Genomic DNA, 144,179 nt, shown 5'->3' with positions numbered 1-144,179 from the left:
TGAATCAGCTAGAAGTATTCCCAGAATTCAGAAGTGTCCCCATAATTAGTGTCTATTTGAAATAAGTATTAATGGCTATTTAGTATTAAGAATGAGTTTGGCCATTTATCATCTGTTTCCCACTTAACTAAAATTTGTGGGTTTTTGTTTTACCTTGTTTTGGATAACTGATAAACTATGACCCCAGTGTGTGTAGCCTAAGAAACTCATTAGTGTTCTTCCAACTTTTAAAATTATTTTTCTTCCTAAATTGGAATGATTACGAAATAAGTATGATTTACAAAGAAATATATATATATATATGAAACACTATATGTGTTATATATGTGTGTATGTAAAATATACATATATGTATGTATACATGGTTCTTTGTAAAATATATATAATTACATGCAAAAATGATTAATAAATAAGGAAATATTTTAGTCTAGATTTGTAAGAGAAATTTACTTTGTCCAGTGATACTAGTAAAGTTACATTTTTATTTTTTCACTCATACTTTGAGGAGCTGGAGATACAGAAGTGAGTAAAAAAATGAAAACTTTTGCCTTCATGGGGCTTATATTCTAGTGGGATGATGTATATGAAAATGTTAATACACTATACAATGTACATAAATGGATTTTTTATTATCTATCACTATTCATCCTATTCTGATTTAAAGAACAATAGAAATATTTTGTTGGTGTAGGGACAGGGAAAGTTGGGAGACATAATTTACTGGCTGAATTAAATTAAGTGCTGTGAAATTGTTTTTGAAGTGTAGGACACACACTAATTGTCCTTGTCATGCCATCTCTTTGCTTAACAATACCTTTTTTATAGAAATTTCTTGAAATGATTAACTTTAACTGAGCATTTGTTCAAACTGTGATGAGAGATTGATCGTTCATAAGATAAATTATTTTCTTTTTGATTTTCTTAGATTGTGGGCTTCGGTGAAATTTACATTGTAGCGTTAAAACCTGTAGCTGTATCGACCCCCCTGACCTACAGCTCTCACATGCTTTGTGCCTCAGGAGTCTGAAATTGCTCATGTTGCATTAGGAGGGATATAAGGAAAAGTGGTTTAGAAGAAAGAGTCTTTATCAGGTGTGCCCATGTGGCTCAGTTGGGTAAGCAGCCAACTCTTGATTTCAGCTCAGATCATGTTCTCAGTGTTGTGCCATGATCTCAGGGTTGTGAGATCGAGCCCCACATCAGGCTCTGTGCTGGGCATGGAGCCTGCCTGAGATTCTCTCTCCTTCTACCTCTGCCCCCACCCCCTCAAAAAAAGAGAGGAAAAAAAGAAGCATCTTTATCAAATGTAATAAGTATCTGTTGTTTCTACCTATCAGTTTGCCTGTATTGTTTCTTCTTCCTGTCATCACACCATGACTTTTTCTAGGGGACACACTCCTCCTCCACAGTAAGCTTGTTTGATGTGGGTACTTTGACTCTACCTAGAATTATGATGAGTAACACATGGCACAGTTTTAGCTCATGAATACTTCAGTTTATGGTTTACTGCATGAGCCTGACTACGAAGTTACAAATACATAACTTTTGCTAAAAGTCATAGGAAAAGGGTAGAGATTACCAGAAGAACAAAGCTTATTGATGAATACATTTTAACAAAAGAGAAAGGTAAAATGTAGAGAGTTAAGATGTAGAAAGAGATACACTGATTTGAATGATATAGCATGCCTGGATACAACTGTTCCTGAAGCTCTACATTTCTGGATTTTTTTTAGTCACATGTATCTAGAACTATTGTCATTAGTGACTTTCCACAATATTTGACTCTTTTTGCTCTGCCTTTTTTTAAAAGTCATCTTTTTACTACTTTAAATCAAAACAGCAAACAGAAATGCACAATTGGCCAAGCTTAGATCACATGTCCATGACAACTGCCAAGGAAAGGTAAAGTTAAATATCTTCCTCTCATTGTCTTCTGTAGCAAAAGGCAGATCCTCTTTACCAAATATTTAGGAATGCCTCCAAATTTGAACTTTGGTCAAATGCTGGATAGACTAAATGTCCACTATAACCTTTCTGAAACACAACTTGATATATTTGTAAGTCCTGCCTAACCTAACATTATTTACTTACTTTATTACATTTATTAATCAGTTTATTATAATATGTTTTCCTCTTATATACATTAAAAATCTCCCAATCTGAATTATGGGACTTATTAATTAAATCAATGTAACCTCCATCAGAAGGTAGTCTTAAAGCTAAAGTCAAAATTCACCCCAAAGGAAGAGGCTTATGTTATTTACTGTAATTCATACGTACTTTGAAAGCATCTAAACTTTAGTTCAGGGGATCCCTGGGTGGCGCAGCGGTTTGGCGCCTGCCTTTGGCCCAGGGCGCGATCCTGGAGACCCAGGATCGAATCCCACATCGGGCTCCCAGTGCATGGAGCCTGCTTCTCCCTCTGCCTATGTCTCCGCCTCTCTCTCTCTCTCTCTCTCTCTGTGACTATCATAAATAAATAAAAAATTTAAAAAAAAATAAAAATAAAAAAATAAATAAATAAACTTTAGTTCATGTTGCAAGCCAATCTATAAATAGAGAAAGAAATTAATTATTGCTCCCTCCACCAGGTTATAATTGGTGGAGTTACCAAAGTTGAAGAGGATTTAGGGTGATGTTTCTAGTTTTTATTTTGTACATTTTTTATCTGGGCATCTGATACATCTGAAATATTAATAATATTTGGCCTTTACTATATGGTATCAGCTGGACTTTGTAACATCCTTCTCTTTGGGTGGGAGGGTGTCCATTATTGGAAAGCGGAAAGGAGATAGTAACGAAAAGCCTTCCTTTCTCAGTTTCTGGCATCCTAAGACCATCACTACTAAAAACACAAGAATAGGAAAATGCTAACATCATTTGGGTTTTGTGAGCTAAGTGAAGTTGTGCACGCATCCGTTTTAAAAGCAAATGTCTTCATCTCTATCCTTCTGCCTCAAAGGGAATCTATGCTAATGTACTCTGGTAAATATGTGTTGACTTGTGAACTGATGTGAAGAGCAGACTCTCAGAGCCTTGAGTATTTTGAAGATTGAAAAATCTTGTTCAGCATAGGTGACCACCAAAAAGCAATCCAAGGCCGTCTACGTGTCACAACTGAGACAAATTGGGAAATATGTTGTCTAATGTGAAATAAAATGTACTACTTAAAAAAAAAACTCAGTCTGATAATGGTATTGAGAAATTCTTGTTTGAAAACAAACCCATTTAGTTTAGATTTGCATATTGAAAGGAAACCTAAAATATTACAAATTTAGTAGAGCATATGTACATAGAGAGCTAAAATCCTTCAAATGTGTTTAGTCCGTAAAACAGAAATGAGTTATCATGATTCTAGTACATCTCTGTAATCTTCCTGCATAAAAAGTCATTAATTCCAAAATCACTATGATCCTCCAATTTTTTATCATATTGAATTTGTATTAAACAGGTTTCTTTTGGAAGAATTTTGGATAAAATTAAGAAAAAGCCTAAGGATCAAGCCTTGGAAAATGAATAAGAAACAAGCAATATAAAAAAAAAAAAAAAAAGAAACAAGCAATATGCACTTGATGTAATGAGCACTGGGTGATATATGCAGCTGATGACTCACTAAATTCTACTCCTGAAACCAATAACTAATGTGAATCTAAATAAAATAAAAAAATAAGCTAAAAAAAGATACAAGCAATATAAATCGATGTAAATCTTAATATGCATCTAAGGTCAACAGATGGGATTAAAGCACTATACAAAATTGTAAAATGGAATAATTGAACTCCAGTAGATTTTCACAGCAAATTTTAGAATCTCAGACTAATTACGGTTGCATAAATTATAAATTATGAAAGTGTGTGCATCACATTATTTTTAGATCTAAATAAGATGTATCATTGCCCTCAGCTGAAAATATACCATTAGATTTCCTAAGTATAATTGAATTTAAAATGAGAGCAAAAACACCTGCAGAAGCATTTAATCTAAAACTAGAGTTTGCTATGTCTTACTGTGAAAATATCTCATATTTAAAATGTCCTGAAGTGACTGTACGGAGGGCACGTTATAAGACTGCTTGGGCTCTACAAATAGCCAAATATTTCTTAAAATCTTTGGAAAAGTGTCATATGCCCTTCAAAGATGTGAGTTGGCACATGATGAGGAATCCTATATATCAATAATATACAACTTTATGGTGTATAGTGGTTAATCTGAAATGTGAGCATATTATTTCATCAATTCTTAGTTATGCAATTTTTCACTTTTAATGTTTTTAATTCCAGGATGCAGCTTGCAACAGGTGAAAACTCTTCATTTTAATTTTAGAAAGTTGTTGGTAGATCGTCCTTTTAGTTAAGATATAGAGTATGAGATGAATGATGCACAGAAAAATTCAAAGAAGCTCTTGTTTTGAAAAAAACAAATAAGCTAGCTCTCTATAACCAAAATTATGTATGTACTGAATTAAACTTAAATATGCTTTCTTTTTGTCAGAAGCCTGAAGTTTTCAGTCAGTGCATCCCTCTATAAGGCGATATAAAGTATTATGATTCGAGAAGTGACTAATAACTAGAGCAGTAACAAGGCAAGATAATTTGCTGTAACATCATTAGGAAAAATTAGTTAATTCACCCATAATTACTACTGAGGATATTTGTGCCCTGACCTACCCAATTAAGGCCTGAACACCTGCCACCTTTTCCTTACCATTCTGCTGGGAATCCTCTGGCCAATAAAATCATTTTATCCCAGGAACATGGCTGAATGACCACAGTGATTAAAAACAGATCTCACTCTTATCTCAAATTTGAGGGCAATCCTTGGAGTTTTGGCAAATTACTTTTCCTTATTGTTCAGGCCAAAGACATAAAAAATATATTACATGTTTCCAAATAACGGGATAAATTTTCTAGGTACGTTAAGGCATATAAATGTCCTTTGTTTTAAAAATGTTCTGCTCAAATACTAACAGTAAATGGGACATATAAGGCCACAAAGAGAATTTGTTAGATGGAATAAGCGGACACCTTGCTATTATTATGTGTGCATTGATTGAAGCTTGCCAACTATGTACTGCTGTAGACAATTCCGTTTTAACTGATGACTAGCTAGGCTCTCCTGGATGCCTCAAGTTGAGAATCAAATGCTGTTGTATATTTAGAAAGCAAGATATTTATATAACGCATTTGGTTTATTTTCTTCCATCAGCATTATTTGAAATGTTTCAAATGCTGGGTAGGATGGGCAGGGTCATGCAATGAGTCGGGAATTGCAGTGTCATCTCCTTTGTTATTCCAAAGCAGAATAAGTTAGTCTTGCCTGTGGTATAAACATATGGCACTGATTGGGGCGGGGGTGATGGTTAAGACAACAATGTAGAACTTAACCCATGAAAGGGACTATAAAAATAATGAAGTCTTGGCAAAAAGTGAAAGAAACCAAGTTTACTTCTGCCACCATGATTCCACATTTCCTTTCCTGTCCCCTGGTAACGACGATCCTGAATTTGGTGGATACATTTTTGTAGCTTTTTAAAAGTGTTATATACAAATAGAAAAAGGGGGTTGTGGGATCCCTAATTTATAGCAGGATGACAAGCAGGAACTTGTAATGGCTCTCTGAAGTGGGACAGTCTCGTGGCTCAGGACCCCTAACCTGTGGGATCTGTCCCAAGCTCCAGGTAGATAAGGTCAGAACCCAACTAAACTAGACACCAAGCTGAGAACTGGTCAGGGCGGGCAGATCTAATACATCTGGGGTCCGAAGTACTGTGAGCATAGGAGGCAAGGAAAGCAGAATTTTCCCGGCCAGCTCCAGAGGTGCCTCCCTCTTGCACTCCCCTGGATTGCTTTGTTCTGTGTGGTTGTTTTCCAAGGGGTATCCCCCCTTTCCCTCCCTCCTCCCATTCTTGTCAGTGTCCATCGCTCCCCAAACTTTCAACCTCGAAATGACGCACATCTCAGTACATGGTCCTCTCCCTACCTACCCAAACCTAATAGTGTAAAATGCGCAGGTGACCTGTCTCTCCAGACCTCTTCCCCGCAGTCTCCCCGCTTCTTAGCAATGATAAGACTGTCTGAATATTGTGAACAAGGGCTATAATTTTCATCACTCACCATTGACATACACAGTTTCAAAACAGCATATTCAGAATCTAGTATCCTGTCTTTATCTCATCTAAAATAAGAGGCGCTCGGAGACTTGTCATTGGTGTCCTACTCACGTATAAGAAGCACTGTGCTGGGATATGCAGAGATGAGTGAAAGGTAATTCCAGGCAGCAAGAATGCTGCCATCAGATGCAGCCGCTAAAATATGTTTTCTGATCATTGTAATTCAGGGGAAAAAAAAACACACAACACCTTGATTCCATGAGTTTTAACTGAGATCAAATACACATTTTAAGAGGGTTTTTTTTTGTTTTGTTTTGTTTTGTTTTGTTTTTTTACAGGAGGGAAATATTTAATCTAAAATTCATATCTTTGTGATTAAATAAAAGCTGTAGAATATATTATGTTTAAGTCTGAGCTCTGCAATCAAATATAGAACTGGCCCCCAAATTTACCAGTTATTTGACCTTGTCTGAGTTATTTAATTTGTTTGGCCTTGATGTCTTAATCTTTAAAACGGGATGGATAATTGAGGGGATTAAGATACGCCAACACCGAACGAGTGTTTTGCAGGTAGCAGAAGATCCGTCACTGTCAACAACCAGGCTTCATAGCTTATCACTTCTGTCCTCAGTATCTTCGCTCACCTGGGCCTGCATGTCCTAACTCCCCAGCTTACGATAGCTATGATTCCACCTCTTGGCCTCCTTCGAATCACAACATGCCTTCCAGACCTAGTGAACATTTACCTCTTAAAAAGAAAGAAAAAAAATCAAGGACTTTTCATTCTAATTAGCGCCACGTCACTGCATTTTTCTCAAGTCCATTCCTTGAGTGCACTTGTGTCTTTGTATCACACTATTTTTCAGTTTTACATTCTAATGCCTTTTTATATTTCTCCTCTTTAACAGGACCTGACCTTAAGCTTAAATCCTATTACTCCGTTAGCATTTTCTTTCCTCAGTGTCCAATACAATGTTCTTCACACAGAATGTACTCAATAAAGGCTTGGCCAAGAATGGACGCTCAACGCCGAAAGTTTACGTTAGGGGACTACATACTGTATAGGTGTCACCCATTTATGTGATGATAATTCTCAAATTACACCTTTCTGTAAGATTTACAGCTGTGATATTCTACTCCTTAACGTTTGATAAATTCAAACAATTTTTAAAAGATGCTATTTCTTAAAGGGAGCTCTAAAAAAAAGGGGGGGGGCTCTGCTTTGACGGATGATTTCCGATGAATTTGTCTCTCGAAAAATAAAGATGAAATTGTATTTTGTTTCAATCTACCCTATCATGTAGTATGAGCATAACCGTTTCATGAAGTCTGGGATGCTTTGGAGTGTGAACTATATTAATTGTTCTAAGCACCGATCCAAAGGTACACATGCAAATTAATGTATTGGAACGAAAAAGTAAACAGGAGCTCCTGCAATGAGAAACCCTGAAAGTTTAATGACAGCCTAGAGGGAAAACAGGATTTGAGATAGGAAGGTTTTATTTACCTGTGATCCTCAGAGAGATACGCTGATGTCATAGATATACGTAAGGAGATCTAATGGGCCATAGCAGTGCTCAGACCAAGGCTGCACTTACTTAAGACCTATTTGTTCCTTAAAAACACAATAAAGCTGTTATATCCCATTTATAGTGGAGCAATTTGGATCTCACTGGAATTGAAAAATAGAAGAACTAATGGACTAGCCCTCACCACTCGTTAGATAATTTTATCTGACTGTTGAGACCATTCTCAAATCTGGGCAAAGGTGGCAGATAATTTAAGATAACACTACTTAGAATTTTCTACTAAAATCAATTGAAAGGAAGGGATTGGAAAATCAAAATAACGATATCTCATGTTAGATTCCTTTGCTGTGTGCCTCATCTCTTAGGTACAAGTTTGCTTGTTCCTTCCGTGTGTGTTCTTAATTTTTATGCAATAAGTGTGCTGCTGGTTTTGTCCCTTTTCTAGTTTTTTTTTAAGATTTTATTTATTTATTCATGAGAGACACAGAGAGAGAGGCAAAGACACACAGGCAGAGGGAGAAGCAGGCTCCATGCAGGGAGCCCGATGTGGGACTCGATCCCGGGTCTCCAGGATCACGCTGAAGATGGTGCTAAACCGCTGAGCCACCAGGGCTGCCCCTTTTCTAGTTCTTATGGAACTGAATTTAATAATTTTATAGCAATTGAACAGCAGCAAGTGTCCATGCATGCTACGCCAGGAACAGGTGCCATTTAAAGGACACTCGTCATATAGTACAAACTCTCCAACAAATTTTCCCTTTTGAAATGTCTTATCACCAGACATTTTCCTGCATGCAAATGATTCTTTTCTTCTTGGAGGAAACACCTGCATTTATAGCACACTTTATATGCTGCAAAATAGACAGTCCCTACCATGATACAGGTGAGGCACTCCATCAAGATCTCCTCGGCCCATCTGAATTCTAACTTCCAACAGTGTCTGGAACGTCCCCATCAAAGTCGGTGCTTTGGGTTGTAACTGGGATTCTTCAAACACTAAATGCTTCTGTGAACCATGCACGGAAAATAAAAAGAATCATGAGAAACTAAACATGACTTCAGAAAGCTCACTGTTGGGGAGATAGACACGAATACTGTAAAACACTTGATTGTAAAAAGCAGTTTCTATCAGCATCATAGAGACCACATTGGACTCTCATGTAAATGCATGTTCTCTGCGGAGTGTTAGTAGGTCACATATAGAAAAGGATGGAGAAACCCCTGAACACGTGTTTTCTTGTTTAATTACTAACCCAAAACAAATGTCATGAACACAGTACACTGAATAATACACAGTCTGCATAAGTACAGCGGTGATTGCAATCCCTTGAGAAACCCCAACAAGCCACCTTGAGTACGTGAGCAGGAGAATCCATGGGAGATAATCATAAATGCTTAATGCTGTTTGAGGTAAAACGTTTTGGAATGATTTGTTATACAGTATTAGATAAGTAATATGATTGCAAAGATATCCTCTGCTGTGTTCTCTAAGTTTTATAGAATTGCCTTTAGGGTTTTTTGTTTTGTTTTGTTTTTTTATTTTGTTTTGTTTTTAAAGCAAGCTCTATGTCCAACGTGGGGCTTGAACTCACAACCCCACGATCATGAGTTATGTGGTCTGTGGACTGAACAAGCCAGGTGCCCCAAGTATTATCTTTTATATCTAAGCTTCTGATATGTGACCCTCCTTATTCTGACCAGTCCCTGGATGTCAAAGAAGACACCATACCACGACTGCCAATAAAAACCCCAGACCCCAATAAGCAAAGAGGAAGCTCTTGCTCTTCTCCTTTCCGAGTCTCCTGGAGGATCCATACGCCACATATCCCGGTGTATACTATATATTTTCGATAAACTCTGCTTTCATTTCTGGCTGGCTCACATTTGATTTCCATCCTGCTGAAAAGAAGAACTCATTTGGCTTATCCTGTGGGACCTCTTCTCTGGGTCCTTGGATTGGGCTTGCTTGCAGCAGAAGCATTTACCCCCTGACTCCCTCCTTTCTGGGCTGTGGTTGGGGGGTGGATGAGTTCCTCTTCCGAAGGCCTCAGCTCCTCTCCAGTAGTCTTCATCAATGGTTAGATTTTCTCTAAGTCTTTAATCACAGTTCCTTTCCCTGTCCCTTTAATTTTTTTTTTAAGTTTATGTGAATAATCTCTACACCCAGTGTGGGGCTCAAACTTACAACCCTGAGATCAAGAGCTGTACACTTTACTGAGTGAACTAGCCAGGTGCCACTCCCTGTCCCTTTAGACCCAGAGGTGGTACTTATTTTTCTCTACTATTTACCCCCAAATATTCTCCTATCTCTTAATTTTAACTTTGTCTGCTAATAAACTTTCCATTAACAGCTGAATAATCACTTTCCTTGAACATTCATCTATTTTTCACTGGAGATCCCATTTAATGTACTAATTAATTCTCTGAGTGGCCCTAGGAAGAGATCCTCAATATGGATATGGAGGATTGGGTTGTCCACATCCTTGACAAATGAACAGATATCCTTTTACTTTTTTTTCTAGGGGAAATAATAAAACAACATGCACTGATTATCATGATTATGAAACTATCAATGGAGTGGCATGGGATGGGAAGTAGTAGAAGTGCTGGACAAAGTCCTGGGAGATGAAGTGCCCTATGGCAACTTGTTACTATGGCACCAGTGGCATTAAGTAGAAATTCAGGTGTTAATTTGCTATTTCTGACACCACCAGAGAGGATACAAGAGTAAAGGACAAGGTCAAAGTTTGATTGTCCAAACTTGAGGCAAAGAGAAAAAGCAGAAAGCTGCTTTCGGAGCTGCAGCGGTTGAGAATCATACCTAGGACCTTTATACTTACTGGTGCAGAGTCTCATCTGGAAGTTAATGTTCTGGCTCGCGTGTTTGGAGTTGCTTTAGCGTTCCAGTCTCAAGTCCCACCAACAAGAGGAGTTGGCTTGATGGAATTAAGAATCAGACAGCTGACAGCTGTTAGGCTATAATCTGGAAGAAAATGCCCCACAAGAATGGGGTTCTTTCTAAGAGGATTTGACATATGACTCAAACATGCTGGCATAGAGTGAAGTCACCCCTGCGGCTGGAATACATGTGTCCAGGAATCAAAAGGTAGAAGTGAGAATCAAATGACTGATTTGTGTGTAGGACACTGTGTACGTCCCCCGGTTTTCTCCAGTTTTCTCCCTGCCTGGACATACTGTCTTATTCCATTTAATAACTCGCCTAAGAAAGTTGTGCACCTTGTCCCTACAATATTCAGTTTACTGAATACAAAAGACCTGATTCTCAACACAGGTTGTTTTTTTTTTTAATTGTGCCAGCATATACATAACACAAAATTGATCATTTTAACCATTATTAAGTGTACAGTTCAGCAGCAGTGAGTATATTTACACCGTACAACCATCACCACCATCCATCTCCAGAATTCTTCATCTTCCCAAACTGGCACCCCATATTCCTTAAATGATAACCTCTCCCCACCCTTCCCCTCTGCACCCTGACAACCAATTTTCTACTTTCTTTCTGTATGAATTTGACTATACCGTGTACCTCATATAGTTCGAATTACATGATATTGACCCTTCCCTGTTTGGCTCATTTCACTTAAGTGACGCCTTCATGGTTCATCCATGTTGTAGCATGTGTGTACTTGGGAGCGTGAATGTGTCTATGTTTGGAGGTGGGGGATGTTGTGCTCACAACTAACCTAACAAACACACATTTTCCCCCTACCTCCTTGATTAAAATTGAACTCCGTTGTCCTGTGACTTGTGCTAGCTACTTATTTCAGGGAACACTTTTTCTCCCTGTTCCTAAAATATAATAACAAAATGATGCGTTTTTCTTGCCACAATTTCTGATTTTTAAATTGTGATCCATAGATTTGCTAACGCAAAATAGCCAGTCTCATTTGTCTTCCCATAAGGTAGTAATTCATCTTCCATTACCAAACAGACAGGAGTTAGAAGCTGGTGGTGGAGGATCATGCTTCTGAGTGTTCCATCTGGACAAATTCTTGCTTTTGTCATAAATGGAATCAGATCACTAAAGCGTTGGGCCAAGTTTTGGTTTTCAGAGCTTTATCACGTCTAGTTTTTAATGAACTGCATAATAGCTCATTGTTTGCCCTTTCTTGAAATAGTATCTTATGGAAAACTAACTACATTTGTTATTAATTCAAGTTGTTTCTTGGGCATTTTCATCAACATTTCTGTCTTGGGAGTGATTATCCACAAATTATGGAAATTTAGCTGCCAAGACAGAATGAAGGCCCTAAAAAGAGGCTTCATGGATTTTTTCTGGACAAGATGGAATCATTTTCCTCTTTGCTTTCATACGATGAAGATTAGAGAAAGGAATTTCTTTTGGACTCAATTCTCCCAAGTATTATCCAGATGGTATGATTAGGATCAGCTCAAAGAGCCTAATACCTTTCACATCCAATTTGATCTTATTCCAAACCATGATTAGCTGCAGTAAATATGAAGCTATTTATAGTCAACCCTCCAATCCACTTCCTTCTGCTAAACCCTGGAAATACAAATGTAGAGAAGACCTGATTACCGCCAAGATGAAGTAAAAAATTTACTTTGCTTCACTGGGCTTGACTTGTTATTTTTTCTCCTTTCTTTTCCAATATAAATCATAATAAATTTTAAGATCTATGAGTTTCTACCCTACTCAGAAAGTTATTTTTAAAAAAGCTATTTTTTGTTATTCTGGATCCCAGGTGAATGAAGTAATGAGATTGATAGCTTTGTCTCTGGAGGCAGATAATCTTGACTGTATCCATCATGAGCCGTGTGATGGGAAGTTACCTAATCTCTCATGTCCCAAATTCCTTACCTGAAAAGTGAGGGTACTCTCAGAGTCTTTCCAGTAAAGTTGTTATGAGGATTTCATGTAAATTATATTGAGCCGTACATACCCATGTGTTAAATGCCCAAAAAGCTCTCAAGAGCATCATGATGGCCATAATCACTATTGCCAGCATCTTTAAATTTGATCTATACCACTTACCCTCTCTGCAAACCTTAGGCTTTCTCTTGTACTGTTAACTTAAATATCCATTTATGTATTAGCTTTTCAAATAGTATGTAACATCCTTGATAGGAATAACTGAATTCTTCTCTATGTTACATGATTAAACTAGAAACAGACCGTGTATTAGTTTATATTGCTGCTTTAACAAACTACCGCAAGCTCAGTGACTTAAAATAACACTTTTTTTTGTTTGTTTCTAAAAGTCAAAAGTCTGAAGTGGGTTTTACTGGGTTTGAAACCAAGGTGTCAGCAGGCCATGCTTCCTCAGGACTCTAAGGGGACTCAATAATCTGTTCTCTTATCTTTTCCAACTTTTAGTGCTGCATTCCTTGCATTCCTTAACCCATGATTCCTTTTTTTCAGTTTTTTTTTTTTTTTTAAGATTTTATTTATTTATGATAGTCACAGAGAGAGAGAGAGAGAGGCAGAGACACAGGCAGAGGGAGAAGCAGGCTCCATGCACCGGGAGCCTGACGTGGGATTCGATCCCGCGTCTCCAGGATCGCGCCCTGGGCCAAAGGCAGGCGCCAATTCGCTGCGCCACCCAGGGATCCCCTTTTTTTCAGTTTTCAAGGCCAGTAACATAGCATCTTCACATCACCTTCACCTCTTCTGTGGGCATATCTCCCTCTGCCTCCCTCTTATAAGGACACTCATGTTTACATTGATAAATCACACATCTAATCCAGAATGATTTCTTCACCCCCATATATATATATATATATCCTTTTCCCATGTAAGAACTTTCACAGTATCCAGAGATTAGGATATAGAAATCTTTGGAGGCCACTATTCCTTGTACACTAACTAATTCAATCCCTGGTTCACAATAATTCATGTCCAGCCCACATGCAAAATACATTCACCCTACTCAATAACCCCTAAAATCTCAACTTATTATAAAATCAATTTAAAGTTCAAAATATCACCTAAGTACCATGGCCTCAAAAGTCCCCAAATCATTACTTAAATAATCTAAATCAGATATAGGTGAGAGTCTGGGTATGATTCTCCCTGGAGCAAAATTTATCTCCAGGTGTGTACGTGTGAAAGCAGAAAGCAAGTTATGTTATATGCTTCTGAATTACAGTGATGGGCAGGCATAGGGCGACAGTACAGCATTCCCACTCCAAAAGAGAGAAAATGGAAAGAAGGGAGTAGTCATTGGTTCCCTAAAATCATTAGGGAATTTCAATCAGTTGAAATCCAACTGGGCAAACCCCATGAGGATTCAAAGCCTGGGAATAACCTTCTGTAATTTGAGGCTCCACCCTCTGCACCCATGTCTCCACCTCTCTTCCCCAAGGTTGCAACCTCTAGGCAGACATTTCCTCCCTCTCCACCTTCAGGATCACACTCCCTTCTTCTTAAGGTTAACATGTATTTGCCACTGAGTGGATTCATCAGCTTTTTCTCCTACTTATCTCAGGACCCGAGAACCAGAATCTCAGAACCAGTCTTTCATATTATCAATCTTTTAGAAGAATTAAAGAGCCCACCAAACACAGGTTGATTCCCTTAACTGACATGGATTGAAGTTTATATATTTGCCCAAGGTTAATGAATCTAAATGAAATATCTGGTACGTTAATATATGGATCATCTAAAAGTACCACGTGCACACAAAGGAAAGGATTCTCAAGAACACGCACACACACACACACACACACACACACATAGGGAATCCTAAAAGCTGGACATTAAGGTCTCACTATAACAGAATCTCTTTGTGTAACTTTGGCAAGTCCCTGCTCTGCCCTGGGCCTTGGTTTCTCACTCTTGTTAAGAGAGAGGGCAGATCTGCATGGTCCATTTGTTTCCCAAGGTATTAGGAGTCTCACCCTGAGTTGGGGACTTTCAGATGCTCTTTCACTTCTCAGTCACAGTCATCGGCTGCCCTCAGGGACCAGCTGCCTCCTACCAGCACTACCACCACCATTTTGATAAATGCCAACGAAAGAGAAAGTTGGGTAGTTGAGAGGTTATTTCACTCCCAGAGACCAAAGTCTTCCACAAGTGGTCTCATTAAAATCTTTTCAAAGACTTAACATGGTATTTTACATTCTTTTTAATGTGACAAAAATATAAAGGTCAGAAAAATTAAGTCAGTTTCCAGAGCAACAGAACAAAGAATGGAGGAAGTGGGTTTCTGCTTGCTTCCACCTGACCTTAGCACGGACTCTGAAAGCCTGGGGAAGTGAGTGTCCTCATTGCTTCCTGTTCCACCTCAGAAATCATCTCAAACCAAAGATTCTAGGAAACTCATGTATTCCTACTCATACCCGCATTTTAGAGTTTTAAGTCACTTTAATAAAGGTTCTAATCGGACAGACTTAGGAACAGAACAAATATCTTGATGACAAAACAGTGTCCCATTGTCCTAAGCATCATGTGCCAGTGTCAGTGGAACAGTTAAACCTGCTGGGGTTGTTTTCTTGACCAGAATGGGAAGTGTCATCTCTAGGGAAGCCCTTCTGCTCCTTCAGAATGTTCTCTCAGCTTTTACCTTATGCCTTACATTACAAGTGAGAAGAAGCAGGATGTTTAAAAATGGCCAAGTTGAAATATGATGTGGACTACTCAGACCCAGGGAAAGCTCCTTGCTTAGATTTTCCATTTTCAAATACCTTTACAGGGTATGATCATTTTAACTGTAGCTACCATGGAAAATATTTAAATACATGATTTGTTATTTCCTTGAAAATTCAGGGAGGACCTCCTTGTTGTCATTGTCGGACCATCATCCGTTTCTCCCTTTCTTTATAATTGCTCCAACTTGTTTATTGCTCCTCTCTTGATTCATGTTTTCCTGCGAACATTGTAACCAATTATACCTTAAACTGCAGTCTAGACTATAAGTGTTATATAGACTTCAGAGGAATTACGATCTTTCTTTTTCAAGATGCTATTTGAAGGAAAAGTAAGTGGTTTACTTTTGTAATGTTGCCTTTCAGATACTTAAAAAAAACTTTTTCTTTTCATTTTTATTTTGCTCTTTAGATATTTCAAGCCTACTCAGTAAGGGAATTTAAACAAATTGTAAACTCTAAACCTGCTCAAGTTTTGTTCTCCAAATGTCAAAGGTATCTCTCCAACGTCATGTCATCACATCTTGACATGTTATAATGGATACAACATCTCTGTGAATGGAAATGACAAATGAAATCTTTTTTCCCCCTTTTGCTTTGCAAGTAAATGATAAATACAAAGAAAATGCCTAATGTATTTCTTCCTGCATTTGGTGCTGAATTTTTTAAAGTTAAATGAATGCAAAGAGGTTAATTAACATAAGAAAAGAAGCAAATACTGAAAGCAAATGGAAAAAATGTTCACCCTTTTGAGTAATCAACAAAATGCATATTTAATCAACCTTGAGGCACCATGTTTATAATGTGAACACTAGACAATATTACAATTATAATGCTAATTGCTAGAAGATTTAGCAGAATGAAAGGAGAGTTGTAGAAATTGTAAATGGCTTTAAACTTTTGAAAATCAATCAGGTAATATGTAGCCTAGTTATAAAGATATTTATATATTCTGATCTTGTAGTTATATGCCACCTTGAAATTGTTAGGGTGCTTGTGTTTCTAAATTTATAAAAAAAAATAGACAAAATTTTAAGTCCCAAAAATACTCATTGATGCATTACTCATTACTTAAAGAGAAAGAAAAAAAAAAAAAAGGCCTGGAAATAACTGAAGTACACAATGATATTAAAATGGGATGTCAATGCATGCAATTATTACCCTATCATTAAATGTATAATTATAATGGAGACTAAAGATAATGTGGGAACCATTTCTAAATGTACATAAAATCATAAAATGAATTTATATTTATTTAATTATTACAATCGCAGTGGCATATTTGTTAGTGAATGAATTTGCCCAATTTTAAGAATGGAAATAAAACATTACAGTTTTGTTTTGGGAATCAAATGCGATAATATAAAGTGTTCAGAACAGTACCTAGCTCATAATAAGCCTTGGGTATATTATCATTGCTAGTAGTGTTGAGAAATGACATAACTCAATTTTACCTTTGCAGTTATTTTGTGTCTTGGTTTGTTTTTGGGTTTTTTTGATAAAATTCAATGGCTTCATGAGATTATTGTTAGGTGATCTTTATATAAAGTCCCTACCTCATAAGACCACTGATAAGGTGGCATGTGGTAGTCAAATCCTGCTCCTAGCTGGAGTTCTGCTGCTCATAGAAACATGCTTTTGTACAAACACATACACACTCAAGTTATACAACATTTTATTGTAAATGTGATAAAGTGTCAGGTGTCTGTCTCCTAAGTGCTGTGTTATTATCTGTTGAGAAAGTTATCTGAAACGGAGAAAGTTATCTGTTGAGAAAATTATCTATATTTCTGTCAGAAAATTATCTGTTGAGAAAGTTGCAGCAATATTTAATGGTTGTTTAGGCTAATTTAATGGTCTGATCAAGCAACAGAATCCTCTCTACATGTACATCTACTATACATTTCCCCCAATAACAACGACAACAAAATGTGTCTAATTATTTATAGTAACTAGAAAATGCTTTCTTGAAGGTATAGCCAGAGTTGAAGCACGCTTAGTACACCATGCCTGGAGTGACTGGAGAGCTGCAAACGTTAACTGCTATTGAAGTACAGATTAGAAGACACACAGGGGTATTACACTGTCTACTGAAGTGTCATAAAGGAAATGAGAGATAATATGATAATCATGATCACTGTTATTACTTACAATAAATATTCTATAAATGCATATACAATACATGATCATGCAACCAAATCCTGGGCAAGGATGAATGGGGCTACTTGATATTAAGGGAAATAATTGAATTAATTATTTCTATACGCCCTTAGGATTCTCTTTAGATGCCATTTTCCTGCTAGAAGTCAGCCTCTGTTACCACTTCAAAATCTGCTGAGCTGCAAAGGAGGTGCTTCAGACAGCTCTACAGAAATTTTTCAAGAAAACTTTCATAAGTTTCAGTTCTACATGAAGCTTTACCGTAGCTAATTGGAACCAGAATAGGTTGGTCAATATAAATTCACCTGGAGAACCTCTGTGAGTTATTTTAGATAAAAGGCTGAGATTTCTTTATAATTAGTATAGAAGTTCCAGTGCAAGTGACAGGTGTTACAACTAAATGAGTGAGAAGATCCAGGATGCAATAGGTAATTAGCATTAGACAAAGTAGTAGAAAATCTGCAGGATAGGATCACTTAATTATTATTTCATTTTAACATCAAGTAATTTTATCTGTTTATATATATATATATATATTTTTTAAGGTTTTATTTATTTATTCATGATAGACAGAGAGAGGGAGAGAGAGGCAGAGACACAGGCAGAGGGAGAAGCAGGCTCCATGCCGGGAGCCTGACATGGGACTCGATCCCGGGACCCCAGGATCACGCCCTGAGCCAAAAGCAGGAGCCAAACCACTGAGCCACCCAGGGATCCCCTATATTTATATTTATTTATATTTATACTACTTGACTCTAATTCTATATTATTTAATTGTTCTCATAATTATTTCTAGTGATTTTATATAATATTGGGTTAAATCATATTTTCTGATTCAGGAAAAATATCTGTTTAGTTTCTAGTGACAGTACAGCTCACTCTTTGCAGAGCATTGCTGTATCAGTCTTCTCCTCTTTGCCTCTTATTACAAAGCCTTTCAAATAAGAATTAGAATAGTGTCCCTTCAACTGGTCTGACCAAAAAGATTCGTTCCAATCACTGTGGAACATTCTAAGCCTGCTTAAGTCTATTTTTCATTCTGCCTCTCTGAGGTCCAGGCACCCCACTTATTATCTGTGGGATATGGGGCATGGTAGTGGGAATTTTCAGATGTCAGTATCTGTATAAACGGTTTAGATCAAACAAGCTTCTGAGCCCCACTCCCAACACTCATATAATATTATTTTTTATTAAAATTAATGATAACATTATAAAATAAAATTAATAATATTTGAAGTTAACTTAAATAATCTGAATAAGATGAGGGGATCTGGGATAATTTTTTCCCTTTAGAGATTTTATCTTTCTCTTAGTCATTAAAAATAATTTATTAAACAGAGGTCACTTTCTGCCATGAAGAATAGTAACCTTTGCCTCTTCAAAAATATGTTTTAGAGAAAAGATATTTGTCTCATTTGTCTACATGAGCTCACATATAACTAACTAACCTACAAAATGAAGAAGAGTTGTGTCAATAGCTCAGGCTTTGGAACCTGGGTTCTTTCATTGGTTCTGTGACTTGGGAGAGCTACTCACTTTCTTTTTCCTTTGTTTTTCTCTCTTCTTTCAATTTGGGACAAAAATAACACTGGATTTTTCATGGGATTATTATTAAGATTAAATTAGATAATGCATGTAGACTGCTGGACATATAGTTGATTTTTATATCAAAGTCTTGCTATATTTCATTTGACTAAATTATCATGTTATTATGTATAGTACACAACCTTAGTTTTTCAAGGCAAAATTGTATGCGTTAAAAAACACGTTTTTAATTTATTCAGTGAAAAATTCTTATTATAAAATTGTAATCTTTATCAGTGACAGGAATAGATAATCAGCAATATCATGTTGTATCGCTATAGAGCACAGAGAAATTTTCTGGTTATTTAAATCTTAAATATGTAGTAGTAAAATGTGAGCCAATGACTTAATCATCTAAATTAATTTCTTTTCCAATCTTTTCCAATAGGAATTGAGTAACTTATACTAAACAAAATTAATAAAAATAATGTTGTTTCTGTAAAGATAAATTATCTGGATCTTTTATCTAGACTTATGCTGAGAAAAATAGTCCATGAAATGAATGACTTTCTAAATGATATCTAGGGTCAATAGAATTAAAAATAGAAAAATAAAAATGTATATCCCATGTCTTATTTTTTGGTTGACATTAAAATTGTGTCTTTACTTGGTACAGTTTCAAAATAGAGTTTAGGAAAAAATGGACAACACTTCTGTTACCCTTGAATTCCAAATACACATGGTATTAGAATTCTAGGTGAAACATGGAACACATGTTGGTGTGTCTTTTATGGATTGAATTGTGTCTTCCCCAAAATTAATCTGTAGAATCCTAATTTACAGTATCTTAGAATGTTAGCATATTTGGAAATAAGATCTCTGCAGACGTAGTCAGTCATGTTAAGATGAGGAGACTCTGGAGTATGGTGAGTCCCCACTGTAATATGATTGGCATCTTTATAAAGAAAAAAGTTTTCATTAGCACATTTGCAAGTAGTGAAGTCAAAATTTGGTTGGGTCCACATGGATGTTTGGGGATACAGCTTGTAGCTTCATGGTCCTCAGTTCCTCTCCCATGGACTGGCTGGTCTGCAGTTCCAGGACCACAGCATCCTACCACTGTTTTAAGTTTTGGTGCCTAGGAATTATTGTAACAATGATGATTTGGGTGCTTATTTTATGGCAGGTACTTAAAACTGCTGCATACAGTTATACAGATTATATATCACCAACACTGGGGGCCCAATATACTTTTGGTTCATCATGAATGTGTATATGCGTTTTGATATTTTTTTCTGGCACATGGTAGAAAGATGCCATGACCAGATAAGCTATTTTGCGATTCTTTTCAAGACAGCATAGGTGCACACCTTGGCTTCCTTTAGAATTTATGTATATAATCTATTTATTCTTATAAGTACCCATTTTAAAGGAGCGATATCCAGATTTTACCATTGAAGAGACTGAGGTGCAGAAAGATTGCAATTCACCCAAAGACCAGAGTTTGCCATTGATTGAGAAGTTGAACCCCAATCTACCAATGAAGCATATATGTATGTATATATATACTTTTTATTTATATTTTATAGTGAACACTTCCAACCGTATATAAACTAAATAGAATACACCCATGAGTCAAGCACTTGGTACCCTGGGAAGTTGAGAGAAGTCCCATCACTCCTGGTGAGTAGAGTCTGTCGCACATGTGACACAGCATCTCTACAATAGGACAGGTCTCTCTCGGCAGACATCAGTTGTTTCATATAATTTATTCTGAAGAGATCATATTCTCAGTAGAGGTCATTGTGAAAATACATGTTTTTCTTTTCATACAATGTATTTATTTATCCCTAATCTGCAAATTTGAATCATTCCTGTAGGGCTTCTGATGAAAACAAATATCACTGTGGCTGGGAAGTTGCTGGAAAGGCCAATTTTCTTGATTCAAGGCCAAGCTGATGGAAATAATCATTTCAAATGACTTTTTGTTGCCAGCCTAGAATATCCAACATTCATTTTCGAATGCATCTGTATTTTCATATCTTGCATCCATAATTGACTATTTTCATACAAAATCATCTTACTCCCGAACAATTGAGAACTCAGTATGCCAGAATGCTTCTGCAAGCACAATGTACGCCTTTATACACTACGAAACATGCCTGCTCTAACGAATTCTAACTTATCTGCATTTGAAGATCTAATTTTTAGACTACTTAATTTGGCTAAAGAGTATAGTATATTGGAATTCTAAGGAAAATGCAGTTTTGTTTTCATGGCCCATTATCTTATGGCCATTCTTATGCAGAGAGAAAATTCACAATTTTGTGACTAATCACATTAAATGAGACATATAATTAGTAAATTCTTTAGAATATTATTAACATAATATTTTACCATAGACATAAATGCACTAACATTCCCAGCCCTTTCTTATGATCCAGGGACTATGCTATGTACTCCCTAATTATAACTCTGATTAGAATATTGTTCTGCTCAAGAAAGTCTGTCTTCACATTACCTGGTAAATCACCATGCAGCCTGATTTTATCTATATGGAGCCCATAGAGAGTAATGAAATGAGGATGGCGTAGGATGAATTTGCTTTACATGGCATTTCCTCTTTTTTATTTTTATCCTCTTTCATATTTGCATGATTATGTTACAGATAGTGTATATTGGGTGATGCAGGGCAGGGTCTGAGGACTATAGAAGGAGGAGAGGGATTAATACCATTCTTTAAGAATCACACAGACATATGGAGTCGCCAACTTAATTTTAAACTTCTTTCTTAAAAATAAAATAAAATAAACTCCCCTCATAGCTTTGCTTAGCTGCTTAAGTTACATTTATGAATAGACTATAGACATTCCCTGATACGTGGAAATACATCACTTTAAGAGAACATGCCCTCATCAGTAACACCCAGTACTACAAGCCACTGCTACTCCTGTGTTTTGTGGTGCTATTTATCCACACGTAATTCCATCAAGTCTAATGCTCAGGGTGATGGAAAAATTACATTGAATCCCTAATATCCCTAATTGGACATATTGCTGTTTTTATCTTTCCCTTGAAATAGAAGTTGAGTAGTTTTCTTTCCCCAGTACTAAGGGTTAATTGCTTTTCTTAGAATAGTCACCAAAAATGCAAATAATTCATAAGATCTGATTAAAAAAAAAGATCTGATACATTTATCATTTATAATCAAGGTAGCTATATGATAGATGTCTCAATATTGGAAATTTGTTTTCACTTACAGGTGATGCAGTTATCCATCCTGCCTGTTTTAGATGGACTGTATGGGTTTGACTGAACTCACAAGTTGAAACAGGTTGATGTTAAACCATGGATGTGTTGATCAATTGTTGTCACCTTGGGCAAAATGTATAAACTTTCTGATTTACCTTCCTAACTGAATGTTGTTGAAAGAATAGACTCAGATAACATATGGCAAAAACAAAACAAAACAAAACAAAACAAAACAAAAAAAAAAACATATGGCAGCCTCCCAGCAGGCTATTTCAACTACCATATTTTGGAGTGTTCGCTGAGTTCACAACGACACTCTTCATTTAAGAATGCCACCCGATGGGAAGAATCCTGAAAGCTATCACTCTATCCTCATGGCCACAGATCCAGAGATGATTGTATCACCAGAGGAAAGAAAGCCCCAGACCCCAGAAGTTTGGAACTGAACCAGTGACATTACCGAAGGAGAAAGGATGTGAATTGCAATGTTGTATTACTTAAAAGGAAAGGCTCTCTAACAAAACAAAACAAAACAAAATGAGCAAGAACGAAACAAGCTCAAAGAAGGAATCAGGTTAAAAGACGAAAGCATGGCCGGAGCATTTCCAGCTTCTGGGTGTAGTACAACCTAAATTCTTTGCTGTCCTTGCTCCAAAGATATTTTAATATCTCTTCAATAGATTCACTGGTCTAAAGCAACTGCCTACAACATGGTACATTTCAGTAAATATCATTTCAACTAACTAGTCACACAAATGCTTTGCCAAATCATTTACTGTATGAAACAAGAGTATGAAAACACAGATGTAAGTGTAAAATTAATGATTAAAAGAACCAGGAACTGACCCCTTTCCTATTAAAAACAAAATCAAGATCTGACTTTTGTTTTCATTTTTTATTTTTTAAGGGTTTTCATTTTTAAGTAATCTCTACATCTTACAACCCCAAGATCAAGAGTCCCATGTTCCACTGACTGTGCCAGGCAGGCGTGCCTGACTGTTTATACAAAAATAAAATGAAAATATCTTTAAAATTACACACATCAAAAAAGTTAATAAAAATATTCTTTATTAAAAGAGAACAACGAAATGAAAAAAAATATTCTTCATGAGAGAACACAGGGGTAAAGAATAAGAGATAGATTTCCCCAAACCTCAGGCAAACTGATTCAAACAAAATAAGATTTCCAATGTAGACATTAGCAGAGTTCATTTAAATTCACAGAGAAAACATACATGCATTCACATTCCAGATGGGAAAGACCTCTGAGGTCAATCACGCAATCTGTTCTTCAACTACCAGCAGGTGGTGCTCTACTTTATTTTACTGTATATTTGCCCTTCTGGCGTTAAATGTCAGATAATGTAAACCCACACTGGCAAAAATCATCATCATAAAGCATAATCAGCCAAAATCAGGTCTCAGCAATACACTAACATTTTTTTTTTGCTTTGAAAAGAATCTTATAAATTGATGTGAAGAACAAAAGAAAAGACAAAAATTAAATTTTCTTACAATGCACCTCCCACTGGCAAGTCCTTGAGACAGGCAGTGACCTTCCTTTAGGAGCTCCACTGCCTCGATGTTAATACAATAACTTAACATCAGCCTGGCCTCCAGGATCCTGGAAGTTTCCTTTAACATATATAAATTCCTCTGGAGACTTCCTGTATCTCTGCCCCCACCCCCAAGATACATGTTGGCGATCTGCATATGACCCACTGATACACATCTGAAGGGTCTCATGACTAATGTTTTACTGGATGGTAGTAAATGACCTTTTGCTAACTACAGCCAACCCCCTCAAGGTCCTGGAGACCTTGCTTCCAAATTCCTTAGAGACTTAACACTATCCCTGACCCCCTCCCAATGTGAAAGTATGTAAGTATGTAACAGGCCATTCCTCATGACCCCACTGCAGCTCTATCTCCCCACAGGGTCCTGTCCCTGTGCTTTAATAAAATCACCTTTTTGCACCAAAGACAACTCAAGAATTCTTTCTGGACTGTTCACTCTGAACCCTGACATCTTCACATCATGAATTGTTTGCTTGACAGTATGCTAGTACTTGAGAAGTTGACTGAAGATTTTTCTCTCAGAGATGCCTATCTTCAGAGAAAAGAGCAAACCTTTCAGATCAGATTTCAAAAAATATTGGATGAGAATATACGGCTCGTTAAAAGAACAAGTTAATTTTGGCTAATTGGGAAGGACAGATGTATAGACAGCTCTGCATTTCTAACACTTGTTTTTTAATCTTATCAAGATCTGTTTTATCAATCCTATCATATTAAGATCTAAATGTGATCCAAGGTAAAAGTTTTCATTTTTTTATTTTATTTTTATTTTTTTTTTTATTTTTTTTTAAGTTTTCATTTTTGAATAACCTTCTGAAATTGAGCATTGCTATTCTCCACTGATTTGGGGCATCACCATTTCCTCTCTGAGGAGACCGCCTTGATCTCTGGAATCAGGCACAATAAATTGTCCCTCTCATGACCACATGAGTTTTGGAGTCTTCTCAAATCTCTATTCTTGACTAATGTCCATGTGATATTGACAGATCACTTAGTGCATTTGATTGTATTTTTCAGCCACCTCTTGAACATCCTGCACAATCTAACATTTAAAACCATCTATATGTATTGCCATAGGAGGTGTCCGGACTGCTTTGCCTTACTTGGTTCTTGGAGTCAAATCCTAGAAATCAAAATAGGCACAAGCAAATGGTGAATAGTGAGAGCTCCTTAGAGAATTCTGAGTGCCCTAAGACACTGCATTGATATTACAGAAAAACCTGCAAAAACCTGCAAATGTCCGATTGATTTCCAAAGTTTCTTCCTTCAGAGAGCTGTGAATTTTAATAGACTATAACAACCATGAGAAATGGATCCCTGTTTTGTTCACAAACAAATCTCAAATTTCAATAGTCTTTAGTGTCATAGTTGGTGTTCAGTCAAGAATTCTTGAATGAAAAAATTTAAAAAACAAAACAAAATCTCATTAGTGAGTGAAAACAAATAAATAAATTAAAAATGAAAAAACTCCCAGTTGTGGGAGGCTATAGGACTAGCTTCTAGACCTTAAAATATGCACATCCAGAAAATATGCCTAAGATGGAAATGTATGTCCTGAGTTGTTTCAGATTTGGCTAATGATAAAGCTGTATTTACCTCTGGAGTCATTTTTCATGTTTACTCAGATTCAAGCTTCAGTGATCACTTAGGAGTCATTATAAATCTAGGTAAGAAACTGTTATACATCAAAGGCACTAAGTAAATGTTAATTAGTGAGTTGATAATTATTATAAAGCCATAGATCCTTAGTGAAGGAGACTGAGAAAAGCCTGCGTGTGTCAAAGAAGAGGTAACAACCCAAGCTGTTAGGAGAATTCTTGAGGGAACCACGTTGGTTTTGATATGGTTATATTAGGCTCTAGAATAAATATACTTCATGTTTGCTCATGTTAAGCTTAAGTACTCGCTACTAATCATCATCAAGAACATGATAAGCAAAGAGTCGATTAATCAGACCTGGCAGCCATCTGAATAGCACTTAATTATTGTCTTCCTGGTCTCCATGAATCTTAATTGTTCATATGTAAAATGAGGACAATAATAGCTATCTCATAGTTCACAAAGGGTTGTCTTGAGAGTTAAATATAGTTACATGAAAGCATAAAAATATTGTCCCTAACTTAAAGTAACAGTTCATCAAAAGTTCACACTTTTCCATGAATTTCCTAGTGAAAAATGGAAGTTTAAAAAAAAAAAAAAGGCAGATAATCTAAGGGATAGTTTGGTGACTGATAAATTGGAGAAAAGATGGGAGCCGGGTACTGGTCTTGGCTTTGCCATTGGTTATCTGGTCGTGAGCTTGATACCACGGGGGTCAGCACATCTCTCCAGGAGCTTCAGGTTCTGCGCTCCACAATGTGGTGCCAACTTATGTTCCTCCTTCCCACTATCGCTAATCGCTACCCTCTTCTTGCTACCTCCAACCAAGGATGCCATTATGATAAAATGGGGGTCTGCATGCAAATAATGGGCCTTTCCCAGTCTAAAATGATCTGCTCTGAAGCTGCCTGCCTGTCTGATTAGGGCCAATCATTGCTCGTCCAGGGGAGCTTGTGTGTGCCGCATGCACATAAGGCAGCCCATACAGGATTGTGAGAAGTCTGTATCAGCATATCAAACCCATCATTTCAGAGGTGGAATAAATCCTCACAGGTGGATAATTTTTATCAGAACTAAATTGAATTTTCTAAATTGTTTTTCATTGACACTATGATAAAGGCAGAAGCTAAACACTTGTCAAGATCCTTCTCATTGGAGAATTTTCCCTATTTATGCAAGTCTAGATTTTCCAAACTCACTGTCAATTAAGTTCCAGTTATATTTAAGTGTACTCTTGTATCAGTGATTCTGACAAAGTGTCTAGAAATCCCTTCAATTTTAAAACTTTCTAACTCACCTCTAGAGGAAATATATCACATTCTAAATGACAGAAAACTTATATTTTCAAGACAAATGAAAAAGATACACAGTTGTAAAGATAATTAGAAGACAACTCTCTTAGTAAACTTTAGTTTTTCCCTTTTGGTGTATGTCACAGTGGTGCTGTCATGCCAGAATAATTTCTAACATTCACCCCATGACAATTAAAAAGGCAATTATTGAATTATCATAGACAACTATGCCTTCCTTCGGAAAACAGTGATGGGAGAATAATATTCTATTCCATTCCTTTGGTACAAAGATAGTTTAAAATTTGTTAATTTAATTTTATTTAATTTGTCTGAATAGTCTCATATAATTTTTTTTTTTAATTTTTTTTTAATAGTGATGCAAAATGATTACATAATTGTTTCCATGTGATTCTAGGCTGGGATCCAGCATCAAAGACATTTACAGCTGGGATAAACAAAGAAAATTAGTTACTGAGTTCTAGAAGTCATGGGGCATTAAAGTGACTTCATGATTACCTTAATAAAATATAATTTACATAGTAGATGCTGCTTGATATTAAAATCAGCAAGAGTGTATCTTCTCTTTTTTTTTTTTTACAAGCACATGAATAAAGATGTGGTTTCCTTTGATATCTAAGTGATCCCCTCCAAAATGCTGTGCTCCATGTGATGCTTTCCCTTTGTTGATGAAAGAAATGTTTCCTGAAATCATTTCCACCTACGGAATACATGGAATCCTTTTAACATAATGAACATTTTTAGCGAACATCGTAGAGGTAGCTTATTCATCTTTCTTTTTTTTTTTTTTTTTTAAATTTTTATTTATTTATGATAGTCACAGAGAGAGAGAGAGAGAGGCAGAGACACAGGCAGAGGGAGAAGCAGGCTCCATGCACCAGGAGCCCGATGTGGGATTCGATCCCGGGTCTCCAGGATCGCGCCCTGGGCCAAAGGCAGGCGCCAAACCGCTGCGCCACCCAGGGATCCCAGCTTATTCATCTTTCATTCAAATACTTGCCTCCAACCCATTTCCCTCTCCATATTTAAAAGTGTTAGTTACTTAAAGTATCAAAACTTGCCTTGAACATCTAGGGGATGAGTTGCCAGTTATTTAAACAATTATTCTTCAGCTGTAAATTGTTAGATGTCTTGCATCCTGATAAAACAATTCTGCTTTATAGGTCAGTGATTTAATATTCCTTTGAGTCTCAGATTTTTTTTTTTTAAACTGGTAAAAACCATGGATTATCTCTTGAGAGACTATATACACTCTTGCACTGGAAAAAAAACAACACTCATAACACACTTTTGTAAATCCACACACATAAATCCAAATGCCTGTAAGTTGCCTACAATTTCAGAGGATTCCGAGATCCCCTAAGATTTTAGTATGGTCTCATATTATATTTGATCCATGGAAATAGGCTACTTACTATGTATACTCATGCAGACAAGTGTCTGGCCAGTTTGCCTAAAACAAGCAGACCATGAAGGCATCTGGCAGATGGAAAGAGCCTAAGACACTAACAATACTTATACCCTGACCACCAGAGTGATATGGAGCAATATTCTGATTTTCCGTTTGTGAAATTGTGTGAAATGTATGTTAAAACAATCATAAATCTTGGGGATTTGCTAAGCAAAGAAAATGTGTGAGTCAAATAGCATAATGATCACATCTTGTGTCGGGTATTTGGCACAGCAGGTTGGACAAAAATATTGAACCTATGTGGTACTTTTTATTTTTTATAAATTTATTTTTTATTGTTGTTTAATTTGCCAACATATAGAATAACACCCAGTGCTCATCCCATCAAGTGCCCCCCTCAGTGCCCGTCACCCAGTCACCCAGTCACCCCCACCCCCCGCCCACCCCCCTTTTCCACCACCCCCAGTTCATTTCCCAGAGTTAGAGGTAGGCTTTTGTATAACGTTCTCTATTTGAATTGTCTAGTGAGGTAGCCAACATGTGATTATTGAGCAGTTGAGATGTGGGTAGAGAAATGAAGGAACTAAGTTTCTAAGTCTTATTTAATTTTTTAAGATTTGATTTTTTTAGAGCTGTTTTAGCTTCATAGCAAAATTGAGAGCAAGGTACAGAGATTTCCCATATAACCACTGCCCCTACACATGCCTAGCTTCCCCGGTAATCAACATCCCCTACAAGAATGGCATATTTTTTTTTACAACTGATGATGCACATTAAGTCATTATAATCACCCAAAGTTCATAGTTCACATTAAGAAATTCTAGGGGCTTATATAAATGTTCACTGATGTGTATCCACCATTATAATATCATACAGAGTATTTTCACTGCCCTAAAATTCCTCTGCATCCACCTACTTAACTTCTCCCACTCCCTGAATTTGGTTCTAATGCTTGTTTTGAATTTTCAAGGCTCTGTTTTTCCCTCCTTTTAATATGCCAAGTACTTTATGTTGAAAGCCAGGCATGGTGTTTTGGGTAGCAGAAACTGAGGTTAACAGATCTTACTGTAAAATTTCATGGTAATATGACTTGGAATTGGGCTGTTTTTAATGTTTGCTGGAGCTTTAAGGGTCAGGGCTTCGAATGCAGTGTCCTTGATTCTTTCATCTGTTGTCTTTGGGTTTTCTAGGAACTTCCTCTTAGGCAGTGTCATTCCTTATAGCTGCTTGAGCTACAGTTTGATATTATTATCTTGGACCCTTGTTCGTGTGATGGTAAGATGTTGGGGAAGAGAAGCATTCTGATTTTTAGATTAAATTTCGTTCTCCTAATGGCCTGAGCTCTGAATGTGGCTGTCACAATGTTTATTAGAATCATTCTGTTTTTTTTTTAACTCTAATTATCTGAGACAGAAAAACTAGTAGAGCTGGAGTTAAATATTTTAGTGAAAAGTTCAGAGAACTAGAAAGAGATATTATCATTCTGTGCTTGTATATTATAGGTCAAGAGATTTTGAGGAAAATACATTATGGACCTTTTAGGAAATCATTAATGCATAGTTCTATATATGGTATATGTTTTAATATCCACATGATTTTAACACCTAAGGAATTATTATTAAAAGATTGCAGAAGAAATGTCCTCCAAGATGGGCAACGTAGATACATGAACCGAATAATATACTCTGAAATAAAGAATACCAGAAATGACAATCTTCTAATGGCATTTAGTTGGGAATTTAGCCCAGAAGGAAACCAAAGCACAAAACCATCTCATAACAATTCATTTTGTACACAACATTAATGATCTCATTTGTTAACTTCAGAAACCGTTTCAGAATCAAGGGCCCAACACAAAATTTTTACTGTGTTACAGGCTGTTTCTGGCAAGGCAACAAAGAGCAGCAGACATAAAATTATATTCATGCTTAATCAATCATCATGAAAACACACACACTCAAATTATTTCCATGGCCACAAGGATTAAAGAGTGAGTTAATGAAGCTTGAATGTTTTCACTTTGTGAACAGTGTTTGGGGAGAAGGCAAGTAATAAAACTAACAACCTCTAAACACCTATAAAGTGAAGGACAGATATATTTTTCCCCTGGCCTTCTAACCTCTTGGCTGGGTCCCCTATAACAAAAGGCAGATTAAGAAGACCGGAGCAGAGGAATTTATTTATGTGATATAAATTTGAGGTGATATGTGAGCCTTCATAAGAAAATGAAGATTTTACAAAGAAGCTGAGCCTAAGTGTTTTTATGGTAGAGTTGATGATGTAGGGAAAGCTGTCAAAAAAATGTGCCAGAACAAAAGGAGTAAGAACTAAGTGGAACAAATGGGAGAAATTAGCAAGATATTTGTTCAGATTCCTCATAGGTCCTGTGTCTCCAGATATAAGGACGTTCCTTTCTTCCAAATAAAGGGATGTTACCTATCACATAAGAATGAGGGCCTTATGATCTACTTTGGGGGAAGGTCAGAAAGTCCTTCCTGCCCTGTAGTTTCTCAAATTCCTTCCGTTTAAAATATTCAATTTGCCAAGGTCCATATTCATGGGGTAGTGTGTCCTGAACTCCATTATCTACAGTAACTAAATGGGACACTAGTATGGATATATGGTGTGTGTGGATGGATGATGGTGTGTGTGTATTCTCATTTTTCATATGTTGATGATGAAAGAGCCTATATGAGATTTGGCACCTATGTGAATTTAGTGAAGATAATGCAATAATCTGAGATCCCTGTTGCATGATGGCAAGCTTTTATTCTAAGATGCTGGTCAATTGCTTTTGAACTGCTTTGGGTCCTGGTTAACAGAATAATTTCAAAGAAAAATTTCTTACAATAGTTATGGAAAAAATGCATCTAACACCTTAATATCAAAAGATGTCAAAATGTTGTTTTAGCCCTTCCATTCAAAATCATCTCAAAAAGCATTTACAGGGCAGCATGGGTGGCTCAGTGGTTTAGCACCGCTTTTAGCCCAGGGCATGATCCTGGAGACCCGGGATCAAGTCTCATGTCGGGATCCCTGCATGGAGCCTGCTTCTCCCTCTGCCTGTGTCTCTGCCTCTGTCTTTCTTTGTCTCTCATTAATAAATAAAATATTTTTTAAAAAAGCATTTACAATAGCATTCTATGTAATACTTTATTTTTTTCTAAAAGATGTACCTATTTCTTGGATCCCTTTAAAAGATGGACAATGTCTACCACAAGAGTGGGAATGATGCAATCACTGATGAGGCCCAGATCCTGACCTAAAGTAGTCCTAGATTCAAGTCATTTTGTTTTCTGAGTACAAACCACATATTTAAAAAAGAAAAAAAAATTATAAGTAGATTTGTGAAGAGTGTTGTGCATTTCAGACATCAGAGAAAATACACCCCTCTATAGCCGAAGTTATTCAATACAGTTTATACATTTTAAGAATCAAAGCCTTGATTTCTTCCATGGGGTTAATAATAGTAGTTTTCAGCCTTAAAAGAGATTAAGGCAGAAGGACTAGAAGTTTCTTAAAATTAAAAAAAAAAAATCATGGTTTTGAATCATCTAAGTTGGCTGATTTGATGTGTTGAATTTTAAAGGGATAAGTATATTTCAGCTAACTAATCAAAGCTACTTCAGAGGAGAAGACAAATACTTGCATGTGGCCTCACATGGTCCGCATTGAGTGAGCTTTCTCTTTGGGTCCCAAATATCAAATTGATATGTAGAGGAGAGGAGGAAGACATCAGCATAATTTAGCACCATGTCAGAAGCTGAAAAAGGACACAGGGTTCTCGGTATCTGTAAACGTAACATGGGATCACATGATGATGCAGCCCCCCTCTCTCTTCACTCCCAAAGTAAGTCAGTCATCTCTTCTTTAACCTTGGCTACTGGATTCAGTTGCTTTCATCTTTGTGAAAATAACCAAAGTGATCAGAGTAGTGCATCTAACATGATGTGAGCGCTATGTCTTTCAAGGAATGACTGAAAGAGCTGAGAAGGAATAAGGGGGGAAAAGACAATCATCTGCCCATATCCATCCTAAAAGCTAGAGTGGAGAACTATGACTAGTTTGATAGATGTAACAGAGAAGCTGACTTTCCCTTAATGTAAGAGAGAATTTAAAAATGATTAGAATTGTTCAACTATGAAATAGGTTATCCCCCACAGTGATTTCCCAATAGCTAGAAAATGTTACATTATGGTCAGGATGAGCATGTACTGGAGAGCAATGCCCCTCAAGTTTAATCTGTCTAAAACCACCTGGGGATCTTGTGAAAATGAAGGTCTCGATTCCATAGGTGAGAGAGGGAATGGATCGTTTCTTATTTCTAAAAAGTCTATTTTGATACTAATATTGCTTGTCTATGGACTGTGCTTAGAATATAATGTAGAGAGATTGCAGAGACTTTTTCGTAGCTTTCTTTTAACCTTGAGAGCTCACTAGCTCCTGATGGGTACGGCATGAACACAGAAGTGTCTCAGGTTAGACATTTGCTCACCCATCCCACTCTGGTCAAGACAGAAGTAAAATTTTTCACAGAATATGCAAGAAGAACAAGTGAGGCTCCATTGCCTAATGGAGAGGAAATCTTCTTCCCAGTATGTGTGTTGCCACACACATTACATTACTTTTGCCTTCTAAATTAAGTTTTTGAAAACGAATGTCACTCATAAACTATTTTCCAGTGCCTTTTAGTAAATACTTGTATTTGTGTCGCTTCTCCTTGCTTTCATTAATATTGTTGGTAATGAAACTCTTTACTACGATGACTGCATCAAGGTCGTACCTAACTCCATATGGATCTCAACCAATTGCATGTGGCAGGTGATAATTTGAAACATTACTCAACTTTCAAAGTCTTTTCTTGTGATTTTATATCTTTGCCATTCTTGTTATAATGGAGGACAACTAAAACTTCAGACCCTTGGCCATCAATTTGAAGGATGGTGGCTGAATCATCTTTTGGAAGAGAATGTCTGGGCACTATATCTTTTTTTTTTTTTTTTTTTTTTTTTTTTTTAGCACACAGAAGAATACAAACGCTATTTGATTTGGCCATATTTGAATCTTTTCTTTGAAGATGAATTGCAGTGTGTGCTGCTTAAGAAAGTTTTGCTCAATTGGTGCTTCTCAGAGAGATGGTTGATTTCGGTTTTAGTTTATATCAAGGACTAAAAGGAAAATCAAGGACTAAAAAATAAAGATTCAAAATTATTTTCAGATCCTCGGATAGAACAGGTAAAACAATCAACATTTCCCCCGTCTCACTTTGAGATTTCAAATCATAGTAAAAAAAATGTCATTTCTATAGTTCGATGTTTAACTCACATTTCACTCTTTTAATATCCAAGCTTAATAACTCTATCACCTTTAATGAGCTAATCTGTACCAATAAGTTCCAGAAAGCTGAAAGGAGTGAGGAGAATAAAAATAATTAAAAGGTTTTTAATTTTTAACACAAGTAACCAAGAAATCTAATTAAAGAAAATATATTAATTGGCTTATTCCAGATTGCATGGCAAATCATGATAATTTTAATTTGGAGCAAGGAGCTAAGCTCTAAGCTTTGTGCCCTGACATAGAAACCAGTCTCTGATTCATCAGATGCAATAAAGAACATTTGCCTTAGAAGAATTTAGGTTGACAGACTTGATTCATCCTCTTAGGGGAAAGTAAAACCATATATTCCTTGAGTTCAGATGTCAATCAATGAAAAAACAATTCTTATAAATAAATGGTTTATTGTTATCTCATCTATCTTCCTGCCTCCTCTAGAATGAGACTGTCACAAAAATATTTTAGAAGAGCAATCTTGGCTCAGGTCCATGTCTCGGAAGTGCATGATGAGCTATCAAAACCAGTTCTATAGAGTGTTAGCTTTACGAAAGATGGAAAAATACATTTCTTCCAAACTCAATGAGAAAAATAAACTCTGGGGTGCTTTAGGTTATAGAAAATTACACAAAATCATCCTGAGGTATATATGTGTGTGTTACACATGCATGTCTCTATATGCACACACATATGTAACATGTATGTGCTACATATATATGTAACCCATACATGTATAATATATAAGGGTGTGTGTTAGGGTCAGGGTCATGATTATCACTGGTGTTCATCTTTCTTATTTCCCAAGTGATCTTTACATTGTCTTGTAGCTCTGAAATTTATGACTCTCATAGTCTAGCTGGAAGAAATCCTGTGAAAATTCTTGAGCTGGTGGAAATCACACAGTCCCTCACTAAGCTTCTGGTGACAGGATGAAGAAAATGCTCAAAATGCATGGTTTTCTCTTGCTGTGGCCTTTGTTCTCTTCCTGTAACTTTTATTGTATGCATAAAGAGAGGGTCAAGAATTTGGTGTGTTTCACATAGCACTCCTGGCAAAACTCAGAGGAAGTTTAGGGTTAGGTGACACATATTCAGAATAGAGAGATGATAGGTAGGTAGATAGATAGGCAGCCATATCCTACCTACATATATATATATATATATATATATATAAAGATCAGTGACTGTTAGAGACATTGAAAAAAAATGAAATTATCTTAGCAATAAGAGAAATATGACTTGGAAAGCAATTTGAATACTAACTATCATTATAGGTAATGATAGGCTCTTATCTATATTCTGGGTCCATACAACACATGTTCCTTAGACTGTAATTCCCGAAAGTAATGTCCTAGTTTCTATTTTGGTAGAGCATTTTTGACAGCCACAGAAACTTATTCCTGGATACGTAATGCTTGCAGTCTTCCGTAGTAGTAGTAGTAGCAGCAGCATCCCTATTACTGAAACCATTTCTTTTGAAGTTTCTTTATTTTCCTGGGCGATTTCCCTAAAACCCAGTGGCACAGTAGTATGTGATAAGGAAGCAAAGTACAATGAATGGCCCCACTAAGCCAATAGCTCCTCAGCATTAGGATGCTATTTTTCTCAAAGATTTATGTCCCGATATAGTTGGGGCTCATGATTATAGCTGAAGGTTATGATCTTAGAACTACTGGAAAAGAAACAACAAGCAGCGCAGAGTATGAAATATAGCCCGTTCAGCTTGTCACATGCAATTATCTCTGCAAAATAGAGATACAGTTACACACAGTTTTTGCGTGAGAAAGCTATTTGGTCAAAAATATATATTCTTATTTATGTATTTAAATACCATATTAAGAAGGGGAGAAGAAACTGAGAGAAGTGCACGTGTGTGTGTGTGCACGTGTGATTGTGTATTTCTTAGCTGGTCAAAGTGTGTACGTTTATATTGCCAAATAATCCAGAGGAATGCATGATTATACCCTGCAATGTGAAAAAACTGTAATTTTAACATTGTATCATGCGTTGACTATGTCTGAAGCACTCTTGTAAGCCAGCTACGTGTTAATCATTCAATCCTCACAACTCTACAAGATTTTATTATTATTCCCAACTGAAAAGTAAGAGACCTGAGATCCCAGGAGGTAGAATGATCCATGAGAGGTCAGGGGGTTCATGTTGGTGGAACCAGAATTCAACCAAGACAGTCTGGCTCCGGAGTGGTCTCTATCCATCGTTCTCCTGCATCTCTTCACAAATAGAGAACTTTAACCCTGCTTTCTCTGCTCAGTTAATAGCGTCCTTGTCTCACTTTCCTGAAGCTGTGGAAGGGAGATGTGCAGCCTTGACAATCAGGCACTGCTGCCACATTTCCACAGTCCAGTAGAGATAACTTGGTTAAAAAAAAAAAAAACAAAAAAAAAAAAACAAAAACAAAAACAAAAAAAAACAGTTCTGATCAAAATGTACACTTTTTTTTTTTTGCATCACACTGCCCCCTTGCTACTAGGTAATTTGTAAACTTAAAGAGCTAAAAATAGTACAAATGTAGGTTTTTACACTTTGCGTTGCATACATTAGAATAAGAAAATTCTCATGTGCATTTTTAAACTGTCATTTTCAGTAATCAAGAACCTGTCATTTTCTTGTGTGCTGAAGAGCTCAGTCTCAGCTATTTTCAAAGTTACACGATGGCACTTACGAATTGAGAACATAGTAGGTGGGCTATTGGAAAAATGTATGAAAATATGAATGTGTCCATCTTAGATTTGAAGCATCAAGGACTGTATGATAGCATGTTTTTAAACAGTTTAATTAAAATATTCAGCCTAAACACGTTTAACTTTTTTCTGTATCATTTAAAATTATGTTTTAAATAAATAATCATCTCTATGGACAAGAAGCAAAACCCACTTTTATGTTTTAAATAGTTTATTTCACATAGCCAGCCCTTTCAGTTGAATAGAATCATCTGTATTTTTTTAATGGAAACAAAAGAGAATCATGGACACTCATAATCATCTCTTGAAACAAAGTTTTGGGTTGGTGTTGGGATTTGCCCCAAAGATCCAAATTCACATATACGGCCTACTCCAGTACTACTGGGGAGCCCTCAGATGTAGCATAAGACCATCCAACACCCCCTAAATCTTAGACATAATGGCTTCATCAAGGTTTAAGCAAAAGAATAGCCCAAGGATAAACTCTATCATCTTTCTAGAAGAAAGTGAATGTTTTTTGAGCTGACACACCCTCACCTCCCTGCTCATACAAATGCACAGATGTCTTCCTCAGCAACAGAGAGAACTTGTCCGGTTTTATTCTGCAGACACAGATCCACCTGCGTGGTCAGTACGTAGGGTGCTTATTTCTTTTATGGTTCTTAAGCTGCAATTTGTTTTCTGCGTTCATCAGCTTTTACTGTTATAATGTGCTTCCAGCTGAAGCTTCTACAGATGACGTAGGCATAGTAAGGATAAGAAATGAACATTTCCTGTTAATTGTATCTATGTATCTATATCTATATACCAAGCTAATCATCTATCTGTGTGTGTGTGTGTGTGTGTGTGTGTGTGTATGAACTTTAAGTTTCAGGTGATTTTAGGCCCATTGGCTATTTAAGACACAGAGAAATCCTTTGTGGTTTTCTCCCAATTCTCCTCAATGGCAGCACCTTGCATAACTATAATTTAATTTTCCATAACAAGAAAAATGACCTAAATACAATCCACGAAACTTATTCAGATTTGAGATTGCACCAGCTTTACATTTTGACTTATTTACTCCAATTGAGTCTTCCAATCTATGAACACAGTATGACTCTCCTTTTTTTTTTTTTTTTTTAGGTCTTTGATTTTCTTCAACAGCCTTTTGTAATTTTCGGTATGTAAATATTATACGTTTTGTTAGATTTAGACAAAATATTTCCTTTTCTTTGGAGCCATTAAAATCTGTATTGTACTTCTGATTTCAGCATCCACATGTTTGTTTCTAGTATATAAAAATGTGATTGAGGGGCACCTGCCTGGCTCAGTCAGTAAAGGATGCAACTCTTGATCTCAGGGTTGTGAGTTCAAGTCCCACGCTTGGTACAGAGAAACTTTCAATCAATCAATCAATCAATCAATCAATCAAAGAAAAGTTTTTAAAAAAGTGAAAGTGATTGATTTTTGTACATTGACCCTTTATACTTGGTAAAGTCACTAATTCTCAGAGATTTTTCTTTGTTGTAGTTAAATTATTGCTATTTTTTATTGACTTGTTAGGATCTAAACAGATAATCATGTCATCTTTGTAGAGGGCAGTTTTTCTTTTTTCCTTTCTAATGTGTATGACTTTTATTTATTTATTTTTCTTAGCTTATTGTGCTGGCTAGAACTTCCTGCACTACGTTGAATAAAAGTGAACAGAGGTTATTCTTGCCTTGTTCCTGATCTTCGAGGGAAAACATTCAGTCTTTTGTCATTAAGGATATGAGCAACTGGAGATTTCTTTTACAGATGATGCTCTTTATCAGAGTGAGATAATCCCATTCTATTCCTTACTTGCTGAGAAATATTATCATAAATTGGTGTGGATTTGTGTCCACTGCTTTTTTTGCACCAATTGCTATCATGCACTTTTTTTTTTCATGCACTTTTATCTTTAACTTCTTCATAAGGCAGTTACATCAATTGATTTCCAAATACTGAATTAGTCGTGCTTCCTTGGAACCAATTCCATTTGATGATGTTGTGTATTTGCTTTATATATTGCTGAATTCTATTTGCTAATATTTTGACAAGAATTTATATGTCTATATTCATGAAGTATATATATTTTTTTGGGGGAAATCTTTCTGATTTTGGTCCCAGTGTAATACCAGCTTCATAAAATGACTTCGATTATGTTCTCTCTCTTCTATTTTCTGACAGTGATTGCATAAAATGAGTGTTAGTTTTCATTTAAAAATTTGGTAGAATTTTTCAGTGAAGCCTTCTGAGAGTAGTTCTTTTTTTTTTCCTTTTCTAAATGATACATTTATTTATTTTAGAGATTGAGAGAGAGAGAGAGAGAGAGAGAGAGAGAGAGAGAGTATGTGTGGAGAAAGAGGCAGATGGAAAGAATATCCAAGCCAACTTCCCCTGAGTGCAGAGGCCAACATGGTCCTCAGTCTCATGAATGATGAGATCAAGACCTGAGCCAAAACGAGAGTTGGATACTTCACCAGCTAAGCCATCCAGGCACCCCTGAAGTTTCCATTAAGGGTTACATTTTTATTTAGATTATCTATTTTACCTTGACAGAGTTTTAGTAGCTTCTGGTCTTGAGAATTTGTCCATTTCTTCTAATTTAACAAATTTTTCAACATAACATCTTTCATAGCATTCCCTTCTCTTCTAAATGATGTAGGCTCAGTAGTCATATTCCCCATTTCATCTGTAAAACTAATATATGTTTTTTCAGTGATATCTTTTTCATAATTTTTGTTTTCAATTTAAGTATGTCATTGTATTTGAAGTGATCATCTTGTAGAAAGTACATAGCTCCATCATTTTATTTTTTTATTTTTTATTCTTTATTCACTCTTCTAGTCTACATTTTAATTCATGTATTTAGACTATTTATACTTAATGTAATTATCACTCAATTGAAACTTAAGTCTTGCATTTTACTGTTTTTGTTTTTGTTTGTTTTCTCTGGTTCTTGTTTCTCTGTTTTTCCTCATGTGGTAATTTGAACATTGTTTAGCATTCTGTCTTGCTGTATTTGCGACTTTTTTCAGTATATTGCTTTTTTTTTTTTTTAGTATTGCTCTAGGTATTACAATATATATATGTATATATATATGTATGTATATATGCAACTGCTGTCTACCATTTTATTACTTCAAGTGAAATGTAGACTCTTACCCCTTTATGAGTTATTTTATACTGAATGTTTCTTCTCCATTTGAAAATCACAATTGACAATGTTATAGTTTTTGTTTGAAAATTTGATTTTTAATCTTTTCTTTTATAAAGTTTATTGCTCTTTCCTTTTCTGGAATTTTAAGACTTCTGTAATTAGTGCCATTCTGTCTTGATAACTTTTTTGTTATTCTACAGGAGTAGCTCTTCTAGTGACAGATTCTCATAGTTTTTTCTTCTGAGAATTTTTTTGTTCCCTCTTCATTCCTAAATGATACTTTCATTAATTATAGAATTCAGTTACACAATTTTTCTTTCATCATTTGAAAAATGTCATCTCCTTGGCTTCCATGGCTTCATGTGAAAATTGTTATCATTCAAGTCAATGTTACCCTGAATGTAATTCATCCTATCTCTCATCACTTTCAGGATTTTTTCTCTTTTTAACTCTTAAGAGCTTAATTATGATGTATTTGCATTTATATTCGAAAGTTTTTGACGTTTTCAGGAGATCCAACTTTCTAAATTTATAAGTGTATGTCTTTTGTCAAATTTAGGAAATTTTGAGCCTTTACTTTCCAAATATTCTTCTCAGTGTTACTCTTTCTCCTCTCTAGGATTCTAACAACAAAAATTTGGAGATCATTCATTACTTTCTTATAGTATATATTTATTCTGCTATTGAGTCTCTTCATTTTCATTTAGTTTTCTATATTGTATTTTTCAAAGTCAATTTTCTTTTGGTTGTTTTTCATATCTTTATTGCTTTGGTGCTTTGATGAGGTTCTCTCTTTTTTTTTCATTTGTTTAAAGATTATTTGTAATTGGTTGTTAAAGCATTTTATGATGGTTACTTTAAAATCTTTGATAATTCCAACCTCTGATTTATCTCTATATAGTATACAGTGATCATTTTTTTTTCTTATTCAAATTGCGAATGTCTTGATTCTTGGTACGATTAATTTTTTTTCATTTATTGTATACATTTTGGTTATATGTTAGAATACATCATGTACCATTTAATTTTTTTAAAAGATTGTATTTACTTATTCATGAGAGACACAGAGAGAGGCAGAGACACAGGCAGAGGGAGAAACATGCTCCATGTGGGGAGCCCAGTGCGGGACTTGATTCCAAGACCCCAGGATCATGCCCTGGGCCAAAGACAGACACTCAACCACTAAGCCACCCAGGCATCCCACCACTTAAATTTGTTACTTTAGCCAACCTGTTGAAATAAGCATGCAGAATTTGTTTTGGCTTTGGCTCCAGTAACAATGTAATTTTTAGAGATCTTATGTTGCTTTTGGTCTGACTTTTGTCTTTTGTTTCTGAGGTTCTTGCTAGTCCCTCCTGGTGCTGCTGGATTGCCTGGTACATCTAGGTAGGGGATAGAAGATGCAGCCCATCTAGACAGAGAATACTTCCTTAGGCCTCTTCACTGGACATCTCCTACCACTTCCTTGTCATGCCACAGTGTTGCCCCTACATAGGCACCATTCCCCATGACTCCACATAGGGACAGTCTCCCTAGTCCTGGCTTCTTCCTGTTGGTTCAATCCCAAAGCAAAACCTATAGCTCCTTGGGGGCTGAGAGTGCTTCCATAAACCAACACACTGTTTTTTGTAGAAATCACCTGCTGGTGCATGGGATTCCTCATATTTTCAGTGGGACTCCCATACAATCCACAGTGAATGCATCTACCTGGGCTCTCTTCTGCTGCTTTGTTGGGGTTCAGAAGATACTGGGTCTGTATTACATTCTGGGCAGGGTGGAAGTCATGAGATGCTACTCTTCCAATCTTGTGATCTTTCTTTAGTCCATCTTCCCTTTCTTAACATTTTTTTTTTTTTTAGTATCCTTCTTTGTTTACTTGTTGTTGATTTCTGAGTTTTATAGTTTTATTAAGGGAGAATTGGAAAGAGATGAGCTTATACCATCTTATTGGGACTAGAAGTTTACATTCCCTGTTGATCATATTTGTGCTTCTCAGAAATAGAATCAAATAGCAAATTGAAATGATCACTGTAAGAATGGATAATTGGCATATTTAAGTGAGAAACTAAAAATCCAAACAAAACCAGGAATAAGTTAAAGTTGTAGCATCAGAGCTCTAAGCATTGGCCCTGGGGGTATTCTTTCCTTGTAAGGAACTTCCTGCACACTTAGTATCAAAACTTCAGTTCGCACACTGAGTGCCTCAGACAATAACATTATCGATCACCAATTATTCTAACTCATTCTAATCCCCTCCCGCAATCCAAGTATATATACATGTAGTTTCTTAGAGTTCAGGATATACTGTTACCTAAAATCCTTTCAGGAATTACCAGTTTTACACTAAACCAGAGTGAAAAGTAGCAAAAGATTTTATAGGAAAAATGGTAAAATTGAGTTTTAGCATAAGTGATAAAGCAAGTGTAGTTTCAATGGATTCATTAATATATGGTAGCTATAGGTCATAAGATTTAGTAAGTAAAACTGAAGTCAATAGTTGGGTAATGAGTGGTCATAGCAAAGAAACTCCATCATCTTAACTAGAAAATGTTAAACATTTGCAGTCACAATGTAAAAACTACTTACTTATTTACTTACTTTTTTATCTTCTTTCATATATTCATTTGGGTGAATAGTTTTTAGTCACCCATTGAGTTTATTTTTTGTTTTTTCCCTGAATTCCAGTGGAATTATGTTCACATGGCTTCTCCCTGTTCTTACTGTTTCGTGGGGTGCTTTGTATAAACTTCAGACCTTTAGTTGGTTTGTAAATAAATTAATGGAGTAGAGCAGAGGAAAACTTGACATTTCAACTGGGATAGATTTATCTTCGTTTATATTATGAGCATATTGGGCTGGCTATTTCCACTTAGAACTAACAATATTATCTTTAGCATGTTTTTTTTCTACTTTTCTAATACCTTTAAGAGAGACAATTTCAAGTAATATCACAGTGCCTGTTGACCTTAGTTATCTTTTATCCTTATAAAATTGTTCTCTACAAGGCTTATTTCTGTAGAATATGAAGCTGTTTGTTCTTACATACCAGAAAAGAATCTCACAAGATAGAGGATAGGTAGGCATGTAGATAGATAGATAGATAGATAGATAGATAGATAGAATGCAAAATTGAGGATATAACTTAGCCTATCATTCCACAGTCATCGTTTAGCTATAACTACTAGATAATGTGAATACATATATATTTTTTAAATTTTTATAATAAAGTCTTCCAAACCCAAAATAAATTTGGCAACATGTTAGTGTTTGTTAATAGTGTACATATTATTTTATGCATTTTTGTAAGTTTGAAATATTTCATAGGATGAAATATATTGTAACTCATCATGTGCTTTTCTCTAGCCTACACTAGACAGTTATATTAAAATGTTCTCAATACTCTGCATCCCCATTTCAAGGGAATATCAAGGAAAAATTTACTATTTCTTTTCACAGGGGAAACAAGGACAAATCCACTGAAGGCCTTGCCATTTATATAAACTGTATTTTGCTTCTTGGAAGAACATTTGTTATTCATCATATATTATATATCATTTTCTGAAATACAAGACTTCATAACCAAAGCAGTGGTGGGGGAAATTTTTTTCTATTTTTAGAACAGAAGTAATCCTGTGTTTATCAGATTTTCTGTCCATCATTCCTTTTTCTTAGTGTCTTGCAATTATTAACATTCTATTATTGTGAGGATACATAGGACCACTGAAATAATTATTTTTCATATTATTTAGTACATACTAAGGAAGAATAAAATTTTGGAGTTCTTATTTAGCTAATACGAAATAAGATTATACTACTTGATTTATACAGTACTCTTCTGAGGGAATTACAAAAAGAGAGAGAATATAAGTGGAGAAACACCTGATTAGAAAATCATTTGGGCTCTGTGAAAGTACCCAATATGTTCTTATGAGAAAAAGTGCTTTTAGCAAGCACCAGAAGTACAGTAATAAAATCTTTTTTGTAATAATCAGGAAGGATTTGACCAGAGTGCAAGCTACTTGTTACTATGAATAAATTAGGTTGTCTTTATATTCACAGAATAAGAGTTTTAAGGGGATTTATATGCCCTATCACCCAACTGCTTGATTTTATAGTCAAGGAAACTGAGCCCCAGAGCAATTGAATGATTTGCCCAGTAAAGCACCTGCAACTCTCACATATTTTATTACAGAAAATATAAAATCTTCTAGTTTTAATAATGTTTTTTGTACATATTTCCTTGTGTCCTCCACTCCACTTTCGAAATATGTATTTGATAGTGATAAAGGATTTGAAGTCTAAAACCAGAAGTTGAAAAATCTTACTGATATTCTTTTTTTATTTATGCAAACTGGAAAATCCTGAATCTCTGAAATATAAAACCCATGTAAACACAGGATAAAATAGTAACTCTGATCTTCATAAGATTTAAGATTGTTCTTTATTCAAGATTTTGCCAGATATTTTATAGATGTTTTCAATTATCTTTCTACCCATGTTTTATTTTTTTTTTCTCCTGAGGGTATAATGGGATAATATATTGAAATTGGTGTCTCTTTGTATCCAAATTCTTGTATTTTTCTATAAATGGACCTATTAAATACTATTGTTGGTATGTTTTGAATTACTATAATATATAATATTGTGGATATGTTTTGAATCTATATTTATCACATTCAATACATATTTTGCATTCTATTGGCTCACTCAATATTGTGTAATCTAAATCTAGTTTATTCATTTTATTTACTGGATAGAAATTTATTACATGATTTTACATAACTAAATTTGTCTATCCCTTTTTTCAGGAACATTTTGGTTTCTAGTTTTTTGATTATATACACTTTGCTGTAAAAACTATTCATCTACATATTGTGAAAGAAATCTTACACCAGACAGAGTACCAGACAGAGTAATACAAAGATGTTATTCAACAGTAAACAATGTGGAAGAGAGACTGAATTTAATCTCACCAAAATGAAAGTGGGAGGAATTGTAAGCATGAGGGTGAGCAAGCAGAAAAAAAATGAGTGGGAAATATCAGAAAGGGAGACAGAACATGAGAGACTTCTAACTCCGGGAAACGAACAGGGGTGGTAGAAAGGGAGGTGGGCAGGGGTGGGCGTGACTGGGTGACGGGCACTGAGGGGGGCACTTGATGGGATGAGCACTGGGTGTTATTCCATATGTTGGCAAATTGAACACCAATAAAAAAATATATATATATATATATATATATATATATATATATATATATATAAGAAAAATACTGGAGGTTGTGGAAGGTTGGTTAATGGGACATGTCCAGCACAGTGAGTCACCCTTGAGTTTCAATCTGTGTTGCTACTGGCCTTATCAAAGTTAGGTTCCCACAGAATTTTTTTTTTTCCCCACAGAAATTTTATTTACCTCTGCACCGTACAACTCCGTATTTTATGTGACAGGCTTACTTACAAGTTATGGGAAAAGAACAGTGAAAAAATAGTCAAATGTTTGCTCTTCACTGGAGCTAATGTTCTTGTGGAGATAGGCAATGAAAATAACTAAAAAGATAGTTAAGCTTCAGACGTAAATAAATTAAAAAAAAAGAATTAAGAATGGGAACCATTAGTTTTTCTTTTTTTAAAGAATGGACAGCACATTCATCATTAAGAGAATTGTATTTAAGACCTGGAAGTAGATGAGGAGCAAGCCATGTGTTTATTGAGGAGAAAGAGTTACAGATAAATTGAAGAGCAAAGACAAGACCTGAGGCAAGAATATGCCTCATGGGTTTGAGGAACACCCAGATGGACACTACAGCTAGAGCAGATTGATACACCATTTGGTAGACACTTTTAACAACTTTGACTTTTACTTTGAGAGAAATAGGGAGCCAACAAAAGTTTTGAGCAAAACAATGATAATGACACTTAGGCACTAGAAGTAATATTATGACCACTCTGTTGACAGTAGAGAAACAGTTCTTAAGAACAGGAGCAGGAAGGGAATTGGGAAAGCTATTCTAATAAGCCAGGTATAAAGGTAATGAAATAATTGTCAAATAATTTGTATTTTGAAGGTGGAGATAAAAGTATTTTGGCGAATCATAAGCCGGCTGGAGTGAGAGTGGAAAGTAAAGATGAATTAGAAATTTTGGGCCTGTCAATTAGAAACATTTTCATTTTGCATCTGTTTCTTTGAGATGGATAATTATAAAACTTTATTAGATCAAGATATGAAAAAGCTGAGTATATAGATATAATTGTAGTTTCATGGGAAACATTGTCCTTTTTATTTTATATTTGAAAATCATTTGGACAATTCTTGGCTCTAATTTTGTAAAGGAATTTTTATATGAGCTTGTTAAAGTCTGTGAAAATCCTGATGATATTTTGCTGCTGTCATTGTTTTGAATATATTAACAGTTTTACTCTCCTGGTGAGTAAAACAATAATTAATTACCTATAAATACATTATCCATATAGCAAATTTTATGTCTTTATTGCCTAAACTAGGCCTTTAAGATTAATCTCAGATAATTTCCATTTTCATTGGATTAACCTCTTTTAAAAATAATTTTAATTAAATTAAAATTGACATTCAGGTAAAAAAAAATATGTAATAACATATTTAACCAAGAAACTGGAAACTGTGACCTAAGTTCTTTTAGTCAAAACAGAGAAAATAGCTTTTAGAATCTAACATAAAAAAATTCCCAATTAAAACTATCAAAATTACACGAGAATAAGCCATTTAAATGCTTTGAATAGAAGCTCAAAGAACAGATATAATTTGATGCAATGGCCTTTAATACTTCAATGTTCCCTGGTGGCTCAAAGAAATAATTTCTACTTGACAGATGTAGTAATTAGGAAATACTGCACTTAATTATTATAATTGGGATTGGGTTAGATTTATAGATGACTTTAAATAGAGAACATAAATTAACTGGAATAGTTACAAATTGATGTAACAAAAGAAAGTCAATGAAAATATTTTAGTCTATTTCAAATAAGGCTTAAAGTTTTGAAAAAAATATAATTTCAGGATAGAAATAATTGTAAAAAATACCTAGGCTTAACATGACTAATTTTTACTCTGATTAGATAATCACTCTAATTAGCATTTATATAATTTAAAGATTCAGATCTTTATTGATCACTTTGAAATAGTATTTAATGAAATTAAATACCTGGTTGTTTTTCAGTCCCGAGGGGAAAAGATAATGAACATTTATAATTGGCTATTGCCCCAAGAGAGTTCGTCCAATATGTCCCACTGACTACAAATTGTATTTGCAAGTATCTATTCTTTTTGCCAGTAAATATGAACAAAACAAATGTCACAGAGATTTTTTTTTAAATTTTAATAATTTAAAAGCTATTAAGATACATTGAAAATAAATTAATCAACTCCTTGTACCTGCTATGAAAAGAAGTGAAGATGAGATGATTCTATGTGTGAGTTCCCACAATCTCTTTCTCATAATGTGTGTTTATGTGTTCTGTATATTATATATATCAATAATTTGAGCAGCTGCAGTACTATAGTTGATTTTCTAAAATGTTTTGTATGACCTGGGAAAAAAATCATATTCTCCAAATAATTGACTTAGTGACAGTGGGTGGGGAATGTGTTAGGAATTATGTCTAGTTGGCCAAATCCAATTGCTACACTGAATTTATTTTAATTCCTTTGTTGCTTCTTTTTTATTATCAAGGTGTATAAAATGCATATTGACTGGTAAACTTTTGGAGTCAGTAAAACAGCATACTATTTTTTTTTATTTTTTAAGATTTTATTTCTTTATTTGAAAGAGAGAGAGTGCATGCCCATGCAAGCACGCCCACGCATGAGTGGGTGGAGAGGCAGAGGGAGAGAGAAAAAGAATCTCAAGCGGACTTTCTGCTGATCACAGAGCTGAGGACCTTGAGAACATGACCTGAGCTGAAATCAAGAGTCAGATACCCTATCTACTGACTCGCCCAGATACCCCATCATATCAATTCTGTAAGTGTTTGTCCTGAGGGTCAACACTGAATGGAAATACACTTTATATTTTATTATCTATGAATGCAGGATAACAAATTATCCAATCAGACACATACAATGCAGAGAACTTACCCGACGTCAAACTTCACTACTAAATTCAATGATATGGGTCATTTTGAGCTCTAGGAAAAGCAGGGAACATTAATCTTAGGTCCTGTCTGTCCACATAAGAATGTACTTTGGACCAGATTTTTGTTATGGATCTCTCTAAATATTGCAAACAAAGTATTACTTACAGAAAGTGATGCAATTTTGGTAATCAAACATCTCCATTTTATACTCTGATAGTTATATAAGGTGACATTTTGTAGAGATGAGCAGAATGTAAATCTATACATTCCACGATTATTTACCATAGTTGATCCCAGACAGAACAGGTTCAGCCTGCTAACAGCATTCCATACTTATGCATTTTTCCACGGATTTCCCCATAATTGTGTCTGCCAGTACATCTGTCACTATAATCTTTAGCAATAATTTTCCTCCCTTCCTTCCACTCTTCTCTTTCCTTCCCCCACTTTTTCCTTCCGGCCTTTGATTCTTGGATTTCCACAGGAAAAGTAGGAGTTAGATTTCAAGTGTTACTGCCATTACTTTCTTTCCAACATGCAAAGAAAAATAACCACCTAAAGAAAGGATGACAAGTCTTCTGAAATCTCCCCAAGTCATATCAGATGTGCCAAGCACCTAATACGCCTCCTTCAAACAGTGCAGATGAGTAAGGTTCTCAAAAATTGGTTTACTGTATGGTATCACTTGTATGTGGAATTAACAAAAAATCTGACTTCATAGAAATGGAGAATAGGATGGTGGGTTGCCAGGGGCTGGGGAGAGGGAAACAGGTCAAACTTTCAGTTCTGAGGATCTCTTGTAGAACATGGTGTCTATAGTTAATAAGGAAGTATTGTACACTTGCAAGGTGTTGACAATAGATCTTAAGGGCTCTCACCACACACAAAGTTAACATTGTAAAGTGATGACCACGATCTTACTTATCTTGATCTTGGTAATCAATCCACAGTGTAAACGTACATCCAATCATCACGTTATACACCTTAGGTATATGTAATCATATCTGTCAAGTGTTCTTCAAATAATAAGTTCGAGGAAAAAAGAAAAAAAAATTGTTTCCAGAATCACTTTTGAATGTGAAATTTTTAAAGACATTATCTCACTCTAGATTAGAAAAGGATACAAATTGAATGAGCACTAGATCGCAGGCAATGAGCCCAAATCCTGCTTCCGTATTCCTTGTAAGAAATTACACTAATTTTCAAAAGGAAAATAAAAAGAGTATGAGGGGACATATTTATTTATTTATATATTTTAGATTTTTATTTATTTATGATAGTCACACACACACAGAGAGAGAAAGAGAGAGAGAGGCAGAGACACAGGCAGAGGGAGAAGCAGGCTCCATGCACCGGGAGCCCGACATGGGATTTGATCCCGGGTCTCCAGGATCGTGCCCTGGGCCAAAGGCAGGCGCCAAAGTGCTGTGCCACCCAGGGATCCCGAGGGGGCATATTTATGATATAAGAAAATTATAGAAGATGCGAGATTTTTAGCTTCTTTGTATGTAGTCTTTGGGGGAAAGACAAAAGTTGCTTCAGATTTTCCGAATCAAGGAATCATTGGTAAAATCCACCTGTGTAAGATTACTTTTTTTTTTTTTAACAAAAAAGACAAGTAAAGATTGTATATTTATTTTAAATAACATTAATTCCATTTAGGATTTAAGTCTCTTTTAAACTGAAGAACAAAAGATAGTCATGTGGGATGGTACCATTGACCACTGATCAGTTGATTGATTTCCTTGAAATTGAAACACCCATGGAAAGTGAAATAAGCCAGCAAAAAGAATTGTGGTGTAATAAATATAAGATAAATATACTCACAGAATGATTTATCTTACCATAAATTTAATGAGATGGTAGAAATTGGGCAGCATCTGTCATAGGGAAAAAAAAAAAGAAAATTGGAAGTTAACATCATAGTTATTCTAGAATTCGATATTTATTTTCTAGATTTAGGAGCAAATTTCATACGTGGAAATGGTTTAAATGAAAATTGAATGTGAAAGTAAGTGTCCTTTCATTTTTATCACAAGTACCTCTGTTCTATTCCTTATCTTTCCTCCTATGAAATCTGCTGCTTCACATGTCAGTCACACTTCGAGAAAAATTAAATTTCATTTTAACCTTACTGAACTGTTTAATCAGTTTTATTATGCCTACAAGAATTCATCTTTAAATAACTTGTCAAAACCTCTTGCAGAAGAATTGAAGAAGAGTAGCATCTGATTAAAATGCTGGGTAAAAATATTGTCAAATAAGTAAGTTCTAGAGGCGCCTGGGTGGCTCAGTCGGTGAGGCGTCTGCCTTCGGCTCAGTTCATGATCCGGGGGTCCTGGGATCGAGCCCCACGTTGGGCTCGCTGCCCAGCGAGGAGCCCGCTTCTCCCTCTGCCTCTGCTTCCAGCTCCCCCGGCTTGTGTGCTTTCTCTCTCTCAGATAAACAAATAAAATCTTCTTAAAAAATAAATAAATAAATAAATAAATAAATAAATAAATAATAAATAAATAAATAAATAAATAACTTCTTTCCTGAATGACATAGTATATCTTCCCTTCAATTCTTTATCCATATGAATTCTGCCTTGTTCTTAATATAACATGTTGTGTTGTTCTGTTTCTACTATATTATAGATTGCATTTCATAATTTAATGATTCCGATCATTCCATGTAGCTGATGGGTGATCATTGATTTCTGGTAACCTCCTTCCCATAATAATAGAAGAATTGTTCCTCCTCATGTCCTCTGCTGCGTTGTCCTTTGTATTCAAGTAGACTGTGGCGGAATTATTGTCTCTCTCACCTGTATCGTTAATTTCCTGTGTATATTCCATCTTTTTCTTTTCTTTCTTTCTTTTTTTTTTTTTTTGACACACAGATGCCTTAAAAACAACCATCATTAAAAGAAAAGAAAAGAAAAAGCCTCTCCCACCCCACTCTCCATGTTACCTGTATCTTGAATCATCTCACATCGCAAAGCGTCACACTTGCTGTTTCCACCGCACACGACTCATTCTTCCTGAAAGCTATTCCTCTCGGGCTTATTAAAGCCTCCAACGGCAAGTACGAGGCCGAAGTCAGTGAGTAATGATTCCTCCTCCTCCCACTCGGTCCCTCAACGGTATTCGGTGTGGTTGGCATCTCCCTACTTCTCTTGGGGGGCTTTGCTGTCTAAACCCCCTGGACGCCACACTCATTCCTCCATCCCCTTATCATCTGGGCCATCTCAGCCTCCCCGGCGCCCCCCCAGATCTCCAGATGTCGGCCTGCCCAGTGCTCCATCCCCAGCCCGCCCTTAGAGGTGCCATCTCGCTGTCAGGACTGCAGTAAGATGAGCAGGTGGATGAATTTCTGGTCCGCAGCCCTCGCCAGGAACGCTCCCCCGAGCTGAGATGTTCCGTGTCCAGGGAACATGACGTTGCCGCATGTGACGTCAGGCTCCTCCCCCCCTCCCATTGCCCGTTCGAATGAACCAACCACCCAGTGACTTCTGCATTTAAATATTTAAATAGTTCTTGATGTCACAGGACACGACGTTGTAGGATGTGACGTCAGGCTCCTCCCTTCTCCAATTGGCCCGTTCTAATGAACGAACCACCCCGTGACACACGACACACTCAAGGCTACGAAACAAAGGTGCGGAGACAGATTCAAACTGAAACGAATACTCGGTTGACGACGTAGTGGGTGTGACCCCGAAGCGGAAGTGATGTCACAGGACACGACGTTGCCAGATGTGACGTCAGGCTCCTCCCGCTTCTCCGGTTGGCCCGTTCGAACGAACGAACCACCCAGTGACTTCTGCATTTAAATATTTAAATAGTTCTTGATGTCACAGGCACGACGTTGCCAGATGTGACGTCAGGCTCCTCCCCCCTCTCCCATTGGCCCGTTCGAATGAACGAACCACCCAGTGACACACTGAAGGCTATGAGAAAAAGGCGCAGAGACAGATTCAAACTGAAATGAATACGGTTGACGTCGTATGGGGTGTGACCTGAGAGCGGAAGTGATGTCACAGGACACGACGTTGCTGGATGTGACGTCAGGCTCCTCCCCCCTCTCCCATTCGCCCATTCGAATGAACCAACCACCCAGTGACTTCTGCATTTAAGTATTTAAATAGTTCTTCAGTTGCCAAATCAGAGCTCTTGCCGTATTTACCTCCCTCAAATTGCTCCTTCCGGATCCCTCCTCACTAACTGGTTCCAGCTCTGTTTTGAGGGCTCACGGCACCCGGCCCCAAGAAGCACCCATCGGGAAACAGCAGAAGTGGTGTGTGTGGCTCAGGAAGTAAGCGGGGGTACTTTCTGTAAAGAATTCTGAAATGTCACACACACACACAAAAATACCTAAAATCTTAACCATGCAATGGGAAACCTAAATAATGTCTGTGGAAAAAAAAAAAAAAAAAAAAAAGATTGGCTCTAAATTCTAAAATATCTTCCCTGATCACCATCGCTTGTGAATATATGTCAATTAAAGTGAGGACTTTTTTTTTTTTTTCTTTCCACTCGCCCTGTGATAGGCCCCTGGTTGCATCTAGAAGGTGATGGGGGTGACTCCCTGACACACAGACTCTGCTTTCCTTGCTCCTCTGAGGGCAGGCGGTGCCCTGGCTCCGTGTGGCCTGTGGCTGTTTGCATCTGTGCCTCTAAGCCCTGTGGCACGACATATCCTTGCCTGTGAGCAGAATATTCAAAATAAACAGAAAATAAAAATAAAAATAAAAATAAAAGTCTTTGATTACACACTTTGGAAATTCTGTAGGGACGTTTGGGCTGTCTATTCTCGTTCAGGATTTGAAACAGGGAGATGGTTCAAAGCGTTATTTTGCCTGCTAAGTGTAGATTCTGGTTCCCATGAGAGAACAGCCTTCCTGAATGTAAATACCACCTTTAAAACTAAAAGGCAAAAAAAATAAAATAATAATAATAATAATAATAATAAATAAAAAACTGAAAGGCATTCTTCTTGATGATGGTCACTTATATCTTAAAGCTAAATGATGAGTCGAGAAGGTGGTCATTATTACTCAGTATCCTGTAATTATTTTTCAAGACAATTGTGTTGTAGGGAGTAGAAGTCACTGGAAGTGATGCTCAAGGGGTTTCTCAGGCTGTGCCCCCTTCGGAGCAGCCTCTGAGGAAGCAAGAGGTTGGAAGAGGGTGGAAAGAACACGTGGTTTCAGTTGTCACTAGTCCCCGTTAATAATGTTAAGGGCTTCTCTTCTCACCTTGGTTCTGCTCTCCTCTCAATGTTGGTTTCAGCCTGTGGTTGGTTTATTGTCAAGTAGCCATAGAAGATGGATGCAAGCAAGTCCAGCTTTGAATGTTTTGGTAGCTTATCCTTCTGGTTATGAGAAAGACCATCTCCCCCCCCCACACACACACACCACCACATATATATGAACTGTAGGGGATCATTCTCATTGGCTCAGTCCAATCTTCAAGCCAATAATCCTGACCACACAGATGGGGTGCTCTTGTACATGATGGATCTTCCTCCATTTATGATGGGGTTGTGTTCCAGTAAACCCATTTTAACTTGAAAAAATCCTAAGGGAAAAAAATACATTTAATGTATTTTTCAAGGTATACTTAACCTACCAAACATCATAGCTTAAACTAGTCTACTTCAAGTGTGCTCAGAACACACCTGTATTAGCCTACAGGTAAGCAAAACCATGTAGCACAAATCCCATTTGATAACAAAATGCTGAATAGCTCATGTAATTTATTGAATATTGTGCTGAAAGTAAAAAACAGAATGGTTGTAGGAGTACAGAATGGTTGGAGGGGTACAGAGTGGTTGGAGGGTACAGAACAGTTGTATATATATTGGCTATTTACCCTCGTGATCGTGTGGCTGCCTGGGAGCTGTGGCTCACTGCCTGGCATCAACAGAGAGGATCCCACTGCAGATCACTAGCCCAGGAAAAAGTACAAATTCAAAATTTGAAGTAGGGTTTCTACCGAATGTGTATTTTTTTTTTTTTTGCAACATCGTGAGGTGGAAAAACTGTAAATTAAGCCATCATAAATCAGAAACCATTTATAGTTTGAATTAAGTCTCTGCTCCTTTTGTTTGCAGATTCTCTGTGATAGACTTAGTATAGTCACACTGATTGTTTTAAGATTAATTCCCAAAAGAAAATTAAAAAAAATCTCATCACAACTATGTGATAAAATAAGGGAAGACGGGAAATAAAATACAAAATGTGGCCCATTATAAACATAGGAATTATACACTTTTTTCTATTTCTTTTTCTTGGATATTTATTCAGGAAACACTCAAGAATATCTTTATGAGATCAATGCACACGCATTTCCCTACATTTATTAATATTGCCATATTGTTTTCCTAAAGGAATGAACATTTTGCAGGACAGGGAATAGTTGAATAAACTACTTTTACAATAATTTCACCATTGTTACTAGCATTATTTTCCATTTTTCACAAATTTGAGTATAGTAAATTATAATTTATTTTTTAGTACTGTGATGTAAAACATTTTTAGTAGAGTCACTCCTAGTGTGGTCGAACATTGTTTTATACATATTATTCTTGCACTATTATTTCTTATGTGAACTGCTCCTTTATGCCTCTCATCCATTCAACTATTTTGAAGATTACTAGGTTTTATATTCTAAAAACAAATGTACTTCCTCATTCTTCTGTGTCTTTTTAATTGATTAATTATTTTTCAGAAATGATCAGATACAAAGTAACTACTAATTGAACTACTACTGAGAATATACAGTGAAGAAGAACATCTGGTCACACTTTTCCTGGAGTTAATTTTATTAAGTCTACTTAACATTTCTCAGAAGTATAAACAGTGTTCTGTTTCTCAGAAGTATAAACAGTGTTCATAGTCAACCATGCAAATATTTCTTTTCTACATTTTTAAAATATTTGTATTTCATAATTTTAAAAAATCTGAAAAAAACAAAAAACGAAAATGAAAAATTATCTGTAATATTCAATGTTTCTAGGATTTCTCCTCTGAGAGAGAACTTCACAGGCATTAATATATTTTAATAGCCTTTTTTTTATTAGCCTACTGTTTATTTTTTGTTTTTTTTAAATATTATTTGCGGAACTTTTGAAACCTATTTTTCAGAAGCATTTTAATATATGCATTTTCAGGCTATCAACTTATTTAACTGGTATTGATATTCTATTGTACCAAATTTATTTATTTATTTATTTATTTATTTATTTATTTATTTATTTGACAGAAAGCGCACAAGCAGGGGAGTAGCAGAGAGACAGAGAAGCTGACTTCCCCCTGAGCAGGGAGCTGATGAAGGGCTCGATCCGGGGACCCTGGGATCATGACCTGAGCCATGAGTGAGGCAGACACTCAACCACTGAGCCACACAGGTGTCCCCTGTACTGAAATTATTGATCAAATTAGTGAAACTCACAAGGAAGGATATGAAGTATTTTTTTTCTCCAAGAACATTATACGCCTTTCCATTATGAAAATTTTATTTTTTAAAGGTTTTATTTATTCATGAGAGACAGAAAGAGGCAGAGACACAGGCAGAGGGAGAAGCAGGCTCCCCGCAGGGAGCCTGATGTGGGACTCGATCCCAGGACCCCAGGATCACGACCTGAGCCCAAAGGCAGACGCTCAACCACTGAGCCACGCAGGGGTCCCCATTATGAAAATTTCAAATTCTATTAAAGATAAAGATATATATTTTATTTTGTTACTTTTTGGTATTTTTGATAATTTTTATTTTATTTTGGTAGTAGTTTATTTTGGTAATAGACAGTTATTCTGTATACTGATTCTTTAACATTTCTCCATCAATGTAAATACGAAAGCTCCAAGTTTTTTGTCCATTTATTTGTTTTTTTGTTCTAACACAGTTACAATTAAGGAACAGCCATCATCATTCATATTTTAAAAATATTTTCAAACAAAAATCACATGCAATTTAACTAAATCTTGCTGTCTTAATTTTTATTTTATGATAGAATAAGTTTTGTATTTAAGTTAGAAATAATGTTTTTTGGACAAGATTATTTTATGTGACAAATGACTATAAGATATATTACATATTTTACTTGAAATTACCATATATAACCATATATATGTATATGGTTTTATATATATACTCAGTTTAATAAATTGTGTTGATTTTCTGAGACATATGGAGAGTATTTTTATTAAATTATGATAACTTTTTCTCCCTATCTTATACATTATTCAGGTTGATCATACATCTTAATAAATTTAGCTCTGAATAGCTATGCACATGTATTTCCTTACATTTTGATACATTTAAAAAAAAAGCATTAAACATGCAATACTACACTTCTCAGAGAACAAGCTTTTGTGATGATACTAGATTTAATTTAAAAATCTGTACCACAGACAGCTTGGGGTTATCAGACTGACGATCTGGGTATAAGGAGTTATGCCAATTCTTCTAGTAATTCACTTTGTGACATGAGACAAATTACTTTCGCATCTAGACCCTGGGTTTCCAAATGAATATATGTATCCTGGACAATGCTTGTGTCCTATGCAGCATTCTATTGGGGTATCTAACACATCCTACTACTCAGCCACTATGACTTTGATGAAACTGTCACCTGTTCCAGAATCTAGAGTGATAATGGTAACCCAAATTGGCCAATCTAAATTCCATTTCCATGGCAACATTCACATTTTCAGTGATTGACTACGACTCAAATGAGGCCAATAGAATCAATCCTAAAAGTTTTTCTGACATTTTGAGAAGACATATCCTCTTCCTGCTGAGATTTTGAAGGGGGTAGAATTTTAGGTTAACCCTGTTAGGCATCTTTGTCTGGGAATAAAGCCAACAGAGAGGAAAACGATTTGGAGAGAAACAGTTAAGAAATAATACAAGACTCTTTATTGTAAATAGTCTATGCCTAGTTGTTATATTCCATTATGAATTCATTGATCTTTTTCCAAACTCTTACACTGTAGCCAACCTATGCTTGCAATTTAAAAACAAGGGTAGTTCTGACATATCGATTGTTTTCACTTATAGTTATGTGTAAAACCGAAATGAACAAGAAAAATATATTGCCAAATCTTTGCTTATCACAGATTTGAATCACTTCTTTACTGAATTACATGTAATTTTTGAATATCAGAAGAAATTCATCGCCTTTTTTTCTATTTACAATGTAATGGCTAAAGATATGATATACTTTTAAGTTTAATTTATCCTATTAATATTTTCTGCATTACTCTAGCCAATCAACATAATAATGACTGAAGTCTCAATTTGTACTATTGGCCAGTTTCTGTTTTATAAACTTACAAATTTCTACTATGGCTTATTTTATTGGTGACATCTCAATGATGTCATATTGGTGACACTGTGAAAAAATCTATATTTCCACCCTATGTACACACACACAAAAAAGATTCAAACAATCTCAAGAGTACAGGTTATAGAAAATTTAGTAAGATGATTAGGAAATTATGAACTTTGAATATGTATTATTTTTGTGTTTAATATGACATACTTAAGTCTAAATTAAATCAATTTTAAATAATGGTTGCATTTAACAACTTTAACAATTTGCTTGCAAACATCTTAAAAATTTAACCATTTCCACATTAGGACTTCAATCTTTGAGTCACAGTTTTTGGATTTAAAGTAGATAGTCTTGAGTACAAATGAGATGATTTGTGCCAAATGGAAAAGAAAACTGTGATTCTTTTGAAAACAAAAAGCCTCCTTGGTACCATTAACCTCAGGAAGGTATTCAACTTCACTGAACATCAATTCCCTTAAAAATAAAATAGGATTGATAAGAGACTCTTCTTTATAGGGTTATTTTAAGAACTAAATGAGACTTAGGAATCTCTTAGCCCAATTCATGGACATAAAAAATTGAGTAATACTATCTATTGCATTACTATAGTTATTAAATCATTACTTTTCTTTCCTAGAGTTGAAGGCTTTAGTTCCTGAGGTTATATCTCCCCTTACTTTTGCTCATAATGTAGAATAGAAGTTTCAGCCACTCAATTTGTCTTGGCAAACTTGTGTCCTCTTGATGGATTCACTTGTCATGCTTCTGTGATATGCTGTTACCTGGCTGAAATTTATTTCACGTTTTTTAAACTCTAGCCAGCTTCTCCTAATTCTTAACTCTCTGGACCCTCCAAACATGTGGATAATCCTCAGGATCTCCAATGTGCTTCCTTTCACATATTATCTATTGCTTAATCACTTACCCACAATTATCTCCATGATAGGTTCTATCAGTGAGTTTAGGAGTTTAGGTATCGCAACATAGCTCTACTACTGAGGGCCAAGGAAATAAATACATAATGTACACTCTTTTTGAAATGCAAATCATCATTATCACTCTTCTTGGGAGCACTGTTTTTGGTAAGTCGGGAGTTTGCTGGTCCATTCATCATGGAGAGTTATTCAAACAGGGAACCTGCTCTTCCATGGTGTGCCAGTTAATCCTTGGATGAAATCAATCAGGAGAGTTTTCAATGAATGTCCGCTTTCTTCCAATTCCAGTTAAAACTAGGTAAACTGATTTTAAACCTGTACCATTTTCTCAACTGTAATTTTAAACACAAGTTTTTACAAAATATAATTACTAAAATGGTGTCTATTCTTCATTATAATGCCTACATACAGTTTTTAAAATGTAGTGTTAAATTGTTACATGCTTTTTCATTAGCTCAAATCTATATTGAAGCTTATAGTCTTAGATTCCCTAATAGAACATCATTCACTTTTTAAGACTCCTTACTCAAGTAATTTTAGACTCCTCTATGTGGAATTATAATGATTAAAGACCTTCATTCTGACATGATCTTGATTCACTCATAATATAGTGTTTCTTAGTTTCAATATTCCTTTCTGAATCTTCAGTTTATTTTTGCCAGTGGAATTAAACCATATTTTAAGTAAATTTTCCTTCATAAACTGAAGTTTTATTACTTGTAGAATGTGCTGGAACAACGGTCAACTGAAGCAGGTAAGAAGCTTTAGGTTATATTACAAGGGTTATAAAGCTAGGAATAAACATTATTTCTGCCACATGAAAGGGCCATGACTTCAAGGTAGTCTCTTTTTTTATCAATGCATTTTCATTTTTCTTTATTATATATCCATATCTACCTATCAGAATTATAAAATATATAAAGTAAAATGATAAAAATAATGTATACGATACAAACTAAATGAAATTAAAAATGCTTGGCCCACAAGAATTGCATAGTGAATGTAATTAAATTGTTGTTTGGGATGACATCATAAATATAAGATAACTTACTTATTAACTGAACATTTAATGACAGCCTAAAACGCCCCAAATACAAGCCTAGACATTGGGTATATAATGGTGAATGGAATAAGTCATAATCTCTGTCCCCATGGAGTTAACTTATAAAAAGGTGACTAATGATCCATAATTCTTATAAACTTAATATAATGCATCTTATTGTACACTAAGATAAGAGATATGCTTAAGTTTCTTATGGGAAAAACAATGAGAGAAAGCTGGATGTTTATCAAAATCCAGGAACTATAGGTGAAAGTCATAGCAGCACAGAGCTAGATACTTTTCTTTGAAAGCCTCAGCAAATACAATGGAGGCAAAGAAATTTCAGACCTTTGAGATGAGTCTTAGTCTTCTGGGGGACAGAGTTGACATTTGTGTAAGACGGAGCTAATGTTGGCAGGCCAGGCTACTTTGAAATGTACTGATGAGCTCTAGCATGGAATTAGTGTGGAGAACGCTAATATTATTTCCCAGTATGTTATAAAAAGTACAGAAATTTCTAACTGCTTTTAGACACAGAAAACCCCACAGATAAAGATTTGGGCATTTTGGTAGATTATTTATCAAAATAGTCACTCTCCCTTCCCTCCTCCATAGAAAGATTATTTTACCAGTTTGTTCAGTCATACATCTTGCTGAAGGTGATGGGATGTTAGCAGATATGAGATGAGCCAAGGCTTAAAGTGTGCTTGTGGGGTTGAACTGATCTTTTGCAAACCTACCGTATCAACGAGAAAGTAATAGGCCTCAGGTAGCTGCACCTCCCTCAGTCCAGCACTAGAATAAATTCATCCTGAGCATATCGGAATGAAATGCACGGCTAACTATGCAGCTGGAGACAGAGCCACTCAAGCAAGCCCAGCCTGTGTCTACTAACCCCTTAGTAGACACACGGCTATGATAACTAGAAAAAAAATGTTGCTTTAAGTCACTGAGTTAATTATTGTAATATCTACAATATTATACCTAATAAATAGACAAATTAGTAACAAAAAGGGAATAGTACTTTAACAAAAAACCCAAACTACTTGGCAATAGATTTTAATGTCAGGTAGTGAAGAGAGAGAGGAGATTGCAAGCAAACCAGCCTCCTCTTCATAATTACATGAAGAAGGGGGAGGGATTGTAAGAATTTATTATCCAAATGTATGGAGAAAACTCTGCAGGGTTATCCATGAAAGTGAATTGAGAATTTAAGGTTATTATCACACATATGCAGATGGTATTAAAATATTTAACAAATGAAAGAGAACAGGTACTATCCATGTTAAATAGGTACAACGAATAAAAATGGATTTTGGTCATAAACAACTGGTATGAATGCAATGGTGTGTACTAGTTTAACACACACTTTAATTCAAGATTCTTTACTACTTAACACAAGTGGAAAGATTTATATTGATTGGAAAAAAAAAGTAAGATAGCAAGTAATTTTTTTTTTTTCAAACAGACAAGGAAATAACATTCTATTCAATGACTTTCTTCACAATAATTATTTTTCTTCCACCCCAAAACTTACAATAAGGACTCTTTCTTTCCCTACTTTTCTTCATGATGAAAAATTAGGGTTGAGACACAGCCTTCAACTACATGGTGCTAAAATATAAAATACAAACCCAGGGTCAATATTCAATCAGGATTTTTTCAGTTATTTTTGCATGTGATTCTGTAAAGGTCTGTTCTGCTCCCCTGCTGCATGTTGCATCTAAGGAAAAGAAGTGACATTTTGAATATTTGCCTGTAATATTCTCTCCTCTGTGAATGCATTTCTTATTCTTTACCTAATGAAAATCCTTTTTGAGGCACATTTTACTGGTTATTTCCATTTGCTCCACTAGATTTTCTTTTTTCTGCCTTGTTCTGTGCAAAGAGTCTGACCTCTGTTTTGTAGGATGTAAGCCCAAGTTCACACTGGTTTCTGGTTAGATTCAGTAACTGGGAGTAACAGGTAGTAGATCATATGGAGAGAGAAGTAAGATATTGAGGGAATCTTTATTTTTATTTTCCACAGCTAATTGTATTCACTCCCTCCTTCTGGAATAGTTATATTCCGATATAGGTATCCAATTCTGGTATTATGTCCCAATTTATTTACCAGAGAAACCATAAGGCTGACAGCTTGCCATGAGGTTCAGGTCAACAGAAAGTTTTCAGAACACAAACAATAGCATTACATGGCTTACAAAAAGAAAAAAAAAAAAAAGAAAGACAGAAAGAAAAGAAAGAAAGAAAGAAACTTTAGAAAATAAATGATAGTTGAGGTATTCCTGGCACATAGGAGACATACATGGAGTCTCAGGGATGATCCTTCCAATAGGACAAACAGAATAGGAGTCCATTCTGTTGCTAGGATTTTGAAGTAATGCAACACTACCTATCTGTTTTAAATAATCTCCATTTGAAAAGTGTCTCTGGGGCTACTGCTGGATCCCTGTAAAAGGTTTATGAATGCTTTGTGGGATGCCAAGTGACTATGGAAACAAAGAGATATGAACTTTGAGTTACCATATTTGCTAAATGATAGAATGGGATGCAGACAATTGCATTCTATTCTTAAACAGAAGTAATATGAAGGAAACTGATTAATTTTGCCTGAAATAAACAAAGAAATTTAATGAAGAGCAAACATAGACTCTCATAGTTCTTCCACCATGTTGTTATCTCTCCCTTAACACAATCCAGTGGCTTCATGAAGAATTCCCTATGACTTGTTGATTTGAAAAGATGAATTTCCAGCCTACTTTACAGATGGAGATGGCACTCAACAACAACCACAACAAATGGCCCCGCATTTTAGCTGCTGTCAGGATGTCTCCGAAAGATAATGGTGAAAAAAATATATCTTTCCAGTTAACAGATCTATGGGCAATACATCTTGTTGTCTCCTTCAACATGAGTGTGAAACTGTACTAATTAAGGCACACTTTCTAATGGGTTGGCTAGCTGGTAGGGAAATTGGAATTAAATTAGGTTGGCCTCGAAGTCTTGAAGTGAAGTAAGGTTCAACTTCTTGTAATGAGCACAAATCTGAAGGTACCTGGGTCCTATAGAAATACCCGTTAAATGCCATCTATGAGTCTCTTCATAATCAGAGAGAAAAGACAGTCTCCTTTGAAGTTGTTCTGCCTCTTTCCAGACTCCAGAGTTTACTCAATGACCCAAAGTATAATGGTAAAAATGGTGTATATTAATGTGCTTAATTACATTGTTATTTTACCAAGACCGCCTTGCTGTTACCATATCTGAATGTTCACAATGCTGACATGGGAGGCTCCGTTACTCAGAGAGACCAGTCCCCCACCAGAATGTAGATTGATTGCTTTGGACACGTGACGGGAGATGACAGCAAAGTTACATCAAAGAAATAGAATCCTGATTCTAGATAGATTTTGTTCTTGCCTGGGCAAAAAGCATGCCTACCAGCATACAATTTCTGGGCTTATACAATATGTAATAATATGCATGATATTCCATAAAACATTGCCTTTATTAAGGAATTAATTATACAGTGGAGTACATAAGAGGTAAGTGATGGTAGTAGGCTCACACACAGAACTGAGAAATTTTACCATATGCCATGTCACTTAAAGAAACTGACCTGATAGGACGACCAGTGCCTTACAGACATTAATTTTTGTCACTGAGTGGGAAAGCTCCTGGAATTTGGGGTCTGATCTATATCTTAAGATCTGATCTGTATCTTAAACCAGCCACCAGTCTATTGTGTGTTTTTCCACATAGCCAGAATAGAAGGGTCTAGAAACCAAGACTTGGAGGCAAAGCGTAGCTTATTTTAGTATTTGATGTAAAAGCCCACTTCTAAAGAAATTTTGTTTACTATACACACTACTTTGCAATTAGTAGATGTGGAGGCCTATTGGCCGAAATAGGGACTTTTCCACTAAGGAACACTGCCATGGTTCTACTGAATTCTAAAGTGCAAGCTCCTGTTGGGTTGTTCTTTTGTTTCATGGCTTTAACATCTCTCCAGACATCATTAACCTTCAATAACCCCTTCCTTCCTCTGGTTCCTCTATTTCTAGATGTGATAACAACTCCTTGATGTTTACAGACCCTAGGGACTTCATTTGCTTGTTAGATACCTCAACTACTATAAATAATCTCTCATTAAATTCCCTTCAGTTAAAGTCCTTGTGTGTCCTGTTTCCTGCCAGTATTGTGCCTGCAACATGCACCAATGAAATTCCCCCTAAATATTCCCTTCATTTTTTTCCAATTTTCTTTCCTTTAGTCCTTGTCTAATCTCTACCTGCATTAAAATGTCCCAGAAAGAAGTGATTTTATTCCTTGCTATAGATGACATTTTATTTGTCTCATTTAAATTGCATGACATTTTAATTAGGCATTAAAATCATACTCTTAAAAAATGACAGTGAACCAGGGATTTTTTATCCCTCTGGATAACAGAACTGTTTCAGCCTATTGGAATTTTAACTTAGAGGGATTTCTCTTCCGAAACATCTTTCCTTATACACTTCTACTAACCAAGGTCACTGAGCTACTTCAATTTCTTTGGGTTAGTGAACATGAAATCTAGAAGGGATTTTAGAGTCTAACCAAATCCAGTTTCCTTATTTGATCAGCCAAGAAACCAAAGAAGGCTAAGTGTGAAGTGACTTGTGTGAAGTGAGTAAGTGTGAAGTGCTTGGAATGCAAAGCCAGGTTGGGTTCCTGACTCCCAATGTATCAATGACCTATTACTTCTGGAAAAGATACCTTACTTCTTAGATAAAAATGGTACTACTAAAAATAAAGTACATATTTCTTTATATGTAAAAATGAATGTAAATGCATTTACAAGGGCCATGCTCTGGAAAGTTATAGGTATAATCATACAGATACAAATAAACACAAGGATTAAGTGATCTGCTAAGCAGGAAGGATGGGCTTTCATTAAAGGATGGAACTTCTGAGTAGGAATGATGTCTTCCTGTCTTATTGCACTAACTGTAGTTCTCTAGATCAAAGAAACTACCAGTATCCCTATTCTGGAACGGCCAATAGACTCTCTTGTTCTTACAGCCTTTGGATTGGGTTTAACATAAAAGAATAAAACAACTGCAAATGGCCTGAAGGCAACTGCATTCATTGCCTCTCTGATTGGATTGAACTCCAGTGCCTGAGAGCTCCTAGAGACCTTGCCTAGTCTGATTTGAAAGGTGTTTTATGGAGAAATAGTAATTTCTGCCATTGCGGGGCTCGATCCATTTAATATACTTGCTTCCTTTATTTGCATCCAATTAAAAATATCTTGGATGTAAATCACGATAATTTATAAAATTCCTTTAGGATTCTCTGTATACACATGTCTGCTAAAACAGATCCGCTCTGTGGGCATCCAGTGAATAAATCCAAATGTAACTCCTTAGTCCAGGTCCAACTGTAGCAAATGGGGAGACGTGAAGATGTATATGAAGCCTGTGTATATGGGCAGGCATGGATGTCTAGGTCAGTTGTAGCTTTGGTAGCTGTGGACAGCCTATATTAGTATATTGGGTCACTGCCTCTACAGTGGAACTTCACACAGTAGTATCTAATTTTAGAATCCTAATGCCTAGTGCTTTTAGAATTCTTTCTATTTTATTTTATTTTATTTTATTTTATTTTTTGCTTTTAGAATTCTTAAGTGTATAATCCTGTGAACAATCTAAACAAAAATAAAACCACACAAACAAATAGAAAGGTATACATCACCTGTTTGTACATTTTCTGGATCTATGTTATTAGGCACAGATGCCTGTGTAGATATGTGCACACATTCATGTCAGGGGTATACAAATACAGGCATGTGTATGTGCCTAACATACGTGACAGCAAATATGAATGTGCACAAATGCTAGGAACCATAAATAAATACATAAACACAAGCCTATGAGAATGCCCACAGTGGGACTCTACAGAGAGCAAGATACACCAAAGGAGACCTAGACTTATACAAACATACATATATGTGCAGAAATGACAATTTTTGACTAATGAGATCTCAAAGAAGGAAACATTTGTGTTCTAGAAGGAAGTGAAGTTTATTGAAAGACTCAAACACCAGAAAAATCTTTATTTTTTTATCCCCCCAAATAAGTGATGGTGAGTGATGGTGAACGCAGAAATCACAGGCAGGGGACGTAATACCGTGAGGTACGGAGATCTGTCCTAGGTGTTCTTTCAAAAGCTTTTCTGTTTCTCCAGAGAAGGTTTCTTCCAGGGTTCTGATTTCCTGAAACTGTAATCAATTCTTTAATACCTTATTTTGTGTCTTGAAGTTAGTTACTCTGAAGACACAGAAAGGAAAGTCCCAATTTACCACTGCCTTTTGAGAATATTTTCTTTTTTTCAAGGATTCTAGATAACTTCATTATCACCCCCCTGCACTTGGCTGAACACACCTCGCTATTCTCCCGTTTAACTCATTCAATTAAGGGAAAACAATAAAAATACAGTGTGCACTACCATATCAGAAAAAAAGAAAAGAGAAAAATTTCTTTCTTTCAAACCCAAACAGGATGGATATTTATCGACACATGGATTTGTTGCTCATTTAATAAGGGGTGAGTGTAGAGCCTGAGCAGAGCTAACAAAATTCCTGCTGTATCCTTTAAGACTCAAGCAGGACCAATCTGTTAAATATATGTCCCTAGACTTATGCTGATGAAATTTTCATCTAATAGCCAGATTTTATGTGATGATAGTATAACAGACTGGCCAGAATTAAAAGAGAGAGAGAGAGAGAGAGAGAAGGACCTGCTTTTACTCTCTATTTTCTCCTCTGGCAGAGATATTAGCCATGGAAGCTAGAGGTCTGCTCGCTACGTAAGCAGGAGTACCTGTGGAGGTGGAGGGCAAGGCCGCTGGGTATGGGGACATGGCATTGCCTGTTCTCAAGACATTACTCTATCTGAGAGGCATTAGGTAGAATGATTCACTCAAAGGAGTTAAGCAGTTTGGTTTGAGCTAAGGTAGATAAAGGAAAACGCATGCACATATTTTCACTTATGTTGATGCTGTCATGGTACATGGTATAGAACATTTTGGATCAATAATTAATTGTAGTATCAAAATTCTGGCCTTCTGATACGCACACACTCTAGAAATACAATGGAGAGAGAGATAGACACACACAGAATATAAAATATCTACAGGAAAAGAAATAAGTTCAAAAGGCAACTAACTTAAAGAAGCTCAGAAATCTTAGCTTGCACAGAATAAATAGCAATGGGCATGATTTTGAGTGATGGTATTATTCTCTACCCACCCCATGCACGAAATTATTTGGTTATTCGAATCCCAGCAGATGCTTTCAAATATTTCAAGACAGTATCTGAATAAAATACACAATTTCATTATGGAGGTTTTAGAAATCCATAGAGAAGAATGTATTAGCTAAACCTAATTCAAATTCTATTTCCTCAGCGAAATCATCAAACAACTCGAACACATTCTGGTGCCTTTGAACCAGGATCCGAATGTTTTTCTTGGTCGTAGTTATCACAGTCTGTAATTATATGTTTAATTGCAGGCTGTGTGGCTGAATGTTTGTCTCTTCCACCACAATTTCGGCTGTGTTAAGACAGGGCTCTGGCCTTTTCTGCAGAAGCCGTATTGAGATGCTGGTTAGACACATGGACTCTGCAGTTGATCACCAGGCCACCTTCCCACCTCATGCTCTCACAAGAGTAAGCAGGGACAGGTGATGTAGCATCCTTGAAGTCATTTTCCTCCTCTGTAACCTAAGGACAAATATAGCATCGACTTCCCAGAGTGTTGTGAGGACTTAGTAAGTTAATACATGAAGAAGCATTTAGACCAGTATGTGGATCATAAGAATATTAGTATTTTATTATATATTTTTCTTTATTGTTGTATTTCTAGTAGCTTGTATAATTCCTGACACGTTGTATTAAAAAAGTGATTCTAGAATAGTTTGATGACTAAACTATTTAATGAATAAGTGATAGGAAAGACATCATAGATATCTTCTTTGGTCATTATCAAACCATTTTAGCCATGGATGCCATTGTTTGTTTGTTTGTTTTTTTAATTTTTATTTATTTATGATAGTCACAGAGAGAGAAAGAGAGAGAGGCAGAGACACAGGCAGAGGGAGAAGCAGGCTCCATGCACCAGGAGCCCGACGTGGGATTCGATTCCGGGTCTCCAGGATCGCGCCCTGGGCCAAAGGCAGGTGCCAAATCCTGGGATCCCGGATGCCATTGTTTGAATCAAAATTACAGATAGAATATCAGTGCATTAGCCCGATACAAGTTGAAATACAAGAGAAGATACTATAATTTAATGAGGAGGAGAGAAAGTCTGTGGACTCCAGAGCCCTATCCTTTACCTCCCAAGAGTCTGTTTATGTCCTAAGCAGTTCCAGAGTTTTCTGCCAAAAGACTAACCATCCACAGGAAGAAATAGGAAAATCAATCAACGCATAAGGATCAAGAGGAAAAACTTCTCTATGTCCAATCGAGAACTAAAGCCTTCTGCCTCTCTGTCCGTGGAGTATACTTTGTCTTCACATTTCTTTCAAAAACATACTTGCCTTGGGCACTAGAAGGACACAGGTGCTCTCTCTCTCTCTCTCTCTCATACAAGCTATATATCTATTCAATTTACCATACAGTTGGGATATATAAAATGAAACCAAAGTACAAAAGAAAATCCTAACTTAGAAATAAACCTACGTAACATATTAATAAACATTTTAAAAGAATTGGAAAGAGCTAAACTACTTTTGTGTTTGTTAAGACCTCTGTCAAAGCGCGCTCTTTCAAGGGACAACATGGCTGCTTCTCAAGAATTACTTTATATTACATGGACAATGAACAGTCTTTCACTCCTTGTTATTATAGGTATGCCGCACAATTTTATCACTTTTATCCAACACTTGGATTAATGTTTTATTTTACATTAAGGTAATTGGGCTCTGTATGTTAACAAGCTAAAAAGATCACACACACACACACATATATATATATTTCTTAAAAAATGTATGATACCTATATTCTAGTCAAAAAGCCATAGACATTATATAAATAATTTAAACCTTACTAGTGCTACTTTGAAAGCAAGTAAAAGAATATATAAAATAAATACATGTATTGACTTTAGTGTCATAGAATACAATGGGAATAATCTCAGGCATTCTGTTACTAAAGAAACATACATTCTTTTAAAATCCTTAAAAAGCCACTCTTGTTATCAATTGCTTTTATGGTAGAATAAATGATGCGATAGGTCCATTATAAGAACTACTTAAGGATGCATGGTTTTGTGTATCTGTGAAATACAAGAACACCCAGTGCTACAATGCCCACTTGATCATGCCATAAATTAAGAGATGAAAATTTGAGTATATTGTCATATCTTCAAGTGAAAATTTAGAAGAATTAAGAAAACAAATGGGAAAAAGTAAATTGTTTAAATCCGATTCTCCATCTAGAAAAATATTAGGCCAGTATGTTTTGGGTTTGCTTGTTCATTTTTAATCAATATATTACTGCCATATAATTCCTGGCAAAATCAGACTGATTCTCCTGTGAAGTCTCACAAATATTCAAATATGTATCATGTTAGTGTGAAATAACGACCAACCTTGCTTTATATTGCATAGGGTGGAGTGGGTAGGATGAGGGGTGGATCCAAAATTAAATTTGCTGTTCCTTTTCCATAAACTTGTAAAGACGGTTAAACCTCTCCCCTGAGAAAGGTGGAAAAGTAAGGGGACTTGTAAGACACTATATTCACCCAGAAAAACACATATTTTCAAGAACTAAGAAGAAGTCTTAGGAAGTCAACAGAAGTTTTTGATTCCTCAGGGTGCATGGGTGGCTCAGATGGTTAAACGTCCAATTCTTGGTTTCACTCAGGTCGTGATCTCACAGTTGTGGGATCAAGCCCCAGTCACGCTCTGCGTTCAATGCAGTATCTGCTTCAAATTCTCTCTCTCTCACTCCTCTCTCACATAAATAAATAAAATCTTTAAAAGAAGAGAAAATTTTTATTCCTTTTTGCCCTATTCACCTCATCTGGGAACTCTAAATATCACCTATAAAATGGACTCTTTCTCTTTTTTCTTTCTCACACTCTTGGTCTCTAGTTGTGCTATGGAAAACGTGAAAATAAAATCATAAAAGACACTCTTTAAGTAAAGTTTTTATATTCTAAAACAATAACTTAATACTAGTAATAATTTTCTAGTTCTCCAAATCACTAAATTACTTTGATATGTTATAACCAAAACTATGTATCCCCAAACAGAAGGTGAACTATTGATTTGAGCTTTTATTTAATATATATTTTTATAAATGAAATACTATATGCCTCTAGGTCTCTGGTCTTCCATACCTGAAGGCATTTTTGAGACAGTGTACATGGCCCAGGGCCTGTCATTTACATTATTTTGAATGTGCTCATTATGTCTTGGTACATTTATTTTGTAAAAAAAAAAAAAAAAAAAAAGGATTTGTGTTTTTTGTGTTTGCAAAATGTATCTACCCAGAAAAATTGAATACACTCAGGGCAGAGAAATTACTCCTTCATTCAATCCATTTCACTTAACTTGAATCTATATGTTCAAGGCCCTATCAAGTCTCTCAATCAGTAATTATTCAAATACCAATTTCCTTAAACTTGAAACCCATTTCCAGAATGTTCAACAGTGCATTTGTTTGATTTCTCAGATCATATCAAGACTCTAGTTTTCTGTTATTATCAAAACCATTAAATCTGTAATAATACAGGATTTAAAAGTACAAGTCTAAGATTATCCTTGGTTGTACATGAATTTTTTCTTTCATTAAATCTTGCTTTCCTAAACTTCCCTTTTAAATAGAGCATGTTATCTGCTTGTTGTGTGTTTATTTTCTAGGATACTTCTTCCAGTCCACATTCCACTATCTGATTTACACAGAAAATAACATTAACCATTTCTAACTAGTCAACGATTTTTCTAAGTTGGGGTAATTCTGTGATACATACATAGGAGAATTGTCTTTAGAATGCTAAATAAACAAATTGAATCATTCATCCAATTATTTTTTCAAACAACATGCCAAATATCAGTTGTAATGAATTCCTTAACCAAGTATTAAATTATTTATTTTTTCTTAACATTCTATAGATATACTAGTATAAACTAAGTAGAGAAATAAAACTCACAGTAATGGTACGCTCAAGTTAGCTCAGAATCCAGACTTGAGAAAAGTGACCTAATTGGGTGTGTAGATCAAATATTTACGGGATGGTTGTAAGTCCAATTCTATTAATGCTAAAGATCCACAAATTTTCATAATCCACAAAATCATTTTCATAACTGGATCATAGAAGGATTGGAAAATAGAATGAACTAGAAACATTAACTATTACATAACACTGTGCTCAAAACAGATGAATTCATAATTGGCAAGTTCCTAAAAAAAGCATATAGTCTTTATGAAATGATGTCGGTGGATATCTATTCCAAATAGATTACTTTTGAAGGATCCAAATTGGTCTGCCATCTTTTAGGGGAAAAAATGGACTACTTTACAAATACATAAAATTCTGTTTTAAAAATCATGCTTTTCAACCAATATAAGAGTCTAAAAGTATATGAAGAAGCCAGCAACTAAGTGTATATAACTCAGCTTTTGGGTCTATCTAGTTGTTTATGTATTTATAGTTTTTCTTCTGTACTTACTATTCCTTAGAAGCTGTTCAGTTGTTTTTCTTCCTGTGTGTGTATGTGTGTATTTTGCATTCTAGTGCAAGGACACTTTTGAAATTTATTTTAAAATATTTACCAAAAAAATCAAAATTAATGTTATTTAATACATAAAATCTAGAATCCTAACAATTTAAGAATTAACTTATTTGGATTGACAAATTATGAAACATAAAAGTGATAAAGGAAACTAATATGAGACAAAATTTTTAAAACCTAAATATCATATATTCCTACTTATGTAATGCACAAAAACATTTTATTTGTTTTTATGTGGCAGGATACTTTAATAATGATTCTGAGAAGAATGTAGACAAACAATTACCTCTGACCTGTACAAACAAAAGGATCAGAAGTATTGTATTGAAAGAGATAAGTCTTTTCATGATACAAAAGATTTTGTCAAACACAGAACGATGAGCATTGAAGTTCAAAATAGTTTCCTCAGTTACCTTAGTTTTGAGGGATGGGTCTAAGTTTATATTGTAACCTTTTCCAACAGTCTATTCATCGATTTTGCATCATAAAAAAAAAATGTGTGTAAACTTTGTTTTAGTCTTTGTTTCTGTTTTGTTTGTGGGGGGGGGGTATTTCCCTCGCTCTCAAATTTTTGTGGACCTCACACAAACAGAATCATGTTATAAGCATAAAGCCAGGCAAGGTGTGTGGAAGGTGCCAGGTGAGGAAACTGACTCCTTTTTACATTATACCTGTGCTAGAAGTTCACAGGAAAGGATCTACTGTAGTAGCTCTAATAATTGCTTTCTTAATCAGAACCAGAAATAGCTCCTGACAGTAGTGTTGCTTGGGAGACACTCTTCGTGCAACAAAGACAGATCCTATGGATGTTTGCACCAATTGTGAAGAGCACAAAAGTTAAATTTGAGGAGGAAAGGGAACAACAAATTCACTTGAATTCTTCACATTTGAGAAAGTCCCACCACTTTAATAAATGTGGGAAGGACAAAATAGAGAGAAAATCACAAACATCAGTGGGATCTATAAGAAAAAAATCAAGTATTCACCGTGGCTTTCAACAGACATATAGGCATTCAGTTAATACAAACAAGTTTCCACTAGAAATCTCTCTTTCTTTTCTTGTCTAAGTAAAATATTTTTATGTAAAAGAATTAGAAAAGCATTGAATTCATAAGGTGTCTAGACACTATAATTTAAAAAAAATGATAATGACCTATATGCTTTTAGATACAATAATAGAAGTCATGAAGTAATTTAAAAAATAATAATAATCAAACTGTCTAGGAAAAACTTCAACATCTTGTAACAGATAGTACCACACTGAAAACTAAGATACAATCTTTAGTTCTTCAGGAAATCTTCTCATATATCCACTTCAGTATTTTTTTTTAAATTGAGTGCTTGTATTCTAAAACCATACCAGGTGTTTATTATCTGAATCCACACTTTTTAAAAACAGATTTTATTTATTTGAGAGAATAGAGAGAGAGAGCATGAGAGAGCAACCAGCAGTGGGTGAAGGGGCAGAGGCAGAGAGAAGCCAACTCCCCGCTGAGCAGGGAGCCCAGTGAAGCTCCTCCCAGGACCCTGAGATCATGACCTGAGTCACAGGCAGATGCTTAATCCACTGAGTCCCCCAGGCATCCCTGAGCCCACACTTTTAGTGAGCATCCTAGGTGATTCAGAAGCCCAGTGAGGTTTGGAGTGTGCTACTTGACAGTGGTCAAATACAATATGAGGTAGATATAGTGTGAAAACTTTTCTAAATCTCTTCCTTTACCCTGAAACCCTTTTGGTATAGCATATCCCTTGACTACAGTCATGAAAAAGGCACTTTAGGGTATGCTGTAGTGTGGGTTCCTTCATTAATAAAAGCATAGATAATTATGAAGATAAAATTCTTTGATCATCCCAGCACCATTATTAAATTCGAAAATTAAAAAACATGATTGATGGCTGGAGATCAGCAACAACCTTGTCTGGGACGTTGATCTTATTGACAAAAATGCCTTTAAATGTGTTTTCTTTGTGCTTCTCAGGCATTATGAAAACTTAGCAAGATAGTGTTCATAAAATTTTTGGTGTTTTTCAAGGAGAAAGCAAGAGATAAGTCCAAAATAATTATGACTTGCAAATGTCATGTCTTAACTCTCTCATCAGCACTGTAGCTATTGTTGAAGCTGCCTTTCACTCTGTAAGACTACGAAGAGGGTGTGGATTCTTGACAGATTTCTCTCTACAGGGCTCTCAAGGCAAATAACACCTTGCCTTGGGGAAGAAAAATGATCAAAGAAAATGTCCCATGATTACTAATGCTGAAATCCTGGAAAACTGCCCCTTCTCCTGTGTTATGGTAAAAAGGCAGCATTATCAGGGTAAAGATAGAACTTGGCTTGAGAAGTTAGCCCAAGAACAGTGCATTTACCCAGGGAAGCAGCTTCACCCGCAGAGGGCACCAAGAGGTTTTGAATGGCAATCTACAGAACCAGAAAATCAAAATAGCAGAAAAGCGAACTGTTGTTGGAACCAAATAAGTAAGCCAGACCCTACACACTAAACCTATTCAGGGTAATTGTCTACTAAAATAGAAGTGTTAAATACTACCGGAAGCTCTCCTGACATAATAACCTGCATCTACAGGATTCCTCCTAGAATCCTAAATCAAATCAAATCCTAAATCCTACTCAAAGCAAAATCCAGGAAAACTACAATTTGAATAAGGAAAGACCATCAACTAATGCCAATAACAAGATGCATCAGATCGTAAAATTACCTGACAAAGGTTTTAAAGCAGTCATCATAAATATGCTCCAAAAATCAATTTAAAGTTCTCTTGAAGAAAAAAAAGAATTAAAAAAAATCTCACCTTTTTATTAGAAAAGAAGTTATAAAGCAGTGCATAGTATACAAAAGACAGTTTAAAGAAGAAAAATCACCTGATCATATCATTTGATGAGATTCAATATATATTCATTATCCAAAAAAAAAAAAAAAAAGTGAGGCACTCTATGTAAGGAGGCTGGTAATCACCACTCCATCAAAGCAAAGAATAAATGAAAAACTAAATTAAATGAATAATGAACAACTCTTCTTGATCTCTACAAGATGGAAGGACACAGAGCAAACAAAGTTGGAGAAGCAGACAGATAAATATAGAGAGCTGAGGTTCACCAGAGCAGGGACTCATGACTGGGAGCCACCAGGAGAAGCTGTGCAGGATAAAAAATAATAATAATAATAACAACAACAACAACAACAACAACAACAAAAAACCAACCAGACTGTGATTGATGAATTGCTGGAGGCTTTGTGCCCACAGCTCTGAGACTTAAAAGCTCCAAGTAAATCCAGTTAAGAGGTAGGGAGACAATAATATTGTAGGAATTACCTGGAGAAACTCAAAAAGATTCCCACATAAATATCAAAGAAATAACCCCTTCTGGTTCTGGCAGAGGGAGGGAAAGAGAAACCATTTGATACTGGAGCTTTTCTTAACAAAGCTTTTCTTAACAAAACTAGTTAACCAGAGCTTAACCCACAGGGTATTATCCAGGCCTAACTGACCTGGGGCAAAGGAAATACTCAACTCCAGCCGGCTCAGGTCTTCCCTGTGGGACAAGGAAACATCCAACTTGAGCCCACTCTAGCCAACCTACCTCACCAAAGGACGGAGAACAAAACTGAGAAATACTTGTGAATATCACAGTTCAGAGGCACAGGACCCATAAAAGGCAGAGACTGAATGACAGGACTGTGGGCTGCTTCCACTCCCCACTCACACCACCCCTGCATTACCAAAGGCCTACTGATAGTGGTCTCTGCTACCCCCTACATCATCCCCAGCTATCAGAAGAATATTGCAAGTCATACCAATAGGCAAAAAAAGGAAATGGTCTGAAGACACAGAGGAAGCGTCAGAACCAGATGTGAGGACACAGGAATTATAAGGTCACACATCTAAAACAACCCTGATGAATAAATGTGCTGAGGGTTCTCAAGGACAAAGCAGACAGGATGGAAGAACAAATGGGCAAAGTAAGCAGACAGAAGGAAGTCCTAAGAAAGTACCAAAGAGAAATGCTAAATTAAAAAAAAAAAAATGCCTTTCATGGGCTAATTAGCAGACTGGACATGGAAAGAATCTCTGAGCTAGAGGATGTATCAATAAAATCTTCAAAAACTAAAAAGCAAAGAACAAGTCTGAAGCAGCAAAACAGCATATCCAAGGTATATGCTGGGACATCAAAAAATGTGTAGCACATACTTAACGGAAATAAATGGTGTACAAATTAGGGGGAAAAAGAGAATTAACTTTGTTTGCAGATGACATGATCATCTCTGTAGAAAATCCAAGAGAAATGACCAAAAACCCCCCAAAATTCCATAAAATGAAGTATTATGCAGTGTTAAAAAGAAATGAGCTCAGCCCTAAAATGCATATTACCAAGTGAAAGAAGCCAGTCTGAAAGGCTACATACTCTATTATTCCAACTGCATGAGATTCAGAAAATGCAAAACTATGAAGACAATTTTAAAAGATTGGTTCTTTGGCGGGTGCATTGGGGCAGATGAAGAGGTGCAGCACAGAGGAATTTTAGGGCTCTGAGAATACTCTACATGACACTGTAATGATTGATACTTAACATCATCCATTTTCCAGAACCATAGAATGTTTCACACCAAGAGTCAAAAACTTAGTGTAGACTATAGTGCAAATTATAGACTTTTGGTGATTATGATGTGTCAATGTAAGTTCATCAATTGAAATAGACTGTTTTGGTGGGGGATGTTGATAATGCATGTGTGGGGCCAGGTGGTATATGGAAAATCTCTATCTTCCTTTTGGTTATGCTGTAAACAGTAAGCTGCTCTTAAAAAAAAAAAGAGAGAGAGAGAGAGAGAGAGAGAGAAGTCTTCATGAAAAAAAAATCAGAAAACTCAAAATGGAAGAAAACTTCTTCAGTTGATAAAGAACATCCACTGGAACAAAAATTATAGTGGCTAACATCATACTTAAGGGTGAAAGACTGAATACTTTGGCCCTAAAATCAGGGACAAGACAAGAGTGTCCACATTCACCACTGCCATTCAAACGGAATACTGTGAGTCCTAGTCAGCTCAGTAAGTCAAGAAAAATGAAGTAAAAAACTTACAGTTTGAAAAGGTACAGCCCCTACTTGCAGATGGCGTAATTATTATTTAGAAAATCCCAATATATGTATAAGAAAAATTAAAAATTGATGAGTTCCATTTGCAGGATAAAATGTGCCTGTGTCAACTGTATTCCTGAAGATAATAAGTAGTAGGTCACCAATATTAAAGAATATAATAGCCTTCCAAAATAAAATAACTAGTTGTTAAAAAAAAATAACTAGTTGTTAATGTAGTAACAGACATGCAAGACTTATATCCTGAAACTTACAAAATATTGATGAAATAAGTTTAAAAGGGTCTAAATAATTGGACAAACAGGCAGTGTTATAGATTGGAAGGCTCAATATGGCAAAGATGCAAATCCTCCCTAAATTGATCTATCGCTTTAACACTGTTCCTGTCAAAATTTCAGCAAAATTTTTATAGACACAGAAAAAAATATTTTAAGGTTGTATTGGAAAAGCCCTAGAATAGCTAAAACAATTTTTTTTTTTGAAAAAGAAAAAATGAAGTGGGAGGGAACACTCTTCCTGATGATATAATTAAGACTGCGTGGGAATCGACTGAGGGAATATACATATCTACAGAACCAAACAAAGATCTCAGATGCAGAGATCCACAAATTCCCCCCCATTAATATTTTACTAACAATCTGAGATTGAGATCAATCTGGTTGGTCTTATTCTGACTACATTGGGTGCATTTCAGCTTCCTAATTCTACGGATTTCCTTCTCATTTTATTCCAATAACGATCAATGATGTGAAACAATTAAAGTGTATTTTAGGTAGTATTATGTAGCCAGAAATCACACAGAGTAGCATTTTATCATTACGTATTGTATATACTACGTAATAGAAAAATACAGGATAATTTTAATGCCGCATGATTAATGTTAATAGAACCTACTTAAAGTAATGGATTGTTCAATACATCAGAAAGTACTATTTTTACTCAGAACAAAAAACAAACAACAAACTTTATCCAGTTTACTTGCCATGCACAGATTTACTGTCGCATTGCCCTCAGGGGAAAGCTGTGTCTTCGAGATGGAAAATGAATGTCGCAGTGATTGCAGGAGGCTGTCCTTCTGCGTGTGCGGCTGTAAACTATTTCTCAGGAAACTCCCTTAAAAACCCTGAGCTACTGCATCTGTTCTCTGACACTGGGTAGATGGATCCAAGATTATTGGGGTAAATGAAGTTATTTCTATTAGCATGTCACACATCTAATAGGCTCCAGTGAATGGGAACTCCTACCCTGTGAGCATTTGACTTTGCACTCGGGAGTTTTTGCCAGCTGCCAGCCATGTGGGTCGCCTTCAATCCTGCTATAGGTTTTGGGAAGAGATTTTTTTTAAGAGCTACTGCCTTTTAATGAGCAATTTAAAGGACAAATCCCCAAGGCTAATAACTTCTGTGGAGTTAAAACCTTAGAAGCAGGGACGCCTGGGTGACTCAGTGGTTGAGCATCTGCCTTTGGCTCAGGTCGTGACCCCCGGATCCTGGGATCGAGTCCTGCATTGGGCTCCCTGCATGGAGCCTGCTTCTCCCTCTGCCTATGTCTCTGCTTCTCTCTCTCTGTCTCTCATGAATAAATAAATGCAATCTTAAAAGAAAAATGTTAGAAGCCTCTCTTCCACCCTGCCATTTCCCCTGGTCCTCCACCAGGAAACATGATCACAGAACTTCAAAGTCACTGACTCTAAATTTGACCCCTCCTTAAATATTCTTGTGCACATAACACAAAGGAAGAGTAGGAGGTTTTTGAGTTCCAAAAGATTGGATGTGAAGGAAAGAACAAACAACTCAAAAATTGAAAACGCCTTTCCAATCAAGAAAACATCCCACACTGGCTTTTCTAATTTTCCATATTTGAGCACATGTACATTTGGATATCGGCATGCTTTTTGATGGCAAAAAGTATAAAAGATACATTTTGCCAAATTCGCCGTGCATTTTTCTTCCCCCTGTTTGGATCTGGAATGATGAGAGAGGAGGAAGGCAAGGTAAGAATAAAAAAGACGGATTAGACTGTTTTATTTAAAAAGTGAGATGAGATTCGGAATTGTGGGCAACATACTCACCTTGAGGGATCATAGCAAAGGCATGGTAAGGCTGGCACGGCTGCATTTAAGACCAACAGCTACAACAAAAGAGTCTGCACCCTCCATTTAGGAAGCAGGCTGACTTCTTATACCGGTAAGCATAAACACAAGCATAAACGAGACATATAATCGCCCCTAATACATTCTTTCCTTCTTTCGCCAACGCTGACTAGATTAATTATTACATTTTCATTCTTTAATTTCTGCCTGATTCAATCTACTTAAATACGGGACTCTTGGAAAGACTCAGAGGATACCTCATATACACTTTTTAAAACAAAACGAGTACATAGTATTGAACACGCTGGCTAATCTAATGTTCAAGTTATAAAATCTGCTTTGTGCTGAATCTGTGGCCTTGGGTAAGTACCTTAATTTCTTTCACATTCACTTTTCTTATGTATAAAATAAAACAATTCTGTTTGCCCTGGGTACTTGGTTATTTTTCCTGTTTTGTTTGAATGTGTCGCCCCATTTCTTAGAAGATAGTTGTTACCATTCACAGAGTTGGCTGATATTAGGCAATTCTAGTCACAAAAATACTATCAATGTGGTGAAAGATATCTCAAATATTTAAAATGGTAGTTACGAGGGAGGAAGAGCTCAATGTAGTAGGCATTCCTTCACAGATTTAGCTAGGATAATGGAGTGGGGCAGTGTGGGGAAGTTGGATTGAAACCTCTGCCAAATAATCATCTATTAAATTTAGATATAGCCCCAAATGGAGCAAACTATCTTAAGACCAACTGCAGTCCCTTGGCTCTGTAAATATTTATAACAAGCCAGAAAACATCTCTCTGGGACAGTCATAAGTCAGATTCATGTAATGGATTCAGGCATGTTCAAAGTGCTCCCTACCTAACTTGAGACTCCGTTGAACGATGTGAAAGAAAACAAGTTGGCCATGTTGATCTAGGGGTGCCGTGGCCCAAAGGTATCTCCAACATTTGATGATTGTACTTGTCAGGAAAAAATACTGACATCAAGCTGTTGAAATTTGGTCTGTTCACGCCCAGAAAATTACATCCTACTCACATTTCTTAAGTGATTGATTTTGTACAAGGAACTAAGAAAAGGGATAAGGACAGTAATTACAAAGGAGATTTAGATTCAACAATCAACTTCCAGTACAAGGTAGTCTAATGCACATTATATATCTCCTCCTAACCCCAACTCGGCAAAATGTGTGTCAACACTATTTTAGAGTTGATAATTGGGCTAAACATTATGAGTAAACAATGACTGTATAAAATGTCTGTTTTCCTCAAAGAAAATCAGTAGACATAGTAAAAATGGGAAAAATTTAAAAAACAGTAGTATTTGATGCGTTATAAACTAACACTGATACGGAAGTTCTGAACTAGAAGAACTTAGTGGAAATTGCAAGAGCTCAACACCGTGAACTTTGGAGTAGGAAGACGTGGGTGTGAATTTTATTTAGAATTTCCTTATGTGTAAAATCAGTGTCATATTTATTGCAAGTTACTGCCTGTTATCCACGTACTCTTGGGCCAGTTACTTAATCCTTTTGAGTCTTGTGTTCATTGTCCACATTTCCAACATCACTAAAGGAAGGATACAAAAATAACTCATTTTGTGGTGTTGATGTAAGGATTAATGAAGTAACACTAAAAAGTTCTTATATAGTTCTGGGAAATGCTATGTTCTCAGGAAACCTTACCTATGATCACTAGGACAGCATTTTTTCTTACATACACACAGATACACATTTGCTAAATTCTAGTTATCTATAAATTATGATTCTTGTCACGTGTCCCATTTGTTAAATAATTTAGATTATGATTAATCTTTTCAGGCATACTTGTGTCTATCAAATGCCAACCTGAATACTTTTGCTTGTCACACAAACATAACAAATAGGATCACTGTTGGTTCAAACATAATGAAATTAAATCATTATGTTCTTTTACTTGCAATGCTTTTGTAATAATAAATTGACTCAGGAATTTGGATACAATCTAAAGATGAAAATATCTTAAATATGTTTACGATTCAGTTTCTTTCCATTCTGGAATTTCCTCTTTGAAGTAAATGATCTTCAATCATATTAAAACTTTATATGATTGGAAAGGTACAAAATAAATAGTTGAATATACGAAGGATAGTTTATTAATGTTACCACAATAACATGACATATTTTTAGTGATGGAGCATTTCTTAAAAATGTTTAGAGATGTGAAAAACACTTATAATAGAAGGATAAGATAAAATTTATATAGATGATTATTATGACTATACAAAAGGAGTTGTTCTTATAACAAAATGGAAATAAAAAGATAAAATTGTCAATATAGTCATCTTTGGGTGCAAGGATAAGAGGATAATATTTCCTTAGGTAGATACTTCTCATTATTTTTGCAAAAATTTCTGGGGGCATGTAATGAACCCAGGAAGTCTTTGTGTATACATAATCAAAATATATACTGAAAAAAATATTTTATATATAACCAAAAGTCTTTGTGCTTCTGGAAGTAAGTTTTTGACTATGCTGAAACAAAGACTAGGTGTTTGATGCTGCTAAACAGGACAGAAGGAAACAGAATTGAATGTGTACTGATCAGAGAACACGGGCAGTCCATGTTTTGGTAGATGTCTACTAGGAAGCTATCTCTTTGCTACTCACTGTAGACCTACCAGTCAAGGAGAATAAATCCTCCCCCCATGGATACACTTTGGAATAATCATAAGATGGGGAGAGAGACAAAAGAGAGAGGAAGAGAGGGACAAAAGGAGGAAAGACTGGGGGGGAAAAGGAGGGAGGGAGAATGAGAGATGGAGGATGATAAGTATCAAATTGCTCATTTCCTCCTGCTCTTTTTATTTCTGTTCTCCCTCCCTCCACCCCATGTGCCCCTCATCTTCTCCCTTACTTTCTCAGACTTACCAAAGGAGGAGAAAAGGACAGTAAAATTTAATCCACTGGCAGCAGATCAAGCTTCTAAGTCTTAGAACGAAAATTCAAACTGGATGCATCTGACTTGAAACTTCATGCTATTTCTACTCAGCAGCATCCAGACTCTGGAAAAGTACAACATTAGTTAAGGTAAAAATAGGAGATGTGACATTAGACAGGCTTGACTTAAATTTTAGATCTGCTACTTGATGACGTAGGACCTTGGGACAGCTACTCAAGTACTCAATTTTAGTGTCATCCTCAGAAAAAGCAGGTTAATAATATATAGCTCAAATAATTATTGTAAATGGCATATTCAGGATAGGCATTTACAGGTCCAAACATTTAATATTAGTTCAATCTCTCTCTCTCTCTCTTCTCTTTCTCTTCTCTTCTCTCTCTCTCTCTCTCTTTCTCCTTTCTGAATTCCCATATCCTCTTTCCTTTCCACTCTCTTGGTTTATGTTTTTACAAGTTATTTTTAAACTAGAACATATCAATGTCCCAATCTACTTATAAGTAAAAAAAAAAAAAAAGTTCTCATAAGAACATAAATGTTCTGTCACTTTATTTTTTAGTTTAGTTTAGTTTTTATTAGAGAGAGAGAAAGGAGGGGCAGAGGGAGAGAGAGAATCTTAAGCAGGCTCTACATCCATTATGGAGACCAACACAGGGCTCCATCCATCTCATGAACCCGAGATCATGACGTGATCCAAAAATCAAGATTTGGATGCTTAACAAACTGTGCCACCCAGGTGCCTCTGTTCTCTCACTTCAAAAAGAATTGCCATTTATAAAAATAGGAGTATCTGTTCAGGTGGCCCATGTACTTATTAATATATGTATGTATGTATGTATATATATAAATGTATATATGTATAATTTACACATATAATATATGTATAAATATATATATATTTAAACCAATGCCTTTATCTATATATGGTGGGCAGTTAATTAAGATACTTTCTATCCTACAGGAAACAAAAAAAAATGAAGGTGGTAAGCTTAAAAATTGAACAAAAGAGTACAATGAAAGTCTAGGCACAGGTCGTCAAAACACTTATATTATCTTGATTAGTTAAAAGTTCAGCTTGATGAGAAAAAGTACCAGCCTTTAGAAATTCATGTGATAAAATATGCAGTTTGATCAGGAAATCATGCACAAATTCAGCTGCTTCAATATGCAGTTTGCCCATTTAATTATACAGGAGACCTGGGGAGGAGCACAGCTGGGTCTGTAAATTATGAAATGGGACAAGCCACGAATGCATCTTTATTAAAATGATTACCCAGCCTCTCTCCTACATATGAATCTCCATCAAGAGATATCAGAATAATCAATTTATTTCTGTCCTAAAACGACAATCTTTCATCAGCTAAAATGAGAGAATCTAGCAACAAAAACATGTGAGATAACACCGAAACTCTTACATTGGTAAATAAAGATAAGTACTTATATAAGTGAGTAAATGCCCCTAATCACTTAACTCTTTGCATGAAAAACAGCACACAACCCATAATGAGAAGGATGTTATACTATATATTCCCAAATAGTCGGCAGAATTTCATTGCAGTTGGGAGAGACAGGCTTCAATCTGAATTTGAGTTTTAACTCCCCCTAGTACCAACTATGAAAATAAAGCTAAAAACATAGATTCCAAGACTTTTTATTGTATAGGATGGTAAAATCAAGTACCAGTAACAAAAACTGAGGTTGCCAAGTGCAAAATTTGACAATAAAACAAATGAACTAAAAAACAAAACCAACTACTACCTTTTACATGTTAACCCTCAAAACTTAAGAGATATTCAGTATAAAAACAATTTCTATACTTTAAAAAAAATAATTCATGGAGGTCACTATTTTCACTATTTTATCCCTATTTTCTCATTCATACAGGTTATTTTTTAATCTTTGGATTGTTGAGAACATTATCAAAAGCTATTCCTTGTTTGTGGATTAGTGTTGGAAAACACAGACTTAATCTGTTGTAAAAAATGAGTATAAGGAAGCTTATTCTTAAAATACTGACATTGATTTGAAATGAAACAATGGATGCAACACACATCTGGGAAATACATAATAAATACATAACAAATGTGAGTTAATTTCTGGCCCTTCTGGAGGTAACATAATATAGTGAAAAGCATGAAGAATTGCCTACCCCATGTTTAGCTTCTTTTGCTACTTATAAGCTACATTGACTTGGGAAAGTTTCTGTATCTCACTGATGTTCTGATTCTTCTTCTGTAAAGAACATAAAAAATCCTTATTTTAAGGGATTGTTGGATATTAAATTTAATAAGAATAAATTACAATTTTTTATAAAATATATAGTCCATTGTAGGTGATCAATTAAATTTTGTTTGTCCTGTTTCTCTCTCTTTTTTTTTTTTTTACCTTGCCTTCCTTTCTTTCCATCAAAATATCTATATATTAGTAATAAATGCATGGATCTTATGAGGGTAGAAATAGTAAAATTTATTTTCATTTTGGTATTTTTGTTGTCATTACAAAACATTACAAAAGCTAAAAACATAGCTATTGGTTCATCAGTCCAGACCATCTGACCTAGCCTTCAGAATTTTTAAATTATTATTTTAAACTCTTTAATATGCACATGTTTGGTTTCAAAGCAAATATTCTCATTTGAAAATTTTTGTTGAATTAAATTTGTATTAAAAAAGACATGTACTGGGAGCCTCAGTGGCTCAGTCGGTTTAAGTGTCTACCTTTGGTTGAGATCATGATCCAGGACCCTGGTATCAAGTCCCAAATAGGGCTCTCTGCTCATCAGGGAGCCTGTTTCCTCCTCTCCCTCTGCCTGCTACTCCCCCTGCTTGTGCTCTCTCTCTGTCACATAAATAAATAAAGTCTTAAAAGAAAAAAAAAAAAAAAGACATGTACCAAGGAATTCTTAAAGCTTGTTTCTTGAAAGTCTCTTAAATGGGAATGTCATTCTTGTTTGTTTGTCTTACAGTAACCTAATTCTCTAGCAAGAAGACGAAGAAGAAGAAGAAGAAGAAGAAGAAGAAGAAGAAGAAGAAGAAGAAGAAGAAGAAAGAAGAAGAAGAAGAAGAAGAAGAAGAAGAAGAAGAAGAAGAAGAAGAAGAAGAAGAAGAAGAAGAAAGCATAAGTAACATCAATAGAGGGGTTAAGGCTTTGCAGTGATTTGTTGACAAGTCTTGGTTGAGTTTGTACCTATCTTACCAGTCTCTTATTTTGGTTCTATATTGCAAGAGAATACATTGTCTAATTCATTTTCTGCAAAACTCTTAAAAAACCCCAACAACATTGAAAGAAAATGCATTACCGGTAAACAGAAACTATAGCGACTAGAATTATCTATACTAGAACAAATCAACACTCCAAACCTACTTAATTGAGAGGTGAGAGTAGAAGCTGAAATTAAGCATTTTTTTCCTAGAATATTACAAAGGGGGAAAATTGCAATTAAATTCTAAGCTGCTTAGAAATGTGTGCATTTTGAGACAGTTCTCTGTGATACTACCACCGTTCATTTCATTCATTACAAAGTGCACTTTAGTACTGATAACTACTTAGAAATCTTCAGATATTTGAAAAACATAGGGGAAAACAAAGATATTACAAAAGAAAAATATGATTCTGAATCAAAACAATAAATGTGAGGCCACTTAACAAAGTCAATAAGATATTAGCATGAGAATGAGTATGGGAGTCTCAATACTGATTCCCTATCAAATGACCTGAGGATTCCAGGCAGTCTTCCCTCCCTCCGTCATTTCTCAAATCTGAACTCAAACTATTATCTTTTTGAGATATATCTTTCCTGTAGCTTCACATATATGCAAGTCTGTTTGATAAATGATATTAAACATTTGCTATGGCAAATATTTTGATACGTGTTGAAGGAACAATGCTTTGTAGAATCTGTATTCTCAAATTTCTTCCAATCTAAAGCAAAAAAAAAAAAAAAAGAGAATCTTTAAAGGTAATTAAAATTCTAATTGTAAGATTTCTGGCTTAACAATACGGTGAAGTCTCATGTCCACAGAGTACAACTGTAATCTTGGAATATGTAAGATCAAGCAAGAACTCTAACAGGTGGGAAAAGAAAAACAAATGGGTAAAGACCGCATGATTGGGAAAGAAACATGGCAACAGGCAGGGCATCTTATGACCCAGACATAAAACAAGGCACCCACTTCACTAAATCAGTACCTAAACATGCGAACCTTACCCATTTGGCCTTAAATAACAAACAGCAAACAAATTACTGACCAAGATATCCTCCTTCATTTATATTTATATGAGTTTCCCTTCACAGTGGGATACTCATAGGTATATGGCTCTTTCTCTGTCTTTTCACCCTTTCTGTTTTGTCCTCCTTCTGCATATTTATAGTTTGTATTATCCTCTCTGAATATTCCCTCTAAGCTAGAAAAAACAATTAAGCTGATTAAGCTGGAAATCACGCTTTGTGGTTGGCCTTTAAACTAATACACAGGCCAGCGGGCTGAGATAGATGTGAATGGTGGATCCAGGATTGGAAATGGGTAGCGCTTGTCCTCAGAGGGATTATATTAGTTTCAGGCACACAATATACTGATTTCAACAATTTCATAAGCTATGTGGTGCTATGCAGTGCTCACCACAAAAAGTGCAGCCACCATCTGTCACCCTACAATGTTATTGCCAGATTATGGACTATATTCCCAATGCTGTGCTTTTCATCTCAATGTATTTATTGTATAACTGAAAGTTTATACCTTTTAATCCCCTTCATCTATTTCACTCATCCCCCCCCCCAAGCACCTCTCCTCTGGCAACCACCGGTTTGTTCTCTGTATTTATGAGTATGTTTTTGTTTTTTGTCTATTTGTCCATTTGTTTTTGTTTTTTTGATATTCTTCATATAAATGAAATCACAGGGGTTTGTCTTTCTCTGACTTATTTTACTTAGCAAATACCCTCTAGGTTTATCCATGTTGTTGCAAATAGCACACAGCAAAGGAAACCATCAACAAAACAGGAGGGCAACCTCTGAATGGAAGAAGATATTTGCAAATGATGTATTTGATAGAGGTCTAATATTCAAAATATATGTCACCTATATAACACACCAGAAAACAAACAGAAACAAACAAACAAACAAACAAAACAAAACAAAAAACCCAATCTTATTTAAAAATGGACAGAGGATCTGAACAGACATCTTTCCAGAGAAGACATCCAGATGGCCAACAAACACATGAAAAGATGCTCAACATCACTCATCACCAGGAGAATGCAAATCAGAAGCACCCTGGGCTATTCCCTCACACCTGTCAGAATGGGCTAGCATCAGAAAGACAAGAAGCAACAAATGTTGCTGAGGATGTGGAGAGAAGGGAACCCTGTGCTCCGTTGGTGGGAATGTAAATTGGTGCAGCCAGGGTGGAAAACACTATGGAGGTTCCTCAAAAAAATCAAGAATAAAATTACCATACGATCCAGTAATTCCACCACTGGGTATTTATCCAAAGAAAACAAAAACACGAATCCACACAAAGATAGGCACCTCTGGGGTCATTGCTACATAATTTACAATAGCCAAGAAAGGGAAGCTGTGGTGGTGTGCTTTGATTGAAAGGGTTAAGAGCAAATCTGTTTGGAATAATAAGAAAACATATATTGAGCTTTGAAGGACAGAATGAAGTTGACAAATTCGGCAACACTGAGGGAGGGCATGACGGGATACATGAGACAACATGAACAAAGACCTGGAGGTGGGAGAGTCAGAGTCCCTCTGAAACAGTAGGTTGGCCAATTTGGCTGCTTATAGGGTAAGATGAGTATAGACTAGGAAGGTAATGCTTGAAAGGAAGGAAGAAGGTTTAAAGGGTTTACAGATTTAGCTAGTGAGTGTGAATTTAAGTCATTCGTGTGGACCCACTTATACGTTTTTAAGGGAGTAAAATGGCATCCTGAAGCTCCTTTCAGAATGATGTGGCCATAGCGCAAAAATTGAGAATGGAGAAGATTTTGGCGTGTGAATCCAGTTAAAGAGTTCCTTAAGATCAGGAAATCTCAAAGGGCCAAATTAAAGCGTCAACAGTGGAGATGTGACAAAAGTATGCTTCTCTTAATTGGAAAAGAAAAAAATAGAACCTGTATAATTTGGAAAATTCAAGTGAAATAGAGATGAAAGGAAAGGGGCTGTGTTTAGTTTAAGTAAAAAACATTTAAAACCCTTGCATCTTCCAGGAAAGACTAAAAGCAGCCAAGAGCAGAGCATGAGAAAGGGTCAGGGGAAAGCATGTATTCTAACTAAAATTTATTTGACATTCAAAATGTTTTTCCTATGGCTGAAAAACTGTAGGTACATTTAAGGTATAAAGCTACTGAGGACCAAAGAAGCATAAGTAAACACTAATATTAAAACCACTTGTCTCTCTTGACATTCATGACAAGAGCCTAGCTACAAAATAGACTAAGTTAAAGAATGGAATTAAATTACATTAATAGGCATCAGTGCAATTTTAGTATGTTTTATTTTTGTTGAATAATCACAAAATGGAATAAACCATCCACCTTCTTTCTATAAATCATATTTATAGTATAATTATACTATAACTACATCAAACAAAATTAAAAATAAAATTCACCTATTATTGTAGCACTCATTATTTTTACTCCTCTAGGTTGTCCATGTCCTTATATGTGTATATTTTACACGGATAAAATGACGATGCCTGTAGTATTTTGCATTCTAGTTTTGTGAATATAAATCATAAATGTTTTTTTCATATTGCTTTGTGGTTTAAGCATTTATATTTTAAATTTCCAAACAATATTCCGTTGATTAAATTTGTGGACAAAATGTAGATTTATTTTTCGGTGGTTGAAGTGTTAGGCTTTTTTGAGGTTTTCTATTATTAAAACTAATGTTGTGATTAACATCAGTCTCCATATGACAAGCCTCTTCTATAAATCCTATTGATTCATCCCAGATATTTCCCTGAATCTTTTTGCTAGGCTGCTAACTCCAACTGAGAAGCCATTTTGCCTTATTCCCCATTGCATCTGCTGAAATTAGCATATGCCATGCCCTTAACAAATGTCTGTTTAGTGTTTTTTTTTTTTCTCTTTTCATCATTCATTAAAGTAGGGAGAAAAGAATGAACAATATATACTGAATGAAAGGGAAATGAATGTAGAAAACCTCTCCAAATGATTGAGCACCTTGGTTCCAGTAGAGGGCATTGCCCAGATTTTCCCACTACGAATTATTGTTTTGTTTTGTTTTTTCTATTCCTCCCTCCCAATCTTCTGAAACAGCCTTTGTTGCAGTTCATTCTCAAACTCCTCTCTCCAGTCCCCTCCTTGACACTGCAACATCCTAACATTCTGTCAATAAATCCCATTGGTTTAACTTGGGGAGAATTGCTTTTGTTTTAACCAAAGAGGTCTGCTGCTACAAGTAATCAAAACAGGAAATCCAAAGAATTTGTCTAAGGAGCTGTGGTAGAGCGACAGCTGGGTTAAGCATCTGCCTTCAGGCTCAGGTCATAATCCCAGGGTTTTGGGATGGAGCCCTAAGAAGGGCTCTGTGCTCACCAGGAAGCCTGCTACTCCCTTTCCCTCTGCCTGTGGCTCTCACTGCTTGTGCTTTCTCTCTGTCAAATAAATAAATAAAATCAAGAAAGAAAGAAAAGAAGAAAGTAGAAAGAAAAGAAAGAAAGATGAAAGAAAAGAAAGAAAGAAAAGAAAAGAAAAAAGGAAGAAAGAAAAGAAAAAAGAAAAGAAAGAACAAAGAAGAAAGAGAAAAAAGAAAAGAAAGAAAAGGAAAGGAAACGAAAGGAAAAGAAGCCAGAAAAGACCAGCCCAGACCCCCACCCCCCCTCCCAAGAAAAAACCCCCCCCGCCCCAGACCCCCTCCCTCCCCGCAAGAAATCCCACCGCACGAAAAGCCAGAAAAACCCAGCCCGACCACGAAATCCAGCAGCCCCCCCCCCCCCGACCCTCCCCTCCCCCCCTAGAAACTCCCCGCCTCCAAAAAGAAGGAAAGAAAGAAAGAAAAAACAAGAAAGGCAAGCTGTGGTAGAGACACTGGGAAACCACAAGAGGGAAACCTAACCCAGCTCAGAGGGTAATAGCAGCCTACTCAAGACAGATGGCCCATTTCAAAATATTATCTAATTTAATATATGCCTAAAATAAATACATATTGTTGTTTTAATTAGGATGCTTGTGTTTATTAATTCTATTCTTTCCTGCAAACATTGTGCATTTCAGGAAATTCATTTAGCTTTTTATGGAGAGGCAAAAAGAAGGAATATGTCCAGAATACAACATGCCGTTGTCAGTTTCATTTTGCAATTTATTTCTTTATTTTTCATGCCGAGTTGAGAGTCCTAGTCAACGCCATCAAAGACTAAGAAGCTTGGATTAATGATGCTGGTGTACAGAGAGTGAGAGTGGGCAGGTGTGAAGGATTGACAAGGTAACTTTCTCTTGGATTGATGCCACCCCTTTTAGCAACTGGGAAGTATTAAGGAGGCACTTGTATTGAGCACTGGGGGTTAGATGTAAGTGATGAATCAATAAATTCTACTCCTGAAATCAATATTACACTATATGTTAACTAATTAGAATTTAAATAACCCTTTTTTTAAAAGAGAGGATACCATCAACTTATTTTATAGAACACAACTAATTGGATTAATTCAGAGAAGCATGATACAAGAAAAGGTTATATTATAAGTAAGTCTCAGTCATGTAAATATACTAAATAAATGTTAAGATCAAATTTATCAATGTATCAAAACATATATGGTGATTTTCATTTTAAACCATGATTGAGTAATCCAGCCTAGACTTACTTTTCGTCTGTAAATGATAAGAAAAGAATTATAGGAAGTAGTGATTTTCAGATATTGAGCAATAGACAGTATGAAACCATAATATTGAGAGAAGAAAAAAAAATGACATCGCTCTAAGATTTCCTCAGTTTATTGCCTGGAAAAAAATTCTGCACCGTGGTAGAGAAGGGAGGAACTCTATCAGTGGAAGGGAAAAATTGAAATAAATAAATAATAGAAACAAGTCCAACATTATTTAAAAGTATGCAACAAAATTTCACACCCCAAAACATATAATTCATTATATCCAGCAACCAATAAAAAAAAAAAATTCTCAAGCACAGAAATAAAGGGGAAAACGTGATTCTTAATTAGGCCAAAGAAAGCAACAAAATACAACAGCTAAAAACCCAGTCAACATGAAGGGACCCAGAAATGGCATAGATGACTAAAAAGAGCAGCCAGAGATATTAAAAAAGCTGTTATAAGTATGCTTTACAATTTCTTGAAGTTACCAAAAAACTAGATGAAAAAAAAATGGAAAATTTAATAAAGGTCTAAACGAAACTTCAATATAAAATTATTCAAATATTGAAAATGAAAAATACGCCATAAGTACTTACTAGCAAATTAGACATTGAAAAAGAAAAGGTAAGTGAACTCACAGAACTAGCAATAAAAATATTCTAAATGATGAGATTAAAAATAATGAAACTTATCTAAACTATAGGAAAATATCAAACATAATATATATGCGATTGGAGTTGAAGAAGGAAGGTGGGAAAGAGTGAGTGAACCATGTTTGAAGAACTGATGAAATTTGAGAAACAAAACAAAGAAAAAAGAGACAAAAACCAGACTCTTAAATACAGAGGACATGGGATCCCTGGGTGGCGCAGCGTTTTGGCGCCTGCCTTTGGCCCAGGGCGCGATCCTGGAAACCCGGGATCGAGTCCCACGTCGGGCTCCCGGTGCATGGAGCCTGCTTCTCCCTCTGCCTGTGTCTCTGCCTCTCTCTCTCTCTCTCTGTGACTATCATAAATAAATTTTTAAAAATAAATAAATAAATAAATAAATACAGAGGACAACCTGGGGGTTGCCCGAGGGGAGGCAGGGGCTGGAGGTGGGGAGTAGATGAAGGGGATTAAGAATATACTTATCTTGATGAGAACTGATTAATGTACGAATTGTTGAATTGCTATATTGTACACCTGAAGCCAATATAATTGTATATTAATTATAGTTGAATTTTAACAAATAATGGCAACATTTTTTCTAAACTATTCAGTTTAGAATAGTTAATGCCAATGTCCAAGACACCTGTTACATTCCAAGAAGAATAACTTGAAAAAGAAAAATACACTAAAGTATATCATGATCATCAGAGGAAAACATAAACACACGAACACACACACACACACACACACGAGTGGATCACAGATAATATTATCTGAAACTGCCTACCAGACACAATGACGTCTCTAAAGTAAATTGCTAATCTATATTCTATTCCCAATTAAAAAATATTCAAAAATAAATATGAAATAAAAAGAGATTAAAAGATCCTCTTCCAAACTACACACACACACACATACACATTCAAAACCTGGTAGAGGTTATTGTCAACAGATTTGCAGTCTAAGAAACATAAATCAAAAGAGTTTCTTTGGCAAGAAGAAAAAAGGTACCACATGGTAATTTGTCTATACAAACAGTGACAGGAACAAAAAGATGAGAAATATGTGTCCAAATATAAATCATTAAAAAAAAACTCTTTAAAAATGAAACTGATTTTAAAAACACAAATAATAGTATTTTATTTTTGTTATATATATAATTAAATAAGTAGTAAAAGGCATCGCAAATTAGCACAAAGTACAAAATATGCATAAATGGACATAAACCCTAGCAGCATTCTTATTAAATATGTGAAATCATATTTGAAGGTTGACAAGTCTAAGTTGAAAATGTATATTATAGACCACAGAAAACCACAAAAAAATAAAATAAAGGGATATAGGTAATAAACTGATAGCGGAAACAAATTGAAAGCTTAAGAAAAACCCTTGATTTAACCCTTGATTGATATGGGAAGAAAGAAAGTAGAACTGATGAGACAAATAAATTGCAAATATCAGACAGTGGATATAAAACCAAGCATGTTTATTTCTCATTCATATATATTCTTGAATATGGATCTATTTTCATTTTTGCCCTCTTTTTATCAGGTTGTTTCCTTCTTATTGAGTGATGAAATCTTTTCATATTCTTTCTATACATGTTCTTTCTCAAGTATATATTTCACAAATAATTTTTCCTTCCATATGGCTTGTCTTTTCATTTCCTTAACAAGTTCTCTGGAAAAACAAACATTTCCAGTCTAAGAAATTGCATCCTATCTTAAGAAATATTTTACTAACCCAAGGTCACAGATTCTTTTCTAACTTTTTCCTTTAGAAAAAGTTTGATAGTTTAGCTTTCAGAGTATACATAAATTAATTTCAAGTTAATTATTTATACATAGTAAGAGATAAGTGCTAGATTCATTTTTTCCCTTATAGATATCCAATTGACTTAGTAGAATTTACCAAATGGAGTATTCTTTACCCATCACATTATCTTGAATCCTTTTGTCCAAAAAAGACAGTGCACTGTTAAGAATTTAACATCTTTTTTTTAAGATTTTATTTATTGATTTTTTTTTTTTTAATTTAGAGCATGTGAGCAGGGGGAGGGACAGAGGGATAGAATCTTAAGCAAGCTCCATGCCTATGCAAGCCTGACACAGGGCTCCATCTCATGACCCTGAGATCATGACCTGAGCCGAAACCAAGAGTTGGCAGCTTAACCAACTGAGCCACCCAGGCACGCCTGTGAAGGTGTGGTCTTAAAATCTGTTTTGTTCCATTGATTTTTATTTCTATGTTTACCCAGGTGAAAAAAAGTCTTGCTTAGTATACCTTTAAGTAAGTCCTAAAATCATAAAGTCTCATATTTCCATCTTTTTATTCTTTTTAAAAATCATTATGGCTATCTTAAATTATTTGTGTTTTCATATAAATTTCAGATTCAGGCTGTGAGTTCCCCAGAAGGGAATTATAGTGGGAATTAATGAGTTTACAACTAGTAGATCAATTTGGGAATCAGGAGATCAATTTGGGAAGAACAAATTTCTTTAAACATTGTGTGGTATAATTCATGCCACTCAGTTTAAATTTTTTTTTTTTTTTGTAGAAAAGAATATTTTATTGAAGCAGTTTCTCAATTAACAATGGACCAAAGTACAATTTGACTCAAACCTGCCCAACCAGCCTCAACTGCTAGTGAAAGAACCCAAACATACAGGATGGGGTGGGACCTTTCGGTCTTATTTCTGCCAATGTGGCAAAAAATAAATAAATAAATAAAAATAAAAAATAAAAAATAAAGGAAAAGAGGACAAAAGACAGACACAACCAGGTTTCCCCTTGCCCTGGGAGCTGGGTGGCAGCTGTGGCTCCTGCTCCAGATGGAATCCTGGAGGACAGGCTCCCCAACATTGGCATGGTATTCGATTGTTCAAACAATTTTATTCATAATAGCCAAAAGTTGGAAACAAGGTGCATGTCCATCAACAGGTTTATGGATAAAGAAATTGTGGAATAAGTATGCATTGAAATACTACAAAATAGAACTAATACATGTAGAAGCAACCTCACAAATAAATTTCAAAGGCATAATGTACTAAAGACGCCACACTCAAAACACAATGGGTTTGTATCCATAGTGACAGCAGGCAGATCAGTTGTTGCCAGATGTCGCAGAGAAGAGGATAGGATTGCCTCTAAATGATTATGTGAGACTTTTCTAAGGTGATAGAAATGTTCCATATAGTTACGATTGTGATTGTATTCATACAACTGTCTACCATTGTCAAAATTCACTTAATTGCTTAATTGGGTGCAATATATATTTGTATTGATATAGTTCACTAAATAGTGTTGGCAGATGAGGTCCACCATGGACCTCGAAACATGCCTTCATGGTCCTTTCTGAATATGCCAAACTTCAAGGCTTGTCAATCTTCTGACAGGGAGCACCGTCTCTAAATATTTGCCTAGACTACTCATTAGGGCAGAGATATCATAGGGTGAGCACCATGGAATTGTTTGCTCCTTGAGGAAGTTTTCTTTTCTTTCTTTCTTTTTTTGTTTTTTAATTAACAGGGCCAATATATGAAACGGAAATTCCAGAAGGCCAACCCAACTGTCAGCAAACTGCTAACTCCTCTTGTGATGAGGAACACAGAGATGAATGCAGTGTTTAGAATTATGACCCGATTGACCCACCTCAGTTCTCAGAAGTTCTGACTAAAATAAAACTGTGAGCTTTCTCATGGCAAAAATAGTACCTCTTCCATCTTTTCAAATGCCCCATGTCATCTTTTTGGGAAGAGCCATTGAAAGAGATGCAGCCGCTCATGTTAGGAAAGGTCAGGAAATGGGAATGTGTGGCTCTTGCCCACACTGAACATGACTTAGGAAACAAAACATAAAGTTTCTTGCAACAAATATTATTTAAGCACATCTGGGGGAATATTAAGCTCAAGACAGATTGAAATATCCATAAAAAGCCTATAGTAGGACTGAATTGAAGGCAGAAAAAAGAAAGTTCATACTTAGAAATGACTGAAAAAATTTGCATTCACTGTGACCAAAGTTATTATTGAAATGTTCTTTTTTCTAGTCCATAAAGATAAAACTCTTCCTTTTGATCAATTTTGAAATATTGAATTCTAGTGGGTTGAGGCTCTTCAAAGTACTACCTTTGGTTAATCATGGATCTCTTATATATACTCAAAAATAACAAAAGGAGAACCTAGTAAAAGAGTAGGGTTTTCTTTAAAATCATTTGGGTGACTCTAATGTCTAATAATATATAATTATATGATTCCCTTCCACATATATCTAAGGGGAAATAAAATCCCACAGTTTTAATTAACACTTCTATGGCTTTTTGAAGTCCTTAGATAAAAGGTACTAACACAGTATAAAGTATTATAATGAATGTTCTAAAAAATGTAGATTTTAATTTGCTTTTCAATAGTGTTCCAAGATTTGAGAGTGTGTGTTACCACACAACAGGAGAACTGGTTATAATTAAGCACAAAGAGATAGCTCAAGTAAAATTATTCACATTGACTCTGAATTTAGTTACTAATGGAATTTAAGGGAAAAAAATCACAGAAATCATATTTTTTTTTTTTTGTGCTGAGGATGAATGATATTTAATGTGGTTGTCTCCTGGCTCTATTTAACTAATATTGGAATTAGAAAAAAGTGGATAAGGAAGAAGGATATGGCTCATTTGGAATTATACTCCCCATACACAAAATAATTGAATTACAATAATGGTTATAATGAAACATTACTAAAAAACAAACTTTTTCCTTTCGATATTGGATGCTTATAAGAAGGAGAAGCTTTGTAACTTTATGTATTTTTAAAAGTTATATTTATATTTCAACAAACACTTGTTGAAATCTCTTAGTGAGCAACGTGCTAGATCCTGAAGGGGTTATACATATTCAGACAGATTTATACTATTTTACATTTGAAGGAAAGGGGAAATTGTTATGTAAAGACTATAGCAATTTTTAGGTAATACTTGCTGCACAAACTTGGAACATATTATTATATTTCTGAGTCCTAATTTTGTAGTCCAAAAATTGTATCTAATTTTATATAAAATTTAATTCAGTCCCTTGAAAAAAAGAACATGAAACAGTTACTTCTGTTTTTCTTTCTAAAAAAATAATAATTCCCCTCTTTCTTAATACAGATGGGGAAGATATATTTGAAGGTATATTTGAAGATTTATCATTTACAAAATTTGGAAGCAAATAGCTTGCACTAGAATTCAAGCTCAATATTGGGTTGGTTTTATAATATTCAGGAAGATACTTATACTCTCTCTGCTTTAGTGTTCTCATTTGTAAAATGAGAATAATTACATATTTTTTATTTTATGAGTATTGAGTGAGCTTATTCATGAAAAGTGATTAGAATAGCACTTTCTGCAATTTAAGTTTCCAGCGAAGTATTTTTAATTAATATTTAGCTATTATTACTGTTATTATTGGGTTTTTAAAAAGCTCTAAAAACAAATTTTCTGTGCTACTCTGTGAAATATAAAAGCAGTTAGTTAGGCAACAGTTTTAAGAAATTTGGGAAACAAGTAAATAAAAATAATAAGTAATGCTCATGCAAATAGAAATTCAATTTTAAACCCATAAAGGTTAGTTCAGAAATACTAAAAAGAAACGCAGAACTTCATAAAGTAAAATTCATGGAGAATCTCCCTTAGGCTATCAAGATGGGATAGAAACAGTTCCTGGACAATTAAATTTGGAGACAGAGAAGAAGCATTCTCTATGAAAATGGATTTGTAATGACCTTGCTCTGCAAGTAGGTGTCTTCTACAAATTAATTTATTCTGTTTTGGATATTCCAAGCAGACCAAAGTGAACTTAGGTCCCCAAGCATGAAAGTCATTAACTTGTATTGGGATGTGAGTGGGGAAGAGGGTATGTGGGACTGAGAGGAAGAAATTACAGGCTAAAAGGGTAGATCAGGGCCAGACTGTAAGGAGCCCTGTTTAGACTGGATCTGGCAACTGTTGACCAAATGGAAATCAATACAGCAGAATTTTATTCATGCCTTTCCCTCTTCACATGAACAAAGTCCCCACAGTAAACTGGGTACAGGTCACTCACTGGCCATGGAACAATCATGAGCAACAAGGATCAGAAAACGTCAACGTTACTGCTACTGGACCCCCAAGACCAGGTTCTTGAGTCTCAATGTCATAGAAATGAACACTAAGCTGGAGAGAGAGAAAACAGGCAGAGTTCATCAGACATGGTTTGTATACAAGGGGGCTGGCAAGAAAGAGGAACGTCGCTTCCCCAAGGTGTGGCATGCCGGGCTTAGAAAGGCACTTTTCCCAACAGTGCCAGGCAGGGAGTAGGGATGTCTTTCATTCCTGGGGTCATTGTCCTGCGGTTGTTACTTTCTAGTGGACACAAGACAATCACAGGATGCCCTTCTCCATGGTTGACATTCTCACAGAGCTCCCAGAGAATAGAAATACCTGTGCAAGCAGCCTTTATACTGTTGCTTCTGATCCTGCTCAGACAACCATTCCTGCCTGTCTGCTGTTACCTCTCATTTGTTCTCTTTCCCAGAAGGAGATGTTTGTCTCTACGAGTAGGAGAATTTTTACCCCTTGCTTCACAGGAACTAAGTCCCTCTTGCCTGCCCTAGACTGTCTCACTGATTCGTTGTAGGACATGTGTGAGGGAGGGGGGCTGGGAAGATACTGACCATCCTAAAGAATTGTGGATTTGTGTCAATAAGCTTGGGCTGGAAACTTAGGGAGCACATGTGATATTCAGGTGCAGGTAACCAGCTTTCACTTAGAAATGAGTGCCTGGTTTTCAAGAATAAAAGATGAGCTGTTAGAAAATGAATCAATGTGCTAGGAAAAGCAGAGCTGCAGCCTTGGGTCTGAGTGTGGTCACTGAAGAGGAAAATACAGGGAAGATGAGAACAGAGCATACTGTGAACTTCGCAAGTTGTGGAATAAATACTAGGATGCAGAGCCAAATGGGTAGGTAGGCAGACACATAAGTGAATCATCAAGACAGCGAGACGTCCCAGATGATTAGGCAACAGAAGATTTTCTGTGGGCCAGTTGTATGTGCAGCGTGACAGGCTACAGAAAAGTCCATGAGAAACCGGGGAGAAGAGAAGCCATTTAATTTGTCTTCTTAATTTATGATTCTTTTATCTTTCTGTCCTTATCAATATCTAAACTGTCTTTAAATTCTTTCACTGTCAAAGTTGAGGAACAGAAGCAGCCTTTAGTTATGGTTTCAATACCTGGTGTCAATGTTAAAAATATGTCTCATGGATGCTGTTATATGTTATTAGAATCAGTTTACTAATCCTCTTGTTCACCAAATGTTCACTTCATTCTTAATACAGAATAACTGCTTTTCCATGCACTAGAAGCATGATGATTAAAAAGAAAATTCCCCCTTCTTGGAATTCATATTACAAATGGAAATATTAAAAGTCATATATAAATATAAAAAGGTAATTGTAGACAGCAGTAGATGCTATGAAGAAAATAGCTGCAAAAGAAACTAGAATGTCGGAGATTTAATTGATGGAAGCAATTTTTCATCCCTCTCTAAAGCCACCCCTTTGCATATAATTAAAGGTTTTTCTCTATCCCCATCAAGATATGGAATATATTCCCCCATCCTACTGTTCCTGAAACTGGCCACTTAATTTACATTGGCAAGTGAGATGTCAGCATATATAATATAAGCAGACACTTATAAGGAGCTTATGCTTGGATTTTCTATATCACTTCTCCATCATCATAAAAAGATGTGCCTGGAGAAAAAAAATTGGAAGATACCTCCTCCCCAATTTCAAATTGTACTATAAATCCACCGTAAACAAGGCAGGATAGGTACTGGTGAAAGTATAGACATATAGATCAATGCAGCAGAATAGAGAACCCAAAAATAGGTCCACATAAATACAGTCAACTGATCTTTGCAAAAGGAACAACACAATCCAAGAGAATGAATGATCTTTTCAACAAATGATGCTGGAAAAATTGAACATTCACAGACAGAAAATTCAACCTAGAAACAGACTTTATACCTTCCCGAAACGTCACTCATAATAGATAATAGATCTAAGTTTAAAAAAATAAGAACCCATAAAACTTCTGGAAGAAAAAATAGGAGAAACTCTCTGTGGACTTGGGTTTGATGATTTTTTTTTTTTTTTTTTAGCAAAACATGATCCATGGGGGAAAAACTAATACGTTGTTATTTATATTCATAGCCAGAAACAATAAAAATATATGAATAAATCTTTAATGTGTATTGCCATGTGAAAGAAGCTAGTCTGAAAAGGTGACATAGTATATGATTCCTATTATATTAAGTTTTATAAAAGACAAAACAATAGTGTTGGTACAGAGATCAGTGTCTCCTCCTGAGCCTAATGGTTCAGAGGAAGAGGGACAGAGCTGAATAGATGAAGTACAGGGCAATTTTTAAGGAGGTGAACAATGATTCTGTATGATACTGCAATGGGGGAACAACTGACCCTCTCTCTTTGTAAGAACACATAGGACTTTAAGCACAAAAAGTAAAACTTACAAATTAAAAACAAATCTCTGGGAAGCCCAGGTGGCTCAGTGGTTTAGCACCACCTTCAGTCCAGGGCATGATCCTGGAGTCCCAAGATCAAGTCCCATGTTGGGCTCCCTGCTTGGAGCCTGCTTCTCCCTCTGCCTGTGGCTCTGCCTCTCTCTCTCTCTCTCTCTCTCATAAATAAATAAATAAAATCTTTAAAAAATTAAAATAAAAACAAATCACTTAAGACATTGGGAAATCATGGCCTAGAATGCAGGATATGAAAAATAGCAGCCTAGCTACATTACAAATACATGAAACAATGGCACCAAAGGGGTTGAGATGACAATGAGCTGAGGTAGGTCATTTTGGAAATGAATAAAGTGTCAGTAAGACCGAATGCTGAGTGAAGTAAGTCCATCATATGGACTATGGAGAAGGACAATCATCATATCATTTCACTCATAGGTGGAATATAAGGAATAGTGAAAGGGGCTATAAGGGAAGGGAGGGAAACTGAGTGGGGAAAATCTGAGAAGAAGACAAATATGAGAAAATCCTGACTCTGGGAAACAAACAAAGGGTTGCAGAAGGGGAGGTGGGGGGGTTGGTAACTGGGTGACGGGCACTGAGGAGGGCACTTGATGGGATGAGCACTGGCTGTTATACTATATGTTGGCAAGTTGAAGTTAAATAAAATACTAAAAAAATAAAATAAAAAATTCAATGATTAAAAAAAAAAAAAGACTGAATGCAAAAGGAACTCTACAGAGGCACTGTTGTCTAGGTGGCAGACGTGTTTCCCCCGGGGACAAGATTTGAGAATTATGACCCTGAAATTGAATGAATAAATAAATAAATGGAAGATGATAGGAACTTGGTTTCTTATTGTTGGAGTGAGAATTTAGAGATGAGTGGGAAAAAGGAGTTTAGAATGACCCAGAATTGGAGTAATCTGAATGGATTCATATTTTACTTAATATACAGGTAGCTACCTATAGAAATATTTATGAATCTGGGATACATATGGTCAGTACCAATGAAAATATTTCCTTCGTTAGCTGAGTGAGAGTAAAACAATAGCACCCTAGGAGCAATGATTATGTCTGGTGGCTAAATATTGGTTTCTAAAGCCATCCCCCACTAAGGGTACAAAGGCTTCTTGGAGAAAAGACTGGTTCTAGGACTAGGGTTGGAAACATACTAGACAATCTTACAGTGCTAGAAAGTAAGAAGTGCTTAACAAAAACAAACCTATCGCAGTCATGGAGGTGTGCTAGAAGTGTTCAGGAACCAACTGAAATGGGAAAGAGTCCCCAGTTGCCAAAGCTCACACGATTTGCACAATGAAAAGAAATAAAAATAATTTTGCATTATAACTCATAGTTTAAAATAAATATCCATAAGTCCATAGTGATAGAAATAAATGATTGAAGACCTAAGTTAATGGAGAGGGGAGAGTGATAAATGCAACTCCGGTCCAGGAGAATTCCAGATAATTTATATAGATACTCTGCCTTCAAGGAGTTAGAGTCCAACTCTTTACCCCTTAAGTGTCCTCCTGCAGAGAGCAACTTCTTTCCCCAAAGTATAGACAGAAATGGGAACAGAGTCATTTTATAGGGATCTCACTATAGAAATCTCAAACACTACCTCAGCAATGTGATTAAGTCCAACATCAGTAGTGGTTAAATCATGTTGACAGCATGTATCTTTGATCATAGGAGATGAAAATGACATTTTATCTTCGTGGTTTTCCTCCCTGAAACTTGTGACCCTCATCTAATCATGAGAAACGCATCAGACAAATCCCCTTAATGGACATTCTGGAAAATACCTAACCAATAACTCCTCAAAGTTGTCCATGTTCTGAAAACAAAGATAATGTGAGAAATTCACACACAGGGGTGCCCGGGTGGCTCAGTCGGTTTCAGTTAAGCATCTGCCTTTGGCTCTCTCAGGTCACGATCTCAGGGTCCTGGGATGGAGCCCCATGTCGGAGCAGGGAGGCTGCTTCTCCCTCTCAGTCTGCCCGCCACTCCCTCTGCTTGTGCTCTCTTTCTCTCTATTAAATAAATAAAATCTTAAAAAAAAAAAAAAAAGAAACAGACAAAACAAGCTTAAGGAGGTATAATGACTTAATGTAATGAGGTGTCTTAGGACCCTGAAAAAGGATATTAGGTGAAAATAAGAAAAACAAATCAAGTGTGGACTTTAATTATAATGTATTGATATTGGTCCATTAGTTATGTCAAGTGTCACTTGCTATTATAAGATGTTAAAAATGGTAGGAGATAAAGTTTGGAATAAGAGACCAGTGTTTAAATACTGACCCCTATCACTTTCTGGTTATGCAACTTGGACAATTTACTAAACTCTCTAGGCCTCGAATCTCACTTCTGTAAGATGAGGATAATGTCAGAAACTTCCTCATATGATTGTCGTGAAAATTAAATTAGTAGGGTTCCTAAAACACTTAGGATATTAGTGATACTGCAGTAAGTGTGTATATTTGATAAGTAAAAATGAATTTGGTTTCTAGTTCCCTTTTACTTGCTATTTACGTATCATAAAAAGAGGCAAAATAAGCAACCCTGAAAGCTTGAGATCTGACAGGGATAGTAGATTTTAGCAGGAGTAGCAAATATGCCATAAGCTCATAGGATTTCCATTATTTAAATTGCTGAGGGCCACAGTGAATCTGATATAAAGATGCTAAGGGATCTTGGGAGCTGAAATATTACAGAAAGAGTAAGTCCAGGTGATTACTGAAATTTTGATTAATGTCCTATGTTGTGATAGATTTGATCCTATTCCTAAAAGAATCATCTGGTTAAAAAAAAAAAAAAAAAAAAAAAAAAAAAAAAAAAAAAAAGGAATCATCTGGTTGCATTATTGTTGCATTAAAGTCATAAAAACACAATAAAAGCACATGATTTCAGAGTGTTAAGCCAACAAAAGACTCATGAGGACCAAGAGCCTTTATTAGAGCTGTTTTATTTTAAATGACATTAACTTAAAAATGCATAATTTCAGTATGAATTTTTCTAATGTTCATAATATCATACAACCCAACTTCAAACACAAGTAAATGTGAAATAGAAACACAACGGAGCCAGAAAAAAGAAATAATAAGGTGTGACTTGGGGTGTGGCTGTAAGAATGCATGTGGAAGGCAGGAGAAAATTGCACTAATAATAAGGTCATAATATTCAAGGTACTTGCATAGCTGAGGTGTAAATTTAATTCTGACCTTCCTTGAAGCCAAATTAAAGTAAAACATAGCCTGTTTTACAATCCTTGTTATCAAGGACTAGAAAAGATACCAGAGACATAGAAGGAGCAAAGCTATTGCAAGCAATAAGCTCGAAAATAAAACTCTCACAAACCAAGGTCATAGCTCAACTCAAGAAAATGAATTATTTCAGAAACCAAGATAATATGGTCCAAATTCATGGCTCTTCTTAAAACAAGGATAAAGATAAAATATTTTAATAGTTTTCCTCCTAACACACACAAAGTGGGATGAAAAACCAAAACTTTCTTTTTTTTTCCTATGGTCTACGTTCCACATCCTTGTTCTCACCCACACTAAAGAATGAGCTAAAGTGTAAATGACAGAAAGTCAGTTCCATCCTCTCCAATCTGTGAGGCGAGCAGTTTCCTCAGTGTTGTATTCTTCACAGCTAGCAGTGTCTGACACGCAGTATTTTGTGTAATAAACTATTTAAAATGTTGTCTAAAAATTAAGTCTTGAGTAGTCCTGGGCTAAACTAAGGGGGTATGAGGGCCATCATGGAGATCCCCGAGTGTTGCCTAATCCTCAGACAATTTGTCCAGTGATAAAGCCTGGTGGGAAAGTCTGAAGCAACAAAAGCTAAGTGGGAGGATATTCATGCCCATGTAGATGCCTCCTTCTAGAGAGACAGCTGGGGACTGTACTACAGCAGGAGAGATCCAGAAGATCAGATTCTTCAAACATGTCGCTGAAAACAGATCCAGCAAACAACACTTGGTTCATTAAAAACACATGACCTCTCCAGAGTCATAATGAAGAAGCATGGAATTTCTCCAAAAATTAGGGATCTTTGGTAAGACATTTATGAGGAACTTTGGTCATAGGAGCATGATAAAGAGGCCTTGAGAGCAAAGCAATGAGGACAGGACGCGTAACACGTTTGCGATTGGCAAAAAGTGAACCAGGGTCAGAAAATTCTTGGAGAAACCTCTATACACAAGAGGTTATTATTTTAACTATTATTAAAAATATGTAACTTGCCCGTCACTTCGGAAACAGTAATAATGCACAAATGTGTTTCGACATAATGATTAGAACTATGAGTAGTGACCCCCACACTGAGTTGTATGTAGTCACCCTACAGGTGCATACGATGGTTTGTGGAAAGAATCTAGTGCACCTTCTCCTCCTCCTCTTCCTCTTCATCCTCCTTCTCCTCCTCCTCCTCTCTCTCTCTGTGTATATATATATCAAACACATATGGTCAATATATAAAATATATATCAAATATTTTGATAATTGGTATATAGAGGATTTGTATATTTATAAAAACAGATAAATAAAATATTTGATAATTTGTATATAAAGGATTAGTATATTTATAAAATATATAAATAAATAATATATAAATAATTTAACCATTTATATAAATATGTGCCTGGTATATGTGTGTGTGTGTCTAATCCTTTACTCTTTTCTAATTGGAAACTTGATTTACAATAAATATGTAACATAGCATATTAACAATAGTAATATATTGGTAATATCCCTCACTTATTGAGTGTTTAATATATCCCACCATCATTATTAGTACTTTACGTGTATTCAACAATTCAGTCCTCACAACAAGGATGTGTCTGTACATATGTCGTTACTGAATAAAATTGGTACCATTATTAGTCCATCTCTTAGGATGGAGTTAGCAGTAGGACCCACCGAGAAAATAATTTACCTAAGGCCACACATCTAGAAAATGACAGAGGCATAATTCAAATCTAAGCAGTCTGGCTCCGGAATCGGTGCTGCTGAACTACAGGAATACAGGTGTCTAAGGTATAATTGATAACATATAAGCATGTTTCGGGGTGTGTGCTCAAGAAATCTGATAAAAAAGACCAAAACTATCTTAATGTGTTTAAGATTATTTATCTCATGAGACTAATGAATTAATGAAATGGAAACACTTGATAGTGGTTGCAAGAACTGCTCTAGGATTGAATACAGTTAATACACCAACTCGGCTGCTTTGCAAATATGTGTAAAGCACACACATTCTGTTCAGGGGCACTGATCTGTACGCTGAGGGTAATACTTGATATTTACAGCTCACATACACAGATCATGTCTGCTTGTCACTTTACCATCTTTCTAAGGAGATTGAAAGTCAACACTCCCTGAACACACACAGACACCCACCCACACACACACACCCAAAACATTAAAATTAAGGTTAACCTTGACCTCAGGTTTTTGTGGCAACATCTGGTCCTGTCAATGGTAACATCTTGTGATTAACATTGAGAGAACTGGCCTTGAATCACTATCATATGTGTAAGGAGCTGATTTAGTTTCTAAATTACACGGAAATGGCTTGGCATAACATCTGGTTAATGTGCTACTAAAAATGAATTTCATTTTAATAGATTAAAGTTATATAAGTCTCCTTTGGGAAGAAGAGCAGACAAATTGAATTTTCTCAAAAGTAAGAATTGTGTGTAATACAAATTTCTGAAATGGGAAATTTTTATTAAGTGGGGTGTATGTGATACTTTCAGACGTAAAAATCTAAAATAATGAGTATTTCTTACAATATCTTTTATCAGTTTCCTCTCTTCTTTCAAGAGAACATAGTTTTCTTTCTATTTCTATTTCTTTCTATTGTCTTTTTAGGTACGTATGTATGTATTTTTGGTGCGTATAATGGGAGAATGGAGGGATCTGTTCCATTTCTATCTTTGATGACGGATTTTGGATGAGATTGCTTCATATCTATAATACTGACCTATGATTACTTAAGTCAAGCTCATGTTTCCATCAGAGTTTTTCAATTTTCTGTAGTATCTATTTTACAGATGGTAAATTCAAAATACTTTTGTGAGTGGTTGAGAACTTGATGATGCCTCCTACGTCCTTTCTCCCTTAATTGAGTGTTAAAGTCTATGGATAGACTTAAGGTGAATAATTATATTATGCATATATAAAAATGGGTACATTTTTCTCTGGAGAGGATTTGTGGCTTTCCCAAGATTCTCAAATGAGCAAGCATCAGGAAAAGAAACAGGAATAAGTGTAATGTTTTAGATGAACATTGAATTTCTCAAAAAAGTCATTCCAGTAGCAGTTAGTTTTCTCAGGGTCAGAACTAAGTTGTTACAGGATCTAAACCACTCAGTTAGTGACTTCAGTTAATTGATCTCTAAAGCAAGTACTTTGGAACAAACTCACGTTAAGTGTCTTTTCTAACTAAAAGAGCCAATGAGTGTTTGGATTCATGACAAAGTAGCAAACACTTCTAGCTCATGTGGAGAAATAGAGAAAATATTCTCATTTAAATTTACGTAACCAATGGTTATTTATTTCAACTTTCTAAAGTTATTATTTATTGAAGTTGTTAATAAGTAATAACTTTGTTTCTAAAGTTACTGTTATTTTTAAAGCCAAAGTTATTATTTCTTATATATGGGCTATTTATTAACATTGTAAATTTTAATATATATTTAGCAACTGCCCATAGGACAATGATATGCAATTCTATTTATTAATGGAATTTTGATCGATCCTCAGTCGACTTTTAGGTATTTTCAAGAAATTATTGTGTAAAAGATCTGGTAAATGCTATCTCATATTATTCCTTCTTACTTGGAATCTATTATCTTTTTAAAACAGTATGTGTACACACACACCACGTGTGATGTCCTGTCATTTATGATAGTCCTGTTATGTTTTATACATGATTATAAGATGTGGAAGCTTTCCTGGAATATCTAAGCCCATGAAGAAAAGCAGCAACAAGGTGTCAATATAATTTCATTATATGTATTCTCCTACTTCATTCAATTTTTCATAGATCTTTAATAACAACCTATTAAATTAAAGGCATTTGTAGTATATATTTATTTAGTGAAAAAGAGAAGAGAGCCTAAGTGGCAGAGGGTGGAGGGACAGAAGGAGAGGGAGAGAGAATCCCAAGCAGGCTCCATGCTCAGGGGGAGCTCAACACAGGGTCGATCTTACAACCCTGAGATCATGACCTCGGTCAAAATCAAGAGTTGGATGCTTAAGAGACTGAGCCATGGAGGTGCCCCTAATCTGCGTGCCATTTGAGAAGTGTTTTCTCTGCCCTATTGTCCCATCCTTATTTTCTTTCTCTCTTCACACCTTTGGTTCCATTCTTCATTTAGCTAAAGAGACACCACATACAAATTAAGATAGTATCTCGGACTTCGTGAGGCTTATATTAAACAGTCTGCTAAAAATAGTTTCTTATTCACACAACCCTATGTCTCGCCCATAGTGGTGTGCCAAAATGTATTTAGGCATTATATTTCACATGTCTGGAACTTCACCTTTACTATTAGAATTTATCGTAAGAAATAATTAGATCATTTCAGTGGTTCTCTTCTTAGCTATTCAGTCTGCTTCAAAGCAGTGATTGTCTTCTCCACTAACTTTCAGGACCAAGCATATCACAATATATATATATATATATATATATATATATATATATATATTTAAGTTTTTATTTAAATTCCAGTTAGTTAACTTATGGTGTCATAGTAGTCCCAGGTGTGCAATAGAGTGATTCAGCACTTCCCTACATCACCCAGTGATCGTAGCAGCAAGCACACTCCTTAATCCCCATCAATAGTTTACCCACTCCCCCACCCACCTCCCCTCCAATAACCATCAGTTTATTTCCTGTAGTTAAGAGTCTGTTTCTTGGTTTGCCTTGCTCTCCCATGTTTTTTTTTTTTTTTTTTTTTTTTTATCCCTTTGCATGTTTGGTTTGTTTTTTACACTTCCACATATGAATGAAATCATATGGTATTTGTCTTTCTGTGACTGATTTCTTTCCCTTAGCACAATAGTCTTCAGCTACAGCTATGTCATTGCAAGTGGCAAGATCTAGCATGTCATATTTTTCTTGCAAGTACTTTAACTGGGTGTATTATTGTGATATATATAGTAAATTACATAACAACGGGCACCAACCAACAGGACTGATGCTGCTTCTATGCTTGAGTCCAGGAATGCTCTGTTGGAAGAGTTATTAACCATTTAGTGTCTGGATAATAGCAAGTCCAGGCAATTCAGAGGAATGGGCCAGGATGACCTACGTAGTGACTATTTACCAAGTAATACAGAAGCATTTCAATATTTTAAGCATTCTTAATGCTATCCTGGCACATACATTTATATAACAGTCTTCTTTATAGCAGATTTGTCTCTCCACCTGTGCTGTTTATTGCTCATCACTCTCACTAGATAATATTCTCCAACACCATAAACACTGTCTCTGTTCTAAGAACCAAACTATAATAACTAGAGATGACTAATGAATAAATAGATTACCTATACTGGTGCTTGATATTTCACTATATATGTCTTCTATTAAGAAAAAAAATGTCCTAAAAAAAATGTCCTATACTCTCTTCCAAAGTACCTAGAATTATTTTTTACCGATTTTTTTTTAAGATTTTATTTATTTACTCATGAGAAACAAAGAGAGAGAGGCAGAGACATGGGCAGAGGGAGAAGCAGGCTCCCTGTGGGGAGCCCAATATGGGACTTGATCCCAGGACCCCAGGGTCATGACCTGAGCTGAAGGCAGATGCTCAACCACTGAGCCCCCCAGGTGTCCCATTTTTTTCTTGATTTGTATTTGGAAAGCCTAGTTTTTATATTTGTTTTTTTATTTTTTAATTTTTTGTATATTTTTTATTGGAGTTCAATTTGCCAACATATAGCATAATACCCAGTGCTCATACTGTCCAGTGCCCCCCTCAGTGCCTGTCACCCAGTCACCCCATCCACCCGCCCACCTCCCCTTCCACTACCCCTTGTTCATCATCCAGAATTAGGAGTCGCTCATGTTCTGTCTCCCTCTCTGATAACTCCCACTCATTTTCTCTCCTTTACCCTCTAATCCCTTTCACTATTTTTTATATTCCCCGTATGAATGAAGCCATATAATGTTTGTCCTTCTCTGATTGACTTATTTCACTCAGCATAATACCCTCCAGTTCTATCCATGTTGAAGCAAATGGTGGGTATCCGTCCTTTCTGACAGCTGAGGAACATCCCACTGTATACATAGACCACATCTTTATCCATCATGTGTTGATGGGCACCGAGTCTCCTTCCACAGTTTGACTATTGTGGACATTGCTACTATAAACATCGGGGTGCAGGTGTCCTGCCGTTTCACTGAATCTGTGTCTTTGGGGTAAATCCCCAGCAGTGCAATTGCTGGGTCGTAGGGCAGGTCTATTTCTAACTCTTTGAGGAACCTCCACACAGTTTTCCAGAGTGGCTACACCAGGTCACATTCCCACCAACAATGCAAGAGGGTTCCCCTTTCTCCACATCCTCTCCAACATGTGTGGTTTCCTGTCTTGTTAATTTTCCCCATTCTCACTAGTGTGAGGTGGGATCTCATCATGGTTTTGGTGTGTATTTCCCAGATAAGCCTAGTCTTTATAAGTAGGAACATTCCACCTAGTTGAGAACTTGGCAGAGCTTGAATCCACTCCCATAACAGAAGAAAGAATACTTCTCAAGGATTTATTATGGATCATCATGAAGTTAACCTGACAGACAATAGCTATGGTTTATTAATACTATAAAATATTAATATTAAAAATTAATACTATATAAAATCTTGCTAAGGAGCTAAGGATAAAATACATAACTAAATTGTATAGATGCTGGGGATCCCTGGGTGGCTCAGTGGTTTAGTGCCTGCCTTCCACCCAGGGTGTGACCCGGGGTCCTGGGATCGAGTCCCACGTTGGGCTCGCCCCAGGGAGTCTGCTTCTCCCTCTGCCCCCCGCCCCTCTCTCTCTCTCTCTCTCTGTGTCTCTTATGAATAAATAAAAATTTTTAAAAAATTTTTATAGATGCCACAATTACTAAGTCCGTAGTTAATATATTCCATAGATACTTTTATCTAATTGAGTATTATTGAAGATAATGGTCTTTTCTTTTTTGACTGTCACCTTTTTAAATTTAAATTTAAATTCAGTTAAGTAACATATAGTGTACTAGTTTCAGAGGTAGAGTTTTGTGATTCATCAGTTGCATGCAACACCCAGTGCTCATCCTTCATGCCCGTCACCCAGCTACCTCATCCCCCCACTCCCCTCCCCTCCAGCAACCCTCAGTTTCCTATAGTTAAGAGTCTCTTCTGGTTTGCCTCCCTCTCTGATTTTGCTTATTTTATTTTTCCCTCCCTTCCCCTTGATCCTTAATTTTGTTTCTTAAATTTCACATATGAGTCAAAATCATATGGTATGTGTCTTCTCTGATTGACATATTTCACTTAGCATTGTACCATCTAGCTCTATCCATATCTTTACAAATGGCAAGGTTTCATTCTTTTTGCTGGGTGAGTAATATTCCATTGTGTATATACACCACATCTTCTCTCTCTCTCTCTCTCTCTAATGTGCCTAAATACCATTTCTCTTCCTTTTTAATTTATTTTTTGCTTTTGTCATTTTTAAAAAGACTTATTTATTTATTTGAGAGAGTGAGAGAGAGAGAGAGAGAGAGAGAAGTGGGAGGGGCAGAGGAAGACGGGAGAGAGAATCTCAAGCAGATTCCTGCTGTGTGTGGAGCTAAATCTGGGGCTCAACCCCACAACCTTGAGATCATGACCTGAGTTGACACCAAGACTTGGACTCAACCAACTGAGCCACCCCGGTGCCCCTACCCTCCCTTTTTAATGTAGCATTTAACTCTCTAATGTACTATAATTATGTTTTTTGAGATTTTAAAAATTTATTTGTTTACTAAGCATTGCTTATATCCACCCTCTTGAATATACACTAGATCAAGCAAGGAATCATGTCTCTTGTTCACTGATGTAAACATTTAAAACATAGAAGGGCCTTCATAAATATTTAGTTGAATGAATATATGATTGTTACACTGTGATATGCCATAGAAAGTTGTAGGATTTTAGATCCTGTAGTAAAAGTTGTTATCAAAACACTTCAATGGAAAAAAAAAACACTTCAATGGAATTGAGTTAGTGCTCAATAAATAATACATACAATAATAATAGTACTAATCTTAATATAAAGATATATGGTCTCATGTTTTTGGTAATCCGATTGCTACCAATTTATTTGACATCTAATCATCTTGTTTCCCAGATATAAAATTTTCCTCAAGTATCGGAGTCATTTTCTGTAATATTGTTGACATTTTTTATATCTCTCCTAATTTTTATTCTATTTGTTTTATCAATTTGTTACATCAGTTACCAAGAAAATTGTGTTAAAATCTTAAAATCTATCATGTTTGTGAATTTGTCCATTTATCCTTCTAGTTTTGAGAGTCACCTTTTAATTGTAAAACAGATAACTTCCAAAATATATTTGCTAATGATGCATATGTTATACTTACATTTTCAAATATACGTCAGTATAAACATTAAGATTAAAAGAAATTTCATGGACCAGTTGCAATCAAGAATTATTTACTCAAATAAGGATGTGTGCACATATGATAAAGTATAGATCTCTTCAGTGGATAAGCTAGAAAGGGAGAAGTTACGGAATCTGGCTTAAGACTCTTGAACCCATATTTTAAAAGACTAATAAATTTAAAATGGATATTTAATAGATAAATTGAGTTAAAAAGTTATATAATATAGCACATTTACTTAGTGTACAAGGAAATATGAAAATGAAGAAATCACACTGTTTTTTTTTTTTTTAAATGTTTATTTATTTATGATAGTCACAGAGAGAGAAAGAGAGAGAGGCAGAGACACAGGCAGAGGGAGAAGCAGGCTCCATGCACCGGAAGCCCGATGTGGGATTCGATCCCGGGTCTCCAGGGTCGCGCCGTGGGCCAAAGGCAGGCGCTAAACCACTGCGCCACCCAGGGATCCCAACACTGTTATTCTAAAAATAGATTTCAAGGAGGAGGGCAAGGACTTGAGTTCTGATTCTGGTTCTATCTCCAAGCACATAAGCCTGAAAATGATGTTAGTTCTCCATATTTCCATCACCCCTCACCCACGAAGAAGGAATAACAATGTCATTCTATCAATCTGATGGGTAACGCTGATATTGAGGCATTAGATCAAGTTAGATCCTAGAAGTATAATACAATTGACAAGCATAAAATATTTTGCAAATGCCAAATTTTCTTAAAATCATTTAAACTGTTAAAAACAGTTACCCAGAAAAATCTCCCTAATTTGAAGGTCTATATGCCCCCCCTCTGCGTATTTCAGCATTATTTACAGTAGGCAAACTATGAAAGTTGTGTTAATTGTCCATCGATAGATGAATGGATAAAGAAAGGTGGTCTATATACACAATGGAATATTATTCAGCCATATAAAAGAATGAAATCTTGCCATTTGTAAAGATGGATGGAACTAGATAGTATTATGCAAAGTGAAATAAGTCAGAAGAGAAAGACAAATACTATTTGATTTTACCCGTATGTGTAATTTATGAGACAAAACAGAGGAGCAAAGGAAAAGAGAGAGAGAAACCAAGAAACAGACTTTTAACTATAGAGAATAAACTGAGGGTTACAGAGGGGAGGTGGGTGGGGAGATGGGTGAAGTAGGGGATTGGGATTAAAGAGCACACTTATCATGATAATAAAATAAAATAAAATTATAAAAAATGTGAGAAAGTGAATGGAAACCTAAACTGTGACCTGCTTATGCAGTGGAAAGCTACTAGTTATTACATCAATGACCTACTGAAATACACCGCATAATGAATGGATCTCAGGAATATTATGCTGAATGAATGGAAGAAGTTTATAATTTGAATGGAAGAAGTTTATAATTTGAATGGAAGAAGTTTATTCATATGAATATTCTAGAACAGGAAGAAGTTTATTCTGGAATATTCTAGAATTCTACAGTTTTAGAATCAGAAAAAAATTTCTCTGGGGTGATGGAAATGTTCTATAATCTGGTTGCATTAGTTCTTATATGGATTTAGATATTTGTCAACTATAAAGCTGTACTCTCAAATCTACACATTTTTTTGTATTTGGTATATAAGTCATAATTTAATAAACTATGTTTCAATATAGCATGGTTCTTCAAAGATAAATAGACAAACCACTTAAAAATTAGAAAAAACAAAAAAAATGAAATCATAAAATGTGAGATTCAGCAGAAAAGTCTTTTTTCATTTACTTGTTTACTTTAATTTTTTTTTAAATGTTTAATAATGAACTCTGGAGTAAATATCTTTGCTTTATAGGGTCTGAGTATAATTTTTCTCTATATTTGACAAAGGCCTTTCAGCACATTATTGTATATAGAACTTAAAATACACATAATTCACAATAAGATTATCTGGGGCTTATTCCAGTCTCTACAAAGCATGATCACAATCTTTGTGTTCATACAAGACTTAAAGATCGAAACACAATAAGCTGTTCTGTTTGCCTGTGGGATAATATCGAGTTTAGATCAGTGATTTTGGCTTTCATAAAAAATATTTATAATTATATCCCCATTTCTTAGCCTTATTGCTTCCTCATAAACCTCTGAAAAGACTGATTTCCACTGAACTGCTTCATTTGGCATTGCTCTTGTCTTACAGTTAGAGAGGTCACATATCAGAAATAAGAGCTCTCAGGTAGGGCCGAAATGTTTATCCAGCTTGCCTTAACGGTTACATTGATTTTGTCTACTGCAGTCCCCTCAGCACTTAATTTGTTTTTGTATCGTGATCTGGAATTCACAGCTAGAAAATTAACAAATAAACTCCTTTAAATTGAATTTTTGTTACCGAACATGAGAAAAATCCATTTTTTTTTGTTTACTCTGGCAGTTCAGTAGGTTAAACATTACAAAGAGACTCTAGAAATTTTATTGTTCCTCATCCTTTAATCATCCTTAAGTCACTCATTTATCCATCCATTACTTCACTGGGTTTTCCATTTATCACTTCAGTTACTTGCAAGTAGTCAACCCAGCTACTTGCCATCCCGCCCATTAATCCTTCGTCTTCCGCTCATTACATACCTCCAGTGCGTCATCTGTGCATCTGTATCAGGGCGTATCTACACACTTACCAATCCATCCATCGTCCATCCTTCATCCATCCACTCATCCACCTAACTTGGCATCCACCTAGCCACCCCACATTAGTAAAACAGATTGTGAATTTGGCCTAGTAGAGATTTCGGGAAAAAGAAAGAATCTCCTTTTATTTATTTATTTATTTATTTATTTATTTATTTATTTATTTTAAGAAAGAATTTCATAATTTTTTTCATAAAACTTATCTCACACAAGAGAGGAGGTGAAGCTTATTATTATTACATTTTTTTAAAGTTGTAAATGATTTTCAGCTAACTTTCTGATGTTCATCTTTTCATCCCTATTTACTTAAATCATGAATATTCATAGCAATGTGGTTACATAGATAAGCAACTACTTGTGAAATCTGAGGAAATTACAGATACCTTGGGTTCGATCCAAAATTTCAGTTTAGAATATCCAGCAATTTAGCCTCAGCAGCAAATATTTTGACAACTCCACATTGATTTAGGTGCATAGCCAGTATTCAGAACCACCGGCTTCTGAGAAATCTTACAGTGCAGTTTTCATCCAATAGTATGTTTCCATAACTCACCTCAGGAGAACATAGGTATAGGTCTGAATCAGGCTTACCATACAACATAAATCTCACGTTGTGCAAAGCTATACAAAAATAAATATGAACCAACATATTTAATCTGTGTTTACAGTTGTTAAAAAAAAAAAAAACCTGCACATGTTAATGAAATGGCATGTTTTATAACAGACTTACATTTATCAAGAAAAAAAAAAGATTAGATTTCTTTATAGTTGACTCTCCTTACAGTTTTATAGAGAGCTCCTTCTCCATTTTCCAGGAGGAAATAATACCGGAGACATATTTCTGGATAATCTGGTCACAGCTCATTAAAGCAGGAGAGGTGTTTTTGTGAGTGGTGGGTTGAGAGTCTAAAATTCATTGATCCTTTTTTCTCTCTCTTTCTATTCTGCAAAGTTAAGGTAAATCATCTGCAGCCTGGTGATTTCTTTATTCTTCTGTTGAAACTCCCCTGTGTAATAAATATCCCTCCCCAAACTCTGTATAATAAGCAGAGTTGATTTACAGCCTAAAAAGCCTGCTTTCTAGAAGCATTTGTGGAGACTTTCTCTCTGTCTTGCTTTTAGGATTTTATGAATATTAGACTGTAATTTGCTCTGTAGCTGGTCTGGAATCTTTCAAACCCAATCAATTCTCATACGCAGATATAGATTGAGGACGCCAAGAGAAGAAATGGAGAAACAAATATGATATAAAACTTTTGTGGCCTAATAGTCATTGCTGGTAAGTCTGGGAAGTTAGCTAAGGGGATGGTTCATGGAGAACTTTCAATGCCATGGGAAAGAGGCCTGGCTTCATCCTATAAGGTTCAGGAAGCTATGAGGGATTTGAGAGAGGAGGAAATGAACCCATCTGCATTTTGGACAGACAACTATTCAAGCTACAGTATGGGAGACACTATTCATGCTGCTTAAGTAGTCCATGGAGGAGAGGACTGAGGCAGGGGGAATTGTGTGGTAGGCCCTGCAGTGATTCGGAGGAAACAATAATTAATTAGTTAATTTAAATTCATTTTAATTTTGTGTCATCATAAATACATGTGCGATCACTTTTGGCATGACTCTTAGATCTCCTGCTTCGCTAATTCCCAGAATTAGACAAGTAAGATCCTCTGCTTCATCGTTTTGGGGTTTTCCTATTATTAAAAACAGCAGGGAGAAAGATGTGGAAGGGAGGGATGCATTTTGACATGTGAGTACGTTGCTAAGTCTCTGAAACTGGCAAATAGGAGTCCGTTCTGAGAAATATGCTTCTCACCAGTGGCAACTGGTGGTTCATTCTGAGATGTTTTCCAGGTTGCAAAGGACTTAGGATTTCACTGCAAAGATTTCAGGGGAAAGTATTTGCCTTTGCTGCTTTCGGCCTCAATGCTCTGAGTCCTTGCTCTGAGTTCATTGCTCATGAACTTTGCATGGATGCAGGAATGAGCATATGAATCTTATTTAAGATGCTCTATCCAGGGGCACCTGGGGGGCTCAGTGGTGGAGTGTCTGCCTTTGGCTCAGGGCATGATCCTGGGGTCCTGGGATCGAGTTCCCCACCTGCTTCTCCCTCTGCCTGTGTCTCTGCCTCTCTCTGTGTCTCTCACTAATAAATAAATACAATCTTTTTTTTAAAAAAGATGCTCTATCCCTATCAATTTTCAGTTAAATTCAGAAAGCTATACCCAAACTGAGTAGTAAAGCTTAAGATCTTTAGCCTGCCATACAAGGGTTCCAATATCTTCTCAACTTCCACCAGGCTGCCTCTGATCCCTGAGCTATTTGTCTTTTCCAAGCTCTCTGAGTGGCTCTGTCTCTGTGCATTTGTTCAAGCGATGACCTCTGTCTCGGTGTCCCCTCCCCCATTCCTACACTCCGGTGGCCCCTCTTTCTAAATTCACTTCACAGTTTAATTTCTCTCTGAAATATTTCTTACACTCCTCAACCATTTCAGCCCCCTCACGCTACCCCCCAATCTATGCAGTCTTCCAACGCCACACTTTTCCAGCTTATTCTGAGAATTTTACGAATTTTAATGCACACATGATCAGCAAATCAGCATTTAAGTTTACTTAAGAGAGGCTCAAAAAAGCAATCAGATTATTTTAGAAAAAAAAAAAAAAAACTCCTATGTATATAATCAAAATTAGAGCTTCCATCTGTTAATCCCAGAAAAAATACATGACAGGCCATCGATACGAAAAATGTAATCCTTCAGATCTTTTTCCAGATGGCAATTGGCAGCAACCAAGTTAATGAATTGCATTTAGTGCTTGTTCTCAATACCCATTTCACTTCTTTAATAAAGAAGCTTATGGAAAACTTTTATTTGGACAAAATATTCCAGGGATGATTTCATTTCAGAAAAGCTATAAAGAGCTTGCTTTTGGTAGCCTGCTACCTACCAGAGACCATAAGCTGAGTCCCCTCTTGAATGAGCTGAAGAAGCTTTTGCTTCTACAAGGTTTAAATAAACAAAACAAATGTTTTACCTCAGGTGAAATGATTGAATTGCTCTCTGCTCACCTACAGGGCAGCTGTGTAGCTAGAGGAACAACTGGCCTGGAATATATTCCACATAACACAAAGATTGAAAAGTACGAGGCTCTGAGTTAAAAAAAAAGTGCAACATATATCTTGAAAGGGAAAAAGTAATAATTTTAGATTCTGATAAAGTAGTCTGAAAGCTCCTTGAGAAATACAACATTTTTGAAAAGTGGGTAGCAGTTCATTAATAGTTTATAGAAATTTGTAGAAAGAGAATATTTCCATGTCAGGAGTACACTCGCAACAACACTTGACTATTACCAGCTTCACTAAAATTCCAAACTTCTAGTTGTTGACACGTAGTGGGAAATGTAGGATATACCCAAACTGTCAAGTGGGGTAAAGGAGAGATTATTCAATGCCAAAGAAGACACGAAGTGAAAAGTTATTGGTATTTATAGTTTCAGACTCTTTTTGCCTTTTAATTGCTGCCTAAGTGGCAGGAGTTCCTGGCATTAACATGACTTTAATAACCTCCTTAAATATCAACCTGTCTCACCCTCCTTTTCCCATCTGCCTTCAACTGTACCATGAACAACCCAGTGCCTTCTCATTTCTGCTGAAAATGCAAACCCTCCTGGGAATGGGAACCAGGTACATGATTCAGTTAAATTCTCCTTCCGAGGGGGATTTGAGAAATTGAACATAGAGGACAAAGAAGTTAGGCACTGAGGATAGAAAATGAAACAAAACTCGAAACCAGGAAGAAGAAGGAGGAAGGGGTGCAAGGAGGATGAGAAGAAAAGTAAAAGCATGAGTGCAAGGATGAGACCTTGTCTCTCTCTATAGATGGGAACCCATATTTTCTGTCCATATCTACAACATCAGTTTTTGCTGAGAAAGGGATATGCATTTCCTAACAAAACTAGAAAGGGGAAAATAGCTTGATTATAGTGCACCAATTTCTAACCACCGAAATTAAAATAATAGTGGGGTGCTCGCTTCAGCAGCACATATACTAAAATTGGAACGATACAGAGAAGATTAGCATGGTCCCTGCGCAAGGATGACACGCAAATTAGTGAAGTGTTCCATATTTTTTAGAAATGACAAATACCCACCATTTGCTCTGATGTGGAGGGACCTGGAGGGTATTATGCTGAGTGAAATAAGTCAATCGGAGAAGGACAAACATTATATGGTCTTTCATTTGGGGAATATAAAAAATAGTGAAAGGGAATAAAGGGGAAAGGAGAAAAAATGAGTGAGAAATATCAGAAAGGGAGACAGAACATGAGAGACTCCTAACTCTGAGAAACGAACTAGGGGTAGTGGAAGGGGAGGTGGGCAGGGGGTGGGGTGACTGGGTGACAGGCACTGAGGGGGGCACTCGATGGGATGAGCACTGGGTGTTATGCTATATGTTGGCAAATTGAACACCAATTAAAAAATATATTTGAAAAAAATTTTAAAAATAAAAAATAAATTTGATTAGGTGAGATAATATCTTCAGTATCTTCCAGTTTTAACATTGATTTTATATATTAAAGATATTTAAGATAACCTACCTTCTGCAAATGTAACTGTCACAGTCTCTCTGAGTTATGCCCATTATCTGTAGTCCATTGAAGCTGAAATGAGAACATTTTTTTCAGTAAAAACAATAAAGCATTTATATGAAAAAAACAAAAATAAAATAAAATAAAATAAAATAAAATAAAATAATAAAATAATAGTTGGGACAATCCTTTTAATACTCTGCCTTGGCTGAATGAGCCTCATGTTAGGTGCAATGGGATTTATAAATTTCATTCCCATGAATTATTAATTTGGGCTCATTGATTTGGATTAAGTCTTTATAATCTTAGCCTCCTACACTATTGTCTGACATTCAGAAGACATTACAAACCATCATTAGTTGAATTGATGGGTTAATTTTATTACTAAATTCCTTAAAAGTGAGAGAAGAACCCCCTTTTTCCAGAATGTTAAAGTCCAGACTTCAAATACGTAGACATATAGAGCAAATGGTTCAGTTCTAACAAACATATTGCAGTGCATTTATGTTACAGAGAACTAGTATAAGAAGAATCTAGGCATTAGTAAACAGAAAAGCAGATATAAATATTCTCCAAGGAAAGAAACATACAGATGATTCTTAGAAGTCTAAAAAGTGCAGGGAAGGTTAGATTATTTTTTCTAAATGTCATGTTAGGTGAAATGCTCTCACTGAAGAGACATTTTTATGAATGTGATAATAATTCATTAATTACGCAAAATTTTTCTTTACAAATTTAGTTTTATACAAAAGTTTTACAACCCACATCTTGAAGTTCTTATCTATGAATAAAGCCTATGGTATTAGTATTATTTTTTTGACATTCCAATTTTTTAATCAGTTAGTAATAAATGTATGGACTTCCTCCAAACAGAAGTCCAGAAAAGCATTTTATCAAAAAGCAAAATTGATGACATCCAGACAGAAGTAAATTGAGTTTCTATTTTTCAGATTGGATAAAAACAATTGGTGCCATTTAGCGACTAGCAGATCATTCAGATGGTCCACTGGAATCATCCATTATGTCTAAACAGAATCAGAGAAATATAAATATAGGAGCTTGGTACTCACAGATCTCACATGTTTGGGTAGAGTGCAGTATGAACCTAAGATAAACAATTAACACCATGTAGTTTAATAGATTATATATATATGATATATAGACACAAAATAAATGTACACACATGTAGCTTTAATTACATACATAATGTATATATGCATACACGTTAGGAAAATTATATACATATTAAGAACAATAAAAGATACCTATGATTATTGCCCTCTTTTACATTATCCTATGAGAAATTCAAGTAGCAGATAAACCTATGAGTTTTGATTCCATTTTTTAAGACAACGATACAAAGTATATATGTACATGTGTTTGGCTACATGAAATTTTAGAAATGAGGAAAAGCATATACTCGTTTGTTAAATATCAGACTATTATATTGCATGAATGTCTAGAAAATGAAACTGTATCTGTAATTAAAATTCAAATTCATATGTCTAAAGATTCCAGAAGCATTTATTTAAAGACTGGAAGGCAAAATATGCAAATGGAAACCTCTACTTGATTAGCTTATGTGATTATAGGTAATTTTCTTCATCAATTTATTATTTATGTTACTTTCTGTTATTTACAGAGTTATGTCATTTTAATAGAGTTTAATATGTCAATATAGTTACAAAATAATCTATATGGTTATATATTTCAATACAGACTTCAAACTTAAATTTAAACACTAAAACAGAATTAAAGAAAATGTATTATATCAGTGTAATATTATTGAAGATGCTGCTGGTAATGCATAAAAAGAAGAAAGTAATAAAGAGTTGAGACCTGAATGGGTTCTTCTGTAGTTTTTGCTATTTCTATTTAGGATCTGTTCCCTTGTCTGAACTAAAAGCTGACTGTCAGAGTTTTTCTGGGTTCCTAGTGTCTGAAAGTGCCCTACTTGGAGTTGGTATTCAGGGAATATTTGTCACTAAAGGTGATTCCAAAGTAGAGTGACTCAGAATTCAGAACCTTGGTGTGACAGTGTTTATTACTTCATCATAACAACAACTGCAAATCATAAGGAGTTGTTTTGAAAAAAAAAATCTGAAATTTCCACTAGTTTGGTCCTCACAGAACTCCTTAAGAACACAAAAGAGGAAACATTTTATAAATAAAATGCAATGGTATTAAGGCATGTCATTCCTCTGATGTCGGGCTTTCTTGAAAAACCGCAGCAGATTATTTTAAAAATCCACAGCAATGTACTCCCCCAAGATACTGTATCTCTTAGTGATAATCTTTATGCCCCTATTATGGTGGTTCATATCTCTGCCCTTTCACTAGATTTGCAGCCTCTTATTTTTAAGAACTATGTTTCCTTCATTTTATTATTTTTTTTAAGTTCTTATGGGTTTCCTTAGTGAAAAGGACAAATTAGGTATTCAACAAATGTTGAAAGAATTAAATACACAGTGGAAGAGTTGTATCCTCAGTCCGAGGTCCTTATATCTAAAATGCCAAATATAGCTCTCTTTTGTGGTGCCTCTCTTATTTTAGGGATGAAGCTGGACATCTCTTTCCTGGATACTGGCTGCCAGAAACTCATGGAAGTGGATGATGAATGCAAACTTTGTATCTTTTATGAGAAGCGTATGGCCACAGAAGCTGCTGCTGATGCTCTGGGGGAAGAATTGGAAGGGTTATGTGGTCTGAATCAGTGGTGACAATGATAAACAAGGCTTCCCCGTGAAGTAGTGTGTCTTGATCTATGGGCATGTCCACCTGCTGCTGAATAAGGAGCATTCCTGCTACAGACCAAGGAAGACTAGAGAAAGAAAGTTCAAATCTGTCCAGGGTTGGACTGTGGATGTCAATCTCAGGTTCTCAAGTGGTCACTGTAAAAAAAATGGGAGGAGAAGGATATTCCTTGACTCACCCATATTACTGCACCTCTTTCCTGGGTCCCAAAAGAGTTAGCAGAATCCACAAACTTGTTGACCTCTCTGAAGAGGATGTCCACCAGTATGTTGTGAGAATGCCACTAATCAGAGAAGAAATCTAGAAACAAGGTGCTCAAGATTCAGCATCTTGTTTCACCACGTGTCCTCTAAGACAAAAGTCAGTGTATTGCTCCAAAGAAACAGTTACTAAGAACAAGAAAGAGGCTGCCAAATTTGCTAAACTTTTGGCCAAGACAGTGAAGGAAGTGAGAGAAAAATGCCAGAAACAGATTGCCAAGAGACAGAGACAATCCTCCCTGAAATCTTCTACCTCTGTCTGAGTCCATTTAAAAATGAGATTTTCTAAAAGTAAAAAAAAAATTAAGTGGTCTTAGATGTATATAACGTATATAAACGATTATAAAGAGATATTATAGAATATTTAAAATTTTATATTTGAGAATAATCACTTTTGCAATGACTTATTTTAGATAAGAAAATTAAAGTTATGTTACTGTCTAAACAAATCATCTCCTCAGTTGATGCCAATGAATAGAGTTCCCAGAATCTCATTGTATTTAATTTATGTATGAAGTTCCCCATGACCCAGTTTTGATGTGCTCTCAGGGCTCAACATCTACTCATCACAGAATCCTTATTCATAAATCAGGGTTACAAGATTGATTGGATGAACTGCTTGCTACTCGCCGCCAAGCACCTGCCTAGTTTACAAACAATGATTCCATTCAGTCATGTTAACAACAAAGTCATGAGCCTGTGCCTGTGTATATTTTCTATAAATATCTTATGAAAAAAAAAAACAATTTCTTTCCAATCACTGTATAACGGTCACATGAAATCACATTGTTCAAAATAAAATCATTTATTTGTTTGGCTCTTTGACAGTTCACATCAATCGCCTTTTAATTGTGTATTTCACCTATTCTGTTATTTTTAAGTTGCAGACATATGTTTTGATGAGTGCATGTTCTTGTTACCACAGCTATATCCTCATATGATTTTAGGATGCCCTACTTCTCTAGCACATTCGTATGATCATAATGACGTGTAGTTGTCCCATCTTAAAATTCATAATTGGCAGTGTTTTATATTAACATGGTTTTTAGAGGAGATCTTGTATACTCTGTGGTGCAATAAAGGAAAGTGTTCCTTTAACTAAAATGCAATATTTCAAAGTGAAACAGGAGCTTGAATCTAGTGCCTGAGACCATTCAGCCATCCAAAATATATAAAGAACTTATGCAACTCAACATCAAAAATAAACAATTTAAAAATGGTCAGAGAAGCTGAATGGATATTTTTCCAAAGAAGATATATAGATGCCCAATGGTTACACATAAATATGCTCAACATCTCTAACCATCAGAGAAGTGCAAATTAAAACTACAGTGGGTCTCACCTTACACCTGTCAGAATGGCTAGAAACAAGTGTTGCCAAGGATGTGAGAGAAAGAAACCCTCATGCACTATTGGTGGAAATGTAAATTGGTACAGTCACTGTGGAAAACAGTGTGAAGGATCCTCAAAAAGTTAATACCATAAATACCAGGTAATCCAGTAATTCCACTACTGGGTATTTGCCCAAAGAACATGAGAACACTAATTCAAAAAATATATATGTGGATCCCATGGTCATTGCAGCATTTACAACAGTCAAGATTGAAGCAACCCAAGTATCCACTGATAGACGAATGGATAAGGAACATGGGCACGCACACCCACACACAGAGAAATATTACACAGCCATTTGTGATGACACAGACAGACCTAGAAGGCAGTATGCTGCATGAAATAAGGCAGGCTGAGAAAGAAAAATTTTATATGATTTCATTCGTATGTGGAATCTAAAAACAAAACAATGAACAAACAAACAAACAAAAAGAAGAAATAGACCAGTAGATACAGGGAACAAATTGATGGTTGCCAGTGAGGAACAGGTGAGGAAATGAGCAAAAATGGGTGGAGGGAAGTGGAAGATACGGGCCTCCAGTTCGGGAATGAGTTAGTGATGGGAATAGAAGTGCAGCACAGGGAATATAGTCAATGCCACCTTGATAGCACTGTATGGCGACAGGTGGTATGTGTACTTGTGGTGAGCATAGAATAAAGTAGAGAGAAGAGGAGTCATTATGTCGTATACCCAAAAGTAACATAACATTGTGTGTCATCTATACTCAAATGACATTTTTTAAAAATAATTTAAATTGAAAAAGGTGTATTTTAGTTATAGCAAGGGTAAATTAATTTAATTTTCTCCTGTCTCTTTTGTCATATTCCAAGGTGATTAAGCAGCCTAGTGAATGTTTTAGTAAAAATATCTTTACCATTTTGGCCAATGCACCTGGACTGTTGTAGAGGAGACTCAGGACCCCAGACCTGGCTATCCACAAAGCTACCTAGAAATGGGCAATGATTACGATGCTCTCTTGGGCGGAGTCATTCTAGGCAACAGTGTAGAGCAACTTATTCCCATTATGCTAAACTACATATTCATAGTTTAAAGCTTAGAACAAAGTTTCTCTTACCAAAGTACAACAGCAGAGTGGCCTGGAGGACTCATAAAGCACAGATTTCTTCAAAAATCCCCAGAATCAGTAATTCTGGGATGAGGCCAGGTATCTTATGTTTCTGACAAGTTCCCATATGAGGTCAAAGCTGCTGGTCTCGAGATCACACTTGGAGAACCATCAAGTTAGTGACTTTCATTCTTTTTAAAGATATTCGTAACTGGGCATAACTACCAGAAGCCACATTACTAACTGATCCAAATGTCCCTGAAAGCTGCACATGGTAAAGGCAGGAAAGGGGGTGTCCATCCTATACTGTGATTTCCTAATGTCAATCACTTTAGAGTCATGGATAGTATAGGTAACTGGAAAGAGGGTGTTGACTCTCAAACCATTTATGGGTGTAATTATTTTTCCCCTCATATTTTTTGTAACTTCAGGGACAATCATACTTTGATAATTCATTCACATTAAGAATGTAATCTCTATATTTTGCAAACACACATGAATCACATCTATGTTCATCTACAGAACGGTTTGCAATTTGTTGAATGAGTATTGAAAACGCCCCAGGTGGCCCAGGTGGCCAGAGGCATGGACCCAGGGATCCAGGATTCCTTAGGAAAAGCAGTGCAAACAGAAAGAAAACCTCATCCAGAAACAGCGATGCAAAATTGCTAAACCAAAGATCAAACATCAAGGACCTTAGAAGCTACAATTCGACAGCTGACTTTAAAAAAAAAAAAATGAAAGATTACTTCAAAATCTTCAGAAGCTATACGTGATAATATAACTTACTCACAACATAATTTAAATAATCAAAATAATGTCCTCATTTTAATATAAAAGCAATATGAATGGGAAATTATAACAAATATAAATGTTTAAGCATGACTACTTTGAAAACCTAATTAAGGGGCTAGAGGTTTGCACCTATCTGTAAAATAGTCATTAATGCAACAACTTCCGGTAAAGATTGTTACAAAAGTGTTAGTACAACTCAAATCTCATAATCGGCTCTGCTATTAGTGACATGATTGTATGGAATTTGTACAGTCCTTGGTAAAGTTCTGAATGAGACAAGTATTATTCTTCCTGAATTTGTTAGTTGAATACATTTATTTATTGTAAATTAAACAATTCATAAAATGAGTAATATCCTTGAGAAACACTTTATGTTGATTTATAGAAACAGTCTGCAGTCTAGGCTCAGGTAATCATGACCATGTGGTCAGGATTTTAAAGTTGTGTTGGAGAAAATAAAAATAAAGATAAAGTTGTGTTGGGTGTGCAGCGATACTTTGTTTAGGACAGTCCTGGCCATTGTAGGATGACTCATCATTACTTCCTAATCATTACGAAAACTGTAATACTGTCCTCCTCTCTAAGAGTCCCACAATGCCTCCTGTGGGTAGTACCACCAATGTTAAAAACAACAGTTTCCAGATAGATTTTTTTCAGTAAGCAATCCATTTGCACTACTGACAACTTACAGCAATTGTAGCCAATTATAAAATATTTGCCCAAAACACCATGCAATTTCGCCTAAAATGGGATTCTCACTTTTCTTATAAAATCTTTTATTGTCTTTTGATAAAACGATTCACTTTTTGAGAGTTAGCTAAGGGCCGCCTGAGGGGCTCAGTCGGATGAGGGTCCCAACCCTGGGATCTGGCCCAGGTCATGGTCCTGGTCTTGCAATCGAGCCCTGTGCTGGGCTCCGTGCTCAGTGTGGAGTCGGCTTGTCCCTCTCTCTCTGCTTGTTCCCCCATACTCTCTTAATCTCTAGAATAAATAAAATCTTTAAAAAAAAGAGCTGAGGTGATACTTCTCTAGGAACATTCCCTAATTCTCCAGCCCAGATCCTGTCTTTAGTCTACACAGAGTCCTTTTCTGCTCTTATACTGAGCATTAGTAGTGAAATGATCGGTCTACAAATCCACTTCACCAACTGGGCTATAAAGCGTCCTTTAAGATGACAGGAGTATCTATCTGCAAAAAATACTGGGCGTATTGCAGGCATCTAAATTTAGTATTACCTGATTTTCAGTTTCCAAAGGGCGTTCAGCTACTTCTCACTAGAGTTTCCAATTAAGTTAAAATGTTTCAAAATAGTTATAATCCCGATCTACTGCCATTTTATTGTCCTGGAGAAAAAAAAATTCTGCCATCCAACATCCTAGGTTGACTTTTGTCGACCTTAAAAATAAAACAGCTAGTTACTTGAGCAGCAAAGTGGGTTTGTTAGCAAAGGAATTGCAGTTTGGGACAAGCAGGCCAGAACAAAAACCTACATAGGCAAGTTCAACAGGCAAAGGAGTGGAATGTTACTTGATAGAGAAAAAGCGAAAGTTGGGAGAGGTCTTTTCAAATGGGTGGTAGCTGTTTCTCATTGGCCGAATTGCTGGGCAGGGAAGGACATCCTTTCTCCTGCTGGTGTAGGAAACCTGTAAGTGGATTTGCAAGGGGCATCTCCTCCCCATTGAGGTCTGGGATTGATGACCCTTCCTGCTGGGGTCTGTAATTGAGGGGCAGTGGTATTGACCGAAGGTCCCTCGTATGGCCTCCTGACTCCATTTCAAATGAGCTTTCCTGTATCAGTTTGCAAACTTCCCAGTTGGACTCCCTTGTGGAAAACATGCTACTTCAGATCTCTGAAGATCTCTCCAGATTTTTTTTTCCACTCCCTAAAATAGCAATCCTCTTGGCAAGAGAATCTGCTTCTTCTGTGATGAGTATATCCCTGTCTTTAGTACAGTGCCCTGTCCTCCTGGTTTAGAAATTGGGACTAAATATATGGCACACCATTCACTACAGAAGATTATTTTATAAGAGACACGTGTGCAAAAGCCTTGCAAAATGCTCCCTGTGGGTATATACGGGGCAGGGCGGGGGGAGCTGGTGAGAGGGATGAGTGATAAGATTGAAGAGATCACTTAGCCATGAACTGAATGAGGCCCGTTGTGTCAGATGAAGGGAAACCTTTGAAGATATTTACTGGAAATCACATCTTCATGCTTACACTTTAGAAAAATTGCTATTCTGGAGCCGGAATTCATTTCTATATCCTCTACTGCACTTTCTGGGGCCTCTGGCAGTTAATTTACCCTCAGTGTTTATAGATAGAGAACAGAATGATTCTCTTTATGGTTTACTTCTTTTGGGCCAAATTTGAGTAGATTGGTTGCAAATATGCACAGGAGTTTCCCCATCTGTATGTGTGCCCCTTTTCAACAGACTGCACAACCCTCTTAGAGAAAAAGAGGAATCTACTTCTCCACACCTCAAGTCCGAGATGGCCCCGTAACTTCATGTGGCTGGTAGAAAGCAGCTGCAATAGCTGCATGTTAGTTCCAAGCCTAAAGACTCAAAAGGTTTGGCCATTTCTACTTTTATCCTTGAACCCCCCCCCCCCACCCAGGCCTCCCCCCAACACGATCATCACTGTGCAACCAGGGGCCAGCCAGTAGTCTGGGATGCTGCTCAATGAGACCACACGGAGGAGAGACCATTCAGCTCAGCTGAGGGCATCTGGACCCAGGTAGCCCTTCCCTGACCCACCAAACGACCACATGCTCATGAAGAAATCCGGCTGAGGTCAGTTGAGTGTAACACAGCTGAAAAACCTGTTCAGCAGATTTATGGGAAAATATAAATGTTTACTGTTAGAAGCCGTTGGAGTTGGGCTGACATGGAACGCACACTATTATGGCAGTGGATGACTGGTACACAGACACTGCACAGTGTTTTAATACGTGGCTTTACTTAATGCCCATATCTACTTTGCAAGGCAAACATTATAGTCTTCATTCTGTAGAGGATAAATCTGAGGCTGAGACCGTTAATCTTCTTTCCCCATTGCCACTAAAATGATAAATCACAAAGCGGCGGTTTAAGTTTTGTCTACCTATTGCTAAAGCACAGAATCTTCTCTGTCAACTATGTGGTCTGTTCAAATTTCTCTATCTTGAGAGAAAAAGAATAAAGTCAAATACTTTTGGTCTACCGTGCAACTCATGGACAAATGAGCTGAATCTCGGTGAAAAAAAAAAATATATATATATAGCCATTGATTTAATCATTAATGAGTTTTTATTCCAAGAAGGCTACAGCCCCCTGGACAGGCAGTGTAAGTAATTATTCTTTAAAAAGCATCATCATTCCTAGAATAGAAACTAAAAAGAAATACGTTGCAAAATCATTACAAAGGGTTAGTAATTCCATCAGAATTACCACCATGGGTATTCTCACCCCAGCCTACCCAATTAGTGGGCATGAGTGATTGACTGCTGTGGTTGCAAACAGAATTCTCTCTTCTCAGCCTACGGGAAAAGCAAATTATTTTTTAAATGCCATCAGGAAAATTATCATTCCCTTTTCCTGAGGCCCAGAACATAAAAATGCACTACATATTTCCACATTCTTGGGGAAAATGTGTTAGCTACTTAAGCCCTATTCAGGTCACTTGTTTAAATAATAATGTTATGGGCAGCCATTGCGAGTCAGTAAACTTGATATAGCAACAACATCAGGGTTAACGTATTACAGAGAATATATTCACACCTGGCTTATAATTTTTGCATTAATTGGAACTTGCCAAAAATTCACTGCTGTGATACAATCGAATGTTCCTCGGCTACAAAAAAGGATGAGATTACGTCATGTGCAACAGGATGGATGAACCTAGAGAGATGATGTGAAGTGAAATAAGTCAGCTAGAGAAACGCACGTGTACAAATCCACTTGTATGTGGAAAACAAACCAAATGGGTAAACACAGGGACATATTGTGAGCACCAACACCGGAAGTCTCATCACCAAGAAACCGGTAACTCATCTCAGCCAAAAGTCCATGCTGTGTATTTATTAGAAGTGTGGAGTATTCCCAGACACACCTTTCTGTTTTTCCTTTTCTTTCTTCCTTTCTTTCTTTCTTTCTTTCTTTCTTTCTTTCTTTCTTTCTTTCTTTCTTTCTTTCTTTTTTTTTTTTTTTTTTTTTTTTAATATTTTGCAGGTTTTGAGAGGCTCCTTTTCCAGGGAAGAGAAATCCCAAATCCCAACCTGGTGTTCCTTTCAACCTATGAGTTCGCCCTAGTGTCATCTTGTTTGGGCCTTTTTAGTTCCTATAGTTATTGAAAGTGAAACTCCAGGCTGCCTCCCCAGTTTGCAAAGTTCAGAGAACAGCAAATTTCTGCTTTCAATCTCTCTCACCACTGTGCCAAGAAAACATTTGTCTTCTTTATGAGCCAATGTATTTTTTGTTGTTGTTTTCTTTGTGTGTGCCTTTTTAATTTTGTTTTGCTATTGCTATGTGTTACGCAACTGGGAGTATATTGAACTTCTAAACATGGAATCCACTATGAAGGTCTTTTTTAAATTATTTTTTTAATTTTTAATTTTAATTCCAGCATAGTTAGCGTACGGTGTCCTATTAGTTTCAGGTGTACAATATAGTCGTTCAGCAATTCTATACATCATGACTCAGTGCTGGTCATGATAAATGTACTCTTAATCCTCTTCACCTATTTCACTCATTCCCCCCGTCTACCTCCCCTCTGTTAACCACCACTTTGTTCTCCATAGGTAACAGTCTGCATTTTGGTTTTCATTTGTTTGGTTGGTTTGGTTTGTTTCTTTTATTCTTTATTGGTTTTGTCTCTTAAATTCCACATATGAGTGAATTTGTATGATATTTTTATTTCTCTGACTTATTTCACTTAGCATTATACCACCTGGATCCGTGTTGTTGCAAAGGGTAACATTTCATTATTTTTTATGGCTGAGTAATATTTCATTGTGTGTGTGTGTGTATGCGCGCGCGTGTGTGTGATATGTTTATACATATATATCACATCTTCTTTATCCATTTATCTAGTGATGGGCACTTGCTTGCTTCCGAGTTTTGGTTATAGTAATTAATGCTGCAGTAAACATAGGGGCACATATATCCCTTCAAATTAGTGTTTTCATATTGTTTGGGTACTCAGTACTGCAATTACTGGATTGCATGGTAAATCAACTTTTAATTTTTTGAGGAAACCCTAGAATGTTTTCCACAGTGGCTACACCAGCTTGCCTTCCCATCAACAGTCCATGAAAGTGCCTTTTTCTCCACATTCTCACCAAGTCTTGCTGTTTCTTGTGGTTTTGATTTTAGCCATTCTGACAGGTGTGAAGTAATACCTCATTGTAGTTTTGATTTGCATTTGTCTGATGATGAGTGATGTTGAGCATCTCTTCATGTGTCTGGTAGCCATCTGTGTGCCTTTGGAGAAATGTCTGTTCATGTCTTCTGCCCACTTTTAATTGGATTATTGGGGAGTTTTTTTGTGTTGAATCATGTAATTTTTTAATGTATTTTGGATACTAATCCTTCGCCAGATATGTCATTTACAAATATCTTTTCCCATTAAGTAGGCTCTTTTGGTTTTGTTGATTGTTTCCTTTGCTATATAGAAGTTATTTATTATTCTAATGTAGTCCCAATAGTTTACTTCTGTTTTTGTTTTCTTTGCCTCAGGAGACATATCTAGAAAAATGTTTGTATGGCCTATTACTGCCTGTGCTGTCTTCTAGGACTTTTGTGGTTTTAAGGAATCCACATTAACTTTTAAATATCTTTGATTTATGATATTCACTTGCATATCAGGTGTCTGTTCCTCTTTATATGTTTAGATATTTTTCTAAAAATTTCGAAAAACTTCTGTTCATCAAATGAGATTTTCTCCCTTTTTCCAATCAAAGATAGTTTCAATTAAAGGATAATTCTAGTTATTCTAGTTATGACTTAGTCTCTACCTACTTCCTAACTTCTCAAGTTTGTTTCCTTTGGCATTGCCTTAAAAAACTACAGATATGTATATTTATCTATAATTTAATATCTATTTATCAACCCTCAACTACATATATATGTATAATTTAATCAAAACAACTAAGTGTATATATGCATATAAATATATATTTTGTATGTAAAGTTTTGTTTTCATCATATTAGGTCTCTATTGAAGAAGATCATAATGACTTCTAATTGTTTATCATATCAAGTATCAGTTCCTCAGGCATTCTTCTGAAAAACACTGATTGTTCCCCATATGTTATTTCACATTAGGAGCATTCTCTTTGATTGATAAGTGAATTAAATCCAACAGCTATTATCTCAATTTTTTTTTTTTTCCTGTGTAGAATGTCCTGAACAAAACACAATTCAGGCCCTCAAGCATTTTGTTTCATACAAGGGTGCTAAAATAAGTATTCTAAGAAGTTTAAAAAGAAAAGATATGTGTTAGTTTTATAAGTGTTTGGGGTAAGATTAAATAATTATTTTAAGTTTATTTTCAGAAATGATAATGATGTAATGATATTATAATGATATAATAATATTACCCAAAAACTTCTTATCAGTTTTTGATTAGAATAAGAATATAAAGTACACTGAGAAAAAGAGGATGAGCTCTCAGTTAAATTCACCTGGTCCGGGACCATGGCTCTATGAATCTCTAGCTATTTGGACTGACCTCTCTGGCCTGGAGGCCCTAGTCATGGACATGGGAATAATGATGGTACCGTCTCACAGAGCTGATAAAGGTATTGAGAAAACAGAATTATAAAGCCTTTAGGGAGTGCATTTCTTTTATTTTTTCATCTGCGCCACCATATTCCTTAGTGCTCCACAGACTTTAAGTCTAGTTAAAAAAGAAAAGAAAAGAAACGGAAAAGAAAAGAGTAGTGATCTCTTAATGGAGAATCTGTTTGGCTGGGACACTCCAGTGAAATAATGTTCTCAAAAATTAAGGATGAAATTTCATTTAAGCTACCTGAAAATAAATTAGAGACCCAATAATTTCTTAAAGTTCAGCATGCTTTGGAGCGAGAACTAAATTAATTGTATTAATTAAATTAAATCCACTTGCTTATATGGATTTAAGACTTATTGGAATGGGAAGAAAAAGTATAGTGATGAGAATCTCCCAAAGGTTAATGTTTGCCCAAACAGTGAATGGGTTTGATGAAGGAGTTTTTAGTTGTTGTACAATCATTAGAGAGATAAGTCTGCTTTACACGCTGGTTCCATGGGCAGGCCAAGTTGATATTGATTGAAAACCTGATTCTTCCTTAGAAAACAACTTGAATGATTTATATCATTCCCTTCCCAAGGACAGTTATATGTCATCTATTGCAGAGCAATTTGGATCTATTTAACTTGAGGAAGAGAACAAATTGAGTTGTGTTGTCTTTTACCACTGGTTAGATGCTTTCAGCTTGATGTCTATTTGAATCATTCTTGAGCGTAAGGAGGGCTAACGGACAGTTTTAGGATGAACTGCTCAGCGTTTTCCATTAAACAAAATTAGTTCAGAGATTTGGACGGGAAAGCATGAAGGTAGCTTGACACCAAACTCAAAACGCGCCTTAACTAGCATCACACTTAACCTGCTCCAGCCATCAACTTAAGCACATGTTGGCTTAGTCCTGTCTGCACACTTTTGCTCATAAATTTACATCCTATGTGTTCCTTCAGTTTGTCTTCCTTTCACTCACTCTTAAAAATGGAATAATAGTATCACAGTGGCCAAGCATGTCGTGAGGGGAACCGGGGCTTCTTATAGGAAACATGCTGTGCTACGCAAATTTTCTCTTTTGAAAGTCAGTTGCCTCCAAGTGAACTCACTGCATGTGAATGGATATTTTAATTTTCCAGGCAACATTGTGTATCTACATTATTGAACCATTTAGAAGATGAATCTCTTGTATGATGATACTTGAAGCACTCCAGGCTCAAGGCTACCTTTTGGCATATCTACGATGGTCTCCAATAGCACTTAAAATGTCACCATTACAGTTATGTACTTTATTTATAGGAGCATTACCATACACTCATCCCTCTGTCAAGCATTCATTGAACATGTGTGTGAACCAGGTATAAAAGCACAAGATATGATACTTGACACAGAGGTCCTCATTGTTTATTGGAAAATGGATATAAATGGTACAATACACTAAACTAAACTAATAAAAGGTATACATCACTATTTAAAATAAAGCATACTTGATCTTCACATAAAGTGCATATTCCCTGGGGAACAATATCAGAAAATATTTGGGAGATAACATCAACAATTAATGGTCAATAGAATATCATTAAATTTATATCACCATCATTTTTATAAGGCACGCTTTTCTGGGTTTTTAATAGCAGCCCTATTGCAAGGTAATTCACATGCCATAAATTCAGTGTTTTCAGTATATTCTCAGCCATCAGGACAATCTTATTTAAAATATTTTTAACACCATGAAAAGAAACTTCATTTCCTTGGGTATGAAGTGGCAGTCCAGTTGTTTAAAAAAATATCACCGGTGCTGAATGTACTAATATACCATACGAAACAGGACTAGCAGGTGCGATGTATCAAATATTGAAGGGGTGTGAAAGATTTGTAGCTATGAGAATGGTGAGATCTTACAGCTATTGCCAAGTGCCATTTATATACACAAAAAAGTAATGAACAGGCCAGGATGGGTAACAGGCAGTTAAAATTAAAGTACGATGAAATCCCAAGGGAAGTTTCTGATGAGCTCCCATCATCTACTGGAGGAAGATGGGGGAAATCGAAAAGCAAGCACAGGATCCACCAGGAGCTGAATATCAAGGACGGTTAAATGCTGTCAAAACAGGTCTGTTTTGACAAGGCAAAGGTCCAGACAACACGATGAAGACATCTGAGTCAGTGGCCTATGAAGGTTTTTTACTCCCCTGAATCCTCTGAACCTATAACTTAAACACATGGCTCACCCCTCTGTGTAAAGTGGTTGTGGTGATCACCCTCATGATTGAATAAAATGCGGAGGCCTCCCCTCCACAAGACAGCAGCTGCTTTCCTTAAGTCCTGCCAGTCTTCCCCTCCTGTTTACTGGGTCTAAAACTAAAGTTAAGTCACAGTAGCACCCACTTGAAATATGCTAAACTGGATAATGGAGAAAAATACTCTAATACTCCAAAGGACTTGTAAGATCTCACTAGCATCTAACTTATGATTTTCCACCACTCTCCAACCTTGTATGTACACACAAGTCTACCTTATTAGTCAGTTTAGGATCAATCTTGCTGTGCTAATAACAAATGAGTCTATAATCTTAGAATTGAGTTGATTTACCCTTTTCACACTGGTTTATTGCTATACATCTGCCAAGGGAGAGCAATCTTCGCCCCCACCCCCAGCTCCATGAATTTTTCCCGGTGGGATTCAGAGCAACCCACTTTGGAACAATGGTTCTCTCTACAGGTAACATGAAGAAAGGAAACACTGGCTTTTAAATCTTCATCTTGGAGGATCCCTGGGTGGCTAGGCGGTTTGGTGCCTGCCTTTGGCTCAGGGCCTGATCCTGGGGTTCCAGGATCGAGTCCCCCATTGGGCTCCCTGCATGGAACCTGCTTCTCCCACTGCCTGTGTCTCTGCCTCTCTCTCTCTCTCTCTCTCTCTCTCTCTGTCTCTCATGAATAAATAAATAAAATATTAAAAAAAATAAATCATCTTGGAAGCTGCATGCATTCCTTCTAGTCACATTGGTAAAGCAAGACACATGGCAAGTTGGTCCCTATCACAAAAAATAAATATTTTAGAATAGAATTTTAGCAGAGGATATTTCGAACACTAATACAATCTGCCACACAACTTTTTATTTTTAATGACTGAGTAGTATTCCACAATATAAATGTACTTTAATTTACATAACCCTTTCTCTACTGATGAATATTTTCAGTGTCTCACATATTTCACTGTTAGAACCCACACTGAACAGAACATGAATCAACCCCTATACACCTGTCCAAGTATTATTTTTTAGATCAGATTTGATAAATACAAAGAATATAGAATTATTTTTTTCAGATCTGAAAACCTTCTGATCAGCCTTGTGTATTTGCCTTTGCCCCACATTATATTTTTTCTTTCTTGTTTCTATAAATAGCTTCATCATTCCAAAAATATCTGACAAAGCTGTTCTAAAAAATGCATAATTTCAGGGACACCTGGGTGGCTCAGCAGTTTAGCATCTCCCTTTGGCTATGGGCATGATCTCAGGGTCCTGGGATCGAGTCCCACATCGGGCTCCCTGCATGGAGCCTGCTTCTCCCTCTGCCTGTGTCTCTGCCTCTTTTTCTGTGTCTCTCATGAATAAAGAAATACAATCTTTTAAAAAATGCATACTATCAGTGGTGGGGCAGAGTGCCAGACCACCTTTACCTTTGGTCATTAGAAAATGGACATTTCAATGTCTAACAAGGTCTGTCCTGCTATGGAGAGAGGAGGAAGGATGAGTCACCATGTTCTGATATGCTTTGCTCACCACTGTTTCATGTATTTTCTCCCATTGGACACAGGTTTTATAAGAAGACAATTATTTATAAGCTCTGTGACCACATTGGGTCTAATGGCTAAATTCTGATCAACGTTGTGACCATTTTTATTCCTTCATCCATCCCAGGTCCTAACACAGAGCTGATATTTCCTGCTTCAATGAGATGATTCCACTCTTTTCCAATTCATGGAACAAAGTAAATCAAAGTTTGTGTAAGTCTCTTAATCCAGAGCAAAATTATCAAAAAGGTATTATCAGAAATAACGGAGACACTGCCAAACGTAATTAACTATAAGTATTTTCAAACCTGTGTGTTTATTTGTGGCTGTAACAGTCTTTGCAGAAATGATTAATCACATCTAGCATATAAGGTGAAATTACAGTTTAGTATTCAAAATTAAATATAACATTTCCTGGTGTTACCTAAAGAGTAGAGTTTTAAACAATTTTCAATTACAGACGTATAAATTGTTAGTTTTTGTTCCTTCATTCATCATGAAAGTCACGTCAACAATTATTTAAGGCCCTTCATGAAAGACAATAGATGCTTCAGGGTTTCTGAAAACTTGGGAGAAAGACATGAGTATGTTCCCTGAAACACATGTGTAGGAATTGGACTTATATAAAAGTTTAAAAACTTTCTCTTCTATAACAGAGGAAAGAGAAGAAAGTATGAGTATGGACAATGGCAGGTTTTGAGTTATGATAGGGATCAGTTAAAAGTTTTCAGTACTGATGGGCTGAAAGTGACAGAAACTATTGTTTATGTATTAAAGTTCTGGCATCAGGCAACTGAGGCTCAGACTTGGTCTTTAGTATTTAGGGGCTTGCAATTCCCTTTCAGATAATAAATCTAAACCCTCACAACACTCATGAGGTGTAATATAGTCATTACTATTTCTTTTGCAAAAGGGGAAATTTCAATTTGAAATGTAAGTCACATGACTACTGCCATAAACAGGTATTATATGATCACATAAAATAAAAAGACAAATTCAGTGTATGCTGGGTGGGTTTGAGAATTCTTCAAAGAGAGGATAGAAAGAGTTACATCTAGATTACAGAGAAGCAAGAAAAATTTTTTTATAAAAAATGGATACGAATATATGGGAGAAAATCCATGTGAAAACAAGAGATAAATTTAGTATATTAGTGAGTATACTACTTTGACTTTAATAGGGGATTCTTGAGACACCTGAGTGGCTCAGCAGTTGAGCATCTGCCTTCGGCTTGGGGTGTGATCCCGGGTTCCTGGGATTAAGTCCCACGTCGTGCTCCCTGCATAGAGCCTGCTTCTCCCACTGCCTGTGTCTCTGCCTCTCTGTCTGTGTCTCTAATGAATAAATAAATAAAATCTTAAACAAAATAATAGGGGATTCTTGTAAAGAATAGAGAATAAGAGATTAGATAGCAATTTTTTTATATTGACCTAGCCTTGAATGACAGGATACAGATTTTTTTTTTAAAGATGTGTTTTTATTTAGTGTGAGCAGAGGGTGGGTAAGGGAGAGGGAGAGAATCTCAAGCAAACTCACTCTGCTGAGTGCAGAGCCCGACACAGGGCTTGATCTCACAACCCTGAGATCATGACCTGAGCCGAAATTACGAGTTGGACATTAAACCAACAGAGCCCCTAGGATATAGGTGCCCCTAGGATATAGATTTTAAGCTTTACTCATCAAAATAGCTCCAAATATTTAAGGGTTTACATGTATAAGGCACTGGCACGACAATTAACATAAAATATGTCATGTAGACTTCTCAGTAACACTAACAAGACAACTGATGTTCTCTTGATTATTACAGGCATATCAATCAGTGAGTCTGTTAACTATGGTCACTTGAAGGATAGAAATGTACCCATTGAGGGATCCCTGGGTGGTGCAGCGGTTTGGAGCCTGCCTTTGGCCCAGGGCGCGATCCTGGAGAGCCGGGATCGAGTCCCATGTCGGGCTCCCTGCATGGAGCCTGCTTCTCCCTCTGCCTGTGTCTCTGCCTCTCTCTCTCTCTCTCTCTCTCTCTGTGACTATCATAAATAAATTTTAAAAAAATTAAAAAAAATGTACCCATTGAAAGCAGTGATCTGGCTAAGAAGATTGATAGACAAATGTTAAATATGCCATTTGGTTTCTCTTAAAAGCATAGGAGGAATAGTCAAATTTGCAAGCAGAAATTAGTAAAAAATATATACATGTGAAGACAATCTCAGTAGTCCAGTGAGCCGAAGAAATTTATGACAGGCAAAGACCAAATCCAGGGCAATAACAGTAAAATATGTCCACAAGGCTGTCATACTTTTGTTTGTATGTCTGAAGAATTTAAGTTATTGCCTCTTAGACATTGTCATGTAGGCAGAAGAATTTCTATGAGTCTTATAGCACAGAATAGAAATGTGAGTGTGTCAGATAGACTTGCGGGTGGTGCAAAGGTTTTTGTTTTTTGATGTAGGCTCCATACCCAGCATAGAAAGGGACTTCTCCATGTAGAGAAGAAATGAAGTGCCCAAACCAAAAATAAGCACATAATGGTAGATGCATGATGAGACCTTCTCTTACCTTATAGCTTCAGCCTATCAAGTGCTGCAGTCATATGACCCCAGGTGATGTGACATGGAAGCAAAGAACTACCAGATGACTTAGTCAACACATGAGAGACAATAAATCACTTCTGCTTTAAGTTATTACGTTTGGTTCAGTTTTTTTCTACAACAATAAATAATTGAAAATTTTTAAAAAAACAACTCATTTCAAAGGGAGAAAATACAAGGACTTATTGTTTTTATTTTAAATTTTTGTTATCCCCTCATAAAAATCCTTACTATCATTACAATAAGAGTATAAACTATAATGATATTTTATTCAATATCACAGGTTCCATTTTAAAATTTCAGTTCTGACCTTTGAAGTCTATCTCTACAAATAAAAGTTCTATATCTTCTGGTTCTTTGGCTAAACCTGTGCTATCAATGAATGAAAGTGGAAAAAAATCCAGTTTGTGAGTGGAAATGATATTCTAATTTTAGGCTTAACTAATAAATTGGGAAGTAGGGAAGAAATATGTGGGAAAACATATTTCTCTTTACTTATATGAAAGGAGGAATCTCATCTTAGCCAGGCAGCAGGGATATATATTGCATCCTCTGTCCCAACATTAGGTTCTGTTTTTCAGTTTGATAAGATTCCATTAAAAATGATTTATTTTTATTTTAAAAACTAAGACAGTATGTCTCCAATCAATGACAGAACTATATTACCCTTACATACTACATGGATGCTGCCTTTTAGAAAATTTATGGATTTTATTTTAATATAACTAGAGAAAATACATATATTCCTCATTATGCATTAAGTCTAAATACATAGTTAGCATTTATCTTAATATAGTTTGGAAGGAGAATTATTTATATATGAAAAATGGAACTTGGTCATTACATAGATGATAGAGAATGGAATGGGATTTAGTAGAATGGGATGGAATATAATGGAAAAGTCTGGAGACCCTTGGGAGAGGCTCTTGTGGTATTAAGAATCTGTGATGCAGAAGATCTTTATGCAGCTTGGATAGAAATCACAAAGTCACAGAAACTCAGGAAACATAATTTATTATTTCCAAAAATTTAAGTCTGAACAACAAATTTTTAAAAATGTAACCACAACATCACATGATTTAGCAGATCAATCTCTCCATGCAAAAATCTTTTCCCATGTCAAAAGATATTTGTAACCTTCCACAGAGAACATCATGAACAAAGTAAAAAAAAAAATTGACATAGAGATCATTCTAAATGGACTGAAATTTGTTGTAAAAAAATATGTTCAACTAGCTCTGTTCATCACATTCATTTAATAGGTCACTTTGGGATGATTTTATAGCATTTATTTTGCTTTTTCTGGAAAGCAAAACTCTCGTATAACATAATGTTACCAGTCTACAGACTTGTACATGCCCAGAAATTTAAAGAACAGCCTTCCTTCTCCCCCTCCACCCTTTTGCCCTTTATCAAGACATACCTAACTTATGTTACTTATATATCTACAACCCGATATACCCTGCAGATTTTGCTTTGACCCTAGAAGGATGTATATTAGAACTGGCTCACAAAGCTGTGGAACAAATTTAAAGATCTTTAGCTTATTTCTTTCACCAAAATTCATTTGCTTTGCCTCTTTCCCTATCCCTCACGTTACAGTAGCTCTCCTTCTGAGTTAATTTGTACCTCCCACCTTTCTCTTCTCACCAGTCCCTGTGGTCTCCTAAGAGTTACTGTCTGAATACTTGACCCATGATGATCTTGAACTGGTATCCTTAGTGACTCTTTATCATGTTTCACATTCTGCGACTTCCAGATGATAACCAATAAGATAAAGTGACCAGTATCAGACGGACCATGAATTTTGTTTAGCAGGAAAAACAAAGCAAAATAACAAAAACAAGGCTTGGAATTTGGAAGAAAGACCATGATTTTTGTTTTGAAAAAATAATGACTCAGTGTATGGATTTGCACATCTGGTTGGATCCTAAAGATATTTATTTAGTCAACACTTCCAGTTAAGTCTTGCTGTAGAACAAATAACCCGAAAACATAGTGCCTTTAAACAACACATTTTATTATATCTAGTGGGTTATTTTTAGGGTCAGAAATTCAGGCAGGTGGACTTTAAGTTTCCACTTCTTTAGGTAAGGAGCTTGCAGGTCACCAAGTAAGTGAGTAAGAAGTAAGAAGTAATAGTAAGTAAGTAAAAGTAAGAAGTAATCAATAAGAAGATGACCAGACTGAAAAATCAACAAATCTTCTTGGATCCCTAGAAAGAAGAATACACAGGACTGAAAAGACAGGTGAATGCAGAGACACAGCTGATCAGAGCAGGGCCTCATGAGCTGAAACCGCAACAGGAACTGCTGTCGAGACAGGGAAAACTGAGCACTAAGGTGAAATTATGGGCTTGGGGTGATGATGATGATACACCATATAGGTTCATTCTTGGTAAAAAAAAAATGCACTATCTGGGGAATGATGTTGATCATAGAGGGAACTGTGCATGTGTGGAGGGGATATATGGGAAGTCTCTGTACTTCATCTCAAGTTCATGGTAAACTGCACCAAAAAAATAGAGCCTTAATAAGTCATAAAAAAATTCAGGCAGGGATCTCTCTAGGTGATTCTTCTCCCTTACATGGTTTTGATGAAGGTTATTAGCCTGGAAACTAGATTGTCTGGAGCATCCAGCTGGCTTTACTCATGTATCCGGTGTCAGTGTCTGGATGGCTGGACAGACGGCTGACCTGGATCTCTCAATCAGAGTGCCTCCACTTGCTGTTCTGATGGTTCTCCCAGATAGTGCTCAGAGAGTGGGAAATGGAACCTGACAGCTTCTTCAGTCCCTAACTCCACAGGACTTCCCTTCTTGGCATGTTACTGGTCAAAGCAGTTAGAGAATTTGCCCAGAACAAAGGAAGGGATGTAGATCACAACTCTCGATATTGGGAATGTCAAAGAATATAAAAGGTCTTTAACTCAGTAAAACTTTCAAGGTGAGCATGCAGTTTTCCTGGTCTATTTTCAAGCGAAAATTACATGTTTTCTTAAAGACGATTGTGGTTCCACACAAAATATTGTAATCACATAACTGCAATTATTACTAGTAATCTGGGTGCAAATGTAAATAATAATAAATGGACGTGGGCATAATGAATAGACAAGGTGGTTATAATTGGATACTCATAGTTTCTTGTATAGCATCTTACTATGTCAATTTACCACCAGCTTTCAACTACAGAGCCAGGATTAGCTCATAAATCTAGAAGCCTAATTTCATTGTATCAAATAGGGCTTAATGACTGTTATTAGTTATTTTCCATATTCATAACTATGTTTGACATACCTGGCCCACATTTACTAGCAAGTTAATTCATTTTTAAAAAACCTTAACTGTCATTGGCAATAAAAAAAAAAAAGCCCACCTCAGTACTTAAAAAACAAATGTTTGCTATTAAAGAGTTATGTTTCTACAAAATCTTTAACTTGGAATTACTCTCAAGTTTTGGGAGCTAGGTAATAGAAATGAGAGTTTCATCAGAATTTCAATTACTAGAGAGCATGGATAAAGCTTCTATAAACATTTATCTATAATTTTTTGCCTAAACATTGTTTTTATTTCATTAGGGTAAATGCTGAGCAGTGGGATTGCTGGGCCATATTCTGAGTGCATATTTAACTTTTTTTAATAATAAATTTATTTTTTGTTGGTGTTCAATTTGCCAATATACAGAATAACATCCAGTGCTCATCCCGTCAGGTGCCACCCTCAGTGCCCGTCACCCAGTCACCCCCACCCCCTGCCCTCCTCCCCTTCCATCACCCCTAGTTCATTTCCCAGAGTTAGGAGTCTTTATGTTCTGTCTCCCTTTCTGATATTTCCTACCCGTTTCTTCTCCCTTCCCCTCTATTCCCTTTCACTATTATTTATATTCCCCAAATGAATGAGACCATATAATGTTTGTCCTTCTCCAATTGACTTACTTCACTCAGCATAATACCCTCCAGTTCCATCCATGTCGAAGCAAATGGTGGGTTTTGTCATTTCTAATAGCTGAGTAATATTCCATTGTATACATAAACCACATCTTCTTTATCCATCATCTGTCGATGGACACCGAGGCTCCTTCCACAGTCTGGCTATTGTGGACATTGAGGCTATAAACATCGGGGTGCAGGTGTCCTGGCGTTTCACTGCATCTGTATCTTTGGGGTAAATCCCCAGCAGTGCAGTTGCTGGGGTGTAGGGCAGCTCTATTTTTAACTCTTTGAGGAACATCCAACCTAATTTTTTTTTAAGCCTAAATGTTCTTTAAATGGTGACTGAATAAGCCAGCTATAGTCCATCCATACAATGGAATACTATTCAGCACTAAAAAGAAATGAACTGTGGATATACACAAGAACATGGATACATCTCAAATTTATTATGCTAAGTGAAAGAAACTAGACTCAAAAAGCTACATATTACATTATTGCATTAAATGAAATTTTGGAAAAGGCAAAACTATCTGATGCAGAACAGATCAGTAGTTTCCAGGGCCTAGTGGTATGGGTAGGAACCTGGGGGAATTTGACTAGATGAAACTATTCTACACCTTGTTTTCCATGGTGAAGTGGTTATATGACTTTTTACTTTTGCCAAAACTCACAAAACTATACACCAACAGGGATAAATTTTAATACATGTAAATTATGTTTTAATGAAAAATGAAAAAATAGTATTATATATCATATACATACTATATGTGATACCCACCTTTAAAATATATGAATAAAATATTGTTAAACTATGAAAAAAAGAATTTCAATTACTAATAATACCAATAATAACTATCCAGAAAAACATTTATTGGAGTTAGTTGACATCCATAATTCGATTCATTTTTCTTTCAACGTTGGTCCTGTGAAACACCGTGGATGGGAGTATCCAAATAAAATACATACTTTCACAGATACTGTTGTCTACAGAGAAAAAATAACATGTGCAATGTTCCTAATTTCTTTCCAATGACTAACCAATACATTTTTAAAAATTCTATACAGGATTTCTAAAGACACACACATATACCAACACATACAATCATATACATACATATATATATATATATATACACACATATATATCCATATATATAGCAAATACTATATTTAGTTTTACATATTTTTTCTTACAATATTTTTGTGAACATTTTTTTTTTTTTTTTTTTTTGGTTAAAGAAAACATTCTACAAATAGATTAGCTGGATAAAAGATCTGATCATTTAGGGGCTTAAGACATTTGAATAGGGACCTAATAGAGAGATGAAAAGCATCCCAGATGTAAAGGACCTCAAGTGCAAAGGCCCTGAGACAGAGGCAGGCCTGACAAGTTACGAACATCACAGGGAGCGAGTCTGGCAGGGGCGGAGCAGTAAGGAGGGAGAACAGAAAGGATAAGAATTGAAAGGTAACTGGGAAGCCAATCATGTAGGTAGCCTTTAAGTCACTCTAACGACTTGGTTCTTAACTCGGAGAGAGAAAAGAAACCAATACACAATTTGGGGCAGAGATGATCTCAATTATATAACAGCACTGTTCAGGATCTCTGGTTAAATGTATGTTGAGTGAATGGGGAGAAGCTGGAGAGTGAGTTCATCAGAACTCGGTAATCTCGGTAAAAGATATAGAGGGCTTGGATACGGGCTAAAGGTGTCAAAAATATTCAATATTTCAGATTCTAAACATATTTATGTTAGTATCAAAATGGATGTGGCAATTGAAAGTGGGATATGAGAGGGAAAAAGGCATCAAAATGATTCTGAGGCTTTCAGCATCAACACAGAGAAAAAGGGAATTGGGATTCACTGCAATCATGGAGAATTCTTTTCCTCCAAATTTTGTCTCATTACCCATGTGCCCTAGATCCCACATAGTATATCTTGCTTACACTTTGAGCCAGTGCTGTCAGTGGAAAGTTTAGCACCATTGCCTTGGCAAAAAGAGGATTTTCCAGATAAAATCCCTTGCAATTTAAAATAAAGCAGTATTAACCAGACATAGAAGTTAATAGCTAGGTACTCTATGCAGGACCTCTCTCTTCACACATTCTAGGGCGAGAATCTGCCTTTTGTGCCATTTTGAGAAATGCTGCAATTAATGTTCTTATACTGACTTTCTCTTTCTTTGGAGGAAATATGGGTTGGTGTTGGCATGGCTGTTACAGTAAAGGGAGAAGAAGAGAAATAGAATTGAAAAGAAAGAAAAAAAATGGAGAGAAAAATTCTCTTTTTGCTATATATGGAACTCAGGTCCATACCAATTGGGCATTCTTTCTCACACTAGTACATAGTGGCCTTTCCTAGAATACCAATTTCTTCCTTTCTAATTGGCTAAATCTTAGATATATTTCAACAATTTACTCTGGTGTCATCTTCAGAAAACCTTAGTTGATCTTGTCTACCTATGGGAGTCTGAATTAATGCTGCCATGGCCTTGGGCTGTTTGGCAATGGTGGTGGTTTTTAATGTTACTAATCACGCACATACCTATTTCTTCCATTAAACAGAGGCTGTCTGACTACAAGGATAGTCTAATCAATTTCCTATTACCGACACCTACTCTGGCACCTTTTAGTGCTAACATCAACTTTATACATTAATTTAACAAATGTGCTTACTATTTATCAGGTGTTCTGACAGGCACTGATGATAAAATACCAGACACATGAGTGCCTGACTTCATGACCTGTGTAGACTGAAGAAAGACTTGTGAAAGCAATGACAAACCCACATGCTGTCTACACCAGCAATTCCACCAAGAACAATCATGAAAAGGCATCCTCGGATGGCTGCAATAGCCATGTGGGGTATCACTAGTAAGCCTGATGTTCTATTATTTGGGCAAAAGTTTCCTTTCATCTTAGTAGCTTTTAACATGACAAATGACAGTGACCCCAAACCAGAGCTTTGTAGTGGATCCATCATTCTGAACCTTAAAGCCCTTTCTCAGAGAACAGGTGATGAGAATAAATTTATTCAGAGGAATTTTTCTTTTGCGTACAGTGCATGCTAACTTATAAGGAAGAAAAAAAACAAGGACAACATATTTACATTTCTGAAATGGTCAATGATAAATAGAACAAACACAACCAAAATTTTAAGACAATAACTAAATATTATTCTCTGTAAACCACAAGGAAGGGAGAAGGCTGCTAGTCATTGTCAGCTCATCTCTACCAGAATCTGCCTCAGACATGAAAGACATGTTTTCAAAGACATTTTCTGCCTCTCCTCTCTTGGATGATATTCATGAATCAAT

The 144,179-nt window shown here is 35.9% G+C and overlaps 3 long non-coding RNA genes and 1 other non-coding gene across 12 annotated transcripts; 3 read left to right on the top strand and 1 right to left on the bottom strand.

Annotated features, from left to right (window-relative positions):
- Positions 1 to 15,104: 15,104 nt before the first annotated feature.
- Positions 15,105 to 22,403, top strand: LOC111091467. 2 transcript variants are annotated; one of them, XR_005375382.1, is made up of 4 exons: positions 15,105 to 15,602; positions 17,544 to 17,715; positions 20,373 to 20,507; positions 22,217 to 22,403. It is a non-coding gene; the product is annotated as an uncharacterized LOC111091467 (long non-coding RNA). The 2 variants fall into 2 exon arrangements; XR_005375383.1 differs by lacking the exon at positions 22,217 to 22,403 and adding an exon at positions 20,835 to 21,031.
- A 30,055-nt stretch (positions 22,404 to 52,458) lies between these two features.
- On the bottom strand, positions 52,459 to 119,514 carry LOC111091584. 8 transcript variants are annotated; one of them, XR_005375852.1, is made up of 7 exons: positions 119,366 to 119,514; positions 118,597 to 118,631; positions 117,536 to 117,598; positions 82,766 to 82,848; positions 80,589 to 80,722; positions 77,663 to 77,768; positions 64,815 to 64,963 (listed from the first exon to the last, which is right to left on the bottom strand). It is a non-coding gene; the product is annotated as an uncharacterized LOC111091584 (long non-coding RNA). The 8 variants fall into 8 exon arrangements; XR_005375855.1 differs by lacking the exons at positions 64,815 to 64,963; positions 77,663 to 77,768 and adding an exon at positions 52,459 to 52,967; XR_005375851.1 differs by lacking the exons at positions 64,815 to 64,963; positions 77,663 to 77,768 and adding an exon at positions 78,913 to 79,248.
- On the top strand, positions 56,091 to 62,055 carry LOC102153834. Its single transcript, XR_005375858.1, has 3 exons — positions 56,091 to 56,285; positions 58,386 to 58,416; positions 61,405 to 62,055. It is a non-coding gene; the product is annotated as an uncharacterized LOC102153834 (long non-coding RNA).
- Positions 116,962 to 117,068, top strand: LOC119865071. The gene has a single exon (XR_005375932.1). It is a non-coding gene; the product is annotated as a U6 spliceosomal RNA (small nuclear RNA).
- Positions 119,515 to 144,179: the final 24,665 nt, after the last annotated feature.

Source organism: Canis lupus, chromosome 21, assembly GCF_011100685.1.
Source record: "Canis lupus familiaris isolate Mischka breed German Shepherd chromosome 21, alternate assembly UU_Cfam_GSD_1.0, whole genome shotgun sequence".
In the NCBI taxonomy this organism is placed as follows: domain Eukaryota; kingdom Metazoa; phylum Chordata; class Mammalia; order Carnivora; family Canidae; genus Canis; species Canis lupus.
This window is presented reverse-complemented; position numbering and strand designations above follow the sequence as displayed.